Here is a 121,896-nt window from a genome sequence, read left to right as displayed (position 1 = left end):
ATTAATAGAACATACAAAATAAATGATTAATAAATATACCTTATAAATTTTGAAAAAAAATGATGTCCTAAACTAATGTTTTAAAAGTCCTTTACCAAACATGGCTCCGGAAAATATTTTAAAACTAAACAAAACCTAAATTCTAAACAAGATACTATTATTTTAAATTAAAATTTTCAAATAATCATTTCGAGTTATGAATTTAAAGTTTTGAACTTCTAGATAAAAAAAGTTTCCATGCAAATTCAATATCATTTTTTCCTATATAGAACCATATTTAGGTCAATAAAATATATTTACTGATAGTTTAGTATGTATATATAAACAGATTAATAGAAAGGGAAAAACTCCCACAACTCCCTGCTCAAACTTAGTCTTCAAACTTTTAAAAATATGGAGAATTTAGATTCAGATTCATGAAATGTTTTTGTCTGTTTTACCATTCCACCATTCCCTGCAAAACTAATTTATCGGACAACATTTTGTAGCAAAAAAAGATCAAAGAGCCCTTCACTATATTTCGAATTAAATAAGAAGCGCCAGAGGTTTTAAATCAAAATTCATCAAATTAAATAATAATTTGATGCCCTCCACATCTTAAGTTTTTTAAACATCAGAATTGTTTAGGTAAAATGTCAGAGTTGTTTGTCCACCACTCACACCCAATAAACGATTATTATTTTCTAAATATCAATTTGTCAAAAAAAAACATTCAGTAAAGATATTGTATTACGTTGTTTATTTTAAAAACTTGGAGTAGTGCCAGACAATGGCTGGTTTTTGTTATGAGTATTAATATTGTAGAGTTTCCCCAAAGGGAAAGAATCTCTTATTTCCGAATGAGGACACTTTTCACCCAAATAATTTATTTTGTCTTAGATATATTGAGAATCGCAGGCAAGTAGATGTACATTAGAATTATATTCACTTTCTATCTCTACCACAGATCTCAGACTTTTTTGCTATATTTTGGTGTTTCAATACCTTTCCTTATGGTTTAGTTACAAAGCCTACAATCATCTTCTTGTCATTACCCGTATATATGCAATACTTTCATTGAAATGATGTTTTACCCTATTGATTTTCTTTTTGTGACTATCCATTTGGTTTTTACTACTCTAGATCGTATAAATGAAGAACCCAAAACATCTTACGCAGTAAATTTCATAATTGTTGCTACATTTTTTCTTTGTTTTTAGGGCCGTTTGATATATGGACGAAATAAAAACTGAAAGTTCAATAATATACGTTGTTAGTTGGTTCATACACCATCCATATAAATTTTGTTTTAAAAAGTTAAGCTGTTGGACCAAAATAATAAATAAAACGCATGGGCTATACAAGAGTTGTATTGAAGACAATAATAAAATGTAAATGTAATTGATATAATGATAAAATATTATTATAATACATAGCTCTTTTTTCCTCTTTTATTCAAACTTTGCTTGAGAAAAAAATCGGACCTTTGCTTTGCTCAAAACATATAAACTTTTAACAAAATCCACGATGAATTTTTCACCAGTACTCACAGGTCTTGGACGTGGTCTTGTTTAGTTGAACGACCCTAACACTTGGGAAAATCCTTAGGCGGTGGCAAAATCGACTGATTGGGTCCTTTGCCGTTCTCCACCAAGAAAGCCATCTTTAATCCCCACGTCGTGTGTACCTCCAAGTGACAATGCATAAACCAAACCCCTACACGTTACAAAATATCATCACTTTTATAATAATGATAATAGATAATAGTATTTGACTTATTGCCTATGATCTAGTTACAAACTACGTACTTTAACTTTGTGCAACTGCTATGTGAATTTCACAAAGGACATAGAAGATGAGTCTAGAAGATATTGATATATTACCTAAATCTACATAATTTAACCACTAGACTACTATCATGTTATATAACTTTATTTTTAAAGTAATTTTGTGAGCGTACCGGGATTATCCGCTCTAAATCTGATGACGACCCATCCACCAGATGGTACTCCGATTGTGTTCCTCTCAACCGGATCGACCAAATTGAAGTTGTTTGGATCTTTCTTGGGATTGAAGTTACCTAATCCCCGACCAACTTCAAAGAAGTTATAGCCGTGAAGATGAATCGGATGGTTCTCCGGCGCTATGATGCCGGTATCTTGGAGAACCAGCTGCACCGTTGCATTGTAAGGTAGCTTGTAAAGCCTTGTGCCGGTTTCCGTGGCCATGTTCGTGACAGATCCTCCGCTGTAGTTGAAAACGTGCGGTGGGTTCTTTGGAAAATCCGGTGTAAAAACTCCACTAATGTTGAAGTAATGAGCCGGCAGCAACGCGATTTTAGGCATAACGAATGTTACATTGTTGATACTGGCCACGACACGGCTACCGTTTCCAGCCTTACAGGTAGGACACGGGTTTAGCCCGAGGCCAACAGTGAAGAAGAGGTGGTGGTCGATGGTGGTCGGGACTAGGGCAGGGTACTTCTTGGAGTTGAGACTACGAAGAGAGTTTGTAAAGTTAGTGGCGACGGACGTAGCGTTTTGCGGCGGAGGGAGAGTGAGGATTGTCGGTGAGGAGGATAGTGTTCCGGAGTAATGGACAGTCGCGGTGGCGGTTACATTGTCTACCGCGATTGGGGAGTCCATGAAGGGAGAAGCGGTTACAAGGTATTTGCCGGTTGATTTTGAGGCGGTTAGGAGGACGTTGGTGGTTTGACCGGGGGCTATAACGATGGTGTCGATCTTGAACGGTTTGACGTAGACGGCGTCGACTTCAACCACCGTGAAAAGGTGTCCAGCGACTTTGAAAAATAGCTCTTCATTAAGTGCAGCATTGACTAGTCGTAGCAAATAGGTTTTGCCATTCTTGACTGACAATTTGTAGCCTTCCGATGTACATTATAAAGAGACTTTAATAATTAGTATATTTGAAGTTATAATGCCAGTGATCATATAAATAAAATAAAGATTTTACCCTGATCAGATGAACAATTTTTAGCAAGGCCAGGGCGTCCGTTGATCATGTGAGCGTCGGAGACATTGGGGGCTAATCCAGACTTAAGTGCCTCGTTAATGACGTTTTCCGTATCCGATTTCCACCATTCACCTGCAATTATGATGGACTTTTAGTCATGCCAAATTTATCATATATCCAATGTAATGAACCAATAGCAACTAATGTTATTAATGTTAAGTTACATAGAATTTCAACTCAAAACCACTTGGTAATGAATAGATTAAATCCATATTAAATTTTTAAGTCTTATCTTATATAATTCTAATGTGTGATTCCTAATAAATAGTTTAATAGGTCGACGATCCGTTGTTCAAAAAAAAAAAAAAAAAAAAGTTTAATAGGTCGACGACTTAAATTTAATTCCATCGCCAGGTTCAAAATGTATGGTGAGTTGAAAGTAACAAGAGTGTTAAAAATAAGATGGACCTGAACATTCTTGTTATACATGGCTCAAAACAATACCTAGAACTATGACTTTCTCGTGGTCGGGTTTGGGGAACGGATAGGGAACACCACGTTTGGGGAGGATAACAATTGCGCCGTAAACAGTGGCTCTGAGCCAGAGGATGTGAGCATGCCACCAGAGGGTACCGCGTTGGCCGGTCAAGGTGTAGTTGTATGTGTAGACTTGACCTGGCTGGATAGGGCACTGGGTTATGTAAGCAGGCCCATCGGCCCATCCTGTTCTCACTTGTCTCACACCGTGCCTGTTCTCGGTCGTCCACAGTCACCATTCAATTAGATAATGAACTTTGGTGATAGTCGAAGATTAAGTAGGAGCTTACCAGTGGATGGAAACGTTGTATTTGACGTGATTAACGACTTTGATGAGCAACGTGTCGTCTTCTCGTGCGTAGATTGTAGGACCTGGATATCTACCGTTCACGGTCACGGTTGGCTTGCTTGAGCAGAGTCTAGTAATGTTCTTCATCACAACCTGTGTAATTTTCAGACACATATATAGTCAAAAATAATTTTTTTTGTTACAAAAAAGTCAAAAATAATTATATTACAAAGTTATTAAACAAAACGATAAAAAGTAAGACAGAAGGCAGACCAATTAAATCACAATCATTATCTAATTGTAAGTTGTAACCAAAAACTCAAAACATGCTTCACTTCATTCATATTTACATACAAATATACAATGATTGTCATGTTTAAAGGGGGAAATCACCGCATGTACATAAATCTGAGTAATATGTGTCAGTAAAAGCTCATAATATACATATGAAAAGTACTTAATTATAAAAAATAAAATATACTTGCAGAAATTTAGGTAATAATATCCTACATGTAGTACAAATGCTCCAATGTAAAGCCACATATTTCTCCATAAACCCTTTAGTTAAAAAAATTATCTACATAAGCCTGTGCGAAATATTGAATGCGTCTAAGAATAAGTGTCGATCATGAATGTTCATATATGGATATGTTGCGACTATTTGGTATGCAGCATAAGATATAGGCATGGCTACATGTGAAGATAAGTTGTATGTACAGACGAATACAAAGTATACATGTGGATATATATAGACTCACGTTAAACTTGTAATGGCGAACCATGCTCTCTGACGATGGAGCTGGGAACACAGACAAGAAGGATGCAAGAAACAAAAACCAAACCATATGAGACTTCATCTCTACTCTCCTCGCTCTTTCTCGTCCTTCTTCTTCTTCTTCTTCTTGTTTAATATTCGTGTCTTTGTATTTGAGATGAGCGACTGGCCAACGCAAGCTTATAAGAGAGAGAGAGGGGAGAGAGATTGGAAGCCAGAGAAGGAGGCGACGTCGTTTTAGGTGGTAGGTCGACCCAAAATCCACAATTCTTTATAGTTAAGATTCCCATTCTTACCACAACTAATCTCCCTGACCAAATCCAAGAAAATTAGTTTTCTTTTAATTATTTCCATAACAAATCAACTGGCTAAACTTATTTACCATGCGTATTACGCGCAATTATTTTACCGGGTATGTTAATCTTGTACTTATTTAAGTACATATTAACTGTATTGTATGCATGAGTTTGTAATATATATTACGTAGTTAACCTGACCTACCCAATTCCTCGTTTTAGTTGTTCCATTAGGACATATATACACATTGATTTCAAAATTATGCATGACAGATTATATGCAGTCTAAATGCTTCTTTTTCATATATATAGGGGTTATTAAGTACACTTGCTAGTTTATATGTTTGCGACAAACTGGTGGACCAATGATCTTAATTAAAGTTGACTATTGTTCATCAGAAAACAAGTAATATATTGGATCAAAGATTCCACATAGATATACATACATACCAAATTATGATATATGCATCCTAGGCTTTTTTTGTCTTATATATGCATGAGAAAGTTCTTGATCTTTATTTTATATGATCTATCAATAATGTAGACTCAAATGGTTCTCAATAACGAAAGTTCAATCTGTGAAAAGAGACAGACTCAAGATCGAGATTGTGTTACAATATGGTGAGACGTATACGTCTGAACTCGAAGTAATAGTTAAAACGACCACGAAACCTTTTAACATTGATTTCGATATATATATGGTCGAATTGTCCATTTTGAGTTCGTACATCTCTATTCCTTCGGGTATACATAAAACATTTTCTGCTTCTACTTCACACTTTAATTATGGAGTATTTTTTATATCTGGCGGTGAGTGTTTTAAATGATAATTCGCATAACACCATATCAAACCAAAGAAGCGTCAAGCGATAACAAGAAAAAAAACGAACCATATTTGGAGAAGTTCTCAAATAATCTAACTGCCGGTTCAGGATGTATATTTATCTTTGTATATATATAAAAGGAAAAATAATAGAAGAAAGAAAAACAATTCCGTATAGTTAGATGAATTTTCAATTTTGTAATTCTTGAATTTGGTTAATAGATTGATTCAATAAAGTCGCATATGTATTGTTAAAAAAGTGTCTTAGAAGCTGTGTGAAGTAGGGTGGAGATTAGAATGCTTAGAAACTAAGACAGTAGAATATATAGTTGAGAAATGGCTTTCACGTCGTTGTAAACAAATAACCCAACAAAGACAACCTCTCTTGCTTGGGTTTGTTTCAAATCTAAGGCTACACATAAGAAATGGGTGCGCTTAGAGCGACGCCGTTTCGGTCATACATGATATGGATATGTGTCGGAACCTAAGATGCTAACTATTTTTACTCATTTTTAGTCAAACTGGTTATCATTATGTTTTATTGTTTTCGTACCGGAGATGTTGCAGTGAAGCACTTAAACCGACAGATGATTTTTGATAAGTTGTCATGGTTAAAATTGGTAAAGTGTCATATCCTCCAACTTATAGTTAATCTGTTATTGTCATTTTCTCAACAATCTGAGAAAGATTACATTAGCATTAGCGTCCAAACGACAACCAAGCAATTGAACTTTTGGAAAAGATGTAATCTATTTTTCCCTTAAATACATGATCAAAGGAAATTAGCTGAGTATTTTACGCCAAAATCTAAACTAAATCTGAAGAAAATTGAACATTCTTGCCACTTTAGACGTGTACAATGATCAAACAAGATTCGCAATGTTTTCGTATATATGGTGAAACTCAATGGCATTCGACTCAAAACAATGGCCACATGACCTAGGTTTTGGTCAATAAGTTCAGTCACACTAAACTATGGTTCAATTGAATGTGTTAGTATGTGATGAGCTAACATAAATATCTTACCATGATATTAGTAAGTAACTACTAAGGGTGAGAAATCTCTTAGGTCCTTGGAGGAAAGCATCGCAGTGGATCAAGCAAGCTTATGAGGCCTCGAGCTTGATTGACAAAGATCTCCAAGCTTTGGAGCCGGTGCCTCGTTTTTTTTTCGTTATTTGTTTTCGTCATATTTAAGAGTTTAAGGTTTAAATTGCTTTCGTTAACACAAGGCCCAAGTAAATAAGTTTGTTTTGACTTATGACTCGTTTTTTTGAAACGACTAGTTTGACTTATGACCTCAACTAGTTTTGGACATCCTGATCCCATGGGCTCTTCTTGTCTCCTCAACATTTTCCACTTGTCTCTTCAACATTTTCCAGCCATATGTAGTAACTCGTTTCCTGTATAAAGCTTATACGTCTTTTTGCTTTGCTGAGTTATCCATCAAATAATATTGTAATTTATTTTGTATACGGTTTAAATTTATTGCTAAAAGCCTTATTTTCTTCTTTTTTTTCTTATTATATAAGACAAATAATTGTCGTTTTTTGACTTCTAGATTGCCAATTAAAGTGAAGTGTTATGCGAAAATTTCGGATAATCATTTTCTCCAAGGATCACATATACTGCAAAAGCTTAACTGAAATTCAACCCTTCTTTTGTCCATGAGTTGCTCCTGCTTTAGCTATCAAATCTCACATGTCATAGCTTTTTCCTGTTTGTCTATATTTAAAACTTTAATCATAAGTCATAACATATATCAGTAAGAAAAATGTAATCAACTAATGGTTATGTATTGCTCCTGATTTAGCTATCAAATCTCAAATGTCAGCTTTTTCTTGTTTGTCTATATATAAAAAACTTTAATCATAACATATACTAGTAAGAAAAAATGTAATCAACTAAAGGTTATGTATACCAAAGAAATTCTAAAACTGAACAACCAAATCCTAACACAAGAATCAGACTGAACATTCTCACTCAATACAACTTCATTCACCACCACACTTATTTCAACTACATCTAAAGAAAAAGATTTCGAGTTTCATAACAATTTGGTCAGTAAAAATTCATGAAATTTCTAGCCAGCGGATGAGCAGGCGGAACCGGCCGGCTCGTCGAATCCATGCTTCCTGTTCGCCTTCCTTTACTAGGCGTCAAGTTAAACTTCAGCACACCATTCTCAACCTTCCTCCCAATACTACTACTACTGCTACTAACCTTCTTCTTACCACTAACGTATCCATCAACACTGTTCCGGTGAAACCCTCCACCTCCGGGAGTGGAACTTCTCCAACTCACGCTACTATTGCTCCTCATCATCTTCGGATCAAACCCATTTCTAGCTTCTACATTCCACGACCCTGAGAACGTTCTATCCACACTGCTTCTCCCTTCTTCGAATCTCTTCTCATTTTTTCTGTGAAGCATCCCAAATATGTTCCAACTCCATCTCTTAGACTTCTTCGTCCCTTTCTTGCTGGACTCCACAGTCCCTATCTCCAAGTTCTCAACGGAGCAATCTCCCCTCACTGAACTCGAATGTGAACGCGAATGGGAACGTAAAGCCGAGTCCTTTACCTCTCTTTCTCGAGGAGGAGACACTTTAGTGTTGGAACCAGACAGTTTCAGTTCATCGATCTCAGAGATGATTGAAGCTGATATCTTTCTTGTTGAGCTAGAACGGTCGAGACTCTTCCTCCGTCGTGAAGACGAGTCGTTGTAGTACTCTCGGGTCTGTTCAGATCCACCAGGGACAACACTCTCTGGTGGCGTTCGCGGTGGTGGTGGTGGCTCTTCCACCGGAACAAGATTACTAACCGGAGAATCCTCCACGACGGATAACATGGACGGCATTCGCGGCGGAGCCGCCGCCGTCGCTCTCCCGATCATATACCCGTCAAAAGAAGCGCGCGGCTCGTCAAAAGAGTAACGAGGGTCGTCCACCGAAACCCTACCGGCGTCAAGAGAGAATCTTCCGGCATCGATTGAGAATCTCGGATCCGTGTCGCATGATCTCCGCCCGTAGCCGTAGTCTGCTACTTCGGACTGAGTGTCTCTGAGCTGCCTCACAGCTGACTTCTCCACCGGTAATGCGCCGCCGCTATGCTTCTTAAGCTTCTGCTTTTGTCTCCATTTCTGTAGCTTCTTGCTCAAAACCGACGCCGCCGACCAGAAACTCCTGGTGGGTTTCTTCGCCGTCGTCGTCTGAGGATTCAACTCCATGTGCTCCTTCTCCTCTGTTTCCTCTTCTTCTTCGATGATCTCGTCGATTACGCTTCTCTGATCCTTTAACTTCTTCCCGCAATCAATGCCCTCCTCGAAAACAGGGGACTTGGGCTTTCTAGTTTCGAGCCCAATCTCGCGATTAACCGTTAAAGTTCCCTCCTTTACCGTTAAAGCTCCCTCCTTTATATGCTCGGCGTCTTCGTTGAACAGAGACCAGAGAGTGTTCCTTACTCTAACATCGCACGACCTCCTCTGCGGCTCAAACGCGCCCAAGGAGAATAAAGCTTCGTTCTTTCTCGCCGAGAACGATTTCGTCCTCCGAAGTTCCGGGAAGAAGGAGGAGGAAGAAGAAGACGGCTTGAAGATTGCTTTGAGAGCTGCGGCGGAGGACGACGACGGCGGTTTTCTGGAGGAAGACGCGACGGCGTTGATGTCTAGAACGGAGAGGCGCTCGAAGAGGCAAGAAGGGCAGAATCCGGTGAAACGCTCCTCCGGGTGACGATCGCAGGAGGTGGAAGGACGGTGAGGCTGCGGCGGAGCTAGTGCTGAAGCTGCGACTGGGTTGTTGTGGGTAGGATTCATAACCGGAGGAATCGAGTACACCTCATGTTATTGACACTGAGATTCTCGCGTGGGAAGAAAAGTTTTCCCGAGAAAATTGTCGACGGAAAGAGAGAGAAAGAGACAGAGAGAGAGAGCCGTTTGAGTTCAACGGATAGTGAGAGAGAGAAAAGAAAGAAAATGAAAGGAAAGAGATGGTTAAATAGTGAGATTAAAGAAGAAAGGGGTGTGAATTTGGAATAAATGGAAACTACGAGGGCCCAGTTTCGAAATATGTTTCGCTGGTTCCGTTGGTGACTTTTAGCAGACGTACTACACTACTACAGCAAAGTCTAGGGGCTCTCGCTTTTTGAAAATGACGGTTTCGCCCCTATGTCTCCACCACCACCATTGCCTAAGAGGCTAGAGTCCACCATGTTTGTGTTTTTCTCTTTCTTTCCGATGGTGCCGAATCTTGAACTGTTTTGTCTACTTAAAAAAAAAAAATTTACAAACTTAAGATATCTTAATCTTTTTTGCCCAAAAAAAAAGATATCTTAATCTTTGAATAAATATTATTTTATATTTATTCTATTTCTAATCATTTTTGTTCTTCTAAGCTGTAGAAATTTCAAATTTATTTTAGATTCATGATAGCTGTAACCAAATCACATCATAATTATTTGACAGTTCTTTTCCGTACTTTTAACATTTTATTCGAATATTTATGTAAGATAAAACAAGCTATTCATGTGAAAGTAAATTTATTTCTTTTAATGTCATCATTGCATTTATATAACATTATTATCTTACTATAAGCAGTGCTATTTTCACAATATATTTCAGTGTTATTTTTCATTTTACGAGGAACCGATTAATGTTTTTGGAAACAACAGATTAATAGCTTTTATACTCTAGCCAGGAAAAAAATTGCTCTAGGATGTTTCTTCCAATGGCCTTTCACTTCTTCACTTTTACATTCATACTTCGCTTTCTTTTTTCCTTTTCTGTCTCTTTCTCTTTATTCACTTTTATTTTTCTTATTCTATTTCTCTTTTTGTTTTCTCTACCTTTTTGCCTTTTGAGAATATAGCAAATAACTCATGCTAAATAACATGTATTCGTTATTTATTTATACTTATGGAAGAATCTATTATATTAAAATGTGAACGTTGTCAAAAGTTTCAAGTAGAATCACACATGAGACTTATTTAACCCACAAAGTAATCTATCTATATATATAAAAATATGTTTACCTCACTCCTAAACTATCCACGTGGAAAATCACTCTCTGACAGGCCGACACGTGTCTCTGAATTTTATTCCTTTGACTGGGTTTGAGTTTAACATTGAGTTTATTCTATGAACAATTGACAGAGTTTTTTACTCTTTAATATTATTGAATGTGTTAATTATTTTTTAATACATAGTAGATAAAAAAAAAACACACCCATTACGATATGGACGTTATATTATCATCAAAGCAATCTTTACCTTATGTATCTCATCCTGTGATAATTTATAAAGTAGCAACGAATCTATGAGTTCAGCAAATTTGCAATTACCTACGTCAAAATTTTAAGTATATGAACAGTCAACAATAGTGTGTTGAATATTATATTCATATGATTTAAAAGCCTTTACAATTTTTTATTTTTAAACATACACCAAAAACTTTATGAAAGTAAATATTCATTCAGGTTCTCAACCACTTCAAATACCACCAAGGCCAAAAAAATTTAATCAAGTGCACGAAAACTATAATATATTTAAAACTACAATAAATACATTAGTTAATGAAAAATCTTTTTAAAAAAATATTATGGATGCATACATAAATATTAAGAGAAATGTATAAAAGGAAATAAAAGTAACAATAACTCGAAGAACAAAATGTATAAGACTGAGAATATTTATGATTTGTGGTCTAAAATATATTCAACTTATTGTCCTAATCAAGGTGGAATAAACATTGAATAATATTTTTTTTTAAATTATATATACATAGAAATATTTTTAGTGGCATGGTATATTTATAATTTTCAATATTTGGCCAAATAAAGAAAAAGAAAACCTGCATGTATATAACCATAAAAAGAAAACTACTTTAAATAACTTAATCAAAACAACAATCACGTACAACTAAACCCGATGAACGTCCCAACTTCAAAAGAAAGACGGTATAAGAGCAAAAATCTCAAGACATGACATATAATTTTGTACTAACAGCTTACCAACCAATTTAATTTACATAGTTCATTCAACATTAATCAAAGCAAGCAAATATCCCTAATCAAAGCAAATATTGGTAACTTCATAGTCTATTTAGTATTCAAATACATTAACATGTACAATATTTAACTAATATGTATATTTTTATATGATACAAATTTATATTAAACATTCATTCTAACTGTTTAAATTGTTTTTTAATTTTCATCCTGTCTGCAGGACGCGCCGGCCCTAACGTTTTTACATTGTGATCACAGCTCAGGCGAATATAGTTTATTTAGTGTGGATGTAAATTCAACACACGTGAATAGTATTATCATTAAAAACACATTCAAATAACTTAAGAATTGTGTTCAAAAAAATAAAAAAATAAAAAAAAATAACTTAAGAATTTAAAACCGAAGAAAATAATTTATTGGGGGATATGAAGAAGGGGACGTGGGATAGCACCGACGGCGAACGGGGCGGAGTGATGAAAATTGAAGAGAAGCCTCGTCGGTGAGTCACGAGTATATAGCCTTAACCAGACTCATGTGAAACCGGCTACTTTTTTTCTGTCTATACATACCACACGTGTCCCTCTTTGGCCCACTCTTCATCTCTCTCTTTCTTTTCCCCAAATTCTTGAAACATTTTCAAGAATCAAAACATATTAGGTAACTGTCTTTTGTATGCTAGAAACTTGAAACAAAAGAACCAACAATGTGAACCCTAAACCATAAATCCAACCCGCATGTTGGCCAGGGTGTAAATTCTCAAATGTCCCCGAGTTGAATTCACTGGAACAAAATTGTTGTGCATGTAGTCATTGAAGTTTTGGATTTTAATGCCCAAGGTAAGCTTGTTGGAAGTTCATGCCAAAACAACACATTATGTCAATCCACTAATAGCTCACTTTTCCAACTTTATTCCATGGAAATTAATAAAATTGGAGCTACATAAATACTTTTTTTTTATATGTCCCTTGCAATTGTTCCCTCGTAAGTACTTTGTATTTGTGAAAGATAGTTCTCTCTTCCTTTTAGATGTCTTAGAAGTTGTTTTATAACAGTGACATATCATTGTCTTTCTTCTTTTTAGCTGTCGTAGGAGTTTTAATGGTGTTTAGCATCTCTACTTACTAGAGGAATGAATTCAAAATATTCGAGGCATGTTATGCACCACTCATAAGTGCATACCCACTTTGAATGTTTCAGTCTCGCTTTTGATAAATTGTTACGAATTTTTAATAGATTTGGATAAACACGAGCTTATAGCTTAGCCGTTTAGCCATTTCCTACAAGCTATTAGGAAATCATTCATATACCTAAATAGTAAAAACATTCGTTTGGCTTTATCTCATATAATTCATTGAAAATCTGTCTAGAGGTGTATCCATTCATTCAGTGACATCATGTGTGATTGTATGAATACGATTTTGCTATACAATATTTGGGCTTTTTCTTTCTCATTTCTTGTATCCTGGAGTCTCTCATGCATTAGCAATCCAAGCCTGTTTCCCTGGACCCTTACGACCCATTATTCCCCCATCCATATTCATGCTTTAGTTTCATAAGTACGAAAGCTTTCACTATTCTGCTTTAGTTTCATAAGTACGAAAGCTTTCACTATTCACTCAACGAAATAGTTCTTTCACATTGTCCTTTAATATTTTCTACTTTTTCGATTTAGACACTTGGTGTAGAGCTTGTTTGACTTACGTTGTGACCTTTTTCTTTTAGAAAGTGATTGTATTGACGTATGCGGTGATATTTTTACTTAATATAATTAACGTTTGACATAGTTGTGATTACTGGTGAGAGCTTCGTCCCCAATACAGAAAGCCACATGGGTTCGACTCACGATGACCACCGAAACATTCTCATTCTCTCTCCGGAAAAATGGGCAATTCACTACTTTTTTTTTAAATTGCCTTAACTAATACAACAATTAACAAATGTATATAAGATAATAAAAATTTGAGTAATAGTATATGATATCTTTTGGATCTTTCTAACATAGACACGAATTGCTTTCGCTTAATTTAAAAGTTTACAGTCTCCATGTGAATAAATTCTTGAAAGGTAAACGAAAAAATAGTAAAAGTATTTACACATCATTCATAAATTACAAACCTGTCGATATTCATGCATGAGAAAGGTGACTTATTGGTCATGGTATTGACTATTGAGGACGGTGATCAAGTCCGTTCGCCGGTTTACATTCGCCCATCGTTTCAATCATCATGCACAAAATGATTTTGGTAACGCAATCTTTTCCAAGTATAAGTATCTTTTTGGTTAATGGCTATCCAAATACAAGTCGTCCTCATGTCTAAAATACAAATAAAAGAAGGGCTTTTTGCAAAAGTGACTCAAAACTTGGAGTCAAACAGAAAACTAACCTTTTCTTTTGACTCCTTTTTTTTTTGAGATTTTAACCCCACACCTGCACTTTATCTACGAAAATGCCATTAACATTTTTTTTTTTTTTTTTTTCGAAAATGGCTTCTTTACTGTCTCAACCTCATCTTCTTCAAGTATTTACAATACTGCCACTGCAATGAATAGTGGCAACAACCTTGTACGAACTGTTTGGAGCTTTTAATGCCCTTTAATGCACGTAAATCTCTTTACACTCTCTCTGTTTCAATTGTTATGAACTAAAAACAACATTTCTTTCACTTTCTCTCTATATTCATCCAAAAAACTCAAGCTTTTGATTCAAAATATGGGCTATGGTTGCAGAGCCATATTTCTTTCGTTTTGACTTACGGTTGCTTTCGTTTGAGGTTCTGGGTGGTTGGAGAAGACCCTGTGTGCAAACGAAGTCATCTCACCTAGTTTAAGGTACGAATTTGAATTTTTTTTCAAGATCTGTTCGCGTAGAAGACTTACTAGTAAGTCATCTGTATGTAGAAGACTTACTGATGAGTCTTCTGTTCAAACGGACGACATAAATTAAGTCGTCCAGCTTTGTTTGTTAAAAAAAAACACTTCAGACGACTTATATATACGTCGTCTACGAGAAACGGGCTAGTTTTGCATTTGACCGAATCGTGTCAGATCTTTGACTATTTATGGACGACTTATAATTCAGTCGTCTCTGGGGAAGTTAAAATTTCAATATTTTATGAAAACTTGACGACTTACGTGTAAGTCGTCCTAGGTTAGTTTTGTAATTGAAAAATAAAACTTCATAATTTAACTTTAACCAGACGACTTAATATAAAGTCGTCCCTCTAGAAGACTTAATTTAAAGTCGTCCGGGGAAAGCAAAGTCGTCCAGAATTTTTCCCAATTTTCTGGTCAAACCTTGCTTATCCCGGACGACCTTAAATTAAGTCGTTTAGCTGGACGACTTTCATCTAAGTCGTCTGGAGAAAGTTAAATTTCAAGTTTTATTTTTCAATTACAAAACTAACCTAGGACGACTTACGTGTAAGTCGTCAAGTTTTCATAAAATATTGAAATTTTAACTTTCCCAGAGACGACTGAATTATAAGTCGTCCAGAAATAGTCAAAGATCTGACACGATTCGGTCAAATGCAAAACTAGCCCGTTTCTCGTAGACGACTTATATATAAGTCGTCTGAAGTTTTTTTTTTAACAAACAAAGCTTGACGACTTTAGACGACTTTTTCAATTGCAAAAGTGACCTCTTTAGACGACTTACCTTTAAGTCTTCGGGACGACTTAATGCTAAGTCGTCTGCGGCAATGTTTATTGAACTTCTTCATTTCCCTTTTCTCTATGTTTACTAATGTGTTTTATTTTGAAAATTTGCAGATGATTTTTCAGTTACATGCAGTGTATGGAGAATGGTTGTTGAGAGATTTCCGTTGGGATTTTGTGGTTGATGATCTCAAAGGAGGAAGATTGTTTTTATTGAATGAAGATTCAACACATGCTGAACTTGTTGCAATGGCTCAAGAAGATTATAACCTGGACATGAGAACAGTGAGTGTGGAGATTAGCTACTCATTACCAGCAGAAATGATGATGGCTCCAGGCAGTCTTCCCATTCATGTTACAAGTGATAGACAAGTTCGAAACTTGCTGGACGACCTTCTACTAAGTCGTCCAGTGTATTTTATTTTTAGACGACCTTCTACTAAGTCGTCCAGTGTATTTTATTTTTAGACGACCTTCTACTAAGTCGTCCAGTGTATTTTATTTTTAGACGACCTTCTACTATCCCTTCAAGTGTATTTTATTTTTAGACTACCTTCTACTATCCCTTCAAGTCGTCCAAACCTTCTAGATGACTTATTTGTAAGTCGTCCAGTTGGAAAACCTTCCAGACGACTTATAATAAGTCGTCCAAACCTTCTAGACGACTTATTTGTAAGTCGTCCAGTTGGAAAACCTTCCAGACGACTTATTTCTTCCAGACAACTTATATATTTACAAGTTCAAATACAAACACTAATCTTCCAGACAACTTATATATTTACAACTTATATATTTACAAGTTCAACTTATATATTCAAATACAAAGACAAGTTCAAATACAAACACTAATCTAATCATACAAGCCCACGAACCTATCACCATCCACATTATCTTTTAGATGCTGATCAACAAGCTCCTTCCATATATCCACCGCCATATTATCCCTCATTTTCTTTGCGTTGCACCTAGCAAAGTCTTTAGGGTCAAAGGAGACACCGAGAGCATGACATTCAATGTACTTTAAAGTGTACACGCCACAATCACCATTGTTGGCCGTGGGTACACCTTTCAGCGGTCTCTCATATGTGTATGGCTCCAACCCGTATTTGACCCGTATTTCGTCGGTGGCTGCGCACTCAACAAGCAGATAAGGGACCATCTGGAGAAAAGGCTCCATTATCGCATCCCATGCGTCTGGTACACTAGATGAAGGTATGCTGTCCCAGACGACTATGTGCCTCTTAGGGATCGATATCCAAATAGCAACCCAATGCTTGTCGTCCAAGTTCACTGGCGCATAGATATCATCAATGTCCTCCCCCCACTTCTTGTTTGATTGGCAAAATGAAGGTATTGATCCGTCATAAAAATACGACGCCCCACCAGGTAGAACTCTTCCTAAACCTTTGTGATCAGGTTCCGATGTTTTGAAGAGGTGATACTGCTCTCTCCAAGACTGGGAAAAGTTGTGATCCAGGAAGCACATTCGCTCGCTCCTGAAAGCTTGTGGGTTCTCCTGATACCTCTGCCTTAGCACATTAATCCAAGCATCTATATGCTGCATATTAAATATAACAAGTTAGAAGTTACCAGACGACTTAAATATAAGTCGTCTACAAAGTCGTCCAAGTAGACGACTTTCCAGACGACTTATAATAAGTCGTCTGGAAAGTAGTCTACTTGGACGACTTTGTAGACGACTTAAATCGTGTGCAGAAGACTTACGCAGTCTTCCAGCCATCCTCTGGCTGTCCGGAGGAAGTGGTACCACCTTGTTGGTGATGTACGTGGTTTGTCCTCGGTCTTAGTTAAATAATGACTGCAAACAAAAAAAGCAATCAGTTTTGGACGACTAAATCAAGCTATTATGGGTAAAGCAATCACTTACGGATCAGTTTTCAACCAATCAGCGAGTTCCTTCAACCGATCTTTGTTTACTGGCGGAAATGGATTATAGGCTCCCACTTTATCTTTTTTTTTCTCTGCCGTATAAGGAGATCTCACAGTGGGAGCAGGTTTCTTCGCTCTTTTACTCTTTGCACGCTTGTCCAATACAACCAGGCTCGGTTCTGAAACTGGATCGCTTGGCTCGGTGGAAGCGAGGCTCAGTTGTTGATCGGTGGAAGCGAGGCTCGGTTGGTGATCGGTGGAAGTGACAGCAACAATCTCTTTGGAGGTCTTATTTACCGAGAATGCCTCGGTTGCTGTATCCTCCGGCAACCATCTCTGCAATAAAAGTTGCACACAAGTTAACTCTGGACGACTTAAACAAAAGTTGTCTGGACGACTAGTTGGACCTGGACGACTTAAAATTAAGTCTTCCGTGGTCAACTAGTCGTCCAGACAACTTACGTTTAAGTCGTCCAGGGTCAACTAGTCGTCCAGACAACTTTTACAGTCGTCTGGACAACTAGTTAACCCTGGATTTGATACTAACCTCTTTGATTTGAGGAGGCTGTTTCTTTTGAGGAGGAGGCTGTTTCTTTTGAGGAGGAGGCTGTTTCTTTTGAGGAGGAGGAGGCTGCTGTTTGGTTTGATGAGGAGGAGGCTGGTTACTAACCACGGTTTCTTTGGCATGAGGGGTAGGTTGTTTATCTTGAGGGGTAGCCTGTTTGTTTCTACCCCCGGTTTCTTTGGCAAGAGGGGTAGGCTGTTTATCTTGAGGGGTAGCCTGATTGGTGACACCAACCTTCTTCTCCACAGCTTCCAATCTATCGGACAACTTCCTAAACTCCCTCATGCACTTATTAAACCCTTTTTTCATGCAGTCAGCTACGCCCTTGAACATAATTTCCAACTCCTCTCTGGTCACCCCTCTAGCCTCTTCTCTAGCCTCTTCACTAGCCACTTTAGGAGCCTCTTTACGAGCTTTCTTCCGAGGTCTTGGATTGTCTTCCTCCTCCTCCTCCTCCTCCTCCAACACAACCATCTCTTTGGCCTTCTTTGATGGAGTCACAACCTTAGGTTTTGTATTGACCTTAGTACCAGTGACTTCCCAGCAATCCATGGTCCACTTCCACGGTCTCCGCTCATACATGACTTTAATGATGTTCTCCGCGGGCAGGTCCTCAACCTCAGAGTCCCATTTTGGCCACATTTCACTAATGTCCTTCTCAACAAAGTTGATCACGCGGGTCTGCAGTAAATAGAAGAATCGAGTTAGATATTTGAAAAAAAATACTAAATAGACGACTTAATTATAAGTCGTCTACTATGTCGTCCAGCTGGAAGACCTTCCAGACGACTTATAATAAGTCGTCTAATAAGTCGTCCAGATGGAAGACTTTCCAGACGACTTATAATAAGTCGTCTAATAAGTCGTCCAGATGGAAGACTTTCCAGACGACTTAATTAAGTCGTCCGATAAGTCGTCCAGCTGGACGACCTTCCAGACGACTTATAATAAGTCGTCTGCGCAGACTTTTGGATTGAAGTAAATACCTGACTCAAGATAGCAGCTTTCATTGATCTGCGGCCTCTGCTGCCCTCGTAAGCCAGTATCGGTGGAGACGGACTGTCTGCTCTGGGACCACCAATACTAGCACCCAATTCCGGCATAGCTGTGTACGTCCAGACCTGAAGAACTTGTATAAACCCATCCACGGTGTAACAGCCAGCAATTTCTTTGTTCCACAAAGAGTCCATCAGCACCTTAAATGCGACTCTCCCCCATGGATAATTCTCAAACCGTTCTAAATCCATCACTAGCCTTGCCAGAGTAGATCGTGTAGCGGTTGAAAACTTTCTCCCTTCAATGAATCCAGTGAAGATGGAGAGGTACGCGAGCCGCTTGCGATCTTCCCTGGACCAATCCCCGCATCTCTGCAGTGCTGCTATTATCTGATCAGTAGTTGGCCCAGCTTCCAGATGAACTCCCAGCATCCCCCAGAAAGAAACCATCTCTGGGGTAACATCACATTTTGGTGTCTCAAGGTCCTCGATGTACTCGCAGTTTAGACCAGTGAGGTTTTCAAACTCTAACAGTGAAAACCTCAAAGGTTCTGGACCAACGAGAGACCACATCTCATACTTCTTCTTAATGTCCAGCTTGAAACTGAGCATGTAGTGAACCAGCCTTGAAGCCCAACCAAATCCCTGCTCCTTGAACTTGATGAAAACTCCCAAACTCGACTCCTTGAGCTCTTCAAATTCGTCATCAGTAAGAGCTTTCCTAAGAGCAGTATGCAACTTGCTGTTATCCGTATGATACGAAATGCTATTGTGGGCTTCTGGTTCTTCCCCTGATGTGTATAACCTACGGGGGAGTTCTGGAATATCCATCCTTTTTGTCTGCAAAATAATCAAAGACAACGATATAAGTCCAGACGACTTAGTAGACGACTTATAATTAAGTCGTCTGGAAAGTCTTCCAAATGGACGACTTATATTTAAGTCATCTACTAAGTCGTCCAGTTGGAAGACTTTCCAGACGACTTAAATTACTTACAAGTCTTCCAGTCGCAGAAGGAGTTGGAGTACTCGTCATTGCGGTTATAGATCTGAAAAAATAAACGTGAAACGGTGAGAATGAGTAAATTGATAGAGACAACGTTTTATGTTCATCTTTTCCTCGAGATTGATGACTTAGCGGCGTTAGGGTTTACAGAGAAACGGCGCTAAGGTTTACAGAGAAGAAGCGGCGGCGCTAGGGTTTAGAAGAAGCGGCGGCGCTAGTGTTTAGAACGTTGGTGACCACGGTGGCGAGGGCGACGGTTTGTTCGGAAATAGTGGAAGCGGCGGCGCTAGGGTTTAGAGGAATCGGCGGCGCTAGGGTTTAGAGGAATCGGCGGCGCTAGGGTTAGAAGAAGCTGCGGCGACAACGGTGAGAATGAAGTGAGATAGATAGCCGATGTTGAGAACGATGGTTTGTTCGGAAATCGTGGGAATTCGAAATCGCCTTTGAGAGAGAACTGTTAGGGTTTCTGAATATCGCGAAAAATGAAAAAAAAAAAAAAAATTCACCTTATATATTGGGTAAATAATCCGGTTAGCTTTAAAATTACATTGGTAAACTTTAAGGTTTGGTCCGGTTTAGACGACTTATTCTGGCTGATAATGTACAACAGACGACTTAATATTTAGTCGTCTGTTTTCAGACGACAAAATATTAAGTCGTCCTAGACCCTAAAATGAACCCCTAAACTAAAATGACTAGATTAACTAACTAACCACGTTATAAAATCAAATTATACTTAAATAGTGTTTACTATACACAGAAATGAACACGCATAAGTTATTTTAAAAATTTTCAAAAACGGTTTTAATGCTTTCCAAAATCTAACCCTAAGAACACATACAATACTACAACATATGTTGATGAAACATAAACTTAAGAATATCATGACTCACTACTTTCACTCATCTATGCTGAAAACAATTGAAATTTGTTATATCTTAATTTATACCTCCTAAGACATATGTTAATTACATAATTCCCATTTTTCACTTATCAAAATATTTTTTACAAAATTTTTAAATTATGTTTAAGACTAACTGTCCAGACGACTTTAAGTTAAGTCGTCTGGACGACTTATTTTCAAGTCGTCTAAACAGACGACTTGCGAGGGGTAGAAACGTAAAAAGAATTCCGTTTTTTTGTTTGGTCACAAGGGGATAGTTGTAATTTCAATAGCCTTTTAGGTTACTTTTGCCTTTGACCCAAGTTGGGGTATTGTTTTGGGTTTTACTCCAAGTTTTGAGTCACACTTGGCAATTCTCCCATAAAAGAAAGACAAAAGACAAAATAGATAGATGCATTGCACAAACGTTTAGTTTAGGTTCTTAACTTGATGGTTAGGCACAATGTTTACAAAGTGCTAATCACAAATATAAGAAAAAATTGTGCTTCCTCACCTTTATTAAATTCTTTAAATGAATTAGTTATATTTTTTCACTTGAGCCATGCGATTCCTTTCTCCAATAAATTGTTAATATGGTCTATGGATGTCGGTGGTATCATAGGAGATTGAGCTTTAAGTGGACGATCTTCGTCCTCGGTCATTCTCTTGATTTCTTGGACTTTCTTCGATCTTCATGGCTGCAAATTGAAATTGTAGTCCTTCAATCTTCTCATTGAGCTCGGCATAAAGTTCATGTAACTTGCTCTCAATCAACTTTTGCATCGCTTTGGCCTTCTCTTTTTTCTTCAAGGAGCTCTTAGAATAGTATTCTGATTTACTACATGGTTGGTAGCTTGTCTAAATATGATGGGCCGTGCTCATTTAAATTGGTGTGTACAGCTTGTGGAGTAAGTGTGTCGTTATCTTTCCAAAGCCTTGACCTCAAATGTATCGTTGGATGCTTTCTACTTCAGTCACGTCCATTTATAACTACCGTGATAACCTTCTTTTTCAACAAAATGTTTCGTTAAGTTAATACTTAGCCTAAAACGCTTGATTGATAGATTTATAAAATGTAACTGCAAAATATTAAATTTGATAATACCAAATGTAACTAAAAAAATGATCATATACCGAAAGCCCCGGTAATCAGTTGTCCGGTGTAGGTGGGCCTTTGACGTGGTGGAGTCACTTTGTCATAGGAACACGTCACGTGTCTCCACGTAGGACGCAGCAGAAAATATTTTATACATTGACTAAAATATCCTTCACACCAAACACCACCCAAGCACAAAGACTTTGAAAAGCTTCTTTCATGTCGAGTTTCTCTTCCTGAAACTCTGCCTCTCTCTCTATCGCAATTCTAACGCCTCCTAAACATCAACATCACTATTGGCGTAACAAGTTAGTCGTACTTAATCATTCGTTAATGGCGACAGCATTATCCGTAACATCTCCACATCGTTCGTCATGTCTCTTGAGATTCCGTCGCGATCCGACATCAACCCGGGAAACCCTTCTGAGTTTCGGGTTACGTTCCAGACATAACCAGATTCGATGTGAGAGTTTACGTTCCTCGTCGGAAAGCCGTGTGACAAGAAGAGGTGAAGCGGTGGTGACGGCGGCAAAGAAGAGACATCAATCACCGGAAAGATGCGCGGCGGAGGGAATACTTATCGGTGGAGGAGAGGTGGAGGTGGCAAGGGAGGTGGGGAAGTTGATACCGGAGAGGATGAAAGTAGTGATGTTGACGGCGTGCATGATGTGTCTTTGTAACGCCGACAGAGTTGTGATGTCTGTAGCGGTGGTTCCACTCGCCGAGAAGCTTGGCTGGTCGAGTTCTTTTCTAGGGGTAGTTCAGGTATTTTCTTAATCTCCTATAATTAACTCCCCCTAATTACATTCTTGATCCGCGAATCGGTAAGCAATCAACTTGACAAAAATAAATGAAGATGTCAAGATTTGGTTTCCCCATATGTGTAAACATATTTAATATGGGACCAGTTTATAATCGTCCGCAAAATCAATTTTATAAAGATACACGACATTTTCACACATATTAAAAAAATAACTTGCAATAAAATAAAATAAAATAAATCTAAAATATATAAACTGTAATGCACCAAGATTAGGTGGTTTAAAGAAAGAATTGGTTGCATTTAAGAATTTCTAAAATATTGATATATATATATATATATATACATATAATAGTAGTAGGAAAAATGGAGTAGTTGTTGAGAACAATGGTAGGTGCGTTAGTTTGAGCGGCAAGCGTAAAGAAGGCTTGACGTTATGTGAAATTGAGGCTTTTATCACCAAAACGTTTGTGGTAAGGGTCACGTCGACTTCCCTTTTCTTCTGAGTTTCTGTTCGGCTTCAAACCTAAAAATCCAATTCTTTTCCATTTGATTTCATTCAAATGCAAACTAAAATTTTAATTTCTATTACCTACATTTCCTCATTTATTAGAGCATGAGCATCGTTGAGTTTTTATGAAAGTATCTCACCAATAAAAAACAATGATAGACTTAGACATTTGTGAGAAACTCCCTCAACACACAACTTTGTAATGGTTTATTATTTTTAAATATTGAAATCTATTGGTGAGAAACCATATAAGTTTCGCACTACTAATGATTCTCTTAGGGTTATTTTCTTTTGTAAACTTGTCTTTCTTGTTAACCTCAACCAACGGAGTCCTTGATCAGTTCGCTATGTTGGTTTTTCCTCCATCAAACAATCATAACCCAGAGCTTATATAGAAGAAACCAATCTAGTGATCAAGGTTTGGCTAACACTAACGTATTATTAGGTTTCTGCTAACACTAACGTATTAAGTTTTGGCTAACATTAACGTATAAGTTTTTTTTTCCTAATATGGATTGAAACTTATTATTTTGCAGTCCTCCTTTTTATGGGGTTACATTTTTTCATCGGTTATTGGAGGAGCATTGGTGGATCGTTATGGAGGAAAAAGAGTATTGGCTTGGGGAGTCGCATTGTGGTCTTTTGCCACTCTACTCACTCCATGGGCAGCTGCACACTCGACCGTAGCCTTACTGTGTGCCCGAGCCTTCTTTGGTCTCGCTGAAGGTGTTGCAATGCCCTCCATGACTACTCTTCTCTCTCGGTAATATTCCTTTTAGCAAATTTCTTTCTGAAAAACTGAAAATGTTTTTTTTTAAACTATATTGGCATTTGACTCAGGTGGTTCCCCATGGATGAACGAGCCAGTGCGGTTGGTATATCGATGGCAGGGTTTCACATGGGAAACGTCGTGGGACTTTTGTTAACACCGCTCATGTTATCTTCTATAGGAATCTCTGGTCCATTCATTCTTTTTGCGTCCTTAGGTCTATTGTGGGTGTCCACTTGGGCAAGCGGCGTTACAAACAACCCTCAGGACAGTCCTTTCATCACTAGGTCAGAGCTGAGGCAAATCCAGGCTGGAAAACCGGTTCATACGCCAACCAGTTCAACCAAGCCTAACCCATCTTTGCGCCTTCTTTTGTCGAAGTTGCCTACTTGGGCCATCATTTTCGCTAATGTGACTAACAATTGGGTGAGTTTGAGTTTGATAGTATCTTTTGTTACATCAATGCCATGTCTTTTGTTTGTTTTTTTGTAATAAACTCATAAGGTTTTTGGTTAGTTGTTCACAGGGATACTTTGTTCTTCTCTCATGGATGCCTGTTTACTTCCAGACGGTAAGTAGTTATTAATGATTCTATGTTTTGATTCGAATATGAACTGAAAATATGATGTTTTATATTGATGTTCACAGGTGTTTAACGTGAATTTGAAGCAAGCGGCATGGTTCAGCGCTCTTCCATGGGCCACAATGGCGGTCTCGGGATACTTTGCTGGCTCAGCATCAGACTGCTTGATCAGAACTGGTCACTCTGTGACCTCTGTCCGAAAGATCATGCAGGTGATTATCAAAAGTGCAATATGTTATAACTTCCAACATTCTAACAGAATGTCTCGGCTTTTATTGTCAGTCTATCGGATTTATTGGTCCAGGGTTGTCTCTGCTATGCCTGAACTACGCAAAATCGCCTTCTTGCGCAGCGATTCTCATGACCATTGCATTGAGCTTGAGTTCCTTTAGCCAAGCTGGGTTCCTCCTCAATATGCAAGTACGTTAATAACAACTCTTTAGCATTAAAAAAAAAAAAAAAAAAAAAACTCTTTAGCATTTCACCATTTTGGGATAATCTTTAATCTCACAACATTGCTGGTTTCTCTTTGTGAGAGCAGGACATCGCACCGGAATATGCTGGTTTCTTGCACGGTAAATGTTAATATATGGTGAATCTTGCTTCTTGTTTTATTATAGTTTCTTGCTTAAAAAGTTAGGGCTTATATTATTGGTGTGCGAGGCAGGTATTTCAAATTGTGCGGGTACGTTGGCTGCGATCGTTAGTACAATAGGGACGGGCTACTTCGTGCAGTGGCTCGGTTCCTTCCAGGCGTTCCTGACGGTGACGGCGTTTCTTTACTTTGCAACGACCGTGTTCTGGATCCTTTTCGCCACCGGAGAACGAGTCTTTTAGATCCAACAGGCTATCCTTATAAACTTACAGAGCAATATGATACCAGAAAAAAGATACTGAGATACAAATGATTGTTTTTTTTCTGGAACATAATATATTTTTGTACGTTGTTTTTCCTGTTTTCTGATAAAAACTTCAAAATGTATTTTAATTTTTAGCTTAATTCATATTCTATTTAGACCTAAATAAATAAAATGGTGAATATGGTTATTTTAGTTTTGATATAATCATATTTTGTTATGTTTCTGAATTAAAAATGATATATGATGGGAGAAAGATTTTGTTCTAAAATGAACTTTGAAGTGGGATTATAAAATTTTAAATCATTGTAAACTTATGTTAAAAATCTACATGATATGAGTTAAAACAAACTTGATTTAAGAGTGTTGGATTCTCACTAGAGATTCTTTTATGAAAAACCAACAAGAAGGAAACTCATAGTGTGACTACATAAATGACTAATGGACTTTGTAGCTAAATTTTACCCCAAAAAACTAGATGGTAAAAAAAAACTATGCGATTTACTAGTAATTGAGAGCTGTGGTAGTTTACACAGTTAAAAGAAATTACAAAATATTGTATTTATATATATACGTGTGGATGATTGGTTGAGACGTAACTTCAAAAAAAATCATGTTGTTTGATCAGTAAAATTTTGAACTATAAATATATTTTTGTATCAATAAAAATTAAATGAAAAAGTAAAATAAAGGTTAAATTGTAATTGTAATTTTTTTTCTGTAAAAAATTAATGTGCAGTGAATAAAAATATAGCTTAAAATTAATTATAATTTAAACTTTTATTAGATATAGTTTTAAGGAAAGTTAAACCTTGATTGGTTTAAGTTTAAGTTTTAACGTAAATAAAATTTTGGACACCATTACCATTAGACCATGTTTATGAGTTTATCTAGAGGTGTTCAATCCGGATATCGGTTCGGTTTAGGTTCGGTTTTTTTCGGTTTTCGGTATTTCGGTTAGTAAAATATAACTACCATTCTAAATCCATATTTACTTCGGTTCGGTTTATATACCGTCGGTTTTCGGTTTATTCGATTTTATACCAAAAAACATAATTATTTAGTTTGAGATCATATAAAATGAATTTTAGAGTCATATTGTCAACACAATCATTTATTAAAAATATATTAATGTTCAAATAAATGAACAAAAAAGTAAAAATGCTTCTACCATCAAATAAAATAATCAAATCTATAATTAAAATCAGAGCCTGAAATTTTGAAAATAAAAATATGAAACAAAACAGAAATACGAAAGAAAAATTTTTCCACTCTTCCATATTTAGTGTTCATTAAAGTCATGCTTTTTCGATTGAACACGAAACTCTGTTTGTTTATAGATAAGAAAAAAGTTATGAAAATTTTCTATCAAATTTATAATCTTCATATTAATTTAGTGAATACTAAAATAAAGCAAAAAGATAAAAAAAAAAAAACTTAAAAATAAAATGTCTGAATTGCGATGTATTGTTATTTAATTATAGTTCAATTGTTTTATAAATTGTTCTTTATTACTATAACATTATGGTAATAGTTATTAACACAAATTTAACTTATATAACAAATAGATATTCATGTATTGTTATAAAATAGATACATGTTTCTACTTTTAGTCGGTTTTGTTCGGTTTATTCGGTTTAATCGGTTATATACCAAACCATATCTAAGCCCTACGGTTTTTATAAAATTATATCCATTCGGTTTATATGGTATATACCAAAACCAAACCATATTGTCTATTTTGGTTCGGTTCGGTACGGTTTGGTTTTACCATATTGAACGGCCCTATGTTTATCTCTAAAAAACTCAAATAGGTTTCTTAAGTTTCTTTTATCTAAAATAAAAAAAATTAAAAATCAAACCAATCGCGGAGCGTCAGGAATCAGTGGGGTCCACGAACAGTGTAAAAAACTCACTAAAATCGATTCTTAATTAGTAGTTTTTGTAACCGATCATTAAGAGTTTTGTGGGAGTCCACGCATTAAGAACCTCACTAAAGACCGCGCATAAACATGCTTTAAGACAAAGTACAAGATTTACAAAAGTAAAAAATTTGCAAAAGTCAAAATATTACTTTTTATTATTACATCGAATTAAATTGCCAAGCTGAGCTGTACTCGACTCTGCACGGATAGATCTGATTCTTCATCACTTCGCAGAATCACCCAAAATGAAAGAGATCGCCGATGAGACCTTCTTCCGCTACTGCGTCCTAACACTAATTTTCTCGGGCCCACCTACCGCCGTCGCTCTCAAATTCCTCCAAGCTCCTTACGGCAAACACAACCGTTCCGGATGGGGACCCACCTTATCTCCCCCGCTCGCTTGGTTCCTCATGGAGAGCCCCACCTTATGGCTCACGCTCCTCCTCTTCCCCTTTGGCCGCCACTCTCACAATCCCAAATCTCTCCTCCTCTTCTCACCTTACCTCCTCCATTACTTCCACCGCACCGTCATCTACCCTCTCCGCCTCCTCCGCAGCTCCTCCTCGAGTAAAAACGGCTTCCCGATCACCATCGCCGCCATGGCTTTCACCTTTAATCTTCTCAACGCCTATATCCAGGTAACGATGTATCTGATTCCGGTTTAGTAAAACTATCACTTTGTACCGGTTTAAAATTTTACAATTCTTTTGGTTAATTCATGACCAGGCGAGGTACGTTTCTCATTACAAGAACGACTACGACGACGGAGTGTGGTTCTGGTTGCGGTTTGTTATCGGTACGGTGGTTTTCGTAACCGGTATGTGGATTAACATCACGTCGGACCGGACTCTGGTACGGATGAAGAAGGAGAACCGGGGAGGTTATGTGATACCGAGAGGAGGCTTGTTCGAGTTTGTAAGCTGTCCGAATTACTTTGGAGAGGTGGTTGAGTGGTTGGGCTGGGCTGTAATGACTTGGTCTTGGGCCGGAGTTGGGTTTTTCCTATACACGTGTTCCAACTTGATCCCGCGCGCACGTGCGAGCCACGTATGGTACGGTGACAAGTTTAAGGACGAGTACCCAAAGACTCGGAAAGCTGTTATTCCTTTTGTGTTCTGAAAATATTCAGTTACCGGTTTAGTTCTCTTAATGTTGGTTTATTGTTCCGGTTTAGTTTTATTTATGTTGGTGTACTACAAGAGTGCTAAAATGTGTATCATTTAGACCAATCTATTAATATATCAAAGGTTTTAACATAAGAGTGAAGAGTGTTGTATATGTCATGTAAAGACTAAGAGACAAAGCTAGTTTTCTAATGAAACAAGACATATCAATAACTAAATGAATCCAAAGACCAGAGTAAATCAAATGGTGTGTTTTTTTTTAAATGGTTGTGTGGTGATGGTTGTGTGGTGATGACTTATAAGATGTAAACTAGGGCATCTCTTAGTAGCTTTGTTTACCAAATGGAGAATGCGTGTGTGATACGCTATATTACTTTAGGTTAAATTTCATACAACTACAAAGGCGCTAGAAGAACCAGAGAAGCTTGTGATGGCACCAAACAGCGACTTCGAAGCTCCATAATGTCTTAATCTGTAAACTCCAGCCACCGCCGACTCTGGTATCCTCCACTCCACCGTGGCTTGACTCTCAGGGCTAAGCTTCACCTGCCTCGACCACTTAAACTTCACACTAAAGTCATCATCGTCATACACTGGGACCCACTTCCCTCCGTCACGCAGCATCTCCACCACAGCGAAAGATCCCTCCGTCAACAGGTCGTTACGTGGACATCCTGACCAAAACGTCGCGTTGACTTGTTGACCTCTCCTGAACGTTGACTTGGGAGGCACGTCTGCTTTAACGTCACCAAAGCTGACTCCTAAAGGAGTAGAGTCCACGACCACAGGGGCTAGTAAGCTGATCTGTTTGTCTAGAAGGTCGGGTGGTTGGGGCCCACTCGGGAGTGTTTGACCGTTGACCAAAGCTGTGGCTAGTTTCTTGAACTCTTGGATGTAAGCAGTGAGTGTGTGAGGGCCGTATAGCGTTGAAGCTCCCTCGTATCTTTGAACCTCGTACTCTTCGTAAGTAGTAATGTACTGAGAATACGTGTTGGTGAGGCCAGCGATTACGACATGGAGGTTGTTGCCAAACTCCTTGCTGTCCAGAGAGATGAGAAATGACTTCACAGCGTCACGAAGACGCCTTCCAGCCATTGTTGTGAACTCTGTGTCCATAGATTCAGATATTAGCGTTTTAATCAGCTAAAGTATGCACTAGAGAGTGTCAATGACATACCTCCAGGGACACTAAGGATGACTAGTTGACCAATGCGAAGCATCTGAACCGGTAGAATCGAAGGCTACACGGTTCAAACAATTAACAAAACGTCAATAATCTATAGCTTCCAATGTTCTAAAAATTGGCTAGCATCAAAACGGGTCATAACCGAAACGATTTTCTAAAAATCTACCATGAAAATCGGTTTATACAGTTCTAAATCGGTTACAATAGTCTAAATTGGTTTAAATCAATTTAAAATGGTCTAAATTTCTTTAAAAAGATAATAAATTAATAATGTAAGTGGAAATCCACAAATTTGTCTAGTATCTTATTTATATATATCTAATTTTTATAACTCATCAAAACAATTTTATAATTAAATTTAAAAACTAATATATCTAATATAAATGTAAAATATACAAAAAATCAATAATTTGTTAATTATTTGTTAACGACTAGGTTCTACCCGGAATAATCTAGTTGCGGTTCTACCTAAACCCGGAATAATCTAGTTGCTAGTCCTTGACAGAGCTCATATATAAGATAGCATCAAATACTTTGTGTTCCAAAAAGGAAAGATAGCTTCAAATACTTTTTTGGGTCGAAAGATAGCTTCAAATACTTAAAATCAATTTTCAGGAAACAGATGATAGAGCCACTCACCGCCCAGTCATATGGTGTCTTCATCTCACCAGTGTCAAGTAAAATAGGTTTTGGTTTCTGACACTGAACCTGTTCCGGACCAGGAGTTTTTAACACGTTCCTCACTAATCTCCAAAAGGCATTACCCTTAAGGAAGCAGATTCTTTTTGTTAGAGAAAAGAAAGATTCAGACAAAGATGATAGTCTTAACAAGCTTTAGTTATACCTTATCATCTCCTTGTTTGAAATCAAAAGCACCAGGACCATCAGTTGTTCCAGCAGCAAAACCAAACCCCATTGCAGCTGGACATGTCTTCACCGTCTCAGAACCACCACCTGCTCTAGGAACAGTGACTTGAAGATTCGAGAAATCTACATAAGCATGTTGGTAACCAACTTTCCCTTGCAGCTTCTCTGTAGCTTTGTTGAATAGTCCCACCGCCATTTTGAATTGCTTTTCTCCAATGATTCGTGTACTCTCAAACTCATCAGGGTACCCGGGTCCACGTCCATAGCACAGCTCGTTCTTTCCATTGCAGGTGCTGTGATTGAAATCACAAGGCAGACCAGTGTCTATGCAAAACGCGCCGAGAGTGTTTGGACTCACATCACCACAGTTTGACTGACAGAAGGCGGAGACGAATGCACGCTTTGAAGCCTTCCTTACTCGTATCTTAGCATCAAGAGACTGTCCTTTAGATGACTTATAAAAAGCTGCAATGTCCAAAAGTCTGCTGTCTGAAAAGAGAAAATTACTTGTCATAGACTTGCCACATTAGGTAAGTAATTCTCAAGGAAAGGATCTGACTAGACTCACGGTTTGTGTTCAGATCAGAAACAATGGTAGATACACGCCGAGTGATTTTACTTGAACTATCTGAAACCTTCTGACCATTCTCAAACCAGTCCTCCATGAAACGTGCTGCCGCGCCTTTGTTATCACCGCTTATCAAAGAGTTAGTCCTGCTCATGGAAGTCCCATGAGTTGCAAACCAGTTAAAGCTACCAATAGGTCCCAACTGTGAATCAACAAACTTGAGTAACGTCATCTCTTTGTCAACGTTGTACTTATATCTACTCCTCTCAGCTTCAGGGTTGTTGAGATAAGAGCTAGGACTTCTGTTCACACCAGCATCCAAAAGATCACCTAATCATCAACCCACACACACAAAGTGGTTTATATTTTTATATTTTTGAATGCCATAAGGTTCCGTAATTCCTCCACGCCCGAAACCACATCATTTAATATTAGTTTCGTCTTATTGGGGACCTCTGACACAATGGCTAGATCTTTTTAAGTGGTTTAACTAATAGGAAGAGACTCTGATCCTAAGAGAGGGTTTCTATTTTACCTTTGTTGACATAGACAGAACCAGGACGTAGACTCTGGTGAGCTTGGATGATGGTTTGCTCAATGCCGTCAACGAGAACGTCAAAAGACTGACGAACGAATCCAAGAGAGGTGACAATGTAAGTAACATACTGAAGATAACCACCTGGTCCAGCGTGAGTGTGAATCCCACTTATGGCAACGTTCTTCTCTGTGTAAAGATCACCATATCTAACCAAAAAATGAAGACAAGACTTTTTAACACAGACTGTGCAAACACTCTGCTTAGAGATCATTATACTTTTGTCGTACGGTACCTTGCCTTGAGTCGCTCGAGTACTTTGATGGTCACGATCTGAGACGCCATACACGCGTCGAGATTCACAAACGCGACGCGTTTCCCTTGAGGCTCAGCGACGATGAAGGCACGAGCGCGGAGACGGAAGTGAATCCCCGAGGCGGTTTGATCGGAGTTCGCGTAGCCCATCATGTTGACGTCAGCGGCGGGGCCGGTGATGTCATAGCTTCCGACACCGATTAAATACTCTGAAGACGAGTAAACAGCTCTGTCTAGAAGAAGGAGAAAGAATAGAAAATGAAATGGCACTGAGACAGCCATGGTTTGGTGAGCTTGAAGGAAGGAAAGGAGGAGAAGTGGAGAATAAATAGATTTGAGGAACTTAGAGGAGATTCACTGTGGACGCCATGGAAGATTGAAACTTTGCAAGAGAGTACTTAAGCCCAGATGATCTCGAGGGGAAATAAAAAACACCAATACGGAACACGCGGGTTCGATGCGCTGGCCAGGCAATTGGGGTATCTAATTCCCCATAGTACCAAATGGTACGCCTCGCGCCGCGAGGGGTTGGCCCCTGGGGTTGGAAGTCTCTCCAGGTTAATCAAAAAAAAAAAAAAAAAAAAACTTTGCAAGTGTGAGAGAGAGAAAATTCAAAATGCGGACAAGGGTGGATATGTCGGTTAGTGCTCTCTCTCATTGGATCTTACTCTGTCACAATAGAATTATGGTATTCATATTATTATTTAAAAAGATAAGTTGATGATATGTCTCCATGTGATAGGCTTTGAACTTACTATGTGAATGTGTGTGTTTGTTTTCATAGACTTTACTTCCTTTGTGGTTTGCTTGTCTTGGCAAACAAACTTAATAAGTCTCAATAACTTGACCTTTAATGTGCAATAATCATTCTGGGTCAATCTTTGTCTTCACACGTGGTCTTTCAAAGAGGTGGGTGAAACCCTCAACCGTTTCACACGTAACACATTATGACCCCATCCTATACGGATCTGACAAGAACATTGAAGTGGGCTTTGAGGTGGCTATTGAAAGAATATGATCTTTTTTATGCTTTTTCAGGTTTTGACAGGAAAGATTATTACAAAGCAAGGTAAACAGTCACTGAGAGATACTTTGCTTGTAAACAGTCTATTCCTCTTGCTCTTTGGTATTATCTCTTTGATATAAGTTTGCTTACTGATCTTCTCTTCTTTAAATGATTAAGAAGATTGCTCTTCTAACTCTTGTGTTCGAAAAGATTAAAATATAACATAAAATATAAGAGTATTCCCTTTTAACAGATAAAGAACACACAAAATTTGTAAATACTTTTTCTTGTTATGAGATAAGCGACAAAGTAAATAAAACAAGGTGGAGAGAGTCTCTTCAATTGGCTTTGTTGGCATAAGGCTTCTTCTTGGTGATGTCTTTCTTAGCTTTCAACTTGTCTGATCTTCCTGACTTCTTTTTCTCCTTCTTGTCATTGTACATGTTTATCGCCTAAATCACATTCAAATTCAACTGATTAGTATCAGATGCAAGAGACCAAAACTAGAGAGGAGAGAGCTGAGAAGTATTTTTTCGGGGTTTTACCTTTCCAACATTGAGGATCTCATGTGAATGCTTTGACAATAACTTGCCAAGTACTTTATTAGTCTGCTCTTTCTCCTCGTCAACCCACCCATACCTTGGTACAACTGGTAAATACTGTAAAAAAAATAAACAAATTAGAAAAAAAAATCGTCGATAGATTAACTAAAAGAACGGTAAAAAATTATCTGTGAATTACCTTGTGGTGCTTGCCCTGCTTCTTAGGAGGTTTTTCTCCAGGCAACTTTTTATCAAATTTTCCACCACTAGCGGTTGAAGTAGCAGCTAAACCAGCTACATCTCCAAGTGCCTCCTTTCCAATCTTCTTTGGCTGAGTTTTGGTGCCTGATATGGGCAATCCGGTCACAGCTAGTTGGACATGGCTGCAAAAATAATGTATTTAAACCCATTTAGATCCAAAACTATGTGACAGGTCCTATGATACTATTAGCTTGTAATACTAATCGAAAAAGTTGTTATATACCTTGGTAAAGCACCAGCTTTAGCAGCTGTCTTCAGATTCTCTAGTCGGTTCTTTTCTTGCTTTCCGACTCTCTTCTTTTTATCATCCAGTCTCTTGGCAAAAGGATCTTCACCTGGCTCTGCAGTTGAGCCAAAAGAAATTGTAAATGCAACTCTACAATGTATTTGCCACAATAATTGCATATATGGTTTCATTAACAAGACGTACCATCTGATGCCTTTGCCTCAATAATGGGGATATCATTATCATCGTTAACACGGTCGTAACCATGGCGACGCTTAAACTTATCAGTTGTTTCGTCGTACACAATCTTGTCCTTCTTCCGCTTTTGTATACCTAAGAAACATAACCAAAAAAAAAAACAATTTAGAACAGAGTAAAACACTGAACAAAATCAAGCTTTCAATCCTCAAAACAAATAACTCAAAAGTCAGCTTTATACCTTTCTTGAGAGCAAACTCTTCCCACTTTGTAGGAGGCTTAGGCCTTGGAAGCTGGTAGAGAAAAAAAGAGAAGGTCAGCATCATGCTTGTAGTACAAAGATTCTAGAATCTGCTGTTATGTCTTTTGGAAAACTCATACGAAAACAAACATGCTCTCATTCATTTCGCAAACTTAATAAACCCAATCACATAACAACATCTATCATGTATATATAGTCTCATGAGACTGGAGATAGTGAACTGGAGATAGTGAAGAGTACAAAGAGAGGATCAGCTATTCTTACATGTTTCTCTCTAGGAAGTTTAGTTGTAGGAGGAGGCAACTGGACGAGAGGGCCATCATTAGTTTCAGTAGAAGGAAGGTTAAAAAGAGTGTCAGCTATTGCCTGAACAAGCTTTGTTCCCTCTGTAACACATTCCTTCACAAGCTCCTCCCTAATTTAAATTAAAAAAAAAAACAAACATCAACAAAAAAAAAAAACAGAACAAACTCAGACTTAACAAGCTAAAGGAAACAGCTTTGCAAGAAAAAAAATGCGAACTTTACTTTCTCTTTTGTTCAGCAATCGATAAGATTACAACAATTAAGCATACAAACACACGTCTAAACAGTTAAATCAAGCCGCCGCCTAAGAGCTCAACACGAGAGGAGAGAAAAGGACGAACCTTGAAGAAGGGGCAGAAGAGAAACGGTGGTTAGGATTGAAAGCAAGAAGATTGCCGACATCGATCTGGTAGATTTGGTCCGTCTCCATGTCCATGTCTTCTCGTCGCAGTGTTTGGAATCAATCGAGAGTGGAGGAAGAAAGACAAAGGGACTTCCTTTTTGTTAGGGTTTTGCGATATCTTTGAGTTAAACCTATCTCTTTCTCTCTCTCTCTCCTAATTTAAATAAGATAAGGTGAATTGTCTAAAATATCCTTTTTATCTCTACGTTGTTCGTTTAACCGAACCGGTCTGATCTGAACTAAACCAAACCAAAATAGTCAGTATGAGATCTGATTTGAAATATTTTGCCTTTCTTTTAACACATATATTAATGTTACGCAGATTAAGACAATGATAAAAATATACTAATGTACTTTTATTTATTGTAAAATATTTAAATGAAAATGATTTAACTAAACACATGTTAGTTATTTAAAAGGATAAAAAACAGATTTATTATGAAAATTTATGTTAGAAATGTAGAATTACACTTTTTATGAGTCAAGAAAAATATGTTAGAATGATATTCTTTACGAAATAGAGGGAGTATAATCGAAAACTAAGGTGGAGGTATTCAATTTAAAAACTCAATTAAATTTGAATGAATCGAAGTGTTCATTAAATTTGTATGTTATTCAATTATGTATTTCATCAATTCTTTTCAATTCTTATGTTATTGGATTTTGTTTTTGAAATCATTCTACTAAAATATTTTTAAATTTTAGTGTTATTCATTTCACTAATTTTATAATTCTATTAAATATTTGTGTTATTCAATTTCTGTGGATTTCATGGTAATTTTATTTAAAAAGAATTTAATGAAATTTTATTATAAAATGTAAAGAACCAATTCTTCAGATTTAAGGTAGGATTTGAAGATCATTTTTTACATAATTTATTTATTAGATATGGACGTCAAAGTTATTGATACTATAGATTTGGAAATGTAATGGTCGTTATCAAAATGACAAAAGTATATGTTTGTAATCCATATTACATGGAAGAAAAAAAATTATATTATCTTATAGCATTATTTCTACATCTTTATATAGTGATATGATATGTAACTAATTGGCTTTTTATTATTTTTTGTTAGTAAAGTGTTTATTCCACTTTTTAAAATGAATTTCTCTATCTACATGGTATAGAAATGATTATGAGTTTATTATGTTCATCAGTAAAAAAAATTGGTCCTTGTTTGTGCATTTTTTTATACAAAAGTTCAAAAAAAAATCATGAAATTTAAACGAATTGGTTTCTATCAAATTAAATTGTATTCCTTTAAAATCTAAAATGGAAAAATTTAGAAAAAATCATTAAATCCTCATCAAATCATTTAAAATTATTCAAAATCTATTATTTATATTTTCAATTGACTTTTTCGAAATAAATTAAATTTTTGAATCCAATACCACCTCCTAAAAATAAAATGAAACTGAACTAAAGGAAGAAAAAAACTAATCTAAACTAACTTTTTTGAAAATTACAGATATTTTACTAAAAGTTGAATTTGAATCAAAACCTATATTCCAACCATCAAGTCAGTTACAACAGCAAGAGAGTTGTCGCTAAGCTGAACCGAGACGTATGAAGAGAATGTGTTGATGTTGATGTGACTGCGATCTCTGGCTCCAGCGTAAAGCGAGCTCTGTGTTTCTGTTTTTCTTTCCATCGAATCAATCAGTGTCAAGAGTAAAAGAAGAACCAGATTTATTTTTGTTTTACCTGTGAAATCGAAGTTGACGGCGTTTGGATTACTTTGCCGGAATTGGATAGAAGTAGGCACCAAAACAAAAAACTTTTTCTTGGTTGTTGCTGACCTATCGCGTGCTAAAAAGAGGAAAGTATGAAAGAATTAAACAGTTTACCGCTAAGCTGAACCGAGACGTCTGGAGAGAATCTGTTGATGCACTGCGATCACCGGCTTCAACGTGAGGCGAGCTTTGTGTTCCAAACCAAACTATTTATGATCCAAATTTCAAAATGAAATTGAACTATAGTTAAAAATCATCTACAGATTTCACTATCTAAAGTAAAAAAATCAGATATTTATTAGATAATTACTCAATTTCATAGTTTTGGTAACATATACTACAATGTTGTTTTTAACGAATTAAAAAGTGTCATTACCACCGTGTTTATGTGATAACAATTAATTAGTCAAAAAAATCTTCGAGTAAATCTTAATTTTTGCTTGAACGAAAAAAATCAAACCTCTAAGTTTTGACTGTACGTGTATATAGTAATTTGACAAATAAAATTTTAAATTATTTTGGTTTATTTGTTTTAGTTTGATCTGGATTGAATAAAACTAGTTTCAGACAAGCTTTCGATTTTTGGTGCTCCAATTAATGAATACATGGATTAGGATTGTTCGTTTTGTTTTTATTTTTTCATAATGGTTTCTTTCCACCACTAATAATGTTTCAAAAGCAAGTGGTTTATACCTAATATACTACACACAACTCCCATAGTTTAGAACACGACTCATACCTCATACGGACTTTGGGGAAGATTTCATTTAGTTTGCGAGTCTTATTAGGAGATCTCTGTGATTACAAGATCACCTAAAATATATTTCCCTGTAACTATTAGGAAAGTTAGCATTAATGTATAAGTTAGACTTTCTATTTTATTATGTAAAGAATTTGCTAAACAAGTTATGTATTTGTATAAATAAGTCTATTGGCTAAGTTAATAAGATGAGAGAAACTATTAGTAGGGGTTATTGGTTGTTGTATTTTAATGGATTTGAAAATCCGAACTAAATCTAGTGTTATTGGTTCTATGATTTTCAAATCTGTATTAAAATCATGTGTTATTGGTTTAATGATTCATAAATTCTGTATCAAATCAAGTGTTATTCAATCGTACGGATTTACTAATATATTTGATTTTATAATGGATTTGAATGAATTTGTTTGAATTAAATACAAAGACTCAAATCTGAGGAAAAACCTCCGGATTTGCATATTTTACTTGGATTTATAAATACTATATGGATTTCTAAATCAATCAAAATATATAAACCAATAACACCTCCTTATACTACTTAGGTTTCCTCCAAACTTGACATGGTATCATAGCCAAAGATCCAATATCGTGTGGGTTATGGTTTTCTTATTCTTTTCTAAAAAAAAACAAAAATTGGTTTTCACGTTTGAAGTTTTATATGTTACGACGAGTTTGATTAACATAATTATGGTTTTTTGTTTTCTTCTTCTTTGATTTATTTTCTTTTGGTTTACTTTTGCTATTATAAAAAAAAAAAAAAAAAGAGGAAGAAGAAAAGATAAGTAGTCTCATACTACAAGATGGCTATGTATTTCAATGTTTAAAGACACTCACTACGTGGATTATGAGCATGGATCATTGACGGTCCGTTCATATTCACTTGTGAAATATTTTTTTCAGATCTTCATGTGATTATCTATCTACTACAAATCTGATGGTGGTCACGAAGATCATTGAAGATTGAAGATTCCGATGGATATATACGGATCCGACGGAGTGATGTTTTGATGATGTTGCTGTGTACTTTGAGCATGAATCAGAAGGGTTCGTTCAGTTCACATGGTTGCATGAGACAATGAAGAGACGCAACTACTACAGTTTTCTTCACTGAATCAATGACCTTGGCGAGGTATAACGCCACTGATGACCCTATGGTGGGGGTATAAACACCATAAAGACGACTTGATGATTGTCCAATCTAATATTGGTAACACGTATGAACTTGCGGGAGGGTATTAGGAGATCTCGGTGATTACGAGATCACCTAAAATATATTTCCATGTAACTATTAGGAAAGTTAGCATTAATGTATAAGTTAGACTTCCTATTCTATTATGTAAAGAACTTGCTAGACAAGTTATGTATTTGTATAAATAAGTCTATTGGCTAAGTTAATAAGATGAGAGAAACTATTTTACTACTTAGGTTTCCTCCAAACTTGACAAGTCTACACGATATCAAAGTGCAAAAGACCTAACTTTAACCAATATAAGGTGTTCGAACATGAACCAACATACATAAATGTTTGAAATTGAAAAGTTCAATGAGGATGTGACTTTAATCTCTGGAGTATAAAGATATGGCTTAACTCGATATTTTTGGTTATATAATCATGGTTACGCTTGATGCAGAGAATGAATCCGCGTGTCAGAAAGGTGAAACACTTGGAAATATTTTTGATCCAATAGACTACAGAATCTCTTGATCACGAGTTTAAGGGATATCTATCAATTTACATAATGAATGAACCTACGGCCTTTCATAGGTTGAGCTCTAAAATATTAATCAGTCCAAGTCATTATCTAATAAAATCTAACCAATAATAGTTACTACTAAGCATACATATTTCCATCTAGGAACGGGAGATATGTGACCGAATTTCATTATCTTAGTGGTTTCGGTCTTTTCATAAATGCACAACATCAAAATATAGCTTTGAAACTTATACATATTAGATTAAATGTTAAACGATACTATAAGATAATAAATTCAATGCATAAATTATTAAAACATAAGAAATGATGCACAATCAGGTGGGCATTAGTGGTTTTTAAAGCTGTCCACTAATATAAACTGCAAATAGAGTTAGATTAGAACATGATCGATGGTACAAGGAACTATAGCAAAGATCATCTTAGTCACACCGGCTTTCTCTTGCACATGTCTTTGTTCTGTGCCCTTCTACACCTAGCAACGATATCTTTCCAATTGATTCATTTACAATGTAGCAGCTAATACATATTTTTATAAATTTCTACGTTTTTTAACGCTCGGTTTCAAGTTTCAACATAGTTCTTGTTATATTATTTTTATACCCATCACTTGTTTCTTTGGAATAAATCAGCGTGTCTATATCTTTTTATCCTTTGACAAAAAATCTTTTATGTACTCAACTTCCAACAGCTAGCTCTAGGGTTTCTTCAAGAAACAATTAACCTAAGTAAATCACTTTGAGGTAGCGTTTCAAATTTTGATAATTCTTAATATAAATTAAATCCCATAATAATAGGAGTTTATATGAAACTAAAGCTTATACGCTTTCTTCTTGTAATTGCAGTTTATTGCGTTAAGAAATGCAATTATACTCGTTTCTTTATGACTAGCTGTTTTTAGAAAGCACATTTCGGTTTGCATTTAACGTCAAATACTCAAATGTTTAAACATTTATTGTGATTAGAAAACTTAACAACTAATATCATTCAGTAAACATGTTCACATCCTCAAAGAGAAGAGCACTATGATAATATTGATAAATTCAAAACATCATTAAACAATGGGTATAAAATGAATCGTATTGATCAGTACTTCTGCCGTCTTTGCATTTTTCTATAACCCGATCTGTGAACAAACGTACAAATGAAATGGTACTTTACTTGCGCAAATGACAAGTTCACATGTTGGAACGAGAGAGATCGTGTATCCGCCGTCTGGTTCGGATCGAACGGCCATTAATGCATAACGAATATGCAGAAAACGAATTTTCCGCTGATGATTTTTTGCCGAACGGCTTGAGATCCGCAAAGTGTTTGGAATGTAACCACGTGGTAGCATCAGAGAGGAGGGTTATGTATGTGGTTATGGGTTACGTGTCAGTTATATTGGCGGCAAATCTAAGGTTTGGGACCACATGATACAGATTAATTCAGTGTTTAACATTTTATATTCTTAATCAAATCAAATTAGATGAAATTTAAATACCAAAAGAAAATACTTTTTAAAGAGGTAATGATAACAAAGTTGGAATATGTTTTTCCAAACTAAAAAGAAACAAAGGGGAAGCGAGCGGTATGCGTGGCGTGGCACATGTGTCATGTTAGTGAGGTAATGACAATTAGTACAGTCGGAGATAATGTAAAAACAATAAACACTAAAATATGATTTATTTTTAATAACACTACTAACTACTAAGAGTTTTTTCTTTATCATAAAATATTAATGTTTTGGTAACTAAGTCGAATCACATATGTGAATGTAAGAACACTACGAATTGGTAGGTTTGGACACGGATCTAATATCCGGGTTTTTGAAGGTATTTGTGATTTACTTCGTATGTCACGGATATCTAATTTTTCGATTTGCTTTGCTTCGGAATACGGATACTCAGAAAAACGGATATCTGAAAAATAAATAGATATTTGCAGATATTTACGAATATTTACAGATATTTCATATGTTTTGATTAATGCAAATAATCTTTAAAATTTGATACAAATTTGTTTCGTAAAATATTTTTTTACATGATATATAAAATAAAAATCAAAAGAAATAGTGAATCTACATATTTTATAAAAAATTTAAACTTAGTTAGCAATTATAATAAGAAAAAATTAAGAAAAAAATTACAATTGTCATAAATTTATTCATTTCCTTTCATGTAATATTTTTATATAAATAATAATGTGAATAGAATTTGTCAGATCATATGTTAGAATAACAATTATATAATTTTATACATTTAAAAATTTAAATATAATCAAGATATATATGTATTTATATATTACCGGATCGGATATTCTCTTCCCAAAATTTTAATATTTGTGATTTGCTTCGATTTTAACGGATATTGATTTTTAGTATTTGATTTGCTTCGAAAGTTTACAGATATCTGAAATTTTCGAATCGAATCGAAACGAATAATGAATCGAATCAAATTTAACTGGTCAAATGCCTAGCCCTGCGAATTGGTAATGCTCTTAGTTCCTTCGCAAAATGTTCTTAATTTGATTACAATATATTCAAGCAAATTCTTTTAAACAATTTCAAGGAAATCACCATTTAAAATAAAAAGCCAAATATTTAATTTTGTTTAACCTATAGGATTGAGAATTTGTTAACAATGTTATGCAAGCTATGAAAAAACATCTTATGGTGATTTACTTGATGTTACGAGATTTTCAAAATTAAATCATTCACTCACGATAAGTGTCTCAGCACTATATTATGTTGCTAGAAGAAATAGCACTATCAAATAAAGTGATTTTAATCCAACATTTTTCAAAAAATACATCGAGAAGATATTTAACCAAAACTGATCTCACTATCTATATCAAATATTTGAAGTTACGTAATAACTAAAAAAAAATTACACGAACAAGATTAACAAAAAAAAAGAAGCAAAATACAATATAAGAGTGGGTGAAAACCCGCAATCAAGCCAAAAATAGTTAAAACTGATCCATGTTAAACAAACAAAAAAAAAGAAACAAATTTGAAAACGTTTGTGTAACCAAACCAAATTGTATAAAAACAAGTTTTCTTTAATTTAAATGTATCAAATTTTCCATATAAACATAATAAGTAATTAAAACAATTATTTATTTTGAAGTAGCTTGTTAACAAAAAAAACCAACCGAAACCAAACTGTAACCCAAATTATTCCCCTAGTTCTTTTTATAGAAACAAATATAAAAATCAAAAGTTCGTATTTCCATAAATAAATGATTAGGGATAGAAAGTCCCACATCCAAAATACACACACTAACCATATATAAATAGAGATAAATACACGTATATATAAATAACATAACACACGAAACAGAGAGAGATTTAGAAAAGCTTGAACGCCTCTCAGCTTCACCGAACATCACGGTGGCTATAATACACAAAGAACGAAAGAAAAAAAAAACGATAACATGGTCAACCACTAACAAAACAAAAAAAAAAAAAACCAACTTTCTCCTCTCTCTCCCTCTCTCTAAATATACGTTTCTTTCATCTTTGGCGCTTTGATTTTTTTCCTTCTTCAGGCGGCGAAATGTCAACGGCCGGCGCTAACCCATTGGCCGTTGCACCAATCACACGCCGCCGTATCGGAGACTCCCTCGAAACCACCACCACAACCACCTCCGAGCGACCCTCTGTCTCCTCAGATTACTGCAACATAGTCAACATCTCCTCGCCGGACTTAGACGACGTCGACGCCGCCGCAACCGTCGGAACGAACGGCGCGTGCTCCTCACCTTCCTCCTCCTCCAGCGGATCCCATTACCACCACTACCACCACCACCACCACCCCACGATTCGGTACCTTCTCCGCGGGAAACTGCTGAAACTGCCGTTTTTATGCGACGGTGGTGGCGGAGGATCATCATCGGCGGTTGGGTTCTTCGGGAGGAACGTGGGGCGGAGGATCTTGGGGCTCCTCATGGTTCTCGTCGTTGCTTCTCTCTTTGTCAGAGTCTCGTTGATGAGCGGCCACGTGCACCGGAGGGATTTGAACGAGCTCGTGGTTGTTAGGGCGTTGCATGAAGATTGGTCGATGGCTCAAAGGGCGATGACGGAGAACGTTGCTTCTGAGAAGCTTCCCGTGAGTTTTTCTTTCTTTTTCTATGCATAGAAAGTTTCACTTTCCCGAGAAAAAAAAAAAAACAAATCTGTGATTTTTGTGATCGATGACGAATCGAAGAAAACCCACAAATCTGCAGTTTGTTTTCGTCGTTTCACCAATCAAAGTTTCGAGCTTTCTCATCAAAACCCAGAACAATCCAAATGTTACTCTGTTTCCTCTGTTCTTTTTTGCATAGAAAATTTTCACTTTCCCGAGAAAAAACCAACAAATCTGTGATTTTTCTGATTGATGACGAGTCGAAGAACACCCACAAATCTGTGATTTGGTTTCGTCGTTTCACTTATCAAAGTTTCGAGCTATCTGATCAAAACCCAGAACAACCCAAATGTTACTCTGTTTCCTCTGTTTTCTCTTCGCGTAGAATTTTTTCACTTTCCCGAGAAAAAGGTCTGCAATTTGTTTCGTCATTTGACCAATCAACGCTTGTGATCAGTTTTGTTTTCTTCTTAAAGTGATGAGCTTTCTGATCACAACCCAGAAAAATCCAAAATTTCCTCTGTTTTTGTTGAGTAAAGATCGAATTTTTAACAGAAACTCTGTTTTCTTTCGTTTTCTCGAGAAATTTTCTAAAAGGAAAAAGTGGGGTAGATGTTTACGTGTGATTCTCGGAATGTCTCAATTGATTGCATCAGTGATGATATCATTAAATTAACTAATCGTTATGACTTTAGCCAATCAAAATTCGTTATGCATTCTCTGAGATATCATTATATGAAGTTTGACGAGGAATAAGTCAAATGGAAGTTTTAGGCAGCCTTCGTTAGACCATCCGCAATGATGAGACTCATTGGAATCCTTCTCACAAGGACATTTCAGATTAATCTTAGATTTTTCTAAAAAAAAAAAAAAAAAAAAATGACCATTCACGGATCGCCACGTAGTCAATGGGACCCGTGAACAGTGTAAGGATCAATCCTTATCAAAGGATTTTAAGGATTCTTTTTTGCACAAACTCTAAAAAAAGTGGACTCCTCCTCTTCTAAGGATTCGGTTAAGAGCTTGCTTAGGTGTTGATAAACACTTCCTCTACAGTTTCCATTGACCTCTTGCCACTATCATTATTGAATGAATATTCATTCGAAAAACGCTTTAGTGAATTGAATGTTTGATTGTTGGAGAAGACTTAAAGGAACTATCTTTATTGTTAAAAAGGATTGTAATTTATGAACTTTAACTACATTAACCATTGTTTAGAGTTTACATTTAACGTTTTTGTGTGTTACAGATTCCTGAGATATGGCAAAAACCAGAAAGCGGAAACTATCGCCAGTGTGCTTCACGTCCCAAGAACCATTCAAGTAAGCAAGCTCTTGTTATCTTTGCATTTGTTCAGTTTCTCTCAACAATATGTTTTTCTGAAATGTGTCTGTGTCTGGCTCAGGGCTACGTAGGAAAACCAATGGTTATCTTCTAGTACACGCAAACGGCGGATTAAACCAGATGAGAACCGGAGTGAGTTTCAAACCTCCCAAAGTTCTTTCTTGTTGTTTTCTAAACCTTCTTTACTGATTCCCAAATTAAAAAAAAAAATGTAGATATGTGACATGGTCGCAGCAGCAAAGATCATGAACGCGACCCTCGTCCTCCCTCTCCTCGACCACGAGTCTTTCTGGACCGACCCCAGCACATTCAAAGACATTTTCGACTGGAGACACTTCATGAACGTACTAAAAGACGACGTCGACATCACCGAGTACTTACCTCCACGCTACGCAGCCATGAGACCTCTCCTCAAGGCTCCCGTCTCCTGGTCCAAAGCCAGCTACTACAGAACCGAGATGCTACCTTTGCTGAAAAAACACAAAGTGATAAAATTCACACACACCGACTCACGCCTCGCCAACAACGGCCTCCCACCATCGATCCAACGCCTTCGATGCCGCGCTAACTACCAGGCACTTGCTTACTCCAAGGAGATCGAAGAGCTTGGAGAAGTACTAGTTAACCGGTTAAGAAACAACAGCCAACCCTTCATCGCTCTCCATTTAAGATACGAGAAAGACATGCTCGCCTTCACGGGATGCAGCCACAACCTCACAAGCCAAGAAGCCGAGGAGCTGAGGATCATGAGGTACAATGTCAAGCACTGGAAGGAGAAAGAGATCGACAGCAGAGAGAGGCGTATCCAAGGAGGCTGTCCCATGTCTCCACGAGAAGCGGCTGTATTCTTAAAAGCCATGGGGTATCCATCTTCCACGACGGTTTACATAGTCGCTGGAGAGATCTACGGAGGGAACAGCATGGACGCGTTCAGAGAAGAGTACCCTAATGTCTTCTCTCATTCGACGTTGGCGACTGAAGAGGAGCTGGAGCCGTTTAAGGCGTACCAGAACCGTTTGGCTGCGTTGGATTATATTGTCGCGTTGGAGAGCGATGTGTTTGTGTATACGTATGATGGGAACATGGCTAAGGCTGTGCAAGGGCATAGGAGGTTCGAAGGGTTTAAGAAGACTATTAATCCAGACAGGTTTGAATCAGGTTCCTCTCTCTTTACTTTCTTTCTTTAGCTTTGTTGGCTGAGGTTTTGTCATGTGAATGGCACAGGTTGAATTTTGTGAAACTGATAGATCATTTAGACGAAGGTGTGATGTCATGGGATGAGTTTTCTTCGGAGGTGAAGAGGTTACATGAAGGGAGGATTGGAGCTCCTTATGGTAGACTTCCCGGTGAGTTCCCAAGGCTAGAGGAGAACTTTTACGCAAACCCACAACCGGATTGTATCTGTAACAAGTCTCAGAGTCAGAGTGAGCAAGTGTGGAAATCAAGTTTAAGAACAGGCTCAGGTAGATGGAAGGAGAGTGTTTGATGAAGATATAGAAGAAGTAAGAAACACGTTGAACAGAGACAACAACAACAACAACAACACATTGATGCAAAAACTTTTGTAGCCTTCTTTTTGTACAATATAGGAAAAAAAAAGAAAGAAGATGACTTTCTTGGAAGATGGACACAAAGCTGTAGAATGGAATATTCCACTATATACATGATCATCAAAGATATAGCATTCTTTTTCTTTTTGGGTGTGTGTGTCTTCAGAGAAGCTGATTAGAGATCCCAGAGTTAAAAACCAAACCAATAGCGAGAGAGAGAGAGAGAGAGAGAGAGAGATATGTGACTGAAGCATCATGATTTTGTGTCCCCATCATCACATTGTTGTTGTTATGAGTGAACTTCAAAACACTCAATGTACATTTAAGTACAGATTTATACATGATACACACGATCCCCTCTATAAATGGTTATGATGTTTTGTAGGTCTTTTTCTTTCTTCTGTTACCTCCTGTGTTGGAGATTAACTCCATATACCCATACCCTCCTAAACTCAAGCTTATTACCCCAACCCTATTCATCCCACCTTTTTATCCTTGCACTCCCTAAACTAGTCTTTGTCCATTTATTCCTCGATTAAAAACCAACCACAATTCAACTACCTACATGGCCCACATCCTAATCTTAACCAATCAAAATTCTTTGGTCCACATGTTCTTCTTCTTCATCGTACTCTCTCCTCCTCTTCATCCTCCATTGGTGATTTTGGAAGCTCCTAAAGAAGGTAATTATTGTTCGTTTTAGGTGATTTTTTTTGTAAAATCACCCTTAAAATGTCCTGTATATCATGAAGATATTCATTCTGATGATAATTAGAAAGTTTAAAAACGAATTTAAAAACTGTGGTAAGAGATTATAAGTATAATTTACATCTGTTTTTGATGATTTTTTTTGCTGAAATGTTATTAAAAACATGTGTATAGCTCGGGTAGTGTAAAAACAGCAGATCCAATGAAAATAATGAGAGATTGAAAAAAATTTTGAAAACTGTTTTTATAGATTTTTGGGTATATGTTATATATGTTTTGATGATTTTTTGTGTGTAATTTCATTTAAGATAAATTATACGTCATGGGTAATGTAAAATCCTAACAACAACGTCCTAAAAACAGATTAGTTTGTGGAAGAACAAGTTCTGGGTATTACTAGGAGAACTACGCATTACTAAGGCAAAATAGTTTTACTAGAATTTACTTGAATTACTAGAGTTACTGGAATTACTCTAATAATGATAATACTAATGGTATTCTATTTTATCTCAGGAAAATGCAAAATCCGCAGTGCACATTCATTTGTTTTGATTATGGAGGATATTATATGAAAGATGGGGCTGAAATAAAATGGATCTCAGGAGATGGTGAAGGAGAAGATGAAATTCACACGATTTTGTTTAGGAAGTCAATGGAGGAGATCACTTACTCTGGTTTGGTTGAGTGTATTTGCAGAAAGATAAAGGTAGATGAATCTAAGGTGAAAGTGAAGATTAGTTACTTTCCAATGGTATTGTATTCGTACAAGCCATCATACATCCGGAATGATGACGAAATCTTTGGTTATCTACTGCAAGTAAACCATGAGAAGTGTAGAAGTGTTCTACATGTGGAGTTCATCAATGAAGAAGTGAAATTTTCAGAAGAGGATGATGAAATTGATGGCTATGTCGGTCTATCTGATATAGAGGCTATAGAGGCTGGTGATGAGGATGGTACTGAGAATGATGAAACTGATGCCTATGTTGGTATATCTGATAGAGAGACTATAGAGGCTGGCGATGAAGATGGTAATGGTGGTGTGCTCACTTTTGACGAAGACATTGAGATGCATGATGGTGTCAATCAGACACGGGATGATGGTATGGATTTGGTTATAGGTCAAGAATTTTTAACCAAGGAGGCAGCAAAAGTTCTTATTCAAACCGCGTCATATCAAAATTGTTTTGAGTTTGATATAATTAAGTCGGATACTAAGAGATTTGTGGTTAAATGCCGAGGAGCCAAAGATGGGTGCAAGTAGTTTGTGCGAGTTGCAATGGTGAAGAATTCAGATATTTGGTCGGTTAGAAGTTATTTCAAGCAGCATACATGTTTTGTCGTTACAAGAGAGGCTGGTGATGAAGATGGTACTGAGAATGATGCAAATGATAATGACGTTTTTGGTGGTGTGCTCACTTATCACCAAGACATTGAGATGCATGAGAATGGCAACGGAAAAGATGGCAATGAGTTTGAAGATACAGAAGTAAGACCAGCAGCTAACTATGAGTCATGGGATGATGGTGTGGATATGGTTCTAGGTCAAGAATTTACCACCAAGGAGGCAGCAAAAGTTCATACATACATTTTATGTCTATTGTCTTGTATGTCCCCAATACTATGCTCGATTTAGTTACACGCATAATTGGTGTGGATGTATCATACGTAACAGCATGGAGAGGAATAAGACAAGCTGCTAATGAAGTGCGAGCAAGTCCAGAAGAGAGCTTTTTTTTATTATGTTTTTATTGTGTGTAATCGGACTATTAGAATTATTGGGTTTATTGTGTGTAATCGGACTACTAGGATTACTGAGTTTATTGTGTGTAATTCGGACTACTAAGATTACTGAGTTTGTTATGTGTAATTTGGACTACTAAAATTACTTGGTTTTATTATGTGTAATTTGAAACCCCCTATATATTGCAAGTAGTGCGTTTATTTAACATATATAACCCATCTATTATCTATTAGTAGACTATGTATATAGTAAATAAGACTATTAAAACTATTTAGATGATTATTTTCTATAATTTTAAGAATATTTATCATTTTTCCAAAATGATTCTTTACCTTTCATGGTTATTGTGTGAATCATAAGGCTATAGTAAGAAGAATCTATAAAAAAAACTTATTTCTGGTAAACTGTTTATGTAATACTCTTCCTTAATGACATTCATTGTATAAAATCATTGGTTTTACTACAAAAACTTGTTTTTTGTCGTGGTTTTACTAATTAAACTCAAAATTTGCCAAAATATTAATATGTTTAAGATAAAATTACTAGTACCTTGAAGATTACCATGGATTACTAAGTACAATTATAATATTAAATATATGTATATATGATGGATGCACGGTTTACATGAATTAATTATTTATTGTTATTTTTATTATTATTTAATCCGATAGTGTTTAACATGGTATCGAGATTATTTGAAAATTCCAGCTTATTGAAAATATGAATTTTGTCAATAAAACCAATCAAATAGGATTGTCAATAAATTCAATCAAATAAAAAAACTTTTATATATTTCATAGAACGATAAAAATATCAAATTATTGTAGTTAAAAAAAATAAAAAATATTATTTAAAATAAATATTTAAAATTTCAAGATACAATTTTTTTAAGATTTACTCGAATCTCAATTTTTTTAGATTTATTCAAATCTTGGTATGTGTTGGTATGTGTTGTCTTTTGCAACACATACCAAGTTTAAAACACCCAAAAGCACAACCCTATCAAGTGTTAAACTTTGAATATACTTAAATAACAGCCTAGTTACTTACAAATAAATTATTATTATTAGATTTGCATATATGACATCTACATGCACTTACATCATTCAATAATGGTTTGTAATGGAGACCAGATAATAAAATAATAGAAGTAAAGTTTGTTGTCTTTTTATCAATCTCCATGTTTTAAACTTTTAGACTTTCTATAGATTCAGGCAGATTGGGAACAAATGCTGACAGCTGACTAGGGAAAAAGAAAATGACACAAAGTTTGGGTTAGATTCCATGTAATGGTTCTCATGCCACAAAACAGAGCATCGTCTCTGCAAAATCTTTACTGGCTCTGCATTGAAGGTTTCAGTAAAAAGTTCATGGAATCACGAGATAAAGCGGACTGTGATCCTGCATGATTGCTTGGAACAACTTTGATTCATTGTTTGATACAGGAAGCTGAAACAAAACTTGTCTGCAAAAGACAGAGGAAAAGACTTTAAAATCTATTTTCATGATCAAACTTGCATGATCAACTTAGTAAAGACTGAAGCAGTGCTTTGTTCTCAAAGGCTTAAAACTTTTAATTTTGAACACTTACATCACTCATCAAGAGAAAGCGCCTCAGGAGAGAAATATTGGTAATCCTCTCTTACTTTTCTTTTAAACTGTGGTTTAGCCATCTGATTAGCATGCTTAAGATTAGAAGGAAGCCTAATCTTTTTCCAATACTCTGCATAAGGTGATCCACATAACTTGTATATCCTATGCAACTGATCAACCTGCGTCACGTTTTCACATTAACATATGAATAAACCAAACCTGAAAATAAAATATCAATCCTTTTGAGAACTAACCTCATTACGACCTGGCATGATCGGTGTACCAGATAATAACTCTGCTAAATGCAACCAGCGCTCCATAAGTCAATGCCGATACCATACTCAACAGCACCGTGGAGAAGCTCTGGTGCTCTGCACCATAAAGTAACAACCCGTGTCGTCATTGCTTGCCTTTACTCGCATAAAAAAAACGTCGCAAGACCAAAGCTAGCTGCAACTCTCACAAGAAATCATAAAATCAAGAATCAAAATCATGTACTGATTAATTCACTTACAATCATGAGCTCAAGCACGGCTACAAACTAGTTCAACAAGAATCATGTTACCAACACAACAATGGTTCCTTCAGAGATCTCATCTTTCTCTAATAACTTATACATTCCATCAAGAGACAATGATGATTAGAGCATTCCAACCTGAGTACTGCAAGGCAAAGCCAGCGAAGATAATCGAGAGTCAAAAGTCATCCCCATTCCGAGCATCAGTGATCGTAAGATGGTCAAATCCGGAGTTACTCAATTGAAAGCACTCGGCTTCAACCCACTCCCCAAAGCTCTTCCTTTTCCTCAGCAGGAAAGTCGCTCCACGTCGAGTAAAAAGCTCAACACTTCGTCGATGCTTACAGGTAACAGGAAGAGCCACTCCGTAACGCGATTTGAGAGAAATCTCGCGAGTTGAACAACAAGAGAAACGCCGTAGATGCAGCGGAGTCAGATTAAACTTGCGACACGAGTTCGATTTCAATTGTTGTTCCGGTTTGTAGAGCGAGAGAGAAACCATGGAGGCCATTTTTCTCTTCTCTCTCGAGAGAGAGAGGCGAGAAAGAGTTGGAGGCAAAACACGGCGTTTAGCTTTAGATCCGAGTTTGACCCGACTGGGATTGGGTGGATCGGATACTTTAGGTTGGATCATGTAGTTAAGTGATTTCATTAAGGCCATTGGAGTCTTTCCCCACGTTTTCTAATTAAAAAGAAATAAATAATAAGTAATAGTTTAATAAAGGGAGAAATGAGAATTTTTTAAGAGTGACATGGGCATATTGAGTTAAGCTCCTTTTGGGAAAAAATGTTTAATAAACAATGAAAAAAAAAAAAAAAGAAGACAGATTCTCTTATCAGAGCCAGGTTTCGATCCTGGGACCTGTGGGTTATGGGCCCACCACGCTTCCGCTGCGCCACTCTGATGTTGCTGATAGATTCTGTATTTCTATTTTAGAAATACTACGACAGAGATTGTTGGTTAAATGAGGTCATGACCCGAACATTTTGTAGTCGGGTAACAAAACCGGTTCATATTAGTGATCAACTGATCATCTTCGTCTCTTGAACAAGCTCTCTCTAACCCTTTTAACCCCGATTCGTTTCGATTCGACTCAGCTGTAAGTTAGTATCTCTCCTCCTTCTTCATATGAATCTCTCTTCCGTCGGATTTGTGACGGAAAAGCAATCAATCAGTCAACTTTTCTTAGAAACCTTTTGATCTTCTTAGAATGAAATTAGTTTCTTGCATGAGATTTGATTGATTAATTGAATCTGTATCATAAGGTAGTTAGGCCAAAGGATTCTAACCAGGCTTGGAGCTACTACAAGTCAAGTTTCCTCCTTTACTTGGTTGGTGTTCGTTTATTCATGTCTTTTTTTTCTTAACTTAGAATCAAGATTTTGCTGCCTTAATACTTAAACACTCATATAGTGCAAGTGGATTCATTTCCATTATTACATCAACTGTATCTTATATGTTTCCCCACCCTTAAGTCATATGATTCATCTCGGTTTCTCACTGAGAAATCATTGGTTCTGGATATTAACTTGATTACAAGTTAGATTCATTACGATTGATAGTTAGATAAAACTGTATCTACGCATGGTTCTTGATCCTTTGGTGTGTGTTTCACAGAGAAATCATCATGGGGTTCTGGACACTGATGGAAGGGTTGCTGCTATTCGCAAACGCACTTGCTATCCTCAACGAAGACCGTTTCTTAGCTCCCAAAGGATGGACACTCGCGGAGCTACACCAAACCGGCAAAAGAAACTCCCTCAAAGGCCAAATCGTCGGTCTCATCCACGCCTGCCAGTACATGAGGCTCCCCCTCATGCTCTTCAACTTAATTGTCATCGTCTTTAAACTCTTCTCCGGTTAAAAAATATCATATTCAAATACACTAGTTGATCCTTGTCTGAACAAACACTTTGTTGTTGATTCATCCATGTTCGTTCAATAGAAATTTTAAAATCAAAAGCTAGCATTGGTATACATTATTGTTCTGTTGTTTCTTTTACCACAAACACAGTGTAAAAAAAAAAAAAAACAAGTTTTTCAGACAAAAGCTAGTTCTTTCATTCAACAGGGATCATGACTTCGTTGGTCCTGAAAGGAGGCAACGTCCACGGAGGATTATACCTAGCGAGCACGAACTCTCCAACGATCTTAAACCCATCTCTCTCGAGAACACTCGTCAGCTTCTTCACCTTCTCGCTCACCACACCCTCTCCCGCAGTCCCACTGAACGTGACCACACCGTACTTCCTCCCTCCTTCCTCCCTTATCACCACCCTCTCGTCCGTCGGACGCGGCGCATCCTCCGCCCTCTTGTACATCTCCGGCAACAGAAACTGCATCGTCACCGTCTTCTTCTTCCTCTCCCCTCCTCCTACTTCCTTCGTCACAACCGGTGACGTCATAGCAATCTTCTCTCCTTCCTTAGTAATCACCGGTGACGTCATGGCAATCTTCTCCCCTTCCTTGGTGATCACCGGCGACGTCATGGCGATCTTCTCACCTTCCGTCGCGACCACCGGCGACGCCATGGCGATCTTCTGGTTCTCCGGTTTGCCGAAGACGCCTATGTACTTAGCCAAGACTTGAAAGCCTCCGTCTTTATCGCCTTTGAACTCGGAAGGATCGTAAGTGACCTCCGCGGAAACCGCCGGCGGATATTCCCGGACCTCGTAGCCGTCGCCGGATTTGGCGACGGTGTATTTGGGAGTCTCCACGACGATCTTACCGAACACCATTCCCATTATGTAAGTCTTGCCGAAGACGTTTCCCATTGTGCTTCTGTTTATTATTAGTTTGGTTTTCGTTTTTGCTATGGTCTGCATTTGAATAAGGTAATGTTATATTTCGCGTATATTATATAGTCGATGAAACTTAACATCGTATTTTTGGATATTAGTGGAAATATCAAGGAAACTTGTAATTAAACGACTTTGCTTTTATGACTAAAGATTACAGAAGCTTTGACCCGTTTCTGGTTTCTGTGTGGTTACAGAGGATTGCTTCTTTCTAGTGGAGCTTCTGATTCCACGACGATGATGATGTTTTTCTGTTTACACTTTTGCTCGGTGGTTTGGAAAACGGCACGTATGTTTTGGAGATTGGGAAGTGAAAACGGCACGTAGTTGGTGGTTGAGAGGTTAGTCTGTCTTTTCCTTGGTTTGGATTAAGATAACCGCGTTACCAAACAGCCGGTTAGGGTTTTGTTATGTTTTTTTTTTCGGTGCCTTTGTATAAATACTTCTCCAACCCATTACTTCAGAAAAAATATGTTCGGCGATTTGATTGATTTTTTTTTAGCTCGTTTTGTTTAAATCTTAGGTGTTGTTATTGGCTTTATTAGAGAGGAGCATCAGTGATGAATTCCATGAAAAAAATTGTTATCCTTGCACTTTGATTGCTAGTGAAGATAAAATTGGGGTTTTCGATTTCTGAGATTGCTCCTCTCTCTCTTCTTTCTCTTCTTGTTTTGCGAGTTTGATTGATTCTTGAATTTGGTATTGGTGTAATGATTGGATCAATGATTTTAGTTAATTAAACTGCGTTATCTATCTACAATTCTCCTTCAAGGAGTTTGAAGAAAACCATTAAAAATCTGAGATCCAGTCTTTATATTTTGCTTTATGATGAACTTGTATTGTTTGATGTTAGAATCAGATCGATGATGTTATTATAAAACTGCGTTATCTATCTTAAAGATCTCCGAAATAGGAGTTGCAGATTACTAAACAGAATCGCTGAGATCTGATTTAACTTCGATGTAATTTGTCCAGTGTTGTCTAAAAATCCAATGTTAGAAATTGCCTATACTTCTGAAAGACGAACCGTACATATGAACGTTAGTATTATTTGATTGTAAAAAAGTATTGAACTGAAATGACCTGTGCCGCGTTAGATTTCAACTTGATGAATTCGGGAAATAAAATTCTAATAACCTAACATACTTCAGTTTGTTGTGTACACACAAACTATTGACGATTCACTTAAGTAGACCGATCAAAATTGAACAGAACCTGTGATATACGAGAAATGCATATTATTCAGCCTTTATAAACATAAAAGCTATTGTGATCATAACCTATCTTTGAAACACAAAAAGTTAGCTATATCCGGTTTAGGAGATGCAGCAAAATAAAATATAGTAACTAATATGCTCACAAACAAACCCCCAAACTCTTGAATGTTGAAATCAAATTACCAGAAAAGAGCAGAAGATGTAGCAGAGAAAATCTCATAATTGGCACACCCTATTGAAAGACCCAAGAGAGAACCGCAATAACTCAAGCCCAACTACAACACGTTAAACCTGAAAACAGACAAAAATAGAAACGCAAAGGCCCAAAATAGTAAAACCCAAAATGTTTGAACCGAACGGTTCAGTTTTCCAATTTTGACCCTTACACAATTGGTTTTGCCGCCACAATAAGTAGTAGGCGCAAAATCTCTCCCGGCAAAAAAAAAAAAAAAAAAAAAAAAAAAAATCTCCCGCTCCTTTGTTTAACTTATTCTTCTAGAAAATCATATCTTCAAATCTATTCTAAGATTCTCCACTCCATTTTTCCCCTTTTCATCATCATTCTCTCTTCTCGAATCACTTCTATAGTTCAGTCTAAAATGGTGAGGACGACCAAATCCAAGAGCGCGGAGCGTGTAGGCAAGGGTAAAGTGACTCCTATGCAAGTCGCCTTCCTAGTGGATCGATACCTCTGCGACAACCGCTTCTTAGAGACCAGATCCGTCTTCAGATCCGAAGCCTCTTCTCTCATCTCCAAATCTCCTCTTCGCGAAGTAAATTATTTTAATTAATCTAATTATGTTTATTTTGTTCTTAAAGATTTTTTTTTTCCTTCGTTCGTTTAGGTTCCGTGCAGTTTGATACCACTGGATGATATCTTAAACGAATACATAAGCCTCAAGGAGCAGAAGGTCATTGTTGATCAAGAGAAAGCTAGACTCGATCAAGAGAAGTCTCGCGTTCAGAATCTGTTACAAGGGATGCAAGATGTCATGAACGTTTACAACTCCACCGCAGCATCAGCTCCTCCTCCTCCGGCGATTACTACTGCAGCAGCTCAGACGGCTATTCAAGTGGCTGCCTCTCCTTCTCAACCGATCGTCTCTCCCTTAGGTACTGAGTCTAATTTGGAACTGTCACTATGTTAGTTTGTGTTGACATTTGATTAATAGAGATTGAAGTTGCTTGAGCTAGATTGTTTAGTTATCATCCATTATGGTTTTTGCAATTTGTGTACTTAGATGCTCTTTTTCTTTCTTGTGCCAAAGATCACATACTTGAATGATTTGGATTATATGTAATCAGGGCCGACCCTGAGGTTTTGGGGCTATAGACGGTTTAAGAAGAATTTCAATAACTTGGAGGTCCAAATTTTTTTTAATACAAATTTAGGGGTCTATTTATATATAAAAAAAAATTCAAAAAAATTTGGGGACAAATGTTTCATCGGGCTTGTAATATATCATGATCTTGATTGGTGCAGCTTAAACTTTTTTCTAATGGAACTAATGTTAAGTTCTTTAATTCCAGGCGGCGCAGTGCATATCACACCTAATCTTATGTCAGCATCATTGCCAGGAAACAAGAGAGTTGGAAACTTCACAGCACCTTCCAGCCTGAGTCTTTCTGTAACCAGAAAGCGAAAGAGTCCTGAGGTTTCTCTAGGAGATGCTCCTTCTGCTCCTAACAAAGGTCTACATTTTTGATGTTGATACCTTTTGTTAAGTCTACATTGGCCCTTAAATGGTGTTTTCTTTTTATAGGGATGAAAAAGGTTCCACGAGCTTCTGCCAAGGCCACTAACTACTTGACGTTTCAACCGTCACCTAACACTCAAGCGCCAGTGAATAATTGTAACAGTGTAGCTAATGACTCGTCTGATCTTACATCAACTGTGGCAAAGCGTTTGTGTTACGGACCATCAGACATGTCACCTCCAACCAATTCAACTGGTCCGAAGACACCACAAAAGCAGTTATCTCCTCAGCAAGAAGTCACTCCTCCTACAAACTGCACAATCCTCACCAAGGAGAGAATCACAGTCAGTCCTCACAAGCAGATTGGTTCCTACACGGTGGAAAGGAGCCGTATTGTTTCTTCCTTTTCGCCGGCTAAGTCGAGTAAGAGAGATCATGTGAAAGGAAGGCTCAACTTCGATGATGACGATGAAGAAGCCACAATGCACTCAGACGCACCTGCTTCTGGAGATTTGGTTTCGTCTTCTTATTCATCAGGCTCTGGCTCTGAAGAAGCAGAAGTTGATTTGTTTGATATTGATTTTCTCAACGAAAACTTTCCATTCTCGGAGGTACTAGGCGATTTTGATCTTGGTGCAGACTCTTGCCTGCCACAACCCTCAGACTTTCACATGGAGACTGCTTCAGGGTAATATGATCTTCTCTTTAGCTTAATATCTATTCCAATCATCTGCTGTTACTAAACTTATTAGATAACACAGGTCATCTCCTGGATCAGTGAATGAGAATCTAGTGCCTGACCAGGTCGTGTCTGAGTATACTTCAACAGTAACAGAAATGATTCAAGAAAAAGACATGAACACACAAGGTGGGTTTAATTTCAGCCTTACACTTTATATTTTAGATTATAAAATTCTATAGCTGGTTTCACTGATATACTCTTAATGTTTCGATATGCAGGATCAGACTCCATGACTACTGTAAAGTCCATAACAAAATGCCTACGAATCTTAAGTCCTGGTAATTGCTCTTTCCCACTCATATGGTATATGATATATAACCGTACCGCATTTATCTTCATGTCTTAACTTTACAATGTTTCTTCTATCTTCAGCCAAGAGTGGCAGACCAAGAAGTCAAAACTGATGGATTCTGAGAAGCTTCAACATTAACTTAAAATGATGCAATCTTTCATTACTTTGGTTGGCTCCTAACTAGGTCTAAATTTAAATAGAATATAATTTCTAGATGCTATCTGTATTAGTCCAACTATATCTTCAGATTCTCACCGTTTTCAATGGCTTTCAATGTAAAGCAGAACCCTTTGATGATGTATTATGTCATATATTAACTAAGTTACGCTTCTGTTATTAAAAGATTCACACGGTCTGGCTTATAATACAAGTAATCAGTGTATGGGTCTTATGACTTCTTTTATCAACATTTCTAACCAACACAAGACCAAAGAATCACCAAACTCTTAATAAAATAAGCAGCACTCTCTTTTCATGATCCTAACTCATCAACACCAAACTCTCTCCAACAAAACTTTCAGCCATGCCTTTATAATCCTTCTCTTTAGTTGAATATTCTGCACCCACCACCTTTATTCTCAACAATCAACTGATTTTATTACCTGAAAGAGAGATGTCTAGCTCTGGAATGAATGGTGTTAAGAAGCAAATCACCACAAGGCGTGTGGCAAATCCAGGAAAGGCAACAGTGCTTGCTCTTGGCAAGGCCTTCCCAAGCCAAGTGGTTCCTCAGGAGCATCTAGTGGAGGGGTTTCTACGTGACACCAAATGTGATGACCCCTTTATCAAAGAGAAGCTAGAACACTTGTGTAAGCCTCTCACTCTCTTGATATTCTTTTTTTTTTTAAATACAAAACTCGTAATCCCCCAGGATCGAAACCACCTCATATAATATTAGTTTCGTCTCAGCCCTCATTTAAATATTCTTTCTTACACTAATATTTTTTGTTGTAGGCAAAACCACAACGGTGAAGACACGCTACACGGTGTTATCCCGAGAGATACTAGATAAGTACCCTGAGCTAACAACAGAAGGCTCACCAACAATCAAGCAAAGGCTAGAGATCGCCAACGAGGCGGTCGTGGAAATGGCACTTGAAGCAAGTTTGGGTTGCATCAAGGAATGGGGAAGACCAGTGGAAGACATCACTCACATCGTCTACGTTTCCTCAAGTGAGATCCGCTTACCCGGCGGTGACCTTTACCTCTCCGCCAAGCTAGGCTTAAAGAACGACGTGAACAGAGTGATGCTTTATTTTCTAGGCTGCTACGGAGGCGTAACAGGCCTCCGTGTCGCCAAAGACATAGCCGAGAACAACCCCGGAAGCCGTGTGCTCCTCACAACCTCTGAAACCACCATCCTCGGGTTCCGACCACCGAACAAAGCTCGCCCTTACGACCTGGTCGGGGCAGCTTTGTTCGGGGACGGTGCGGCTGCGGTGATCATAGGAGCAGACCCTTTACCCTCCGAATCTCCTTTCATGGAGCTTCACTACGCTGTTCAGCAGTTTGTGCCTGGGACACAGACCGTGATCGACGGGAGATTGACGGAGGAAGGGATTAACTTCAAGCTGGGACGAGACCTACCGCAGAAGATTGAAGAGAACATAGAAGAGTTCTGTAAGAAGCTGATGGGAAAAGCTGGTGATGATTCTATGGAGTTTAATGACATGTTTTGGACCGTTCATCCGGGAGGGCCTGCGATTCTGAACCGTCTTGAGACGAAACTGAAGCTGGGGAGAGAGAAGCTGGAGTGCAGCAGAAGGGCATTGGTAGATTATGGGAACGTGAGTAGTAATACTATATTGTATGTGATGGAGTATATGAGAGATGAGTTGAAGAAGAAAGGTGATGGTGCGCAAGAGTGGGGTCTTGGCTTAGCTTTTGGACCTGGAATCACCTTTGAAGGTCTTCTCCTCCGTAGCCTCGCATCTCCCTAATTTCGAATCTACCTCCTTGCAGAAAATAAAATAATATATATTATAAAATATTGTAATCAAATTTATTATAAGCCCATATAATCAATCCATAGTTTGTTGAATTTGATTTAACAGCAGCATGAAATGAGAATTGGTAAGAGAGAAAAAAAACACATCTCTAGCATATGACTTATCTACTTGGAATCACAAAACAAACAAACAAGAAGACACAACACACTTACTTTTAGACACACATCAAAAAGACATGAACTCGTCATGCATTGACTTGGTCATGTTCAGCAGTCACCAATGAGGACAACATGTCTCGGTCAACATATTACTACGTTGTATCATTATCATGAAACTTAATATGTTTACAGCCAGGGCCGTTTTGATAATTGATATAGTGTATTCATTAGCCCTTAAACGTGTTTTGTCACATTGCAGAAAAGAATATATATATAATATTGTAAAAATTATAAGCCCATATAAATTATAATCAATTCCTAGTTTGATGAATTTGATTTAACAGTAGCGTGAAATGAGCATTGTTTAAAAACACATGTCTCTAATTTGTAATAATAGTATTAATTATACTATGTAGCATATGACTAGGAAGGAATGTTTGGAACAAGTCAAAGCAGCACCAAGTGTCATTAGCGCAGTGACTCAACTACTTAGAACCACACAAACACCAAACCCATTATGTCCACTGAAAACAAGGGCTTGATCCACCTTTTTAACTCACTCACCAAACACTTACTTTAGACACGCACATCAAAAAGCTATGGACTCATCATACACTGATTTTGTCATGTTCAACAGTCAAGGACAACACGATGAGGGCAACATGTCACGTCTTCCATGGAAGAGGGTCAGAGACGAAGACGAAGAGCTTGCCAACTGTCTTGTGTTGCTGTCCAATTCAGGGAATGCTTACAACAACAACGAGCATGGACACATCAAAGATAAAAACGTGAAAAAACGAAAAACCGGACATGTTTTCCAATGCAAAGGTTGCAAGAAAGTGTTTGCGTCGCATCAGGCATTGGGTGGACACAGGGCAAGCCACAAGAAAGTGAAAGGTTGTTTTGCCTCTCAAGATAAAAAAGCGGAGGAGGAAGAAGAGGAAGAATACGAAGAAGAAGAAGAAGAGGAGGAGGAGGAGGAGGAGGACAAGCCTCACATCACCACCAGAAAGAGATCCAACGCTCACGAATGCACAATCTGCCATCGCGTATTCTCATCGGGACAAGCGTTAGGAGGTCACAAGAGATGTCATTGGTTAACACCTTCCACTAATTATCTTCGTATGAAGCCACTAAATGATTCTTCTACTCATCATCATCATTCTCAGCCGCTAGATCAACCATCTCTAGATCTCAGCTTAGCTTGCGTTGATCCGACGGTCATGACTATCGGGAGAGATGGTGGTGGCAACAATCACAATGCTACTACTTCATCTAATTCATGGCTAAAACTCGCTAGTGGTGACTGGTCTTAATGACTGATTGATTAATTAAGTTACCGATTACATATTCATATACTCGTATACAATTAAAGTGCATTAATTAATTTTTTTTAATGTTGTATGGATTTATATTATTAATCTACACTTTACGCCATTTACAGTACTAGCTTTCAAGAGTTTTTCCATGGATGGATAGAAATTTACAGGACATCTCAATAATATTAGAGCATCTCTAGTCATGGAATATTTTAAATGAAGATTTTAATAATAAAAAAATAACACTTCGGATGTATTTTAGTTTTTTACTTAAATTTTAAATTTTATTTAAATCTGATCAGTTAAAGAATGACACTATATATTGACTTGTGTGTATTTTTTCACATCAGTGATGCACATTGCTGTTTTGTGGATGTATAATAACCTTTCTTAGCAAAATGGAACTTGATTAGCGTTCTGAAAATTAATACGAAATATTGATTAGCCAAAAAGTATTATATTGAGCAAAAGATAAAAATAAAAGCTAATTAGTTAATTTCACAAATCCAACAGAACGGCGTCGTTTCACATCGTCTTCAACCTCACCACACTTTGGTCTAAATCAATCGACGATTTTTTCGCCTCTATTCTTCTCCGTCATTGTGCTTCCGTCAGCAATGGCTCGTGGTTCAGGACTCCATGCTTTGTTCGCCCCCAAGCCTCAACGGTAAATCTCTCTCTCTCTCTCCTTTCACCTTTCTCCACTCTCCACTCACTTCTACAAATCTAAAACTTCTCACCCTCACAGGACCGAATCAAAACTCGCCACGTCCCTCGCACGTGCCATCAACTCATCAGACCAAGTCGAGTCATCACTCTCATCTCTCCATCAACCCCTCTCCACAACCACCGTCCTCCAAACCCTCCGCCTCATCACCCTCCCTCCCCGCGCTCTCCGCTTCTTCGACTACCTCTCCACCACCAACGCCTTCTCTCACAACCCCCACTCCTTCTTCCTCATGCTCCACCTCCTCTCCCAATCCCGCAGCCTCAACGCCGCCCGCAACTTCCTCTTCTCGATCGAGAAACGCTCCAACGGCTCCGTCAAGCTCCACCCTCGCTTCTTCAACACCTTGATCAGATCCTACGCCGACGCCGGCCTCCTCCACGAGTCTCTCAACCTCTTCCACACCATGAAGAAGATGGGAGTCTCTCCTTCCCTCGTCACCTTCAACACTCTCCTCTCTATCCTCCTCAGACGCGGCAAAACCGGCATGGCGCTTGATCTCTTCCGCGAGATGCGCCGCACCTACGGCGTTAAACCGGATTGTTACACTTTTAACATCTTGATCAACGGGTTTTGCAAAAACTCTATGGTGGCCGAAGCCTTTAGAGTTTTTAAAGACATGGAGTGTGTTCCTGATCTTGTTACTTACAACACTATCATCAACGGGCTATGCAGAGCTGGCAAGGTTAATACAGCGCATAACGTGTTGAAAGGGATGGTTAAGAGAGGTGTGGTGGAGCCCAACGTAGTTAGTTACACCACTCTTGTGAGAGGGTATTGTATGAATCGTGAGGTTGATAAAGCATTGGATGTGTTTCGTGAGATTGATAAACCGAACGCTGTGAGTTTCAATACTCTGATCAAGGGACTCTCCGAGGCTCAGAGGTTTGATGAGATCAAGGAGGTTTTGAGAGCTAGCTCGTTTGCTCCTGATGCTTGCACTTTTAATGTTCTGATCAAAGCTCATTGCGACGGTGGAGATATGGATGCGGCGGTTAAGGTGTTTAAAGAGATGGCGCGTCCTGATTCAGCTTCGTTTAGTGTGTTGATTCGTGCTCTTTGCTTGAGACAGGAGTTTGATAGAGCGGAGAGGCTCTTCGACGAGTTGTATGACAAGGGAGTGTTGTTGGAGAAGGGTGGATCGAAGCCTCTAGCTGCGGCTTATAACCCGATGTTTGAGTACTTATGCGCCAACGGGAAGACGAGAAGAGCGGAGAGAGTTTTCAGGCAGCTGATGAAGATAGGAGTGCAGGATCCTCCGTCTTACGGGACTTTGATCATGGGACACTGCAGAGAAGGTGGTTTCAAAGGTGGTTACGAGCTGTTGGTTCTGATGCTGAGGAGGGAGTTTGTGCCTGATTTTGAAATCTATGAGTTACTTATTGATGGGCTGTTGAAGACTGGTGAAGCTCTTCTCGCTCATGATGTCTTGGAAAGAATGTTGAGGAGCTCTTATCTTCCCGTTGCAGCCACTTTCCATTGTGTACTTGGGGAGCTTGTTAAAGGAGGTTTTGCTAACGAGTGTTTTGACTTGGTAAGGATAATGTTGGAGAAAGGAATAAGACAGAGCATTGATCTTTCGACGGATGTTGTCAGGTTGCTGTTTAGCAGTGGTCAGAAGGATAAGGCGTTTTTGGTTGTTAGGTTGGTTTATGAGAACGGTTATGTGGTTAAGATGGAGGAGTTGATTGATTTCTTATGCGAGAATAGGAAACTAGTTGATTCCGCTCACAGGCTTGTGCTGTTTTGTCTGGAGAATAATCAGATGATAGATATCAGCAGATGCAACAGAGTCCTAGAAGGACTGTGTAAGGTTAAGAGACATTCTGAAGCGTTTAGTTTGTATAATGAATTGGTGGAAATAGGAAAACACCAGGAGCTTAGCTGCCATGTAGTTTTGAGAAATGCCTTAGAGGCTGCTGGTAAGTTGGAGGAAGTTAAGTTTGTGTCAAAGAGGATGGCTGTGTTAGATGATTGCTATGGACTAAAACAAGGGATATCATCTTAAACTTGAGCAATATGTACTAAAGAGTTTTGGCAGAGGCTCTGTGTGTTCCATTCAAGTACCAACTTGGAGACTGCTTCGGGGTATAATAGTCTTTTCGTTGTGCTTAATAACCATTTACAAAATATCCAGTTATCCGCTGCCATTTTACTTGTTAGATCCAATTCTGAAACACAGGTCATATCCTGGATCAATGACATGAGAATCTAGTGCCTGACCAGGTCCTGTCTGAGTATACTTCAACAGTTATAGACATGAACACACAAGGTGGGTATAGTTTCAGCCTTGACTTTATATTTTAGATTATTAAAGAAGCTACAGCTTTTGTTTTTCACTGATATACTCTTACTGTTTCAGTTTGCAGGATCCTGACTCCGTGAGTACTGAAGAGGAGAAGCATAAGCAACTATATCTTCATTCTCATAGTTTTCCATGGCTTTCAATGTTAAGGAGAACCATATGATGATGTATTATTGTCATAATATTCAAAGATTTATGTTTCTGTTATCAAAAGATTGACATGCTAATAATACCATAAATCAAGCATTAAGAGGGTGTCTCTTATGAATTATTTGCTTTGGTTGTTGAAGATCATGTAGATAAACGCCTCTCAGCGTTTCTGCATCAAATTTTGATTTTTATATTGTAAAAGTTTCATTTATAATCATAGTTTCAACATTTTGTAAGATAAAAGTTTTATTATTTTGGTGCCAGTTTATATGATTTTGACACATAATTAATAATTAAACTTATGGTTTCAACTCTAACCTAGAGATTTTTTCATGTGCATCAATTTGATTTTTCTATTATAAATGTTTTTACTTGGTTGTTGATTTATATGGTTTCAAGTTTGAGAAATAAATTAAAATTTATGATTTCAACAACTTTCATCTAGAGATGTTTTCATATGCATCAATTTTTTGATTTTTCTGTTGTAAAAGCTTCATTTATAATCAATGCTTCAAAATTTTTGAAGATAAAACATTTTTATTTTGGTGCTGGTTTATAGAATTTCATCATATGATTAGTTAATCAAATATATGATATGATTTCAACTCCAATCAAAAGATGTTTTCATATGTATCAATTTTTTTTTACTATAAAAGGTTTATTCATAATCAAAGATTCAACATTTTTGAAGATAAAAATATTTATTATGTTGTTGGTTATATGGTTTCAAGAGAATAATATGACACATTTGTGTTTGAAAAAGTATAATAATTTTTGTTTTAATGAGTAAAAGAACACATGTGTTATTTTTAACTATGATCTGCATTCTACAAATTTGGTGGATATATTTTTGGACAATATTGTTTCATATTATCAAAGATAATAGTGCATCGAATTGAAGACTATGCAAGTATGTTCTCTTTCTAAATTTTTATCGGTACTCATACATTTTCATTACTAACTTTCAACATTACCAGGGGCAATAGTAGCTTAAAGATTTTCTCTTTAAAACAAATAATTGAGAATGTAATTTTATTTTATAACAGAATTGTTGTATATGTTTTTTAATTATTACATGAATTTCTTTATTTGCAGAAAATTTATGTCTCAGTACTTAACGAGCCTAAATGAATACATGGAGATGTATCTGAACATGCTATGTTGTTGTGTGGCTTTGGGATAGACGATTTTTGGGATTTTCTATTGGGAATTCCAAGATTCCTATGGTTTATGAAGATTAGATTTTGGTTATGTTAGAATTATGAAAGCTATGAGAATATTAACTCAATTTGTTGAGATTAAAAAAGAACCAATAGTTAATAGAAAAAGAAAGAGAGAAGAGGATTTCATAAACCGTTAAGAGAAGAAGTTTCGAAGAATGATTCTCAAATATGAATTAAAGAGATTATTATCTCACGTATTCTCAATAGCAAGTATCCCAAATTTCATGTACAAACTTTGTCTTGAAACTAAAATTTTTGTTATGAGAAAACTTGATATTATTCCAAAGCTTTAGCTTTTGATAAGGTTAAAGCTCATATTGACAACTATTTTTATAAATTTTTATTTTTATGGTAATAGCTTAGTTATAATCAAACCTTCATTTTTTTAATGAAAAGTGTTTCCTAAATAACATGTTTGATACCCTTTTTCCTAGCTTGGTTTGAACAAAATGATTAGTAAGTTAAATTTATGATTTCAACTCCATTCTATAAATGTTTATATGCATCAATGTTATGATTTTTCTATGGTAAAAGCTTCATTTTTCTGATAAATTTTTCATTATCAAGATATATAAAGTTATCAGAAAATTACATAAACAAAATTTTGTATAAACATATTTATGCGTCATATGCTAAAGGCTATGAAAACAAGCAATGAAATATATATGCTTTTGGACGAAGCATCACTCGCAAACGAATCAAACTCCATTACATTCATTTTTTGTATCCAAATTGTGTCTGGTCTTCTTAGTATTTTTTTTTAAAGATAAAATTTATAATAAAAAGTTCAACCATTTTGAGGATAAAAAGTTTTTATTTTGTTGTTGGTTTATATGGCCACAAGAGAATAGTATGACATCTTTGTGTTTTGGACTTTGTTGCAACTCATAAAAAGTTAATGCTAGAACCTGGAAAAGTTTTGAGTCTCAACTTGTTGAAGTAAGTTAATCATTATATATCGTGTGTGGTACTTGTTGACATCTCCAATAAACATCGACATTTACTCAATGAAATTATAAGCTGATTGATCTTGAAATGCATCGCAAATGTCATTCATATCATGCCAAAGATTATCCTACTAGTACGATATGATCTAAACCTCGTTTTAAAATCAGAATTATTGAGTGCATTAGCAAAAAAAATCGAAATACTAGACATCATGTTTAAACTTAGTTTTATAACAAATAGCTTTAGCTAGTGTATATATAAACAATAGTTAATTCTCATAAAACTGCAGCTCATCCCTGAATTCTTGAAGGGATGAAGTGGAAAGATGTTAAGGGGGCAGTGGTAAATCAAGAGAAATATGGTAAAATCTAAACATGTAACATTACTGTTGTGCTTGATTGGTGAGAATCTAAGTGGTGATGGTAGATGAAAAACACTTGTTTTGTTGTAGATGTGTGTTGGGCTATCGAGGTGATTGAACTTATACGGGCTTTGAGACAGATGGTGAGATAGATGGACGTGACACATACATCAAGTGAAAACACTGTTGATCACACATCGTCGGCTGTTTCCCATATATACGTACTTGCTTGTTGACTAGATATATATATATATTTTAGTATGCATAACATTGTCTCAAAGATCAATGCAGTTTCTAGTAACAAAATTTGTTTTTTTTTGGAAAAAATATTAAATTTATTCATCCGAAAAACCTTTTTTACAATAGAAGTGGACTTTGATCTAATGATCCATGCTTAAGAAATCCTAAAAACAGAGTTTATATTCATCCTCTTGAAGCAAACCAAGCTGCCATAGCTTTTCCAAATCGTCTTCCTCCTTTGCTTGTGTAAGCCCCATTCCTCGCAGCTTTAATATTTCAGACTCGATACTGAGTAAATGAGTCACTCGATGTTTCCTACTTCTGCAGCTCTGAACCGCATGCTCTACCAGTTGCATCAATGTGTATTCCAGGATCAATACATCCCAACGCCCTGTTATATCAAACAGCCTTCCTAAGGGGCACCACATATTGAACCAATATGAACATTGTGATCCACTTTGAATTTCCACTCGTGTGAAAGACATAGCCAGAGTTCTAATAACAAAATTGACATAAAAGAAAACAAAAAACGTGAGAAAAAGATGATTACTTGGGTGTCCAATGAATGAGAATCTGGTCGTGTCAGAGTATACTTCAACAGTAACAGAAATGATTCAAGGAAAAGACATGAAACACACAAGGTGGGTTTAGTTTCATCCTTCACTTTATATTTTAGATTTTAAGAAGCTATAGCTGTATGACTTACACTCTTTACTGTTTCAATTCGCAGGATCTGACTCCATCACTACTGTAAAGTCCAAGCAGTGTAAAGCAGAACCCTTTGATGATTTATTTATGTCATATATTCAAAGATGTATGCTTCTGTTTATCAAAAGATTCACATGATATGGCTTATAATACAAGTAATCTAGCATTAACAGGTTATGTTTATGCATCTTATGACGTCTGTTATTTGGTTTGTCGAATAGTATGTAGATAAACACTTCTTTAGCGTTACGGTTCCTTTCCACCGAATCGCCAAACGCTACTCTGCCCGTTCTGCGTTTTCGTCTCCGTCTTGAAGCGCGGGAAGCACAAGTGACAGGATTTGTAATGGATATTTTGGGCCTGGCCTTATTTAGAATAGACTACTATTTTGACAAGTTAAACCGAACCGATTAGTCAACCAGGGAATTACTTAGTTCAATTACACATGTTTAGTTCAGTTTGAAATGTAGTTTTATAAAATCTGTTAGTTTGCTACCAGCTTATTATGACGTATTCTGAGTCACCAGTATGAAATGCGACAATTGCTTTATCGGTAATTAATGTTTTGGATGAATCTATTTTTACCAACTTACTTTTTCATGAAATTATATTAATTATTAGAGATTAAAAATTCCCTGCAACTTAATTTGTTTTTCTGTTTAGCTTTTTTAATACATTTGGCTCAGTTTCCCATTAATATATACTTATATTATATGTACAGAGTCAATATTATTATTTATATTTTAATCTAAAGTTTACCGTAAGATTTGCATGTTAAAGTTAAGTAGGAGCAATTAAGTAGATGTCATTTTCGAAAATTTGTAAGTTAATGCTTAAATGCACCTAATATTTTTAGTAACAAAGGGTTTCAGAGTTAGATGATGTTAATGTCTAAACGCACATAATATTTTTTAGTAACAAAGGGTTTCGGAGTTAGATGTGATAGGTTAGCCCCAGTCATAACTGAATGAAATTTTCTTTATTTTCCTGAAATATATTTATAACTTTATAAGAATATTTGTATCTTCATTTTGTAATACTTTTCTTTGTTCGAAATTTTTTGTTTTACTTATTGCTGGTTCTTCATTTTCCCTTCATTATATATGTTAAGTTAGCTGTGAGCAAACAACAGAGTTCACATAGGTTTTCTCACATATTCTCATTGTAAGCTTCAGTTGTTAAAATGAGAAACGTTTTTACTAAGTTCAAATCATGATTCAAACATTGATCAAGAGTGATTTTCTTCATTGAACAGATCACTAGAGCAAGTGTGCTCAGTTCAAAGAAGATAAGACTATGGAAGAAGCTGGAGAAAGTTCTGAGCCTCAGCTTGCTAATGTAAGTAAATGAATTACAAATTTACAATGGTTTGTTTTTGTATATCAGCATGCTAAAAAGTTATATATCATTCTTTAGCGTGTGTGTGTGTTTCAAGGTACTCAATGAAATTATAAAGGTGGTTGATCCTGATTTGCAACCCTTAGTTGCCGATGTCCTTCAAATCGTGCCTAAGGAAATCTTACTAGACATGATAAGATTTACACCTGAATCTGAAATCAGAATTATCGAGTGTCTTAGCAAAGAAAATGGAAGTACCAAACGCGTGAGATACGCATCTTGGATGAAACGTCAGGTACTAGTACATTTATCTTAGTTTCTCATAATAAAAGAGGTTTAGCTAATGTATGTAATAAAAAATAATAATGCGAATCGTCGTGTCAATTGCAGCTCATCCCGGAGTTTTTGAAGGGGTTAAAGTGGAAAGATCTTATGAGAGCAGTGGTAGATCAAAAGGAACATGGTAAGATCTAAAACGTGTAACATTAATTACTCTTTTAATTGGTGAGTGGTGATGAAAAACAATTGGTTATGTTTGTAGATGTGTGCTGGGCTATCGTGGTGGCTGAACTAATCCGGGCTTTGAGACAGATTGATGGACGTGACGCAGACGTCAATATAAGATATTCAGCACAGGAGCTGATTGACTTTGTGGACCCCGAGCAACGAAGAGTGGAGCGCAAGAAAGAACACTATTGCTACCCCTTGAATCTCACCAAAGGTTTTTAGTACGTTATCAAGAATGGCATTCAGAGAGAAGAAGACAGGCCCTTCAGTGGGTGTCCTAGAGATGTTCCTGATCTCACTCCGTCGTCTCAGCTCGGATATATCAAAGACTTTGTAAGGCTCAACAAAATCGACGAGGTCCTTATCCAGCTTAAAAAAACATCCCATTGGAGCAGCTTTGGCCATTTTTCAACCTGAGTACAAAAATATTGGGAAAAAGGTGAGAGTCATTTGTTTTCCACGTATGCTTGCTTATTGAATAGATATATACATATTTAATATACTAACCTTAATGTGATCGTGGGTGCTAAAGATATATCGTGGCCCTGTCAGTCAAGATTCTAAATTCCGATATATGCATAATGCATGCGGTTTCTCTAGTGGATGTGGGTGAAGAAAACGGGGAGAAGTATGTTCTAGCGAGAACAAGCCATGGGATGAAGTTCGGAGATGATGGACACATAAAGATCTCACTGGAAGTTGTCATTCTCTACATACCCATACCTGGAGAAAATGTTGACGAGAACGCTAAGAAATATTTTAGCAAGCCAAGATCACTTGTTGGAAGGTTCAGCTATCCAAGATTATTGACAGAGGCTGAGGAGGAGATACAAAAGAAGATCCATCAAGACAAGCAAATTCCCTGCGATGAAATGGAGCTTTGAAGTATTGTTTGATTGGATAACTGTGATATTTCGAACAAGTCCTAACTTATTTTGCAAGAGAAACTATGGTTATTAGTTATTACAGACGATTCTGGATTGTGATTCTGGTTTAATGACTTACAATGGTTTTAAAAGATTTTAGAATTGGGGAAACGAAAAATAACTCTCAGATTTTCAAACCAATTAAATGGTAGCTTCCGATAATATAACATCTCAGGATTATTTTAACATAGGCAAAGATCAATTAAATACAAGGAAAAAAGGACCGTCTATCTCTCTCTAGTTGTCGATCCAACATTTAACTTGAAGGCTCATGTGTTGTGGTATTTCATCTGTTGTCCGCCTTATTATGCCTCTGCATTCAAGACCCCCACAAGACGTGAAACTCATGTAGAAAGTTGCATTCTTAGACCTGAGCTTCGTAGTCGACTCTACATCTTCCCTTGTTCGTACCACAACTTTCTTCATCTTCACCGGCAAATAGGCGCTCTGCAAGAAAAGAAAACAAACATTGTTAAAAAAAAAAGTGTCCTACACTATGCTTTTTTTTTTATCCTCACTTACAAGGTCCATTGCCCACTTGGAGAATAATACAAGTTCAGCATACAGATAAAGCCATTCGTTGTCTCGCAGATCCGATTCCTTCACCTGCACTTATGACCCTAGCAGTTAAAATAAAACCATGGGATTCATTGCTGCTAAACAGACCAAGATAAAGACAAAAGTAACAAAACCTCATAGTATTGTAGCTGCTTATCACTTGCTGTAAGAGCATCATCATCTAGCCAAGAGATATCATAAGATAAAGATTTTGATTCTTTCATAATTTTAAAATTTCAACATAACCCATAAAAACACCTACACTTTAAAAATGTGCCCAATATATATATATATATATATATATGTAAAATTTCTAAGGTCATCCGCAATGGGAATCCTTAGGTGGGAGTCCTTAGGGAAAAAATAATTAAAATAATCAGTGGATCCCACCAAAAGCTAATGATTCAATCCTTAAAATTCTTAAATAAGGACTCTTTCTTAGTGAATCCTTGCAATGTTTGCGGGTCCCCACGACTACGTGGCGGCCCGTGAATGGTCATCTTTTTTTTTTCTTTTTTAAAAAATTTAAAATATCCAGGATTAATCTGAAATGCCTTTGTCGCTAAGGACTCCAATGAGTCTCACCGTTGCGCATGCTCTAATACAGAAAGTATTTCTGGTGTAATTTCTAAAGATTATCTATATGTTTATCATCTTATTAATTCTCAAGAGAAAAAAGATAAGATGATATCACTTGGTTATGTTATATGAACATTATGTCTGACACTAATGCACAAAATAGCATCATTGTTTCTGCTGAACAAATTTAGAGAGAAATGAAAGAAAAACTCGAACATAAGTACATAAAGAGTTTTTATTGAACGTAAAGAGTTTTTTTTTTTCCAAATTGAAAAAGAATGTGCAAATGTTTAAGCTGTCGAGGGAAACAACCACATATGCATAACAAAGTTTCAAAGATCAAAACAGTTTCTAATAACAAAATTGACAATAAATGAAAACAAAAACATGATCCAACAAAAGATAGAATAAGTAACTCGAAAAATATACAAAATAACATCATAACCCCCCCCCCCACCACTTCCCTCTCTCTGAGTGTTCTTCTTTTCTGGAACAATGACCAAAAAACAAAACTTTACCACCCTTACACAATTCAAGACCAACAGTTCGTCTTCACGACGCCTCTGATTAGATGTTTTCATATATATATATAAGATCTTGTTCCAAGTCTCATGCGCCATTGATCGAGTTATCAGAGTGAACTCCGTTGCTATCTATCTTCCCGTTCACTTGAGCCCTTGGTCTCTAAACAAACATAACCAAAAAAAAAAGAGCATTAAAGATCAGATTGTGTGGTTGGTTCAGGTTGAGAAGGAGAACAAAAAAGAGGCTCAGATGATGCTTACCCAGTCAGCAGGATCAACACCATTCCCATTCAACAGCTTGTGGTTCTCTTCTTTCGTTCTGTCCTTTGAGATTACAGGAAGCAACACCGTAGTCCGATCTGGTAACTCTGAAATACAGACATTTCAACAAAAAGATATGAGCAACCAAGTTCTCTGCCAAGTGTTTCACTTCTGTTAAGAAAGGTTTGTCTGCGATCAAACCTGGCAATTTCTTGTCTAGACAGAACACCACCAAGTTCACAGTATACCATGCAACAACGACATCGACAGTGTAATGTTTACGGGAGGCAATGATCAAGAGGCTCTGCACGAAAGCAGTGAGCCACCCAAACAGCTTTATGAACCTGAGACAGTGTTACAACCATAAGAGTGATGCAGGGATGACTTTTACAAAGCAAGATTATCAAGTTTTATACCTTTTGGTGCCGTACTTCTGGTAAGTGAGGACAAAGACAAGCGTGAAGATCATATGCGATGAGAAAATCAGGTCTCCACATCCGTACATCACCCCATGAGCTGATGAGATAACATGAGAACATAAGCAAAAGAAAGAATATGTGAGTAGGGAAAGAGAATGTAGACTCACGGTTAATCTCGAGAACCTCAAGAGGGTTTTTGGGCCATGGCATCCTGGCAACTTTAGAGCCCTGTAGCAAAAAAGCGGGAACACACATATAAGCTTTAGTTGATTAGAACACATGGGACCTTGTGTATAGGATCTCAGTTGCTTTATACCTCACGACAGTGATAGTTTGGGCCAGGAAGCTGAGTTGAATAGAATGTTATCACACGGAGAAACTGGCAGGCCTGTAAACAGAAACATCAATAAAGTTAAAAACTGATAAGAAGACTCAGCAAGCTTCAGCTATAGTAACTAGTGAGACAGGGGGGAACTTACAACTAAGAATGCAAGAACTCTGCACCATATCAAGACGGTGTATATCTTTTTGCTTTTCAGGATGAATGGATGGAAAGTCCACTGCAATCAAAGGGCCCCAAAAGTATCAATATCAGAATATGACCATGTAAAGGCTGCTAACTCTGTCAAAGTACTGAAGAAACTATGAGACTCACCAGGAAAAAGGAAACAAATACACTAGTGAACACAGTCTCACTTATGTAGCTTCTCTCTTGACCAAGCTCCTATACGATGTAAAACAAAAGCAATAAGACATCTATTCTGATCCGATGAATAAGCATATATATAGAGCTGAAAGGTCTGAGATCAAACCGGGAGAAGAAAGAAGCCAAGATCCTGGAGAGTGGGTCCAGGGCGATGAATATAATGAACTCCTTTAGCAGCTAAACCATGAATGTACTGCACACAACATTCGCCATATTCACAAAGTGTCAAAACCAAAACAAACTCGAGACACTAACACACAAAAACATAGGCTTACACTGTTTTTGTTGAAAAAGCAAAGGTGTGGTTTTTTTTAATTAAATAGACACAAAAAAAAAAAAGGCATAAGCTTTCTCTCTCAAAAGTTACCATGTATAACAACAAAACCCATTGGTCATCATTAAAGCTTTCAATCTGAATCTACTGAAAACAAAAAAGGTATCGAATTTTCAAACCTGACAGATAATACCAGCGACAAGGTACTTCCAGTTCTCAGCGAGGAGTCCGATCTCCGTCGTTATCTCCGAGCAAAATCTCTTCCACAGCTATTCACAAAACAAAACAAAAACAACGAATCAGCCAAAGAATTGAATAACCCAGAAGCTGAATTAGAAGATTTACAAACGAACGAACCTTGGAAGATTCGCGACGAATGTAAAGCGTCATCTCTTATTCTTGTCTTCGTGTGACGATCAGTCCCATGCCAGTTCACAACATCATAACCCAAATCCAAAGACTCAGCCTTTTCGATATAAATCGTCAGTCTCGAGCTCCTCGAAGGAGAAAGGTTTGATTTTTAGGCGAACCCAGATTCCGATTCATGAAAGGTCAACGATCGGTACGGTCAATCCAAGATCTGAGATGCAATGAAGGACAACAAAAAAACAGAGAGAGAGAAGATGAAGAAAATAGATTTCCTTAAGCAGAATCTGAGGAAGCCAACCCAAGCCCTAGATTGATATATTTTATAAAGGCGGAGAGAGAGAGAAGAGAGTTCAACACGGAGAAACGGTTGAATTGTAAATTGAATTTAAAAAAAAAACAAAATAATAATATTCAACTTTTCTAAAGAAAGTATATATACACAATTATTTACGTATACGAAGAATGAAATTATAATCGAAAAAGACTAATACAATATTTTTTTTCTTTCTTTCATATATATGTTTTTTTTTTTATTGTGTGTTGAAATTAAACTTTTAACAGTTTTCAACATCTTTTATTTATGAATCTATCAGATTGAATTGTAGGACTAGAAACAAATGGTAACTATAGGATTTCCCATTAAATTTGGTTGTATTTAGGCTTAGCTGTGATTAAACTATTAATTGTTGGCTATAAACTTAACTATTGATGGAAGTTTAATTGATCTACAACAAATTTTAGCTACCACGTTGTATGATATCATTTTTTTTTAACTGAACTTTGAAGACAGATAATATCAATGATACGTTTTATCCTTACTCTCTTTATTATTTTGAATCTAATTTATTCCAAGTCAAAAACATAGTAGTGTGTTTGTACGCTCCCCCTAGTTGTCTTAGTTTTAATTATTTTAAACCGTAAATAAACATATTTAAGGAAAACGTGAAATTCTATATAAAAATTCTTCAATTTTTTTTTTGGAGGGTTTTGAACAAAACAAAAGAATTTGCAAGGAAACCAAAAAAGATTGGTGTTCTTTAAAAAAAAAAACAAAGAGAGATTTATGTGAGAAAAGTCTTCTTTTTTAAGCCCTTTCTCAAAAAAAAAAAAACAAAGTCTTCTTTTTTTTTTTTGCCAATAATATAAGAAAAGTCATAAAAGTCTCCTTGTGAAATAATTCAATACTGAAAGTCAGTCTATCAATCGTCCCATTCAGTTTTGGTGTTCAAAATATCATAACTTGTTTCTAGAACTGTTCGTTACTCCTTACATTTTGGTCAAATAAGACACACAAATAAATACATTTTGCCATTATTGTTTTGTAGTCTTTACCCTCGTTTTGCTATTCTAAAAAGTTATTTTACCTGGTAATGATTGTCGAGTCATACTGAATGTATGATTCATGCGTCTTTATCCTATTTTCTTAACATAATGAATGATTCATGTGTTTTTTTTTTCACGCATGCATATTTTCAACAAAAAAAAATTATTACTCAAAAACACTTTTTAAAGAACGGGAAATAACATCTAGGTATAGATCATGGATGATTACTAATATTACTATATCAGTTATGATATTTCTTGATAGGAAACTTCCATCGCTCAATATAATTTTTTTTTCAGAAGTCTCGGATAGAGATTTTCTCGATAAACCAAAAAAGTAGTCAATGGTCATGAGATGAAGTTGAAGAACCCACCAACACCAACCGTTATTGACGCTTTATTTTAAAATTGCAAAGGTGATGTCTGATGGTGGTGATTAGAGCTAGTAGTGGCCAGTTAGCAACTTAGCCTAAAGTTCGTTAACAAATAAAAAGAACTTAATACAAGGTTTAAATATTAATTCAGGATCAACACTACACGTGATATGATTTGGAGGAGCATGTGGGTACGTAAGGGCAAAGCAGCGAAGCATGTCTGTCAAATAAGGTTTCTATCCTTACATGCTTAGCTGAGTTGTCCCTCTATCCTCAATAAGTTGTTTATACTGTATCATAATTCATAAACGTATCAAACCCCAAAAAGGATTAATAGTTTTTTTACTTTAAATGCTGAAGGTAATTTTTTTCTTTTCGAAATTAGCTTAGTTCTTGTCTTGGTCTTACTCTCATAGGCTGTCTAAAACTGTGGTGTCTTATGATAACTATTTTTGCTAATTAATGTCTTTTCCCCCACTAATTTCCATGTAAACTACACATCTTTGTATAAAAAAGTTAGACTTAGCCTTTAAATATCCCGATTTAAAGAATAATCTTCCATCTAAAAGGTGTTTGAATCCGGGACACAAGAATCAAAAAATTTCCATGTTACAATTTACAAAGATAATTTTGTTTGGTTATTGATATAACAAAATGACTTGATTTTTTTGTTGTTAAGAGATTTGAAGCTGAAAATATAAAAATGTATTTTCACTATATTTTATACACTGCGCAAATTCTAAACAGTTCTGCCAAATATATTCTTAATTACAGTTGTATTAAAGCACAGCCCAACACAGTCTCTAGCTCAGCCAGCTAAGCCAAATGATTGTCACTAGACCCGACCTATTGGAGAAACAGGTGGGTTTGATGCGTACTTGGTTGATGTTACTCTCTTCAACACTGCTTCCTCCTCCTCCTCTTCACACCAGTTCTGGTGACTGCTTACTGCCAATGCAATAAAGAAAGCTTCCAAGAGAGAAACCGATGATCCGAACTCAACTGAGTGGAGTTCATCGTCGTGTCTCACCATTTTGAATACTGGCTCGCCTCTTTCCTGTGAGAGTTCCAGGTGTTAACAATGAATCACACTTAAGAGTTGAACAGAACAACTTACCTGATCACCAAACAGTTGAAAGCTTGAGAAAGGTTTAGACTTTGTATGATGATCATTAGAGACGACACGGAGTTTGCAACCAATGTCCCAACCACCACAGTCGCATGATCCACCAGATTCCCACCGGTCAAGCAACTTCAGAGGGGCGTTACAGTCTTTAGGAAGCGTGTGAGCTCCACTAGGGAGTATAACAGTAGTTGTTGTGTTCTGCTTCTGAGTCATGTTTCTTGTCTGAACAATAGCTGCTGCAAGCTCTTCGTTTGTCTCAACACCAAACAAAACAGATTCTGTTCTGTGAGTTGCTGAATCCGCATTAATCTTCATCTGACCGATGATTGTATGTACAAACGGATGATCGCTCCTGTGGCGGCCTAACCAGTTCCCACTCTTGTTCTTTACTTCTTTGACTGAATACAATGTGTATGACTTTCTAGAAGAATCTAAACTCTTCATGGTGGCAGCAAGAACGTTGTTGTCAACTACAAACTGATATAAACTGATACCTTTTCTCAAAGTGAACTGCAAAAGAGCGTGTGATCTTGTGTTGGAAGGTTTTGAAGGAACTTGTAATGTGACATTCTTGTCAGTCTTTGGTTTCATTACAGGACCTGATCTCGTTCTGCTGTGACCGTTTGGTTTTGTTATGGCCGAGTTGTTGAATGTCAACGGACCTGATTTAGCTGAAGCATGAGATGCACTTGAGAACACAGGACCAGAGGATGAGCTTTCTTTACTACTGAAACTTCTTCTCATTTGACTAAAACTAAACCGGCGGTTGGGAGGAGAAGCATGTCTTTCTTTTTTAGATGTCACAGACAAGCATGGCTTCTCTAAAGAGTCTTGGTTCATTTCCATTACATTAACCGGACTTGAACACTGGCCTTGGACATCATCTTGTCTTCCATCTAGATCCAGTCTTTTAACAGCCCCTGTTGCTAAATCTAGTTCCAACGAAGCAGTGTATGAAGAAGCATAGCTACAACACGCTCCTTTGGTTCCCTCTGAAGCAGTATCCTTCCGTTTTTCTAACTGTTTCCAATCCAAAACTCCAAAACTCAGCGCCTTTCCGCGGAGATCTTCAGCTCTTTGGAGATACCTTGGCGGATCCAACATATCACGCTTCACCAGCTCATCCTTACATCTATCCTCATGAACATTAGAGGCTCTTTGTTGCCTCATTATAGTGATGCAATCACCTGAAACCTCAAAGTAATGGCTCTATATTGCATTCAAGAGTGCACTAATGCCAAATCTTAGATGATTCTTCCATCCACCTTGAGACTAAGTACTCTGCAACAATAAGACAGAGAACATGAGGAAAGTGTACTGTAACCACTAGAGACACACACACAAAAAAATTGAGTTGAAACAGTTTGATACTTTAGACTCAAATCTTAGGAAGCTCAACAGTATGTTGTAGAATTGGAGAAGGATTATGAATATTCTTGGAATAAATAACTCACACGGAAAGAATTGTTCACAGATCTAAGTAAAACCTTGGAGAATCAACAACTTTTTGTCACCAATTGATCATCTAAGTGTGAAAGCAAACGAGACTCACACTTTCCCTTTTCGTTTTTTTTTTCTCACTCCGACCAAACAAGAGCAAGAGAGAGGGATGTAATAAGAGAAATTAAAGTGGAAGCTAGGGACCACTTACCAAGATAAACTCAGACGGATCGGAAGAAAAAAGATAACACAGAGAGAGGAAGAGAGGTGGCGCGAAATCAAGAGGCGGATGACGAAGTAAGCGAAGTACATACACGGCCACTGAAGTCTAAACAGATTCTTTGTCTGACTCTCGAGTTTCAGTTACTTTCTTTTAATATATGCTTCTTTACTGACTCGGTTCGGTACGTCTGTTTTGGATATTTATCATTCGTTTATCCGGTTAACTACTTAAATATTCCGTTAAACATCCAATTTGCGCTAATTACCCAAATATACCGGTAAAAGTAAAATGTTTTCTTTCTTTTTATATTTTCTTGTTCTTTATTTTTAACCAATCTATATTAATTAGCTTATTAGCCATTTTATTTGATTAAGTTTTAGATAGAAAAATTATTTTTGATTTTACCTGATTTACATAAAAAATGTAGTACATCTCTCTTTTGCTAAAAAAAGTCAACACATACATTAAAACGTTCTTAGGAATATAAACTACAGTATGTTAAATATCTAACAATAATTTTTTAGATCAGCTAACCTGGATAAAATGAGCCGAATATTGTCTTTTTACATTTTCAATCAAAATAGTAGTGAATATTAATCTATTTTAGTTAGATATTTGGAGATCTTGTTGCCGTGGTGAAATCTATCTATTGGATGCTATCTCACATTTGGGTGGTCCAAAGGTGGTGTCGCATAAGGTGATGATTTCATCTTATGCCAACATGAGGATGTGGTCCGGCTCAAGTTTCCTTTTTTTTTTTTTTTTTTTGGTTATCCTAATATCTATACCTTGGTGTTATTTATTATTGAAGAACTGTTTGGGCTGAAAAGAAGAAGAAAGATAGCTAGACACTTCATTCCAACTGATCATTGATCTTTTTCTTTTGTAGATGTCTTGACGGTAGATCTAAGATTCAAAGCCAATTGTTCAAATATATACGCTTTACATCAATCAAGTGGAATTTTAAAATGTATAAAATAAAAGTTGTGGTTTTCAAAAGAGATAGTTCACTCATTACTAAAGTGTAAAGTTGATTTTAGTAGCGTTGGAATGTTGATCTTGTTGCCTATTCATATAAACAAAGTTTGAAGATGGCATCGAGAGTGAACTGCCATAGATATCATTCTCCTCGCATCCACATTGGTATGCTCCGGCATCTTCAAAGTCACAAGTAAGCGATTGAATCATTTTGGTAAATGATTTTAGTATGCAAAGAAAATCAATTCATGGTGTTGTACCATAGTTAGAAGATTCATTTTGTGGGGGTTTTGAGTCTTTTTTCTTCTTCTTTTGTTCTATTCGAATTGTAGGCCTCTCATAATGTACAGAAAGAGAAGAGATAAAGACAACAAACATCGCTCTCTCGTTCCCTTCTTTTACTCCTCTTGTACTTTTTTTTTTGAATAAAGTAAAAGTCAGAGACATATCGTTTAACATGTCTCTGTCTCCATTTTTCAAAATAAAGAAAATACATGAAGAATAACATAATAGAGAAAACAAAATCGAAAAAAACCCATAAGACTATATAATCTTAAGCAGGCTTGCGAAAAAAAAAAACTCATGTCAAAGGATTTGCTCAATTATCAGTTTTGAGAAGTCAGCAATCATGTACACATATAATACTAATATTATGAAATCCTATAAGTCTAACGAAGTAACGAGATAAAGAAATTAAGTCTTCTAACAACTTGGCTATGAGCCGTAAGCAACACAAAAAACATTATAACCAAGGAAAAAACGAGACATAGAAGAAGTCTAGCTAGTTCAACTAAGAGTTAGTGAAGATTGCATCGCGGCGTCAACCGTCACCACCGTGATCTCCACCTCCTCCACCTCGCCTTCAATATCCTCATCATTGCTATCATCTCCACCATCACCTCCGCCTTCAGTTTCCCCACCATTGGTATCATCTCCACCATCACCTCCGTCTTCAATATCCCCACGATTGCTATCATTTCCATGATCACCTCCTCCTGTAACGACACCATCATCAGGATTGACACCTCCTTTGCACCAAAAGCCTGTAAGAACCCACAATACGAAAATAACAAGAAGTAGAGTTACCACGATAATTTCCCCGACATCCATGTTACAAAACACACATTGAGGCTTGAGTTTGAGAGTAATGAAATCTCTAGGTTATCTATTAAGTCTCGGTAATATTATTTTCTTCTCTGATGTTTTCCTGTAAACAATAGCGTGTTTAGCTTGGATTGACTTAGACTTTTAGTATTTTACATGTTAAATCATAGAAAGTTTTAGTTAGGGATAAAAGGATAATAATATGCAACATGTGAAACTTTGACGCCAAAAGAGTAGAGTTTTGTTCTCGGTGTTCATATAACTTCACCATTGATAAGTAGTACTAGGCCGGAGCAAAATAACCGAAACCGAAGAACCGAACCGGAACCGAACCGAAATACCCGAAACTGGAGCCGGACTAATACCCTCAAATATCCGAACGGTTTCTATATTTTTATATCCGAAATAACCGATCCGAACCGGAACCGAACCGATAACCGAACGGGTACCCGAATATATAAAAATATTAATTATATATACATATAACATCACTGAATATATATTTTTAATTTAAAATTCTATAAAAGTATCTGAAAATAGTTGAGGATAACTAAATTATTATAAAGTATCCAAACTACCCGAAAGTATCCGAAACTATCCGGATAGTTTTATCCGAAATATCCAAAGTAATCCGAAATATCCAATTTTTTTTATCTAAATCATCCTAATTATTTGATATTTTATCCTAAATAACCGATATTTTATCCAAATTATCCGAACTACCCGAACTATCCGAACCCGAACCGGATCCAAATGAGAACCGATTTTTTTTCGGATATTTTTCGGTTCCTACATTTACTATCCGAACCAAACCCGAAACTATCTGAACCGAACCGAACCGAAAATAGGTCAAGTACTAAATGGATCCTCCAGCCCCTATCCGAACTACCTGAAACCCGAAATACCCGAACCGAACCGAACCAATATTTGAAATGCTCAGGCCTAAATAGTACCATTGAAACCCAAAATAAATGGGGTTATTGGTTCGTGACAAAAAATGAGGTTATTGGTAGTTAAGTTTATAGAGTTTGTTGATTTTAAAAATCGAAAGATTTGTTATTTGTTAAGAGTTGCAATGAGATTTAAATATATAAAAAAATTATGAAAATATTACACCGTAATGTTTTTAAGAATTTGATGGATATATGCATAGTTTTATATATATTAGGAGTTGCAATGAGATTTAAATGTATTAAAAATTTAAGAAAATATTACACTGTAATGTTTTTAAGAATTAGGGGCATTGCCCCCGCGCAAGCGCGGAGTTGTGGACAGAGTTCTTATTTCATCTCAATATTTGTTAGGGTTATTGTAGCTGTGAATTTTGCGTTTTGGGTTGATCATTGTTTTTCAAGTTTTTTAATTGTTATAGGGTTAGAGTTGTGATGATGAAAAACTGTGTATGCACTGTTCTGCACTCACGAATAACTAAATTGTGTTAGTAATGTGATTGATATAGTTCGTGGTGTTGTTTGCTGTGTCACTGAAACTTATTGTTTGTTTGTCTTTTTAATTTGTTATTTGTACTGTTGAGATTACATAAATTATATTAAGGTTGTTGAGAGTACCTTTTGTTTCTGGATATTTTTTTCTCCAGTTTAGTTGTGTAAGTTGTGTGTATTAAATAATAATTTTTTTTGTTCTTATTATGTTGATTATATGTTCTTATTATTTTTAAACTTGTTGCTTTTACCGGATCTTTAAAACAAATATATGAAGACTTGTAGAAATAACTATAAAAGGAGTGACAATTAATATTTGAGCCTTAATGAGTTTTAAACGAATATATGTATTTCTTATAAGAAAACAATAGCATTGACCTTTTGACATTGATCATATAAGCTATTTTCACAAGACAAGAGGAGCGAGTAGGTGGAGATGTTTGTCTGTTAGGATATAAAATTAGTGTAACATTCATAAAATTATTGTAAACGACTCGAATTGTTTCTTTGGTGAGGTCAGAGCCCTGGACAGAACGGATTTGCCCGCAAATCTTAATTCAGTTTCTCCACATATTCATGTATTACTTTCATAAATATATATTAGGTTCGGCCATCAATGTACAAAGTATCATTTAGCTTAGTGGTATAAATGTTGGTGTTTATATCTCAATAATCCGGGTTCGAGCCATAAACTTGACATTTTTTCATAATTTTTAAAAGTGAAACACACGAAACGCTGACGTGTCGCGCTAAGAAGTGAGCAAGAACTCAGCTATTATAATATAGATTTGATAGATATATGCATAGTTTTATATAAGTTAAGTTTTTAGAATTCAAATTTTAAGAACAGTAAATTTTGGTAGAATCAATAAAAACCAAAACTTTTTAAATAACAATGAATCATGCATGTAATTAAACAATCACACCAACAGCTCTAGATTTCGGTAAGAATGGCAAAATCTATAAACTAATAATAGAATCTTAAAATTTTAACAATAATTTCAAATCCAATTATTCAGTAACATCCTAAAGTTAGTGAAAGAAAAAAAATAAGAAGCGAACCGACCGGCCGACCAATTTTTCGATTTCTATTCGGTTTTAAGATCAAACCGATTGGTGACTTTGCAAATTGATTTCGGTTCTTGGTTTGGTCGGACCTAAACCGAACTGTGACGCATATTCCCGGTATCTCCGTATCTTAGGTGATTTTACCAAAATACCCTCCTCCTTCTCCAAGCATGTTTAGGGTTTCTCCAAAGACTTTTCCTTTTCCCCTTTCTCTCCCATGTCGATCTCTCCAATCTCAATTCGCAATCCAACCCCCTCCAATTCATGTGACCTTCGCTTCCAAATCCACCAATCCAATAGAGATGAACATTGACGCTAGAGTCAGCGTGGCGGTGGACGGAGCACAGAGCGCTCTCAATTCCGCCGCCGCCGTTCGCACCACCGTCGCAGACGCCGGAGCCTTGAGTTTATCACATAAACAGCCGCCTCAGCCGCGTTTCGGCACCGTCGAGAATCTCCTCGCCGGAGGTATCGCCGGCGCCTTCAGCAAGACGTGCACCGCTCCTCTAGCTCGCCTCACAATCCTCTTTCAGGTCTCAAGTTTCTCTCTTTCGGATTTGTTGCTTATCAGAGATTAATGGGTTTTGGTTATTATTACAGCTCTCTTGTCTCTAAGCTTTTTTGTTGTTGCTGTCTCTTTTTTTTTTTTCAGCTGCAAGGAATGCAGTCAGAAGCTGCCGTGTTGAGCAAGCCGAGTTTGTGGCGTGAAGCTTCTCGTATCGTCAACGAGGAAGGAGTTAGAGCCTTTTGGAAAGGGAACATGGTTACAGTAGCGCACAGGCTTCCTTATTCGGCGTTGAACTTCTATGCATATGAGAAATATAACAAAGTGAGCTGCGTTATAGTCTCTTTGTGGATTGTGTCTTCTCAGTCTAACAAAATACTGTTTTGTTTTTGTAGTTTTTCTATTCGAATCCAATCTTACAGAGCTATTTAGGGAATGGTAGTAGCAGCCCGTTTGTGCACTTTGTTAGCGGTGGCTTGGCTGGAATTACAGCTGCTTCTGCTACGTATCCTCTTGATCTTGTTAGGACACGTCTTGCTGCACAGGTTTGATGTTTTGAAAGCTTTTTATTCTGGACAGTGTTTCTTTGTCTGTCCGTGGTTATGAATGCGTTACGTTTGTTCCTTTCCAGAGAAATACAATGTACTACCAGGGTATTGGTCATGCTTTCCGTACCATATGTAGAGAAGAGGGCCTTCTGGGTTTGTACAAAGGACTTGGTGCTACTATGTTGGTAAGCTTTCCTTTGTTCTCTTGTGTCATATGCTAAGTGTGCTGATTGTTAACTGCTTCGTGGTACGTCTTTTCTCTTATTCAGGGTGTTGGGCCAACGCTTGCAATCAACTTTGCTACGTATGAGTCTCTGAAATCATTTTGGCTATCTCATAGGCCAGATGATTCAACATTGATTATTAGCCTTGGTTGTGGAAGTCTAGCTGGGGTTGCTTCTTCTACAGGTTTGTAAACACTAAACCATTTCTCTATCAGCTTTGTTCTTAGAAACATATACTTGCATTTTACTATATGTATCAGTTGACTAATTTTTTTGATGCCCATAATGTTGTAGCTACGTTTCCATTGGATCTTGTGAGAAGGAGAAAGCAAGTGGAAGGAGCTGGTGGAAGAGCGAGAGTGTACAACACGGGACTTTTCGGAACATTCAAACACATATTCAAGTCAGAAGGCATGAGAGGGCTGTACAGAGGATTATTGCCTGAATATTACAAAGTGGTTCCAGGCGTTGGCATCACCTTCATGGTATACGAGAGCTTGAAAACGCTCTTATGTCCTCCTCCTGCCCCTTAGAGGAGCTTTAGTACTTTAGGAGAAGAAATATAACATCATTTTTTGTTTCCCCCCATTGGTAGTAAATTTTACTTTTCTTACTACTACTACTACCACCGTGGAGTGTATAGGTTTGACTCAAACCGTTTGAGTTGCATTTGGGTGTTGGTTAACATTCAAATGCATTATCCTTTACACTGTCTTTCCCACGCGAGCAATCTCTCTGACATCACAGTTTTGTATTGTTCTTGTCTGTTTCTTGATCTTAAACAGTTTACACTATACAGCAAGTTTTGTTTTGTCTGCTTTATGCTACGTTTTGTATTTGTAATAGTGACAATGATTGCTTCAAGAAAAGAATTTTACTAAACAAAATCTTGAAAGTGTCTTTATCGTTACACTCGAGAACACCTTGAGGACTTGTCAATCTCACTAACAAAAGAATATGTTTAACAAGCAAGAACTCAAATACACTTTGAAATTTCTCACTAAGATCTCTAAACCTATCTTTGATGAAAAGCATTCATAATTATAGACCAACAAGAAGGTAATTAGGCAGAGGTTCTGAGCAAGAAGATGCTGAGTTCTTGAGCCGAGTTAGCATCCGGGTTGATGAGATGAAACGACTCAGAGTCAGAGCTTCCAACAACATGCTCGTAGTTCGCTCTCATATACATAACCTCGTCAAGATCTGCTTCCCCCGACCCGGATTCGGACGGCAACACGCCCGCACCAACAGTCATCGACTCAAGCTTCTTCAACATCACTCTCGTCTCGTCCTTGGCGCTCCTCCTCACAGCAAACCCTAGCTTCCTCCCGTTGCAGAACATGGTCCAAACCGGCACGGATCTCAAGACGCAAGACTTCAGCTCGGGCCGGGTCGGACACTCAAGAGCGACGCGAACGAGACCAGAACCCATCTCGTGAACAAGCTGGCTCGTCGCGATGGAGAGCTCGAGGAGGAGGAGAGGTTTGACGGAGAGACGGTCGTGCTGCACGCAGAACCACACGTGTCCCTTTCTCCTCCCGAATAGCGTACCGATGACCATCGTCTTCGAGGGTCTCGGCGGCTGCGTCGCGACGGAGAGGTAGTCGGAGTCGGAATCAACGGCGGCGGCGAAGGATGTGGCCTCGGAGGATGAGGCGGAGGAAGAAGCGGAGTCTTGGACGTCGATGTCGTCTCTGAGGGAAGTGCTGAGACGTTTCTTGGAGACTGGTCCGGTGGATGGCGGCGCGGCGGTTGGATTCGTCGGAGGTGAGACGCACGGGAGGAGGTAGCGACGGAGAACGTCGAGCTTCGTCATCCTTCTTTCTTCTCTCTCGAAAGGTAAAAGGGTCAAACGGAGGTTTCAGAGTTGCAGAGATATAATAAGTCTCTGTTTCTTGTTTGTGTGCTTTATATAAAGAAAGGCGGGAGACAAGATAATATCCGTTGTGGCTTTGACTGGTTTGACTGTTGTTACACGTGGCTTTTTGTATACTCGCCACGTGGAAAGTATTGAAAAGATTCTATTACGATGTACCGAAAGGTTATTGGGGACAATGGGCTTTTTCTTTGGCACGTTTATTAACCCAACATTTAGTGACTTGAATTCAATTTTTGTTATTGGTACGGTTTTCTTAACCATATTCATTTATTCACTGCCCCCGAACGTTCGAAATTGGTAGTACCTCCGTTCCCGAAAGTAAGATGTTTTAGATTTTTTTCTTGTTCCACAAAGATAGATTTTCTATATTGTTAAGGTATTTTTTTATACTTTTGAAGAACATTAATTGAGAATATTTGAATTGATTAAATTTCATTAGTGGAAAGTTATTGGAAAGTGTATAATAAAGTAAAAAATAAATTAATTTATAAATATTTATTAAATTCTTAATAAACGTGCATATTCTAGAAAATGTTTCAGGAACAGACAAAATAGTAAATGAGTTATGTTGTGTGTGGATTTCAAGAAAATATTGGTCACTAATAGAGCATTATTTTTGTTTCACTTCGAAAAGGACAAATCATTACTATATTATTTAATGCTTTCGTTCCACAAGAAAATTGCTTTAGACCATCATTTAATATGCAAATTAAAAACAATACAATGATAAAAATTGAGAATGCACGTATAACTACTTAACTAGTATGGGATGGATTCTTTAGTGATGTTTGACAGCATAAACAATGTGTTGACTTTTAAATTTATTTTTTTGATAGTATTGCCGATTATAATATTCACGTGTTTCGAATTTCTTGATCAAAACTATGTTTACTATTGTTGTATTCAGAAATAATTTAAGATTTGTTTAATATTTTGAGAAATAAAATATAATGAAGCAAAATAATAAATCCTAAAACTATATATATATATATATATATAGAAACAAAGAAAAAGTTGTTGTTTTTGGTTACTGTTGCTAATTCATAGTCTAATTACATATAAGAACTCAGTTACCGCCTGATTTTGTTGTAGTCATGATTATTCAGTCTTGTCTTTCATAATTTTTTGAAATATAAATTTGAAGACAATTTTCTGAAAATTTTACACTGAGACATATTTTTACACTTTCCATTTACACACAGACATACTTTTAACAGGTAGAGTTTTTTATCTCATAAAAATGTCTTTTATACCCTTCAACTAAAACAACTAAAAACACATGTTAACTAAATTATTTTTCATTTTACTTTTATTACGCTTTAAAACTCAAATCTAAAAGATAATTTTTTTTTCTACTTTTTTTTTTACCGAAAATTACTTTACTCTTTTACAAACCTTAATCTGATAAAGTTTTTTTCTTTTCATTCCATTATACATTTACGACGAATTGCAATTGTCGAAACAGAGACGGAGAGTGGTAACGGAGATGGTGGAGAATCATCTTATGGTGGTGGAGGTCATGGTTACGGAAATAGAACTGATGAAAGTGATAACACAAGGTGAAAATGTGTATGGAGGTGTTGCTCAAGGTGGAGGCGGTCATGGAGGAGGTGGTTTTATGGTGATGGTGTTATGGAATGAGTGAAGAAAGAAGACCCAGAAATGGAAGTAGACCATAAACCATAAGGTGTGGAGGAGGTGGCGATAGAGGAAGTGGCGGTGGAGAAACTTATGAAAATGGTTATGGAAGTGGTGGTCACACTTTTTTTGATTAACCACAACACCTCTAACTATGTCCACATCATTACTTTTCTTGACCACACCTAACCTGCATACAAAATTATGTCAACCATAAATTTTTTGACCACACCTTATCCAGTACAAAGTGTGTGTCCGAACACAAGTAAAAAGAAAGACATAACACTTAATAATCTCATCCTTCAGATTTTTCTTTTTTATCTTTAATCCAACGGTTGTTATAAAAGTCCACCATTCAATAAAGTTACCAATTAATTGCAACAAGAGAAGTCTAACTAGTGTGTTTATCTTTTATAAATTTGGTTGCTATTATCATTGTTCACAGGGGTACGATGAGAATCTCAACTCAACACAGAAGTCAAAAAGTATACTACCAGTATAAAGTGCCTTAAAATGTTATATACCCAAACCAAAGTATGTCTAGCTCTCATTTTCAATTACAGTACTTCTTCGTATTGACCGTATTTATTGTGTGTATCATAAAGCTAAAGCATAACATACCAAATGTCACAACATTAGACAAAGTGAAACAGAAAAAACACTTTATTCATATATTGCAATAAATAATGCATACTCATATATAGTTCAACAACATAGATTATTAAGGATATATAGTTCACATTTCTCCTCTACAAAGGTAAGTGAAAACATTTATTTTTAAATCTTGAGAACTTCTCATCATTTTGATCCTAAAAGATCCAAAGCGAAGTTAAATCTTCATGGAACAATGTAACCTGCAAAAACACATAAAGGCATGTAAAAGGTAAGTCGAGAACTTCATATATTATACATTACTTATGAGATTTAGATGAATCCATACGTCCACATCGCTTGCCAGCTGGGCGGTTGCGGATGTTACAACGTTTGGGAATAGCGATTGCGACTCCAGGATTGATTCCAGCGTTTTTGGCCAAAGGAGAAAGCACGACAGCACAAAGACAACGAGGGTTGGTTCTGATGAGAGCACCCACTTTGGCACAGCAAACCGGTGGAACCTTACCCCTCGGGTTCTTTGTAGCAGGCAAACACGGGCTTAAGCTAGCCGCGGCTTGACCAATGGGCATGCGACCACACTCACCAGCCGCTTCAATGGAAACCAATGTGATTAGAAGATTCATCAAAGCCAATGCAGTAAACTTACAACACTTCATGCTTCTTCTTGTTTTGTTTGTGTCTTAAGACTCTTACTGCTTTGATGATTCTTATATAGTAAGACATGTTTAGTGGGGTGGTTGTGTTTTAGTGACGTGTTCCGTTGATAATGGATCTTAAAATCTTTCTCATTATGTAATCATTTGTTTTTTTTTTTTTGGGTTACTTCGATTTAGATTTCACCATCTGTTTTGTGTCCAAGCCGTTTGATCTCTTGCGTCTTTGGATTTGCCTCTCTTTTCTCGCCCTTCATGAATGATGTTTCCACCATCTTGCTCTCTCTAGAAACATTTCACTTTAATCTATGATAGAACAAAGAACATGTTACAACATTCATCACGCTGATCATACCCCTCAAAAGTCCCTCAAGATCCAAAAGAATAAGAATACATGTGATTTTGATGTATAAATACTTGCATTTTTCTCTGTTTTAGAAAAAAAAAAGAAAAAACAGGAGAAGAAACAGGAGAAGCCAAATGGTTATGGTTGTTTGTTCGTCGTGGCTGATGATGACACCTGAGAACCTGAGCTTCTTCTCTGTGATTGCAGATGGTTTTAATCTTCTGCTGAGACGATACCTATCTGAGTTTGTGAGAGACGATGGCGGATTTAGAATCAGCATTGGTGCTTCTACTAGAAGGAATACCAGCAAACGCAGCGCTTTTGAGAATTGGTTTCCAGCGTTCTCTATGTCCTCCTCCATAACCTCATTAACCTGCAGTAAAAGCCACAACCAATATTGGAGTTGAACCTGTGTGTGTGTTTATATATGAGAATGAAGTTAGATTCCCTACAACCAAGAAGATGAAAACATTTGAAGATCTTGAATACCACAAAGAGAGAGCATAAGTGTTTCCTCTTTTTTACAAAGAGAAAAAACATTACATACCAGGTTCGATACTCTAGGCAAGTTCTTCAGCAAGCTCAATCTCCTGAATAAAAATGCCTCTGAATCTGACAGGAGATCTCCTCTGATCCATCATGGCTATGATTTTATCTATGCAAAGAATATTGAAAAGAAAATGATTAGAAACTGATGTTGTCTGGCAAAATAGCACAGGTGATAACCACATAAACAGTGTAAAGTTTGGTTACCCTTTCTTTCATGGACTAGTTCTGCAATGCAATTGTTGCTGCACACGAGCTGATTCTTGCTATCCACTCGCTGGTTGGTTCTACTATATCTGGAAGTAAGTTCTGTTGATGTCAAAAGACTAGATTCAGTGTCTATTCTCTCAACTTTGGCATCAAATGTTAAAAACCAGTGTGATGTTTAAAATGATTCTGTTTCAAGAAGGAGCAGTTATAACTTCAACAAAGATTAAATCTCTAACACTCTCTATCTCTATTACATTGATTAAGAAGAGAAGATGTTTACCGGAAACTAACAGAAAAGCATTCCACAACATCCTTTCACCTCTTTTAAAGATCTAAAAGAGTACATGCCTTAGAGTTTACCTAACTGTAACATGAAATGCTTTGGCAGTAGCTTCAGGGGGACACATCCATGACTCTGAACTGAATATACACAGACAGAACCATACTCTTCAAGCTGAAAGGATCCGACTGGGCGGATTTGGATAATCAGGATGTAGTAGAAGAAGAAGATTAATTAAATGTAATGTAATGTTTATTCTTTTCTTTTTTTTGACGTCGATGTAATGTTTATTCTAAAATCCTCATTTATTTGGTTTTATATAATTAAATGAGATGTAATGTATAAACCAGGATGTAGATGTAATGTTTATTCTAGATTAATGTAATGTTTATTCTAGAAGATTAATTAAATGTAATGTAATTACGTATTACTCCAACAAACTAAATAATACGTAACTCACTCTAAGATCGGGCGATTATTTAATTATCGATTGATGTGATTGTTTTGTTAAGATTATGATTTAATGGGACATTCTACCATAATGTTATCATAAAATTCAAAGAATATGACTATATTAACTCATAAATAGACGATATCCAAACACCATATATAAAATATATACAGTAAAAATACAAATTAATAACGTTAAATCTATAGATTTTTTTTTTTTAAATATACATTTCGAAATATATTTTTGGGGTTTTTGCCAAAACTAACCCACAACTTGATTTTAACCCCAAACTTATACCCAAACTTGAATCAAATGCAAAACTAACCTAAAAGCCTAGTGAAATTTCAGCTCAGCCCTTTGTGACTAAACAAAAAAACAGAAGCCATTTTTACGAATATAGCCCTAGTAAATCGTCTGAGTCGTCTGAGATGTTGGAAGTCGTCTGGACGACTGAAGTGTAAGTCGTCTGGTACCGGTTTATTTTAAAAATAATTTATAAATCTTGTAAAAAAATATTTTGATGCGTGAAAAATAAAAATCAAGTAATTATAAACAGTTTTAAGTGATATAAATTAAGATATGATAAAATTGATTTGTTTTGAAGATAGATGAGTGGAAGTAGTGAATCATGAAATACTTTGGTTTAGGAGTTTGGCAAACATATGTTGTAGTATTGTATGTATTGTTAGGGTTAGATTTTGGAAAACTAAAATGTTTTTTTCAAAAATTAGTTTTCACCTATATGTGTTTATTTATGTATATAGTAAACACTTTTCAAGTTTGATTTGATTTTATGAAGTTTTAATTAGATAATTAAGTTTAGGGGTTATGTTTAGGGTGTAGACGACTTATATTTCAGTCGTCTGTTGAATAATTTACTCGGACGACGTATATTTTAGTCGTCTGTTGAATAATTTACTCGGACGACTTACATTTCAGTCGTCTGGTGAAGAAATTAAAACAGATGACTTACATGTAAGTCGTCCAAATATTCCCGCCTAAAATTTTTTAAAAAAATTATTTTCCCGCTTAAATAATTTAAACCAGACGACTTACTTGTAAGTCGTCTGGAAAGTCTTCTATTTTAGTTTCCCGCTAAAAATATTTAATTTCCCGCTAAAAATATTAAACTCTTCTGGACGACTTACATGTAAGTCGTCTGTTTTAATTTCTTCACCAGACGACTGAAATGTAAGTCGTCCAGGAAGTCGTCTGAGTAAAAAATATTTAATCTAATTGGATTTTTTGTCTCCCTATATAAAGAAAAATTTACACATTCTCTCTCCTCCTCTCAAATGGCTGCAACAAAAATGTAATGTTCATCATTCTAAAACTCTCCAACCTCTCTCTAATCTCTTTGACTTGAAAACACCAAACTTTATATGAATTTTTCAGTTTTGTCTCATGTATTTCTTACTAATCTATCTCTTTTACAGGTTTTTAATCAAATGGTACTCATCTTCCATTAATTTAAAGGTAAATCTATTAATTTTAGATATGTATTTTTGTGTGTTCTATAAATGTAGATTTATCTAATCTTCCACTCATTTTCTCTATTTTTAAGTCATTTGAACGTTTTTGGATATGCAGGTTTTTCAGATCTGGATTTGATATGCAGGTTTTTCAGATCTGGAAGACTTCTTGGACGACTTACCTGTTAGTCGTCTGGAAGTCGTCTGGACTTCTTGGAAGTCTTCTGACAAAGTCGTCTGGACTTCCAGGAAGTCGTCTGGACTTCCAGGAAGTCGTCTGGACTTCAGGAAGTCGTCTGGACTTCAGGAAGTCGTCTGGACTTCCAGGAAGTCGTCTGAACTTCATGGAAGTCTTCTGACGAAGTCTCCCTTTCATAATAGATCTGAGCGTTTTGGTAAGTTCTTATGTCTGATTTTTCTTCATTTGGGAACTTCTTGTTGTATAAAGTTCTTACTTTTTTCCCAAACTAAAACTCTCCAAACCCACTCTAATCTCTTTGACTTGAAAACACCAAACTTTATATGAATTTTCCAGTTTTGTCTCATGTCTTTCTTACTAATCTATCTTTTTTGCAGGTTTTTAATTAGATGGTACTCATCTTCCACTAATTTAAAGGTAGATCTATTATTTTTAGATATGTATTTTTGTGTGTTCTGTAAAGGTAGATTTATCTAATCTTTCACTCATTTTTTCTGTTTTTAAGCCATTTGAACGTTTTTGGATATGCAGGTTTTTCAGATCTGGATTTAATATGCAGGTTTTTAAGATCTGGAAGACTTCTGGGACGACTTACCTGTTAGTCGTCTGGAAGTCGTCTTGAAGTCGTCTGGAAGTCGTCTGAACTTCTTGGAAGTCTTCTGACAAAGTCGTCTGGACTTCCTGTAAAGTCGTCTGGACTTCCTGTAAAGTCGTCTGGAAGTCGTCTGAACTTCCTAAAAGTCTTCTGACAAAGTCGTCTGAACTTCTTGGAAGTCGTCTGGACTTCTTAGAAGTCGTCTGGACTTCTTAAAAGTCGTGTGGTCTTGTCTACTCAAGTGGAATCCAAGCTTGTCTTTGTAGAGGAATGATCTATAATAGTTTTGTTTGTGGTCTGTTTTGTGAATTGCATGTCTACTCTTTTAGTTGTGAATTTTTTGTAAAATCAGTAATAATGTTTTCCAATATGTATTAAATGTGCTAACAATGTGTTTACACATTTACAAATCAATGAAATAATAGACTTCAGTAGCCTTTTTCTTATCTTTGGATCTCTCATATGCAATAATAAACTCCAATGGCCTTTTTCTCATCTTAATAAACAAGAATGTTGGTAGCTTTATATTGATACAACATTTTAAGAAGTATTTTAACCCTTCTTCCAACTCATAACAATAGTCATCATTATTGTCTATAACAATAATACTTAAGAGATGGAAACAAACAATAGTAACTAGTCAAAGCATATCATATTTTATTATAAGTTTGCGTTGAAAAACTTAGTCAAATTTAGTAAAACTAAGGGAGAGAACATATTTTGTAAATATGAGTTTTACATATCTTGAAGTTACTTATCACTCTTAAAAATACAAGTTATTCAAAAACTAACGTAGAAGACTTAAAAACTAGCGGAGAAGACGCGGACGACTTCAATCTAAGTTGTCCAGACGACTAAACTATACGTCGTCTGGTCAACACAGAGGTTATTTTTGCAATTGACTTTGAAATCTGTTATTTCGGACGACTGAAAAATAAGTCGTCTACTATTGTTTGGCTAAAAAAAAACTCCAAAAAAGCTAGACGACTTACATTTCAGTCGTCATAGGTTAGTTTTGCATTTGACTGGATAATTTCAGAAGTTTGACTTTTCTGGACGACTTACATTTCAGTCGTCTAGTGAAAATTAAAATAATAATATTTTTTTAAAAGTAGACGACTTACAGTTAAGTCGTCATAGGTTAGTTTTGCAATTGAAAAAAAAAACTTCAAGATTTAATTATATACAGACGACTTATAATTCAGTCGTCCACGAGACGACTGAAATGTAAGTCGTCCAGGATTTACGAGGTTTGACCAGAATCTCAGAAAAAAATCCTGGACGACTTACAAGTAAGTCGTCTCGTGGATGACTGAAGTATAAGTCGTCTGTGTATAATTAAATTTTGAAGTTTTTTTTTCAATTGTAAAACTAACTTATGACGACTTAACTGTAAGTCGTCTACTTTAAAAAAAATATTATTATTTTAATTTTCGCCAGACGACTGAAATGTAAGTCGTCTGGGGAAGTCAAACTTCTGAAATTATCCAGTCAAATGCAAAACTAACCTATGACGACTGAAATGTAAGTCGTCTAGGTTCTTTGGAAATTTTTTTGAAACCAAACAAAAACAGACGACTTAACTTTCAGTCGTCTCAGGTTACAGATTTCAAAGTCAATTGCAAAAATAACCTCTGCGTTGACCAGACGACTTCCAGGTAAGTTGTCTACAGCCAGACGACTTCCCAAGTAAGTCGTCTGACGAACAGATCTGGAAAAAAACTCGATGTCATACCTTAAATTGGTGAGATAAGTTCCTTAGCATACATAAGGCTTCTCCAAGCACACAGAATCACAAACGAAAGTAACCCACCCAGAATCGTTAGCTTCTATGACTCTATGAACCATAAAAAATTTAGAATCAAAATCTTGGGTTTTTTTAGCTCATTGTGGAGAGAAAGTGAGAGATATGTTGTGTTTAGTTCACAAGAATGGAAAAAGAAGAAGGGTAAATCGATTTTGGGAGCATTAAGAGCTTCAAATTGGTTGTTCATGGTGGTTGTGGTATTGATGACAATGACAATCTTGTAATTACTTGAAGATGATGAGGGTGAGAGAGTAAAAATGTCATTTTCGAAAAAAAAAGAAAAAAAAAATTGATGGCATTTTCGTAAATTATATGAACTTGTGGGGTGAATAGGGCAAAACCAATTTTCAAAAAAAAAGGAGGTTAGTTTTGTGTTTAACTTTAAGTTATAGGTCAATTCTGCAAAAAGCCCTATATTTTTATGTTAAAGAGAATTGTTCTTTAAAGTATATGTTGATTAAATTTTACATATAATTTTTTTAGTTATTCTTATTCTATTAGTAGATATATACAAATATATACCTTAATATAAATATATTTTTAAGTGTAAAGTGAAAAATAACATTAAAATATTTTAAAATTGTGAATAGAAAATAAAAAGACAATATTTTGTTTATTTATATATTTCATATATATTAATAATTAATTTCTATTTATATTAAAATCATATATTTACATAAAGTGTTTTAAAAATTTATTAATTTATTATTTTGTTATCTTATCATATTGTATCATATTTATTGTCCATTCAAAATAAAGATACATGTACTGGATTGTCAAAACTAACTTTTATTAATAAAATAATACATTTAGTAATTTATTGAATATTAAATTATAGAGTTTCTCTATTAGAATCAAATTAAAGTGTTATTCTATATACGCATTTTACCTGAGGTTTGACTATATATTTATATTTCTTAGTAAAAATGTTGGTCATTACGTGCCTGCGCATTTCTTCTCATGGTCAAGACTGTGTGCCAACAATTGAACGTATGAACCAATTGGGATTCAAGTCCAGTTGACCGTGTCAAACCGTCATACATTTTTTCAAAGCTAGAACGCAAGCAACTTCTTCTTCTCAAGTTTTACCCGTAATGAAAAACCATTGAATATGGAATATCAAAGTCTAAGTCAGTATAAACTTAACACGTTATCTGTCTGCAGCAACAAAGTACTTATATATACACATATCTAGGATAATTATACGTGCCGATTTTGTTTATAAGGATGGAGACTTTTGTAATCATCATCATAGCTTTCGCTTCTACTTTTGCTGTTTTTACATTTCTTGCGGTTTTGACTCGAAGCGGGATAAATGGTGGAGGTGGTGGCGACGGAGGAGGTGGTGGCGACGGAGGAGGAGGTGGGGATGGGGGAGGAGAGGATGGAGGCGGTGGGGATGTGGAGTTGGGTGGTGGAGGAAACGGAGGTGGCGTTGGCGGTGATGGAGGTTTAACAGGTGGTTTTGATTTTGGTGGCCATGGAGGGGTTTGGAGTCATGGTGGCGGAGGTGACGGAGGTTTTGGCGGTGGAGGTGGTGGATTTGGTGGTGATGGAGGTGGTGGTGGAGGAGGAGGAGGAGGAGGAGGAGGAGGCGGAGGAGGTTTTTTGAGCTAGCTTGTGTTTGTTTTATTTTTGAAATATCTAGCTTGTGTTAGTCCTATCATATTTTTCAAAAGTTGATGATAATATGGAAAATTGCTATTGATAAGCATTAAAAATTTAGTAGTGCGATTTGTTGATTATTTATGTATATTACTACGTGTTTTAAGCATACAAACCATTCCTTAGAATTTAAGTCAAGTCGACCGAGTCAATCCATCTAAATCCTTAATTAGACAACTTGTAATCATTATACATATTTTTAGTAAGAGATTGATCATAGTTGGCATCAACGACTTCGAACATTTACTACATATATAAAGGAGAGGAATTTTTTACATGTCAAACATATTAATAATAGAGCTTAACATTCGCACGTAATATGAACCTTTCTAGTCTAAAGAATGTTGCTAAAAAAAAGAACCTTTCAATACGTAGACATAGTTTCAAAAAAAAAAAAAAAACGTAAACATATAAATTAGGAATCATAAAAGTCAAAGTCAATATAAACTTCATAAAGACGTTATTTGTCTATAGGGAAACCTCAGCAAGACAATAAAAAAAATTTATATACATTTTAGTGGGGATAACTAAATGTGGAGATTTGCTTAAGATTGAGATTTGGGTAATATTCATCATAGCTGCTGCTTCTTTTGTTGGTGTTTTCGTATATTACTATACAGTAACTCGTGCTTTACGCAGGATAAGATATATATATTAATGTTGAAATTATATATTATGACTAGGATAAGACCTGCGTCTTGCGCAGGGTGAGCTTATTTGTATATATTATCAATAGTTTCTTTTATATATTTGATCATTTTATTTATATATATAAAATATTTTTTATTGTTATTATATAATTTCTTTTCGATGGATCGGATCAATTTGTATTAAAAATAATGGAACAAAACTATAATTAATACATCATGGGTTGATCGGATTGGACATTAAACAAATTATGACATAAAAACCTTATTTTTTCCATCGAACACATTCTTGTCAACCATCGAATTGATACATGTCATTTTAATGTTTTAGTCGTATACTTAAGGAAAACTTACATTTTTGTAATTTAAAGTCGTTTTAAAAAATTCAAAATATAACATATAAGAAAAAATATAACATATAAGAAAAATATAACATATAAGGTGTCCTCATTTTTGTAATTTAAAGTCATTTTAAAAAATTCAAAATATAACATATAAGAAAAAGTCTATTTTTTATTATATGGTTAATGTGATTGTTTATTTTTTTTAATACTATAAAATTAAACAAAATGAAAAAGGATGCAAAAATTGTTATCAAATCTTTATTAGTTATAATCATTAATTGTCTTATATATGTAAATCATATTAGGTAATTTCGTAGCTTTTATTTATGGAAAGAATACACACTTCTTATATTTTAGGTTAATATAATGTTCTCTAGTGGACATTAAACAAATTATGACATAAAAACCTTATTTTTTCCCTCGAACACATTCTTGAAAAAGTGAACACTATTGTTTTCACAGTTGAATTATTTTGATTTTTATCTTACATATGATTTTGAAAGCTTTCAAATCAACCATCGAACTGATACATGTCATTTTAATATTTTTAGTCGTATACTTAAGGAAAACTTACATTTTTATAATTTAAAGTCGTTTTAAAAAAATTCAAAATATTACATATAAGAAAATTCTAACATATAAGAAAAATATAACATATAAGGTGTCCTCATTTGTGTATTTTAAAGTCGTTTTAAAAAAATATATAAGATATAAAGTTTCTTCATTTTTGTAATTTAAAGTCATTTTAAAAAATTCAAAATATAACATATAAGAAAAAATCTAATTTTTTTATTATATGGCTAATGTGATTGTTTAATTTTTTTTAATAATATAAATTTAAACAAAAATGAAGAAGGATGCAAAAATTGTTATCAAATCTTTATTATTCATAATCATTAATTGTCATATATATGTAAATCATATTAGGTAATTCCGTAGCTTTTATTTAAGAAAATAATACACACTTCCTATATTTTAGGTTAATATAATGTTCTCTAGTGTTATATAATAATGGAATAATGTGACACTATTAGATTAAACTATACTTTATATTAGATGCTATAGAATTCTTTGAAATGAAATTTAGAAGACATTTAGAGTGCCACCTAGGATTTGGAGTTTTTTTTAATTAATACAAAATTAAGGTTCTAATTTTTCAAATGCTTCTCAATTAATATATAGGAGATTATGTATCGATATATTTTAAGCAATAGTTAGATAGAACTAAAAATACGATAGTTATCAGGAACGAAAAAGAAATTTTTTATAATGGGTACACTAATATTAAAATTTAATATACGGCGTTTGTAAGTTCGAGAATAAGTTTTGGAAAATATTTTTCTTTCACAATTGTACGTGAGAAAGTGTATATTAATCGAAACAACACGTAAACATGAGTATTTGTTTAAAATAAAATAATACCGAAAATGCAAAATGTAGGGCTATAGAAAAGGAAGTTTATAAGTAAATGGAAATTTTCGTGTGATTAATAAAATAATTAGCCAAAGACTTGTCAGATATTCAATCATCTCCTCAACTCTTCCACGCATGAATCAATAAGGGAAACTTTTTTTTTTGAAACTTTGATCAATAAGGAAACTTTAGCCAGCGTTCTCGAATTTAAACAAGACAATTAGCTTAATTTACTCTAGCAGGGTTAAACCCTATGTATTAAAATTCTATAAACTAAGTTCCATTGAATTTCAGATTCTAAACAACCATATTTGATATGTTTACAAGTTTCTTAACACCAACTTCCGCTGGCTACAAATATTTATTCATCTAAGTTTGTTTCAGGCTTTTAAACTATCACTTTCGATGTATTAAACAATTTATATGATTTTTCATTTTATAAAATAATTAGACAACGAATTGTCAGATATTTAACGAACTCATCGACTCTACCACACATTACGAGTTATTAATTATCCATAGCTTTAAAAAAAAAATAGTGGACAATTTTTTTTCGTTTATAACACGACTAAACGAAAGCTCTATTAGTTATCTCCCACACAGTGTTTGAATTGGTCTAAGAAGAAGTGTTCCTTTGATTGTTTTAAAAATCCATTTGTTAAATTCTTTTTTTTGAGAAAGCCATTTGTTAATTTTTAAATCTACTCTTCGCCTAGTGATCAATTAACAATGGCAATGACCGACTAAAAATATTATTTTAAACCTGTAATATCCGTAGGTGAACTAGCTACCTTTCCATACGAATGTTAGTGTTAATATTCATGTCTAAATTAATTAGTGAACGACTTGTGATAATAAGTCAACCCATCTACTTTTCAACATTTTCGGAAATGTTTTCTACGAGTGTAAAGTTGTTTATGATTAATAATTCTTTATTACGTTTTCTACGAGTGTAAAGATGTCTATGATTAATATTTTTATTACTAAAATCTACTTGTGAGAAGTAGGGCTAGCTAAACTATCTATAAATTTTAATTTGATTCGTTGTTAGTGTCGATTCGAATCGAAAATTCTGGATATCCGTAACTCTATAAAGCAAACCAAATACTATTATGCAATATCCGTAAAAAATAAAACAAATAACAAATACTAATATTTTTAATAACGAATACCCGATCCAATCATATATATGCATATATATACACATATATTTAAAGAATTGTATATGTAACTTATATAAATATTATATTTTGTATAAGTTTTACAGTTTTTATTAAATTTATTATATTAGTTATTAAAAAATTTTAAAAGTAATTTTTTTAATTTTTGTAATAAAAATAGTATTTTATATTATTTTTTGGATATTTGTTTATTTGTACGGTTCGAATTGGATATCCGGTTAAAATCTACAAAAATCCGAATATCCTGAACACTGAATATTCGGATGGCTACGAATCGAATCGAATTGAATAATTAATTATTCGGACGAAAGGATCACGAATACCTCTGTAAACCCAGAGATCCGATCCATGCCCGGCCCTAGTGAGACCCGTCCATTCTTTTTACTGACCTAGGATAAGAAGAATGATGTTTGGGTTCTTGATGGAGCTGACTTGTTAGACACTTGTTTCATCGCGTTGTGTTTGAGCAGGAAAGCTCATGTATCTTCATCCAAGGCGATGAAGCTGTGTGAGTGATGAAGAGCATCCTGGAGAGTTTTGGTTGGGTTTGTGTAGAAGTCCTCGCGAAACATGCAATTAACCTATAGTGCGTTGCGAATTGCTTCAACGGCAGTACTGTTTGAAACGTGTACCTTGAAAACTATAACTTTGAATTTTTCCATACTCTTTTAAGTTGTCTTTGGACCTTGGGACATCTTCCATAGGTCTGTAACGGAAGCCCCTTTTTTGATAAACATAGTGTACTGCTTCAGAAATTGGGTTGATAACTCGCAAAAACTGCTAATTGAGTCTTGAGAACCAAGTTAGGGCGGTATGCTGAGTCTTTCCACAAATAGCTGGCAATATTCATTGCCCTTCTCCTCGTCGGTAAAACGCGCGGTCACATGATCGCTAGGATTGGAGTCTCCTCAGTAGGATGGGCCGGACCCGGAATTTCTCAGTTTGGTGAACCTTCACATCATTAATTTTCTAGGTGGCAGCTAGAGATCTCGGGGCCGAGCTCGTTGCGTTATGTATCTTGGAATTGATGGCTTTGACCGCAGTCTGCAAGTCGGTGACTTGCCTCTTGGTTTCTTGACCAACTTCTCGTGCAGTAGGAGGAAAAACAACCCTCCTTGGTGTTTATTCGCCGTCGGTAGCTGCATGAGGTGTGAGAGCGTCATATATCACGTTGAGGCGTTTGTTAGTTGCCTTGTTGTCTTCATCTTGCTTCGTGAAGCGCTCCATCATATCGTTCATCATCTACATCATGACAGCCATATCGGCTCTCGGTTGGGTTGCTCATGTGTTTGCGGGAACCATGGTGATCGATTGCCGACGTTATTTTTAAAAACTTCTCTCAGACTGTCAATTATTTAATCTGAAACTGATGCAATACAAAAATTCGAGGTGGGTTTGATTGAAAAATGTTTATTAATGATCACGATGTGAATATAAAGAGATTTGAATAAATTTGTAGTATAAAAGAGAAATTAGCAAGAACAATGAAAATTATGTAAACCCTAGTTATTGTGGCGTGTTTCCCAAGTGTTTCAAATGTCCTTATTTGATTCAACTCTTCTACTTATATATTCGATAAGCCTTTTAATTATACCGTTAAATCGGCATAACCCCCAATCGACTTGGGTGGAGGTCTGTTTATTCGATAGGTCTATTGAAAGATGTAATCCATCTTTAACACCTGGCTACAAAACACGTAAGTAAATCAAAAATTTCTTATTTTCCTCGTCATTTTGTTTCGATTTTTTATTATCAACTCTTTACTATTCGTTAAACGTTTTGAGTACGTCTCTGGTTTGGAATATTTCCACTCATTTTCATTTTTTTTTCTCTATGTATTCATTGCAATGAGTTACCACTTGATCACAAAAAATAGTTATATCACCTGATCACCATTTCAGACATTTCCTAGAAACTTCGTACCCTGTTATATATAACAAGGTTTATCCTCTCTAGTCCTACCATTCTCAAGAAGTAAAAGAGAGAAAGAAAAAAAAAACAAGAAACTTTGAGATTTGTCTCCGTCGAAAGTGGAAGAAGTAGTCCAACATATCCACCCATTAACGAAAGTTGACGGGGTTGGCAGGTACATATGCGATGGCTGTAAAACCGAAGGCTTTGGGAGGACCTACCGTTGCTCCTCTTGCAACTACGATCTTCACGAGTACTGTGCCACGTGTCCCCCTACCCTCCTCAGCATGTATCATGCACATCACGAGCTCCGGTTAATCCACGACAGACGTGGGTGCGACATCTGCTACGAAACGACCAACGGGCTGTTTTACCAATGCGAGCCTTGCGGCTTCGACGTCCATCCACTCTGCACCCAGCAGCCTCCGAAAGTGAGCCACAGTACAGATCAAGGTGAGGTTCAAGAACTCGGTGAGTTTCAAGAACTCGGTGAGTTTCAAGAACCCAGTGAGGTTCAAGAGCCCCGTGAGGTTCAAGAGCCCGGTGAGGTTCAAGAACCCGATGAGGTTGAAGAACCCGGTGAGGTTGAAGAACCCGATCCGGATAGACTAAGAAAAAGGGATGTAATGTATATAGGCGCTCGAGTTGCCTGGGCTTGTATGACGGGGGATGTCGCTGGGGTCATATCTGCCTTCCTTTGAAATGGCATGTTTCTAACATCCTGCCATTATTATACCTATGTCCCTTACTTCTCTATCTTTTCTGATCGCTTTCTTTTTCGTTTTATGCAATGCAATTTTTGTTGTCAACTGTATTTTATACAAATATAAATAAAAAAAATCACTTTGGCGAGTATTGTGCAACTAACGGCCAATGTTAAAAAGTGATCGAATGATCACATGTTCAATCCCCTATATATTAATATTAATAGAGAAACATTTAAAAAGTTATAACCGATAGTTTATATTAATTAAAAAAGTGTGTTGTCACGTAATTATAATGTTAATTTTGCTTACGTTGCGGTTTGAAAATCAATTGAGAATTTTGTTAGTTCAAAATTAAATTACTAGGGAATGTTATATTATATAGTATGTCCATTATGGACCATTCATTTATCAAATTGAATTTTTTACTTAAATAAAACCTACGAAATTACCTAACGTGATTAAGATATATATGACAATTAAAGATTTTAAATAATAAAGATTTGCTAAGAATATGTATACTTTATATCATTTTTGTTTAATTATTTATTATTAATATAAATTACATAATTACATTAATCATATAATAAAAATTTAGATTTTTTTTTGTATATGTTATATTTTGAATTTTTAAAAACGAGTAAAATTTATTAAAACTGTTAAAAGCCTCACATAAATTTTTGTGATCAAGGTTTATTTTTTTTTATAATAAGATACAATGATTATAAAATCATATGAATAAATAATTTTATTTTAATAGGTGCTTATGTTAATATATATATATTTCATATTGTTTAAATTAAACTATATACATCATATAAAAATACATACTTATATTTTGATATCTACGTTGAACATATATTGAAAAGTTAATATTTTAATTTTGAAATCTTCATTGTGTTTTAAAATAATTATAAATTATTGAAACCACTAATCATTCCACATTAAAAAAATCGTTGGTGTAAAGTTTTGTTACACAAATATGCAAATAATCATAAAATCATATGAGTATAAACCTCATTTAATAAATATACATATTAAAAGTATACTATATATCTATGTTAATATCATTTACATTTAATTATATATCATATACGATAGATAATATTGATTGTTTTGATTTATTTACCATAAAATGATTGCGAATAAACAAGAGCGATCATTTGATTTATATGCGCACACCAATTTATTACATAACAGTAACTTATTTCTTAGCTATTTAATATATAATTATTATTTTATTATTTCATAATATGCAGAAAAACATAAAATAAGTAATAAATATAAAATATTTATTCTGCTCAAGGCGCAGATCTTAACCTAAGTATGTATCTCTTTAATAATTTTAAATCTTAAATATTTTCTAAATCTCAAGCCAAAACAAAATAACGAAATGAGAATAAACTCAAAAGTCAATATTTATATCGAACAATAACCAAAATAAAAAAAACGACACAAAATGAGAAAAATATTGAAGATATTTAGGATTGGCACGTGAACGTAAACTTCTCATAGCCATAGTTAAATTTTAAATTGCTAAATCATGATTTTTAACCTAAAATATTTTTAAAATAGGATTAGCTCATTAGTAAACAAATTATATAATTAACAAAAAAAAATTTAAAAAAATTATTTAAAAGCCAAAAATATTTATTTGATCAAGAATATAAATTTTATTTTTCCATACGATAATTTTTAAATAATTTTCATATAAATTCGCTATGCGCAAGGTGCAGGTCTTATCCTAGTATTTATTGAAAGGAAAAACCGAGGAGTTCTTTGGCAGCTTTATTTACGCTTTCAACAGTACCATAGAAGAGAGGAAACGCACTGGGATGATATTCGCTCCAATCAAAAATTTCCCCCATTTCGCAATAAGCCATGGGTGATCAGTGGAGATTTTAACATGGTATTAAACAGAAAATAACATTCAAACTATGTGTTTCAAAAAGAACATTCAAACTATGTGTTTTAATTGGAGGTATGCGTGAGTTTAAAGATGTTGCGACTACTTGCGAGTTTCTGTTCTTTCCAGGACCTGGGAGGTCATGGTCCACTCTTAACTTGGTGCAACAAAGGAGAAAATGCCCTAATCTGTAACAAGCGATCCGGTTTTGATAAATGACTTTAAAATTGTAGATATACAAATACAAAATGTTTATATTTACTAAAATTAACTACTTTTCGTATAATTGATTTCTACTAATGTCTGCCAAAATATGCTTTATGTTAATTTTGTTAATATTGTGCTAGAGCATGAAAAATTAACATTTCACTCGAACCCCCGTCCTTTTTCTATTGTGACAATTGGAGCGTAGTCCTTGATTAGGTCTTTAAGAACTTACAAGTAAAGATGGTTCATGAAAATTGAGAATGTTGCTTCTAATATGAGATGTAAAAATCATCATGGGTGATGACTCTGATGAATCTGATTGTGATCACAAAAGATAGGGAAGTCAAGTTTAGGTGAGAGTCTCGGTTTGCGCCATGCATCGATGCTACAGTATGAATTGTCAGTATGTTTAATTGTTTGAACGTAAGCCTAGGTGTGGCATGTGCCCCACCTTACATAGTCTTGCCACACATCGGTTTGGAATAATCAAAGTCTAAGAACAAATGTTTCATTGTTGAGCGTAAAAACTATCCATTAAAAACACCACCACTTCTCCTTCCCTTCATCGTCAGATTCACCTTATGCCTATAAACGCAAAGAGAGTCAAGAACAAATGAAACATTAAGCAAGAACTCAGCTTTTTGGCATCTAAGAACACAAAGAGGGTCAAGAACAAAGATGAATACTTTATGAATCACAACTACCACAGATACAAATTAAAGCATATAAAAAGACGATTAGATCGAAGTAAACGAGGAGAGAGAGGATTTGGTACCTCTTGAGATACTCGAGGAATGAGTCGAGAGAAGTGAAGGGTCAGATTTGCATTGATCAATGAAGATTTTTATCGTCACACCTTCTCAGATCTATAAACAAAACAAAACATATCAACTAGAAATAGCGGAGTTGAAGCCAGAGAAGAGGAAGACAAAGAGAGGTCGACCGGTGGTGATGGTGAGGAGGTGAATACATGAGTCGATCGTTACAGAGAAAGAGATAGAATGAAAGAAGAAAGATCAGACGAAGGAGAGCGGAAAAGAGAAAAAAATAAGAAGAAAGAAACACAAAATGATTTTAATCTGGATCCTTCATAATTTTAATCTAATGGTTAAAATTATCAATCCACGCAACTCCTTCTTATTGGTTGAGAAAAGAGAGGTAAGTAGAAAAGAAAAAAATAAAGAAATAAAAAAATCTGTCACTACTACAAGAAAACACGGACAATACCGACGGAAAAACCGACCGAAAAAAATCTGTCAGGATTTTCCAACGGAATTCCAACGAAAACTTGTCGGAAATATATTTCGGCAAATTCGTCGAAACTGCGTCGGAAAATCCTGACAGAATACACTCGTCGGTATTTGGTCATACGATCCCGACAGAAAACCGACAAAAAACTGACAAATATATGACCGTTGCAAAAAATTGACACATACCGACAAAATACCGACGCAATACCGACCATTTAGGTATTCGGTCAGAATTCCGTCGGTATATTCCGACGGAATACCGACGGATTGAACAGCCGTTTCACTTCCCAACGGAATACCGACGAATTTGCAGCCGTTGCACTTTCCGACGAAATACCGACGAATTATGTAGCCGTTAGTATCCGTTTAAATTACCGACGGAACACCGACGGGTTTAGGACGTTAATTTAGCCGTTATGATTCCCGACGGAATACCGACGAATATTTTCCGTCGGGAAGTTTTCCAGATTCATTATAAATACGACATCTCCTTCATTCATTGAAATCACAACAAAACAATATAAATTATGGGTACTCCTTATAATTTCCGTTCTTGGTTAGATCAACCTCATATGGATCCAAATACAAATTTACTTACGGAGGAATACGCACGTGGTATTCAAGAATTCATGGGGGTGGTTCAAAGTCAACCGGAAGCAAGAACAAGTAAGTATTTATTATGTCCATGTTCTACTTGTAAGAATAATATCCGTGTCAAAAAAATGGAAGTATGAAGTCATTTATATTTGAAAGGATTTACACGTGGTTATAAGATTTGGTATCTTCATGGAGAAAGATTTGAGTATGGTAGTAGTAGCGAACCTCAAACTGCCGATAGGTTAGATGAACCTACCACGGATGTAGATTTTGGGATAGGGACTGTTCAGATGGTATATGATGCATATGGAGAAAATTTACCGTCGGGTGAAGAGGAAGGAGATAGACAAGAACAACCCAATTTAGAAAATTTCCCATGTGAAGAGGAAGGAGAACGAGAACAACCCAATCTAGAAGCCAGAAGATTTTTTGAAATGTTAGATGCAGCTAAGCAGCCATTGTATCAAGGATGTAAAGATGGGCATTCACCTTTATCATCCGCAAGTCGATTGATGGCGCTAAAGACTGACTATAATTTGGCTGAAGAATGTGTGGATGCGATTGCAGATTTTGTTAGAGATGTTCTTCCTGAAGATAATCTTGCACCTGGCTCATATTATGAGGTACAAAAATTGGTCGCTGGTCTTGGCTTACCATATCAAGTGATAGATGTATGCATCGATAACTGCATGATTTACTGGAGAGCAGATGAGAACAGGGAGAATTGTAAATTCTTTCGGAAACCTCGTTATCAGGATACGACTGGAAGTGTTCCGGTGCCATACAAACGAATGTGGTATTTGCCGTTGACTGAAAGATTAAAGAGGTTATATCAGTCTTAACGAACAGCAGAACCAATGAGATGGCATGCAGAGCACTTAACAAATGGTGAGATAACACATCCTTCCGATGCAGAGGCGTGGAAGCATTTTCAATCAACATATCCAGAATTTGCATCTGAGGTAAGAAATGTGTATCTTGCATTATGCACAGATGGTTTCAGCCCATTTGGAAAGCATGGAAGACAATATTCATTGTGGCCGGTAATCTTGACACCTTACAACTTACCACCACATTTGTGTATGCGACGGGAGTTTTTGTTCCTCTCAATTCTCGTTCCCGGGCCAGATCATCCTAAGAGATCACTGGATGTGTTTCTTCAGCCATTGATATATGAGCTGCAATTATTATGGGAGCACGGTGTTCATACATACGATGTTTCGCGGAAAGAGAATTTTCAGATGCGAGCAGTACTTATGTGGACAATAAGTGATTTTCCAGCATATGGTATGTTATCTGGATGGACCACGCATGGGAGGCTATCATGTCCTTATTGCCAAGACAACACAGATGCTTTCCAACTAAAAAATGGTCGGAAAACGTGTTGGTTTGACTGTCACAGGAGATTTCTACCACACGATCATCCATATCGTAAGAGTAAGACATTGTTTACAAAGAACAAGAGGGTTTTGACAGTCCACCTGAAGAAGTAAGTGGCAAAAAGTTGAAGGAATAATTAAGAGATTTTGGTGCAGATAGAACGCCAGACGTGGGTGGAAACGGACATGAACCGATTTATGGTGTAGGGGAAAATCATAATTGGCATAAGAAGAGTATCTTCTGGGATTTGCCCTATTGGGAGACTCATTTGTTGCGGCACTGTTTAGATGTCATGCATATTGAGAAGAACTTTTTCGACAATTTGATGAACACCATCCTTGATGTCCAAGGCAAGACGAAGGATAACTTGAAGTCAAGACTGGATTTGGTTGATATTTGTGCTCGTCCCGAACTTCATGTTGATGAGCACGGTAAAGGTCCTATTCCCATATATCGACTGGATGCAACTGCAAAAGAAGAGTTTTTTGATTGGATAACACACAGTGTTAAATTTCCAGACGGTTATGCATCAAGTTTGCGTAATTGTGTTGACAAAAGTGAAGGGAAGTTTACTGGCTTGAAGAGCCATGATTGTCATGTAATGATGCAGCGCCTCCTTCCTTTTGCGTTTTCCGCACTATTGCCACGAAATGTCCACGAAGCAATCGCAGGTACTTTAAAATTTAACATAGTTAAATTAATTGTCATATTATTTTTTAATGCTTATATATATATATGCTTATGGAATTTGTTTTCTTCGTGTATGTAGGGATAAGTGCTTTCTTCCGTGATTTATGCTCGAGATCACTCACACCAGATGGTATTCGCAATTTGGAAGTTAAAATACCGGTGATCCTTTGCAACCTCGAGAAGATATTTCCTCCATCATTTTTTGATGTTATGGAGCATCTTGCTATTCATCTTGCGAGAGAAGCGGCACTCGGTGGTCCCGTGCAGTACAGGTGGATGTATTTGTACGAACGGTTTATGTTTCATCTGAAGAAGAAGGTCAAGAATTTAAGCAAGGTGGAGGGATCAATAGTGGCTCAGTGCATCAATGAGGAAACCTCAAACTTTGCTGAATACTACTTTCCATCAGAAGTTCGAACAAAAAGTCGAAGACCTGCACGGCATGATGATAGAGGTGAAAGGACAACTTATTATGTTTATGTGCCAAACATGTTTACACAAATTGGACGACATAGTGGAAAGTCAACGGACCGGATACTTACCGTGGCTGAGCATGCTCATTTGCACACATATTTGCTTACAAACTGCGAAGACATTCTTGAATATGAGAGGTACATAGATTTAAAAATATGAATTATTTGCAATATTTTTGAAACATATCTAACATTTTGTGTTTTTTACAGTATTTACTTGGCAGAGATGCGCTTAAAGTACCCGGATGCGACCGAAGAACAACTTGAACAACTCAAGCAAAACAACTTTGCAACATGGCTTTCTGATTATGTAAGTGTCTAATCAGTAATTAGTGGCAACTAACCATTTTACTTATTATCTTTTAATGAACGAAAACATTTTTTTTGTTTTTATAGGTAAGCCATTGTTTAGCTATTGGGCACCCACCTAAAGATTGGTTACGTGAGATAGTTTGTGGTCCAAAGTTTGTTGCGAAGTTATATCCGAGATATTGCACACGAGGATATGCATTCAGAGTTCTTAAGGAAAATACTGTAAGGAGAACAGTTGATTGTGGGGGTTTTTTCGTCATCCGGAGACGATGTGTACTACGGTAACGTACGCGAGATATTAGAAATTCAGTACCCGGGAATGATTGGCATGAGATGTATTGTCTTCAACTGTGAGTGGTACGACAACGTTGTTGGTCGCGGAGTAAGCACTGACGCATTCGGTGTTACATCTGTACATTCGCGACGACGACTGGATTTTTACGATCCATTCATTCTTGCTTCACAAGCTGACCAGGTATGTATGTTGAAATATATTTTCCATCGGAAGTAATCATATATGATTACTTCAACTTATATAATTTATAATTTTTCTGGTTTGCTATATTCGTTATCCGCGGATTAGGCAAAGGAACGATCCTTGGATCGTTGTCATGTCAATAAATCCCAGAAGCCGAGTACAAGGAGTATTTGATCCACTACAACAACAATTCACCGAAGAGGACGGCGAGATTGGAGAGTTTGACGAAGACGATTCAGATTCATCATGTTCATCATCAGATAATTCCTCAGATGCAGAGTAGATACTCTTTTATGAATGTATATGCAAATTACTTTTAAACATTGTAGATCTCTTCTAAAAACAAATTATGGGTTTGAAACGTTGTATAATTTTAAATTAAAAAAATAAATTAGATTTGTTGATTTAAAAATCGAACGGTTTTGATTGATTGATTATATACGGTTTTGATTGAATGGTTATATATATGTCATGTTCAAAGTTTTTAAACTGTGAGAATACAATGGTGAGATTTGTAAAAAAAACATCAAACTGAAACTCTAAATTGATAATGTCCGTCGGTATTCCGTCGGTATTTACCGACGCATTTCCGACGAACCCCTAGAATTTAAGGGTTTTTGTCGGAAATGCATCGGTAAATACCGACGGAATACCGACAAACCCCTCAAATTCTAGGGGCTCGTCGGTATTCCGTCGGTATTTACCGACGCATTTCCGACGCACCCCTCAAATCCTAGGGGTTCGTCGGTATATACCGACGGAATACCGACGGACATTATCAATTTAGAGTTTCGGTTTTTTACCGGTATGATTTTTTTTGCAGTTGTATTAAATATCATATATAACACCAGACAACAAATCTACCCATTGTATTCTCACAGTTTTAAAACTTTGAACATGACATATATATAATCATTCAATCAAAACCGTATATAATCAATCAATCAAAACCGTTCGAACAACATCATACACTTTTAAGTTGGCTTGTGCCAGTTCTCAGAAGTTGTAGCACTCAAATAAATTTAGAACATTTTTTGAGAATGTTTTATGATTATATAACATAATATATCGGTTTTAGAAAGTCGTACAACAAATATAAATAATTCCGACACCCTGTGTAAACTCTAAACCGTAATCCGTCGGTATCTCGTCGGAATATTCCGACAAATAACCGACGGAATTAACTATACCGACGAAGAACAGACGGATAAGGTCGTCGATATTTAGAAAATTACCCGGGTCAAGCTGTACCGCGCAAAATTTCGGCAAACCGCCAATATTAAAAAACCGACGGATTTCCGACGGGTAGATAAAATACCGACGGAAAAAACCCGTCGGTAATCCGTCAGTTTGTTAAATGAATACATAAGAGAAAATCTCTTCTTTTTCCTCATTTCTTCCCCTTTTTCTCTCTCTCTCCGCCCAGCCTCTCCTCCTCCCTCGCGATTTCGGCGATTCCCTCCTCCTCCCTCGTGATTTCCAGCGAAATCCCCCAAATTCAACCTCCTCTTTCACCCAGTCATGTAAGATTTTCAATTCTTTTAACTTTGCTCATGGGATTTCAATGGTTACAATGTTAGTTTTAGGGTTTATGTGATTTTGAGATTGATTAGGGATTTGGAAGTTAGTTTAGGGCCGGGATTGAAGTTTTTATTTAGGATTTGTTTGATTGAAGTTATAGATTTTGGATTTCTGTAATTTGTATAAAGTTTTTTTTGAATAAAATATTTTTAATTATATAAAAATCGTTTTTATTTATAAAAAATCAGCATATGGTATAAAAAATATTTTTTTCATTATAAAAATTAGTTAAATAAATTTAAAAACACATTTTAGTTATTATAAAAATATTTTAATTATAAAATGTTTTTTCTTTTTTTTTTTGAAACACAATTATAAAACGTTTCTAAATAATAAAAAAACTTACTAATGTTTTTTTTTTGTAGGGATGAACCACCTCCTCTTATACTTAGACGTCGTTCTCGCCGGGGTACTTCTTCAGTCACTCAGAGTACGTCACCCGCTAGTAGCCCAGTTGCAGCTACCACTCCTCCAGCAGCCCCCACCCCTCCAGCAGCCCGCACCCCCCCTTCTGTAGCTTCCGGCCCTTCTCAAAGTTCAAGAGGAGGAGGATTGCCTACTACGATGACTGTTGCGGAGTTAGTTAGGCAACCTGGCCGAGAATCGCTTCAGCGCCTTGATCCAAATTATCTTATTGTCCCAAACACCACTTGGTAAGTATTTGTTTTAAAAGGTTCTTTCATTTTATATTCATCTTTTACATTTAATTGTGTTTGGTTTTATTTCGTAGGTTTGATTTGTCTGGCAATGGTATCACCAACAGCCTTCTTAGGATGGAGTACACGATGCTAAAGCGTGGTTATCCAACTTTCTATGACATGCCTGAAGAAGATCAAGAACTTTGGTTTCGACAATTTGCGGTATACGTTCTCAATTTTTAATATTATAAATTTTTTTTCTACAATTGTAACTTTCTAAAAAAAAATTTATATTTATTTTGCAGCAAGAGTTCACTTGGGAATCAGGGATTACAGAACAAGTGAAAATTGTTTTCCGCCGCAAAGCAGCTTCGCACTACACCAAGCGGATCAATGAGTGGAAGCAAAAATTCGATGTTGGTGAGGTCCCGAAGCACATCAACCCAGACGTTTGGCGGGATTTGTGTGGTCATTGGACGAAAGATGAGACAAAGTCTTTGTCGACAATCAACTCGCAAAATCGGTGTAGCGGGCGTGGCGGGAAAGGGATGTTTGTCCACAACTTAGGGGCAACAAGTTTACAGACCCGAGCACTTCAGCTAGTAAGTTTCTAATCTGATTTTCTTATTCATTTTTAAATATGTGATACTAAATATATTGTTTTTAGATGAAGGAAAACGGTGGAGTTCCCGTAGATGATTTTACCCTGATGAAGAATGCCTATACCAACAAGAAGACTGGCGAGATTCAGGATGGACTTATTAAGGGCGTAATCCAGGTCGTGGAAAATCGAAAAGAGGATCTCCTCGCGACTCAAGCTTCTATGTGTGAAGAAGGCGACTCTGCATCTTCCAACTCCTTAACCGTAGAGCAACTCAACAACCTTGTTCTCGAGGTACATTCTAATTTCTTTTTGATATGTATGTGTGATATGTGTGTGTGCGCGTGTATGTGTGTGATATGTATTTGTTATTTTTCATTCAGGCTATTCCAAGGAAAAAGGGCCGTTATGTTGGATTGGCTCGTTCGACCGGAGGGGCTTCTTCTTCTTCTTCAGCTCACTATCCACTCGTTGATGAGCTTATGGAGCAGATTAAGACCAAGGATACGGAGATTGAGTTCCTGAAGAATGACAATGCTGAAATCCGGGTTGAGCTGTAGCAAAACCGAACGACTATGGAGCAAAACAATGTTCTCACCCAGACCTTGTTGCAGAAGTTTAGGACCCGATTCGTTGAAGACTTTTAGTTGTTTTTTTAATTTTCAAAAACTTTTTATTACTTTTTATAACTTTAATGTATAATAATGTTGAATTTATATATCTATAATGTTTTTAAATTCTAAATTATCAATTTTTTCCTGAAATTAAATAAAGAATTATAAAAATTGTTTTTTTTTAATTAAAAAAGGAATACCGACGGATACAGTTATCCGTCGGAGTTTCTACATATTTCCGACGAATAAAATCCATCGGTATTTTCTAGATATTCCGACGGAATAAAGTCGTCGGTTTTATCTTCAGTTACCAACGGACTTCCTTCGTCGGTATTTTCTGAATATTCCGATGAACTCCCTTTGTCGGTATTTTCTGAAAATTCCGACGAATTCTCTTTGTCGGTATTCTCTATAAATACCGACGGATATGTGTCGTCGGAAATTTTAGAAAAAAACCGACGGAATATGTTCGTCGGTATTTATCGACGAAATATGTTCGTCGGTATTTACCGACGAATTTCCGACGAATTCTGTATACCGACGAGATGATACCGACGGACATTTTTCGTCGGTATTCCACCGGTATGCGACTTTCCCGACGAGATTATGACGGATTTGTCCATCGGTATCACGCAGATTTCTTGTAGTGTGTGTGTTCTATTTATGTTGTCCATTTCTATTGTTGTTTAGTTTTTATTAATGTGTATAACTTTTTTATAAGAAAGTTTATTCTTTTAAAAACAGTGTATAATTCTTCATATACTTTGATAATTTACTTTATAAAAAAATGGCTAGCGTTTAATGTTTAGAAAATGTATAGGGAATGATGGTTAAATATAAGATATATTGTTTATGATTTAATATTATATTTTAATATAGAATTTGTAGTTTGAGAAATAGGATTTGAGTTTAAATGTTAAGGCTTAAATTTAAATGTTAAGATTAAATGTAAGAGTTTATGGTTGTATGTAAGGTTTGAGTTTGAGATTTAGGGTTTGAAGTATGATATAGGATTTGAGTTTATATGATATATGGTTTGCCAAAAAGTTTTGAAAAGTTAAGTTTATAGTTTTATATTTAAGATTTAGAGTTTAAGTTTAAAATGTTATAACTGGAATTTGTTTTTAAAACATAGGATTAAACAATGTATAGTTTAAGGTTAAGATTAGGATTTTAAATGGAGCTTAAATATTTGAGATAAGAAAATGATTAAAATTTGAGGTTTAATTTAATAATGAAGTTTTATTATGAAAATATTGGAGTCTTAATGTTTATGTTTAGGGTTTAGAGTTTAAAAATATGTTTAGGGATTAGGGTTTCAAATAGCCACGGAAAGTTCATGGCAACATTGTGGCTATTTTATAAAAGCCACGTTGAAACAATGGCTATACCGTGGCTATGTACATAGACATGGAAATATTAGTGGCAATACCGTGGTTTGTTACCTAGTCACGAAAATCTTAGTGGCTGTTGTCGTGGCTACTTAGTTTTACCGTGGCTAATTTGAAATCGTGGCTAGTACGTAGCGAAACCGTGGCGCTTTTTATATAGCCACGGTTTTGGAGTGGCACTACCGTGGCTATGCGGTAGATTTTTACCTAGGCCTGGAACTTTTATCCGAGATCCGGATTCGATCCGAGATTCGATCCAGATCCGATCCAAAAATCTGAATATCTGGAGGGGCCGAATCCGGATCCAGATAGTAAAATGTTGGAACCGTCAAAGCCGGATCCGGATATTTTAATTTTTTTAGTCCGGATATCCGGATTCGTAAGTGTTATTAATAACTATTTCAAAACAGTAATATCTATATATAAAAATTAATTTTATTTAATATATTTTCAAAACAGTAATTAAAAAATTATATATATTTTTATTTTTAAATTATTTTTAATATTTTATATATATTGATATTATTTTTTATTTATTTTAAGTATCCAAATCCGGATCCGGATATCCGTTGGATAATCCGTTGGATAGTACAATTTTAGAAGGATATCTGACACCCGAATATCTGAGAACCCCGGATTTGGATAAGGATAGTAAAATTATAGATCCGCCGGATAAGGATCCGTATCCGGATAAAATTGCTCGGATACCTGATCCGTCCCAGACCTAGAATTACCTAATATGATTAACATATATATGACAATTATTGATTTTGAATAATAAAGATTTTATAATAATTTTTGTATCCTCCATCCTTTTTGTTTAATTTATATAATTAAAAAAAAATAAAAAATCACATAAATCATATAATAAAAAATTAGATTTCTTTCTTATATGTTATATTTAATTTTTTTAGACGACTAAATTATTAAAACTGTTAAAAATCTCACAATGAAAATTTTGTGAACAATTGTTTTACTTTTTTGTTATAAAAAGATACAAATGATCATAAATCATATTAATATGAAGTATCATTTAATAGATATTCAGATTAAATGTATATATTAATATCGTTTAAATTAAGGGAATTTGCATCCAGTAGCACAAAAAAAATTATAATTCACTCACCGGCCATTTGCCCTAATTTCCACGAATATGTGTTGTATAATGTGTAATAATGCAGTTTTTCCCTTTTAATCCACCAAGACAATCGGTAAAATAAAATTAAATATATGTTAGATATTATTTATTGGAATAGATGAACGTGGCTATTTGTCTGCACAAACCTTTCAATGTATTAAGTTTGTAACATATAATAACTGAGAAAGCATAACATTTTTTTCCTTCTTCTGCGATTACGAAGCTTTTTAGTACATCTGTCGACGAATTTTTGAAGAGCAGGCCAATTGTAAGGACTCTCGAAGAAGAAGAGAGTCAAAGAATTCACCGATTCTGAAATCCAAAGTTGCGACGACAGCATTGCGACTCTGTCAATCCATTTTTTGTTGCATGTGAGATTAGATATGGCGAATACAAAAACAAAGTTGAGGAAAGAGACTTGAATACATTATTATAGAATTGCGTGCAACAAAGAAGATGAAGGAGATGAACAATTGTGTTCAAATGATGTATTCCTATACTATTTTATGAAATGGAATATATTGTCTTCCTTTCAAATTCGATACTTCTCTTTTTGCCATGTTTATTAATATATAATGTACTATTTATAATGTTATATTTCATTCGATGCTTGAAAAAGAAGATTCAATCTTGTTTGCAACTATAGTTTAATTTACAAATTTTATGTCTTGGTTGTTGTTCTATGTTTCATTGATATGAGTTTTGTATCAGTATGGATATGAATTTTATTGGTGTGTATATGATTTGTAAAGAGAAATAATATAGTTAAACGTAAATGGAATATAATTTATTATACCATCAAATAACATAGAATACAATGTGATATCAAATGGAATAATAATTTTGGATTTATAGTTTACTGATTAGAGTTTAGATTTACTAATAAAGGATTTGGGTGTAGTATTTAGTGGTTGTGCGAGGGTTTACTATGTAAGGGTTAGAGGATAGGTTGAGATCCTATTCTATTTCAACAGTTATATATATGTTATATTTGTCTTTATAGTTTACTAGTTAGGGTTTAGATTTACTAACTAGGGGTTCGGGTGTAGTATTTTGTGGTTGTGGACGGTTTACTATGTAGGGGTTAGAAGTTAGGTTGAGATCCTATACTATTTTAATGATATGGAATAGAACACGCACAACCTTTCAAACTAAGAAAATGTGCATTCCTGGTTGTTTCTGGAACAATTTAGTAATTATGAGTTTGTCTTGGGTTATAGTATTTAAGCGGGTGTATAATGTTTAAAATTTATGGTCCAAACTAAAGCTGATACATTAAAAAAAATATAGGCAAACCATTTATAAATTATATTTGGGTTTATATTTTACCGATTAGGGTTTAGTTTTAATAATTAGAGGTTTGAGTATACTATTTATCTGATGTGTGTGGGTCTAATCTGTAGGGGTTAGATGTTAGGCTGGTGTCCTATACTATTTCGTCAAAATGAAATAATACATCCCTAAACTTTCAAACACAAGAATTTAAATGGTATACGGTTATTATAAATATAGTATGGCTTACTTATATTTCCTCAGATGAAACAGTTTCTATATATCTTTCATATATGAAACCGTTTCATCTGAAGAAATATAAGTACAAAATATAAAAATATATAAATTTTTTTTGTATAATGTTCATTCTGCGCAATGGGCGAATCTTAACTTAGTCAATACTTTAAAACAAAAGTATTTTTCATCTGCTTACAAATATTTAGGTTGAACTATTACATATAATAGAGCTTATTCCGCGCTACGCGCGGATTGTCTGCTTATATTTTTATGATATATATATTTTTGATCAGTAAACTATTTTATTATATTATTTTATTTACTATCCCAGTATAATTTGTCAAAACCTTTTCAAAAAATTCCCTCTCTAAATTGTCATCCAGTGTTATAAAATATTACAAAATATTTTAAAAAGTGAAGATAAAATAAACAAAACTTCAGTAGGTTTGATATGCGATAACTTTCTTAGTCAATATATCAACATAAATATTAATTTACCTTTACTTATGAAAACAATTTGAACCAAAGTGAAAATAGTTTTCCAACGTGTAATAGTATATCATCATAAGTATTTGTTGGGTTGGATTATGATATATACACACACACACACACACACATATATATATATATATATATATATATATATATATATATATATATATATATATATATATATATATATATATATATATATATATATTAAAAAATATTTTTTTTATATATTTGAAGAAAATTTAATTAAAATGCATATTATGATGTCACATTAGACCATTTAACAAAATAAATTATAATATATCATAGTTTTTAAAAACAATAATATATCTTGTTTTTTCTTGTATATAATTTTTCAGAGAAATGACCATTAGGTAGATGTAACAGTTAGAAGTCAGATTTGCTTTAACTTCCACATTTGCAGAGAGAATAGGATACAATGGTTTTGAGCTTCCGCATGTGTAAATGATCTTACAAAGTTTTATGTATTAAAGATACTTTATTTTACTTTTTCATACTGACATATAGTCAAACAGATTTATAATCTCTGAAATTTTTCTATTATATTATTAATATTGGGGGTAGTTGAAACTATATATTATATTTAGTTAAATATTTTTTTTATTTCAAACGAATAATAGTATACTTTTCACTAACTTGAATTAGTCAACGATTATGATTAAAGTCAAGAAATAATTTTGGTAGATGATGAAAGCAAACGTGATGGTCCAAAAGCGGCCAGCGAAGGAGTTGGCAACAAAGGATCTTAGGAGAGAGGAGTGAGGAGTGAGACTCGAAGTGAACTATTAGTTAGAGAGCTATAAGTTCAAAACGAACTGATACCGATGATGAACAGCATAGTAAACCAAATGTAGGCTTGTCCATGAAGATTAAAGAAATGACTACTAATTCAACTGAAATAGTAAACCTTTTCCTCTGTTCTGGCAAATGACCATCAACTCGAGGAAGGCCAAGTATAGAGTTTTTAAGTTTGATAATATAATTTGGTGTTGAACAAAAAAAAATTGATAATATAATTTGGTTATGTTTCAATTTTTGATATAGTTTAGAATGACTATAATACAAATTCAATTACTATCATTATAAACATATATGATGAATATACATCAATAGTTAAAAGTTATTATTTTTATTCAATAATTATAGACATTTCTTTTCTTTTTTGGTCAACAACTTATAGGCATTTCTTAAACGAAAAGAAAAACTATAGAAATTTCTCTAATTTTTTTTATCACCCAACGTTATTATTTTTATTCAATAATTATAGACACCATATCTTATGTTCAATAATAGACTATAATATTTAGATATCAATTATTAAAAAGAGTTAGATATATAACATGTTATACTATATTATTTTACATTATATAGTTCTAAATATTTATAAAATCATATTTGATAAAAACACTTTCGCAAATCATCTGTGAAAACAAATTATATATATATATATTACGTTAAATTAATTTAAAAGAATATACATGATAAAATTTTATTATTTAAGATAAGTTTAAATAATATTAAAGACATAAAATTTTATACTATTAAATTAGCTAAAATCTGCCAAATAAATTGTAATTTACACCAATTCAACAAACGTAACTCTTATAAAATGCACACAAAATATAATGAAAGAAAGAGTAGGTCTACGCGTTCGGGTCTTCAGATCAGATTCGAGCCAGGGTTTGGATCCATTGAGTCCTACACATTTTCACCCAACTAGATATCTGGAAATTTTTGGTTTTGGTTTGGATCGGTTCTTTTTGAGTCTGGATCAATTCGGATCCATAATTTAAATACCTCTAAAAACTTATAATTTAGGGTATGTAATAGATCTGGTTCAGTTCGAGTATTTAGAACCGAAAAAATACTCAAAATACCTAAAACCCCAAAAATACTGAAATACGAAAATATTCAAATACCAAAAAGATATAAAATCTCAAATAAACTATTATATAACTTATATAATTTTATGCAGAATCTCAAATAAACTAAATATAAATTATGTAATTTTAAATAAATTCTCTGCTTCGATATAATAAGACTTTGTTACGTAATAATGTACAACATCCTAAAATTTTAATTCATATTAAACTTTGTTTATAATATTAAAAAAAAACAGAATCCGAATTTCGAAGAGTGGGTTAAAATCTAGTACCTACTTGTAATTATTATCCATTTTTTTAATAAGAGATTCATCATAGTTGGCATCAACGACTTCGAACATTACTACATATATAAAAGAGAGCAACTTCGAACATGTCAAACAAATTAATAATAGAGCTTTACATCTGTAATATGAACCTGATCAATACGTAAACATATGAATTATGAATCGTAAAAGTCAAAGTCAATATAAACTTCATTAACACGTTATATTTCTATGGGGAAAACCTCTGTAAGACAAGAAAACTATATATACATTTTAGTGGGGGTAACTACATGTAGAGATTTTGCTTAAGATGGAGATTTGGGTAATATTCATCATAGCTGCTGCTTCTTTTGTTGGTGTTTTGATGTTAGATTCGGGTTTAATTATGGGCTTCCAACTTAAAACCAATTGGTAATTAGTGGATTGGCCCTAACCCTTTATATATTACTTAATATCCTATTGATTTTCCAATGTGAGATACATATCCCTTAATACCCCTCCTCGAGATAATGGCTATTATCAGCCAGAAATCTCGGAAACTTTTTTAAGACAGTTATACTCGGTCGAGCGAGTCAATTACGACCTATATACCCGGTCGGGTAGGGTTAATATTAATTAGGGGTTTAACTTATTAGGATCTGGGCTCTGATACCATGTTAAATTCGGGTTTATTATGGACTTCCAACTTAAAACCAATTGGTAATTAGTGGATTGACCCTAAACCTTTATATATTACTTAATATCCTATTGATTGTCCAATGTGGGATACATATCTCTTAATATTTGATATTTTTCGTGGCCTTAGCTGGGGGTGGTGATGGCAGAGAAGGAGAGGGTGGCGGCGGAGTAGGAGGTCTAAGAGGTAGTGGTTATTCTGGGGGTCATAGAGGATTTTCGAATAGTGGTGGCGGAGGTGGCGGCTGGTTTGGTGGTGGTGGTGGTGGTGGTGACGGAGGTGGTGGTGGTGGTGGTGGTGGTGATGGAGGTGGTGGTGGTGGTGGTGTGGAGGGGGTGGTGGTGGTGATGGAGGTGGGGGTGGCGGAGGTGGAGGTGGAGACGGAGGAGGTTGCTGAGCTTCGGTGTTTCATATCATTTAAGAAAAAGCTTATGTTCTGAAAACTCCTAATATTTATTTCTGTGAAAATTCTTAGCTTTGTGAACTGTAAAGTAAATCAAATTTGAATTGTGTATTTGTTGATTATTATTTATGTGTACTTTTTAGTTCTTGTGAAGTTGGTGTAATATCCTCTTTTGCAATAATGCTGTATATATGTGACCAATGGTATTATTCTTCATGATATATAACATGTTAACATTGTAATAGCACAATCAGTAATGCAGTTTGGATGAATGTTTTGAACCCAAACTAGAACATAGCACGGTGCAAATTATTGATCATTTCAACCAAAGAGAACTTTTCACCTTTTTTTGTCACCGAAGAGAACTTCACCTATATTTATGCATGCATATGACCGCATTTTACTTGATGATGACGAAATCATCAATTGAACAACAATTTTTT

At 35.7% G+C, this 121,896-nt stretch overlaps 21 protein-coding genes, 3 non-coding genes and 1 pseudogene across 31 annotated transcripts; 15 read left to right on the top strand and 10 right to left on the bottom strand.

Annotated features, from left to right (window-relative positions):
• Window positions 1-1,364: 1,364 nt before the first annotated feature.
• Window positions 1,365-4,858, bottom strand: LOC106402805 (laccase-4). The gene is given in 7 exon segments (XM_013843602.3): window positions 1,365-1,695; window positions 1,940-2,863; window positions 2,953-3,084; window positions 3,457-3,701; window positions 3,780-3,931; window positions 4,537-4,756; window positions 4,758-4,858. Coding segments are annotated over 7 exon segments (1,890 nt in total). The 5' UTR covers window positions 4,844-4,858; the 3' UTR covers window positions 1,365-1,564.
• Window positions 4,859-7,569: 2,711 nt separating this feature from the next.
• Window positions 7,570-10,439, bottom strand: LOC106403134 (protein OCTOPUS). The gene has a single exon (XM_013843979.3). The coding sequence runs from the start codon at window positions 9,483-9,485 to the stop codon at window positions 7,734-7,736; it is 1,752 nt and encodes a 583-aa protein (XP_013699433.1). The 5' UTR covers window positions 9,486-10,439; the 3' UTR covers window positions 7,570-7,733.
• Window positions 10,440-21,748: 11,309 nt separating this feature from the next.
• LOC106404544 (probable anion transporter 3, chloroplastic) lies at window positions 21,749-25,438 on the top strand. The gene is made up of 8 exons (XM_013845262.3): window positions 21,749-22,528; window positions 23,571-23,797; window positions 23,875-24,229; window positions 24,330-24,374; window positions 24,452-24,598; window positions 24,669-24,806; window positions 24,928-24,961; window positions 25,054-25,438. The coding sequence occupies exons 1-8, from the start codon at window positions 22,097-22,099 to the stop codon at window positions 25,221-25,223; spliced, it is 1,548 nt and encodes a 515-aa protein (XP_013700716.1). The 5' UTR covers window positions 21,749-22,096; the 3' UTR covers window positions 25,224-25,438.
• Window positions 25,439-27,207: 1,769 nt separating this feature from the next.
• LOC106402780 (steroid 5-alpha-reductase DET2) lies at window positions 27,208-28,427 on the top strand. The gene is made up of 2 exons (XM_013843569.3): window positions 27,208-27,806; window positions 27,895-28,427. Exons 1-2 carry the CDS (start codon window positions 27,414-27,416, stop codon window positions 28,285-28,287), a joined length of 786 nt encoding a protein of 261 aa, XP_013699023.2. The 5' UTR covers window positions 27,208-27,413; the 3' UTR covers window positions 28,288-28,427.
• A 101-nt stretch (window positions 28,428-28,528) lies between these two features.
• Window positions 28,529-32,292, bottom strand: LOC106406144 (neutral ceramidase 2). Its single transcript, XM_013846746.3, has 7 exons — window positions 31,744-32,292; window positions 31,449-31,657; window positions 30,914-31,243; window positions 30,323-30,834; window positions 30,118-30,243; window positions 29,470-29,533; window positions 28,529-29,398 (listed from the first exon to the last, which is right to left on the bottom strand). The coding sequence occupies exons 1-7, from the start codon at window positions 32,043-32,045 to the stop codon at window positions 28,680-28,682; spliced, it is 2,262 nt and encodes a 753-aa protein (XP_013702200.2). The 5' UTR covers window positions 32,046-32,292; the 3' UTR covers window positions 28,529-28,679.
• Window positions 32,293-32,968: 676 nt separating this feature from the next.
• LOC106402346 (ribosome biogenesis regulatory protein homolog) lies at window positions 32,969-35,108 on the bottom strand. Its single transcript, XM_013843059.2, has 8 exons — window positions 34,905-35,108; window positions 34,523-34,673; window positions 34,238-34,289; window positions 34,003-34,131; window positions 33,796-33,913; window positions 33,511-33,694; window positions 33,315-33,428; window positions 32,969-33,221 (listed from the first exon to the last, which is right to left on the bottom strand). Exons 1-8 carry the CDS (start codon window positions 34,997-34,999, stop codon window positions 33,108-33,110), a joined length of 957 nt encoding a protein of 318 aa, XP_013698513.1. The 5' UTR covers window positions 35,000-35,108; the 3' UTR covers window positions 32,969-33,107.
• A 7,371-nt stretch (window positions 35,109-42,479) lies between these two features.
• On the top strand, window positions 42,480-46,323 carry LOC106402984 (O-fucosyltransferase 19). Its single transcript, XM_013843804.3, has 5 exons — window positions 42,480-43,266; window positions 44,534-44,606; window positions 44,690-44,760; window positions 44,844-45,775; window positions 45,853-46,323. The coding sequence occupies exons 1-5, from the start codon at window positions 42,715-42,717 to the stop codon at window positions 46,112-46,114; spliced, it is 1,890 nt and encodes a 629-aa protein (XP_013699258.3). The 5' UTR covers window positions 42,480-42,714; the 3' UTR covers window positions 46,115-46,323.
• Window positions 46,324-51,674: 5,351 nt separating this feature from the next.
• Window positions 51,675-52,703, top strand: LOC106402496 (protein transport protein yos1). Of its 6 annotated transcripts, none has more exons than XM_013843245.3 (3): window positions 51,677-51,840; window positions 52,011-52,072; window positions 52,359-52,703. In XM_013843245.3, the coding sequence occupies exon 3, from the start codon at window positions 52,369-52,371 to the stop codon at window positions 52,603-52,605; it is 237 nt and encodes a 78-aa protein (XP_013698699.1). In that variant the 5' UTR covers window positions 51,677-51,840; window positions 52,011-52,072; window positions 52,359-52,368; the 3' UTR covers window positions 52,606-52,703. The 6 variants fall into 6 exon arrangements, with proteins under 6 accessions (XP_013698704.1, XP_013698699.1, XP_013698703.1 ...); XM_013843249.3 differs by having other exon boundaries at window positions 51,699-51,844; XM_013843248.3 differs by having other exon boundaries at window positions 51,719-51,844; window positions 52,007-52,072.
• LOC106402495 (heme-binding-like protein At3g10130, chloroplastic) lies at window positions 52,673-53,566 on the bottom strand. The gene has a single exon (XM_013843244.3). It carries the CDS (start codon window positions 53,564-53,566, stop codon window positions 52,802-52,804), a length of 765 nt encoding a protein of 254 aa, XP_013698698.1. The 3' UTR covers window positions 52,673-52,801.
• A 521-nt stretch (window positions 53,567-54,087) lies between these two features.
• Window positions 54,088-54,184, top strand: LOC125586794. The gene has a single exon (XR_007323322.1). It is a non-coding gene; the product is annotated as a small nucleolar RNA snoR26 (small nucleolar RNA).
• Window positions 54,185-54,252: 68 nt separating this feature from the next.
• LOC125586796 lies at window positions 54,253-54,348 on the top strand. The gene has a single exon (XR_007323324.1). It is a non-coding gene; the product is annotated as a small nucleolar RNA snoR27 (small nucleolar RNA).
• Window positions 54,349-54,393: 45 nt separating this feature from the next.
• On the top strand, window positions 54,394-54,490 carry LOC125586799. The gene has a single exon (XR_007323327.1). It is a non-coding gene; the product is annotated as a small nucleolar RNA snoR27 (small nucleolar RNA).
• A 185-nt stretch (window positions 54,491-54,675) lies between these two features.
• Window positions 54,676-57,823, top strand: LOC106403131. The gene is made up of 7 exons (XM_013843976.3): window positions 54,676-55,529; window positions 55,602-55,869; window positions 56,287-56,448; window positions 56,520-57,141; window positions 57,215-57,321; window positions 57,414-57,473; window positions 57,568-57,823. Exons 1-7 carry the CDS (start codon window positions 55,356-55,358, stop codon window positions 57,597-57,599), a joined length of 1,425 nt encoding a protein of 474 aa, XP_013699430.1. The 5' UTR covers window positions 54,676-55,355; the 3' UTR covers window positions 57,600-57,823.
• Window positions 57,824-58,033: 210 nt separating this feature from the next.
• LOC106405129 (type III polyketide synthase A) lies at window positions 58,034-59,528 on the top strand. Its single transcript, XM_013845727.3, has 2 exons — window positions 58,034-58,296; window positions 58,442-59,528. Exons 1-2 carry the CDS (start codon window positions 58,101-58,103, stop codon window positions 59,425-59,427), a joined length of 1,182 nt encoding a protein of 393 aa, XP_013701181.1. The 5' UTR covers window positions 58,034-58,100; the 3' UTR covers window positions 59,428-59,528.
• A 200-nt stretch (window positions 59,529-59,728) lies between these two features.
• LOC106405126 (zinc finger protein ZAT9-like) lies at window positions 59,729-61,142 on the top strand. The gene has a single exon (XM_048755119.1). It carries the CDS (start codon window positions 60,194-60,196, stop codon window positions 60,908-60,910), a length of 717 nt encoding a protein of 238 aa, XP_048611076.1. The 5' UTR covers window positions 59,729-60,193; the 3' UTR covers window positions 60,911-61,142.
• A 208-nt stretch (window positions 61,143-61,350) lies between these two features.
• On the top strand, window positions 61,351-64,368 carry LOC106402410 (pentatricopeptide repeat-containing protein At1g02060, chloroplastic). Of its 2 annotated transcripts, none has more exons than XM_048755118.1 (4): window positions 61,351-61,580; window positions 61,662-63,728; window positions 63,823-63,912; window positions 64,010-64,368. In XM_048755118.1, the coding sequence occupies exons 1-2, from the start codon at window positions 61,531-61,533 to the stop codon at window positions 63,646-63,648; spliced, it is 2,037 nt and encodes a 678-aa protein (XP_048611075.1). In that variant the 5' UTR covers window positions 61,351-61,530; the 3' UTR covers window positions 63,649-63,728; window positions 63,823-63,912; window positions 64,010-64,368. The 2 variants fall into 2 exon arrangements, with proteins under 2 accessions (XP_048611075.1, XP_013698586.2); XM_013843132.2 differs by having other exon boundaries at window positions 61,353-61,580; window positions 64,003-64,368.
• Window positions 64,369-68,871: 4,503 nt separating this feature from the next.
• Window positions 68,872-71,057, top strand: LOC125586227 (annotated as a pseudogene).
• LOC125586226 (UPF0725 protein At2g20620-like) lies at window positions 70,584-71,128 on the bottom strand. Its single transcript, XM_048756084.1, has 3 exons — window positions 71,039-71,128; window positions 70,869-70,952; window positions 70,584-70,793 (listed from the first exon to the last, which is right to left on the bottom strand). The coding sequence occupies exons 1-3, from the start codon at window positions 71,126-71,128 to the stop codon at window positions 70,584-70,586; spliced, it is 384 nt and encodes a 127-aa protein (XP_048612041.1).
• Window positions 71,129-71,702: 574 nt separating this feature from the next.
• Window positions 71,703-74,445, bottom strand: LOC106406601 (phosphatidylinositol:ceramide inositolphosphotransferase 2). The gene is made up of 11 exons (XM_013847290.3): window positions 74,025-74,445; window positions 73,847-73,936; window positions 73,500-73,586; window positions 73,343-73,411; window positions 73,167-73,247; window positions 73,004-73,075; window positions 72,855-72,915; window positions 72,685-72,784; window positions 72,470-72,612; window positions 72,269-72,375; window positions 71,703-72,167 (listed from the first exon to the last, which is right to left on the bottom strand). The coding sequence occupies exons 1-11, from the start codon at window positions 74,055-74,057 to the stop codon at window positions 72,093-72,095; spliced, it is 918 nt and encodes a 305-aa protein (XP_013702744.1). The 5' UTR covers window positions 74,058-74,445; the 3' UTR covers window positions 71,703-72,092.
• Window positions 74,446-76,423: 1,978 nt separating this feature from the next.
• BNAC04G45540D lies at window positions 76,424-78,695 on the bottom strand. Of its 2 annotated transcripts, none has more exons than XM_013847343.3 (3): window positions 78,511-78,695; window positions 76,851-78,140; window positions 76,424-76,790 (listed from the first exon to the last, which is right to left on the bottom strand). In XM_013847343.3, exons 2-3 carry the CDS (start codon window positions 78,027-78,029, stop codon window positions 76,569-76,571), a joined length of 1,401 nt encoding a protein of 466 aa, XP_013702797.2. In that variant the 5' UTR covers window positions 78,030-78,140; window positions 78,511-78,695; the 3' UTR covers window positions 76,424-76,568. The 2 variants fall into 2 exon arrangements, with proteins under 2 accessions (XP_013702797.2, XP_013702796.2); XM_013847342.3 differs by lacking the exon at window positions 78,511-78,695 and adding an exon at window positions 78,314-78,452.
• Window positions 78,696-83,291: 4,596 nt separating this feature from the next.
• Window positions 83,292-85,211, top strand: LOC106402643 (mitochondrial substrate carrier family protein B). The gene is made up of 6 exons (XM_013843417.3): window positions 83,292-83,647; window positions 83,767-83,943; window positions 84,015-84,164; window positions 84,251-84,352; window positions 84,437-84,575; window positions 84,686-85,211. Exons 1-6 carry the CDS (start codon window positions 83,417-83,419, stop codon window positions 84,922-84,924), a joined length of 1,038 nt encoding a protein of 345 aa, XP_013698871.1. The 5' UTR covers window positions 83,292-83,416; the 3' UTR covers window positions 84,925-85,211.
• A 69-nt stretch (window positions 85,212-85,280) lies between these two features.
• Window positions 85,281-86,470, bottom strand: LOC106402644 (protein MIZU-KUSSEI 1). Its single transcript, XM_013843418.3, has one exon. It carries the CDS (start codon window positions 86,205-86,207, stop codon window positions 85,455-85,457), a length of 753 nt encoding a protein of 250 aa, XP_013698872.1. The 5' UTR covers window positions 86,208-86,470; the 3' UTR covers window positions 85,281-85,454.
• Window positions 86,471-88,553: 2,083 nt separating this feature from the next.
• LOC106404633 (non-specific lipid-transfer protein 1) lies at window positions 88,554-89,469 on the bottom strand. The gene is made up of 2 exons (XM_013845335.3): window positions 88,849-89,469; window positions 88,554-88,762 (listed from the first exon to the last, which is right to left on the bottom strand). Exons 1-2 carry the CDS (start codon window positions 89,177-89,179, stop codon window positions 88,746-88,748), a joined length of 348 nt encoding a protein of 115 aa, XP_013700789.1. The 5' UTR covers window positions 89,180-89,469; the 3' UTR covers window positions 88,554-88,745.
• Window positions 89,470-89,780: 311 nt separating this feature from the next.
• Window positions 89,781-96,699, top strand: LOC125586225 (protein FAM98B-like). Its single transcript, XM_048756082.1, has 2 exons — window positions 89,781-89,853; window positions 96,425-96,699. The coding sequence occupies exons 1-2, from the start codon at window positions 89,781-89,783 to the stop codon at window positions 96,697-96,699; spliced, it is 348 nt and encodes a 115-aa protein (XP_048612039.1).
• Window positions 96,700-108,437: 11,738 nt separating this feature from the next.
• Window positions 108,438-110,523, top strand: LOC106403292. Its single transcript, XM_048756081.1, has 5 exons — window positions 108,438-108,958; window positions 109,057-109,588; window positions 109,661-109,760; window positions 109,847-109,926; window positions 110,346-110,523. Exons 1-5 carry the CDS (start codon window positions 108,580-108,582, stop codon window positions 110,521-110,523), a joined length of 1,269 nt encoding a protein of 422 aa, XP_048612038.1. The 5' UTR covers window positions 108,438-108,579.
• Window positions 110,524-121,896: the final 11,373 nt, after the last annotated feature.

Source organism: Brassica napus, chromosome C4, assembly GCF_020379485.1.
Source record: "Brassica napus cultivar Da-Ae chromosome C4, Da-Ae, whole genome shotgun sequence".
NCBI classification, from domain to species: Eukaryota; Viridiplantae; Streptophyta; class Magnoliopsida; order Brassicales; family Brassicaceae; genus Brassica; species Brassica napus.
Note: the sequence above shows the minus strand (reverse complement) of the source record. Positions and strands in the feature narration are given on the sequence as shown.

Bases quoted from the DNA above. Each gene is read 5' to 3' on its own strand.
- LOC106403134 (XM_013843979.3), bottom strand. From the start codon at position 9,485: ATGAATCCTACCCACAACAACCCAGTCGCAGCTTCAGCACTAGCTCCG.
- LOC106404544 (XM_013845262.3), top strand. From the start codon at position 22,097: ATGGCGACAGCATTATCCGTAACATCTCCACATCGTTCGTCATGTCTC. The intron at 22,529-23,570 runs GTATTTTCTTAA...ATTATTTTGCAG, and splicing joins CTTTTCTAGGGGTAGTTCAG to TCCTCCTTTTTATGGGGTTA. The intron at 24,230-24,329 runs GTGAGTTTGAGT...AGTTGTTCACAG, and splicing joins CTAATGTGACTAACAATTGG to GGATACTTTGTTCTTCTCTC.
- LOC106402780 (XM_013843569.3), top strand. From the start codon at position 27,414: ATGAAAGAGATCGCCGATGAGACCTTCTTCCGCTACTGCGTCCTAACA. The intron at 27,807-27,894 runs GTAACGATGTAT...ATTCATGACCAG, and splicing joins TTCTCAACGCCTATATCCAG to GCGAGGTACGTTTCTCATTA.
- LOC106406144 (XM_013846746.3), bottom strand. From the start codon at position 32,045: ATGGCTGTCTCAGTGCCATTTCATTTTCTATTCTTTCTCCTTCTTCTA. The intron at 30,835-30,913 runs GTGAGTCTAGTC...TTCTCTTTTCAG, and splicing joins TTCTGATCTGAACACAAACC to ACAGCAGACTTTTGGACATT. The intron at 29,399-29,469 runs GTATGTCATTGA...CTATGGACACAG, and splicing joins CATCCTTAGTGTCCCTGGAG to AGTTCACAACAATGGCTGGA.
- LOC106402346 (XM_013843059.2), bottom strand. From the start codon at position 34,999: ATGGACATGGAGACGGACCAAATCTACCAGATCGATGTCGGCAATCTT. The intron at 33,429-33,510 runs GTAATTCACAGA...TTTTTTTTACAG, and splicing joins AGCAGGGCAAGCACCACAAG to TATTTACCAGTTGTACCAAG. The intron at 33,222-33,314 runs GTAAAACCCCGA...AATGTGATTTAG, and splicing joins AGATCCTCAATGTTGGAAAG to GCGATAAACATGTACAATGA.
- LOC106402984 (XM_013843804.3), top strand. From the start codon at position 42,715: ATGTCAACGGCCGGCGCTAACCCATTGGCCGTTGCACCAATCACACGC. The intron at 44,761-44,843 runs GTGAGTTTCAAA...AAAAAAATGTAG, and splicing joins TAAACCAGATGAGAACCGGA to ATATGTGACATGGTCGCAGC. The intron at 45,776-45,852 runs GTTTGAATCAGG...TGAATGGCACAG, and splicing joins AAGACTATTAATCCAGACAG to GTTGAATTTTGTGAAACTGA.
- LOC106402496 (XM_013843250.3), top strand. From the start codon at position 52,369: ATGGGGTTCTGGACACTGATGGAAGGGTTGCTGCTATTCGCAAACGCA.
- LOC106402495 (XM_013843244.3), bottom strand. From the start codon at position 53,566: ATGCAGACCATAGCAAAAACGAAAACCAAACTAATAATAAACAGAAGC.
- LOC106403131 (XM_013843976.3), top strand. From the start codon at position 55,356: ATGGTGAGGACGACCAAATCCAAGAGCGCGGAGCGTGTAGGCAAGGGT. The intron at 55,530-55,601 runs GTAAATTATTTT...TCGTTCGTTTAG, and splicing joins CCAAATCTCCTCTTCGCGAA to GTTCCGTGCAGTTTGATACC. The intron at 57,142-57,214 runs GTAATATGATCT...TAGATAACACAG, and splicing joins CACATGGAGACTGCTTCAGG to GTCATCTCCTGGATCAGTGA.
- LOC106405129 (XM_013845727.3), top strand. From the start codon at position 58,101: ATGTCTAGCTCTGGAATGAATGGTGTTAAGAAGCAAATCACCACAAGG. The intron at 58,297-58,441 runs GTAAGCCTCTCA...TTTTTGTTGTAG, and splicing joins AGAGAAGCTAGAACACTTGT to GCAAAACCACAACGGTGAAG.
- LOC106405126 (XM_048755119.1), top strand. From the start codon at position 60,194: ATGGACTCATCATACACTGATTTTGTCATGTTCAACAGTCAAGGACAA.
- LOC106402410 (XM_048755118.1), top strand. From the start codon at position 61,531: ATGGCTCGTGGTTCAGGACTCCATGCTTTGTTCGCCCCCAAGCCTCAA. The intron at 61,581-61,661 runs GTAAATCTCTCT...TCACCCTCACAG, and splicing joins TTCGCCCCCAAGCCTCAACG to GACCGAATCAAAACTCGCCA.
- LOC125586226 (XM_048756084.1), bottom strand. From the start codon at position 71,128: ATGAAAGAATCAAAATCTTTATCTTATGATATCTCTTGGCTAGATGAT. The intron at 70,953-71,038 runs GTTTTGTTACTT...TCATAAGTGCAG, and splicing joins AGCAGCTACAATACTATGAG to GTGAAGGAATCGGATCTGCG. The intron at 70,794-70,868 runs GTAAGTGAGGAT...CTTTTCTTGCAG, and splicing joins CCAAGTGGGCAATGGACCTT to AGCGCCTATTTGCCGGTGAA.
- LOC106406601 (XM_013847290.3), bottom strand. From the start codon at position 74,057: ATGACGCTTTACATTCGTCGCGAATCTTCCAAG. The intron at 73,937-74,024 runs GTTCGTTCGTTT...TTTTGTGAATAG, and splicing joins TTCGTCGCGAATCTTCCAAG to CTGTGGAAGAGATTTTGCTC. The intron at 72,916-73,003 runs GTATAAAGCAAC...TTTTTGCTACAG, and splicing joins CAAACTATCACTGTCGTGAG to GGCTCTAAAGTTGCCAGGAT.
- BNAC04G45540D (XM_013847343.3), bottom strand. From the start codon at position 78,029: ATGAGGCAACAAAGAGCCTCTAATGTTCATGAGGATAGATGTAAGGAT. The intron at 76,791-76,850 runs GTAAGTTGTTCT...GAACTCTCACAG, and splicing joins TTCAACTGTTTGGTGATCAG to GAAAGAGGCGAGCCAGTATT.
- LOC106402643 (XM_013843417.3), top strand. From the start codon at position 83,417: ATGAACATTGACGCTAGAGTCAGCGTGGCGGTGGACGGAGCACAGAGC. The intron at 84,353-84,436 runs GTAAGCTTTCCT...TCTCTTATTCAG, and splicing joins GACTTGGTGCTACTATGTTG to GGTGTTGGGCCAACGCTTGC. The intron at 84,576-84,685 runs GTTTGTAAACAC...ATAATGTTGTAG, and splicing joins TGGGGTTGCTTCTTCTACAG to CTACGTTTCCATTGGATCTT.
- LOC106402644 (XM_013843418.3), bottom strand. From the start codon at position 86,207: ATGACGAAGCTCGACGTTCTCCGTCGCTACCTCCTCCCGTGCGTCTCA.
- LOC106404633 (XM_013845335.3), bottom strand. From the start codon at position 89,179: ATGAAGTGTTGTAAGTTTACTGCATTGGCTTTGATGAATCTTCTAATC.
- LOC125586225 (XM_048756082.1), top strand. From the start codon at position 89,781: ATGGCGGATTTAGAATCAGCATTGGTGCTTCTACTAGAAGGAATACCA. The intron at 89,854-96,424 runs GTTTCCAGCGTT...GCGACGGAGGAG, and splicing joins CGCAGCGCTTTTGAGAATTG to GTGGTGGCGACGGAGGAGGA.
- LOC106403292 (XM_048756081.1), top strand. From the start codon at position 108,580: ATGCATATTGAGAAGAACTTTTTCGACAATTTGATGAACACCATCCTT. The intron at 109,589-109,660 runs GTACATAGATTT...TGTTTTTTACAG, and splicing joins GACATTCTTGAATATGAGAG to TATTTACTTGGCAGAGATGC. The intron at 109,761-109,846 runs GTAAGTGTCTAA...TTGTTTTTATAG, and splicing joins CAACATGGCTTTCTGATTAT to GTAAGCCATTGTTTAGCTAT.